The sequence below is a fragment of the Seriola lalandi genome, unplaced genomic scaffold (genome assembly GCF_002814215.2).
Source record: "Seriola lalandi dorsalis isolate HSWRI2012SDOR001 ecotype SW California unplaced genomic scaffold, Sedor1 jcf7180002054898, whole genome shotgun sequence".
NCBI classification, from domain to species: Eukaryota; Metazoa; Chordata; class Actinopteri; order Carangiformes; family Carangidae; genus Seriola; species Seriola lalandi.
In genome coordinates, this window is record NW_019525450.1 from 4,661,779 (window position 1) to 4,794,641 (window position 132,863).

At 41.2% G+C, this 132,863-nt stretch overlaps 5 protein-coding genes across 5 annotated transcripts in view; all 5 read left to right on the top strand.

The window, feature by feature from the left end:
• The window catches only part of LOC111672274 (collagen and calcium-binding EGF domain-containing protein 1-like), a 31,862-nt gene extending 23,470 nt beyond the window's left edge, over nt 1–8,392 (top strand). The window contains exons 3-11 of the mRNA XM_023429660.2: nt 1,459–1,511; nt 2,781–2,915; nt 3,455–3,592; nt 4,014–4,147; nt 4,429–4,543; nt 5,031–5,170; nt 6,138–6,173; nt 6,593–6,628; nt 7,110–8,392. Coding sequence (XP_023285428.1) covers nt 1,459–1,511; nt 2,781–2,915; nt 3,455–3,592; nt 4,014–4,147; nt 4,429–4,543; nt 5,031–5,170; nt 6,138–6,173; nt 6,593–6,628; nt 7,110–7,298 — 976 coding nt within the window. The 3' untranslated portion in view covers nt 7,299–8,392. The remainder of the gene's footprint in view (nt 1–1,458; nt 1,512–2,780; nt 2,916–3,454; nt 3,593–4,013; nt 4,148–4,428; nt 4,544–5,030; nt 5,171–6,137; nt 6,174–6,592; nt 6,629–7,109) is intronic.
• A 30,324-nt stretch (nt 8,393–38,716) lies between these two features.
• cyp1a (cytochrome P450, family 1, subfamily A) lies at nt 38,717–42,745 on the top strand. The gene is made up of 7 exons (XM_023429725.2): nt 38,717–38,861; nt 39,443–40,314; nt 40,438–40,564; nt 40,661–40,750; nt 41,008–41,131; nt 41,315–41,401; nt 41,604–42,745. Exons 2-7 carry the CDS (start codon nt 39,475–39,477, stop codon nt 41,899–41,901), a joined length of 1,566 nt encoding a protein of 521 aa, XP_023285493.1. The 5' UTR covers nt 38,717–38,861; nt 39,443–39,474; the 3' UTR covers nt 41,902–42,745.
• A 218-nt stretch (nt 42,746–42,963) lies between these two features.
• LOC111672237 (enhancer of mRNA-decapping protein 3-like) lies at nt 42,964–63,012 on the top strand. Its single transcript, XM_023429606.2, has 7 exons — nt 42,964–43,070; nt 43,848–44,027; nt 45,075–45,271; nt 51,940–52,293; nt 58,643–58,796; nt 59,994–60,211; nt 60,810–63,012. Exons 2-7 carry the CDS (start codon nt 43,864–43,866, stop codon nt 61,142–61,144), a joined length of 1,422 nt encoding a protein of 473 aa, XP_023285374.1. The 5' UTR covers nt 42,964–43,070; nt 43,848–43,863; the 3' UTR covers nt 61,145–63,012.
• A 2,210-nt stretch (nt 63,013–65,222) lies between these two features.
• Nucleotides 65,223–105,866, top strand: cskl (c-src tyrosine kinase-like). Its single transcript, XM_023429740.2, has 13 exons — nt 65,223–65,449; nt 89,129–89,212; nt 93,148–93,261; nt 94,172–94,284; nt 97,592–97,811; nt 101,270–101,363; nt 102,032–102,097; nt 102,225–102,324; nt 102,585–102,675; nt 103,021–103,094; nt 103,807–104,002; nt 105,181–105,267; nt 105,655–105,866. The coding sequence occupies exons 2-13, from the start codon at nt 89,198–89,200 to the stop codon at nt 105,835–105,837; spliced, it is 1,353 nt and encodes a 450-aa protein (XP_023285508.1). The 5' UTR covers nt 65,223–65,449; nt 89,129–89,197; the 3' UTR covers nt 105,838–105,866.
• A 25,240-nt stretch (nt 105,867–131,106) lies between these two features.
• The window catches only part of cplx3b (complexin 3b), a 6,238-nt gene continuing 4,481 nt past the window's right edge, over nt 131,107–132,863 (top strand). The window contains exon 1 of the mRNA XM_023429599.1: nt 131,107–131,643. Coding sequence (XP_023285367.1) covers nt 131,486–131,643 — 158 coding nt within the window. The 5' untranslated portion in view covers nt 131,107–131,485. The remainder of the gene's footprint in view (nt 131,644–132,863) is intronic.

A 132,863-nucleotide genomic window follows, 5' to 3' on the forward strand; every position in this document is an offset into this window, starting at 1 on the left:
GTGTGTGTGTGTGTGTGTGTGTGTGTGTGTGTGTGTGTGTGTGTGTGTGTGTGTGTGTGTGTGTGTGCGTGATATTTGTTGCGTGGCTGTGCTACTCCACTTTCTGAGCCATTTCCTCTCTGTTTTTCCAACTGTAATGTCTGTAACATGTGGTGGATTGTTGTGGGAATGCTGGACGAGTGTCATTGCCAAACACCATAAATCAATTTTGGGAGAAATTGTTGCCCAGTCTCCATTGCACAACGTTGTAATTCAAAAAATTCTACATCCACAAAAGCAGGGACTGCAAAAGAGTCAAAACTTGGAGTTTAAGTAATGGTTTTTGGTTGTTTATTTGGTCAGAGTTCAAGTACTGTATAGGGAGCAAAAAGAGAAATATGCCAAATCAGAATAAGTAGTGCCTTAATGTGTCAGGAGCTGCAGTGTTTGCAGTAACTATGTAATATATAAACTGGCTGTGCAGAAATGACCACAAAAATGATTTGATTGCATGTTATTTATTTTTGACTGTGTACTATGATAATAGAGTTGCAGGCCTGTTATCTGTGCAGGATCTCCTCACTCAGTTACCTTGTTGTAATGATGGCTACTAATAAGTAAAATATTAACTGGGCTTACCAATTACTGTGATCACTGTCTCTGCATTTTGCTGCTTCTCTAGGTCTGGTCTGTATGTCAATACTGTCAGTTGCTGAATGGCCTTTCAACAGTTTGCTGGACGTGTACATTTTCCACCATTTCAGTAATGCGGCTCACATCAGTGACTTAAATCCTGGATATGATGGTGTTTTTGTTCGACAGTTCATCAAGCAAAGTCTTTTCATTGCGGACAAAAGCCTCATTTATGTTTCTGTGTATGGTTTCCTGTATATTTAGGAATATAATGAGAAATTTTAGAGCTAGCTTCCATGGCCTGATTTGTGGATGCAGCCAGTATTTTAAATGTGTCTCTTGTGTGAAAGAGATGACTTACATTTGAGACAGCTAAATGCACCTGGTCTCCTCAGGTAACAAACCCAAACTCTTTTGTGCTACTGAGCTACAAAAGGCCTGCAAGATATTCTCCCCATGTTGTGAGCAGGTTGGTGCAGGGTGATCTCCTTTAAAGCACCTGCACTGCTGGTGTGGGTGTTACAGGCCGCCCACCCCTGGTGTATAGTCTGTTCGATGACTGAGTTTTGCTCTTCAGTTTTTGTATCGATAAAACAAACAAGATTGAACGGCCTAGTTAGTGAACTTCAGAGGTGATGGCAGGTGGATTTCGTTACCTTCAGACAGATCCCGACTGACTGTTCCTCCCGGTTTCCAGTTTTTCTGCTGAGCTAAGCTAACAGACTGCAGCTTCATATTTTCTGGATAGTTATGAGATTGGTATCAGTATTGTCAAGGGGGCAAATAAGCATATTGAAAATGGTGGTTGAAATACAAACGTGATCACTGTCTCTGTGTTTTTTTCAGGAGGAAATGCTGTGAAGGATTCAGGTTTGTGATGGGCCAGTGCATACCTGAAAGTAGGTAAACCATACACACTGTCCTCTTAATTTGACTCATGAACTTCACAGGGTCCTAATATGATATACTTCAAATTGAGCATTTTCTAAATTAGAACAACACGATATGGAGACCACGTTTGTCAAAGAAGTCCAGATAATGTGGGTTTTATGCTTGACCTATTGAGTAATTGGAGTGATTATGTTTAAGGCGTCTTTTCAGATAACTTGCACGTTGCAGTGCATAAATGGGACAAACAACGTAACAGCCAAAAAAGAAAATGCGCACAGTTTTGGCACAGACAGCTGCCACATTTTGTTGTAGTCATCCACATAAAAAATCTGGTTATAGTTATAATTGGACTTACTTAATCAGGATTGGTTACACTGGTGAACAGTAAGTTTAGTGTCGATACTTGAAATACACTGTAGTATGCCTCCAAAGACTAACAGTGATTTACATTGGCCACTAGAGGACACTGTTCCCCAATGAATAGCACCTTGATGGGATGTTCAACTGATGCGTTTGTGCCTGATATATATATATATATATATATATATATATATATATATATATATATATATGTATGTGCTGTATATATCACATATAGTGAAAAGGCCTCAGTTCTGCTCTGTGTTTCCCATTTAATTTAAAAAGCGTCAGGTGTGGCAGTCCAGTCATTACATGGCCTGTTTCATAGCAAACTTGGACATATATATATATATTGCTATATAGTGCACGATGTTTACCCTTTGTCATTTTATTTGAGTATCCAAAATGAGTGTGAAATTTACACACTATATAAAACTGTGGCCATGACTGCAGACAACCTTCTGCCAACAGTCCCACAATGTAATGCACAGCATCTCATGAATGCAAATACAGTTGTGCGACCCTAAACCTGTCAGTGATGATATGATGAAAATATGATGATTCATAAGTATCACACATCTCAATTTACTGCTCACTATAGAGTAAACTGCTGAGTGTTAACTCACCAGGGAGCAGTGAAAGAGCGAACGAGGTAGAGGTTTCGGACACAGTTTTTGACCCGTCATAGCAGAAAAAGCAGAACTGGCTCTTTTCTCAAGTGTCCCAGTAAGACATGACATCATGACAGTGACCCAGGACCTGTAGCTGTGCTGGGCAGTTCCCACTTGTGGATGTGGAACTTTATGAATGGAAGGAGGTGGTGGTCATAAAGAGCAAAAGTGTTCATGGGTGATTTTGGTTTTCAGACAGTGATCCTGAATAACTTTAATGACTTCTCTCTCCCCCTCTCTCTGTAGGCGTAGATGTGTGTGCTGCATCCCCCTGCGAGCAGCAGTGCACCGACAACTTTGGGCGAGTTGTCTGCACGTGTTACCCCGGCTATCGCTTCGACCGAGAAAGACACCGCAACCACAAATCGCCTTACTGTCTGGGTCAGTACCCCACCCAACCCACCCCCATGTCTATTACTGGTTTGGTATATGTCTCACCCTCCCACTTCAAAAAACGTCCTCTTTGCTTCTTTTTTTATTAACTGGAAAATTACTCCTTCTTCTGTTTTGTTCAGCAAAGTATTTTCCTTCTTTGCCATAAAGCAATTCAGCAGATATCTGACCAAACCTGCACCACAGTGACACATGATGTAAAATATCATGTGGAGTTATTATACATAGCTCAAAGATAACACAAAGGGCTGAACAATTCCCAAATTATGAAAGAAACCTATAAGAAACCTATATCCAAGGAGTGAGGATGAACAACTTCCACAAAAATCTCACCTGTCAGGACTGAGAACATCTCAGAGCTAATCTGTACCGACGTGTTAATGTCAACATGATATATGAACTGTAGCATCTTCAATCTTTAGCTCTTGCTCACTTTCTCTTGGACTTTCATTTCACTTTGTGTCATTGCACGAACAGCTTTCATTTTACAGTAACCTCCAAACTTGGATTTTGATCATCTCATACAGACATTGATGAGTGTGAGCACTCAGGAAGCAGCGTGTGTGACCACGAGTGTGTGAACACGGCGGGCAGCTTCCTGTGTCGCTGTCACACTGGCTACATACTGGCACCGGACCAACGCTCCTGCATCCCCGTGCACAACTGTAAGTTCCTATGCCCTATGGTGGTCACCAAGTTATCAGCTGCAGATTTGAGTCAGCGTCTTCGCTCTGGGAAGGTGTTAGGCCTACACAAGATACACAAGATGCATGAGCTTAATGAATTTATCCTTTTCCTTCCACCTGCCTAAAGTCAGTCCAGGTTTGTAGCTAATGTCAGTATCAGTAGAGGACAAAGTATGATATATCAAAACTAAGATGAACATGGGTCAGCTTTTAAATTTTAATTCACGAGTGTAATGACACGACCTGTGATTTATATTTTTTCAGTATAATCATCAAGCAGTGACTGAGAATCTCCTGTTTATAAATGCATGTGTAGATTGGATAGAGGGAAAAATAGCAATGGATGCCTGGCCTGAATTTATATGTAAAGAATTTCATATCTAAATGTTTCGTCTTGCAGTGAGTTCATCAGGGAAGTCAGACACCTTGATGAGCGCTGGTACTTGCTCATTCACCTGTCAGGATTTTATGAACATGAAAAACAGTTTGCTACAGCTTAAACTGAGGCTGGGCAACACACCGTCACCAAACCAGGTAACATGTTTACTCTATACACAACTGGACCACATTGTTTTAGCTACAAAAACATTGCAAAGAAGCAGAAACATCACAGTCAACTGTAAAACTAAACTCTGTGTCTCAACATTTACTACAGTTATAATTTTATGTAAATTGTGATGGATGCAAAGTGAGCAAGAATTTATATTTCCAAAAAGTTAATTTTTAGATTGGGGTCCAATTGCTAATATTTCAGTAAACTACACACACCTTTTATCTGTATTTATGCTACTTAGCCTTTCCTCTTGCGTTTGTAGGTACCTGGCCTGGCTAACAGCAGTGACAAGCCCTCCCTGGGGAGGGCAGGAAAAAGTTCTGACAGCCCTTGTCTTCCTGGTCTCCCCGGCCCTCCAGGAGCCCCTGGGGTACCAGGTAATATCGGGCAAGTGAAATGATAGACACAGACTCAAATCCACCTCTGGTTCCAGATTCGTGCTGGGACAGTTATTGACAAATGCACTCAGTGCTTGTTACAATCACATCACAATATCACCATGCTAAAACACCAAAGAAAGAAGAAGGGAAAGTGGAAGAAAAAAATGAATAGACAAGAAAACAATAAAAGAAAAGAAAATGCCATACACAAAATGATTTAAGATGTTATAAAAAAAAAAAAATTGTCAGTAAAAGCAAGCAAACATACAGGCAAGTTGAAAACTCATCTCAGGTGAGTTTTAGTCACCTTTAAGTTTAAATTTAGACTTAATTTCTAAAACCAGAGCTTTAAAGTGAGCAGGGTTTCAATGACTCATCTGAGGAGCTTAGTATTTTCTATTATGATATTGCTGTTATGTTATGTATTCGTCTGATGTCAATCACTCACCAAACATCTTTCACTTGAACCATCTGTCCTCGCCAGGACACCCAGGAGAACCAGGAAACACAGGCGACCCGGGGGAGAGGGGCCCACCTGGTCCTCGGGGTCCACGGGGAGACATGGGGCCCATGGGTCCAGAGCCTGACCCGAAGCATATGAAGAGAGGCCGCAGGGGGCCAGTGGTAAGAAAAACCTCCTGGTTCTATAACTCAGAGGTTATCACAAGGTTTAGTTCCCTCCGGATCCTCTAGTCCAGGTTGTCATAGTGACATAAAGAAAGCTGTCCGGTAACCTGGAGGTCACAACACAACAGCAAACCATAGAATTATGACAAACACAAACAAACAAAAAAAAACTAAAATCATGTTGTCCCTTGTCGATTAGGCTACTTGCTACAAACTTTCACTAAACTGTGTCATATCAGTAACTCACTTGGTAGCTCTTTGGCCTGCTGATCAATAACTATGACAAGTAAACTAGTAAATGTTAACTGTGTAGTCACAGTACACATGACACCACGTACAGTTCCCATGAAACTTAAACATACACGGGTGTATTCAGGGACCTGGATGCGGTGCTGCCTCTCAGCCTTGCTTTATATTTGTCCCAGTGGTCCAAAAACCATCTTAAAAGAGATTTCTGAACTGTCTTGTCTACTGAACTGTAGACAAGACAAGGTCAAATACTACTATTATGACTTTTTAAACCATGAAGGTTTTATACTTATAAAACTTTCCCATTGGCCATAAAAGTTCATTTTATATGAGTCAAATCATCCCTGTGTAAAGTCTTTGGGACCAATACCAGGACCCTGCAATCGACACACCTGAATAGACAGCAACCAGCAGTAGTGTTAATAATCATAATAATAATAAACCACATGTCATAATTTCTGTATGAGCATCTCTTCAGCAGGACACTGTTGCTCTAAAGGAAAATAAACCCACTGCTCTACATATGTAACACCACACATGAACCAAGTATATCCACTGGTCTGCACCACGAAGGCTTATTTCTCCTCATAATGTGACCATGACAGCTATTTTTTTAACTCACTCAGTGTGGGTTTCTCAGCTGAAAGCAGTCTGCAGGTGTTGTTTTTGAAAAGCTTGCAGAACATCTTATACCCATGTCTTATCATTCATACAGGGACCACCTGGGGCAGCAGGAAGTCATGGAATAAAGGTCATTATATTATCTTTATTTTCTTTATATGTGTTTGGAATTCTTGACTGTAGTTGTGTCTGCTTAATGCTTGTGTGGAGCCACACTGTCGCCATCTAGTGTCTGAAATACCTTCAAACATGTGTCACTGAGTGAATAGACTCCACTGAAGCTAACTTTGTCATGGTTCCTGTTTCTTTGAGTCCTCCTTCCCGGAAGATACATTGACAAATATATTGTATTGCACAAACTCTGTTAATGCCTGCAAATAAATAATGATATTTATTTGAAACCACTTGGTTTACTGTCACTGTCTTTATTGTGGCACTCAGACTCACTGCTGGTGCTCTGTGCATATATGATGCTACACTGTAACTTTAGTTCCAGTCTCAGACTGCTGTATTGAAACTGGGTTAATTTGTGCTGTTTCTCATCTACAGGGTGACAGAGGAGCTCCAGGTCCCAGAGGTCCCCCTGTAAGTTTATTTTATGGATTAAACACATTCTTCACTAATTTACAAATGCAAACAAATACATTTTATACTGTAAAAACAGCCTCCATATCTTCATCTACATAATGTAACTGTAGACAATTTACACACCTATTTTAGAATGGGCATTACATCTATGTATACCTAGAAATTGTACTGCCATTTAACAATTGCATCTGCTAGTCTATTAATAGTCACCTATCCAACATATACATAATGCATATCTTATATGTGGTTTAGTTTGGATTTGAACTGTTCTTTGCTGCCATACTGGCCATGTTTTCTTTTCCAGATCAAGAGTTTTCTTCTAGTTCTTTTCAATTAGTTCTTTTCTTCTATTTTTCGTAGCTAATTAGTGTAATCAGTCTATCACAGTTCAATTTATACAAGACATAAATGTGTTTTTTGCAATTTTGCAAAATGCAAGGCACCTTAATCAATTCTTCAATTTCCCATCTGTCTCCAGGGACCACCTGGCTCTTTCGACTTCCTTCTGCTCATGATGGCCGACATCCGCAATGACATAATTGAACTGCAGGAAAAAGTGTTTGGGGAGCGGCGCAGTATCTCTCTGGACAGTCCTCCTCAATCCAGCGGGGAAGTGGATTTTGTAGAGTGGGGCTCTGGACAGGGAGATCTCATGCTCAATACTTGACATTTGACTTCCCAGTCCCAGTAAAAGACACTCAAACCCAGTGAAACAATCACCAACCTTGACTCTTTTCTTCATTGATAAAGGATTGTTGGCGGACAAAGTGCCAACATGTAAATAATTCCTAAAGTCACAGCTGGGATGAACTGGGCAAGGACCCTTGGTTTAATTCTCAACACTGCCACAGGCCGTAAAACAGAGAGATTCAAAGATTACAAAATCAGAAGTTGGACCCCAATCTCTCTGTGAGGGCCATCTTGCTGCCGTTCACATGCTGTGGTGTGAGTAAGAGGTGTGCGTGCAGGACATAGAGTGAGAAAGACACAGTGTGAGCCTTTATGTCTGAGTCTCTGAGCTGTGCCTCTGAGCTGAACCACTTCAAACGATGGACTTTATCGTCTACATCTCTTCCTGTTCCTGAGTCTGTCGATGGAGGCTCTGCAGCCACTGACAGTTTGCCTGCAGGGCGTTGGTACAAAGACCCAGGACCCGCACTGAGTGCCTCCCCGCACCTGTCTGCAGTATCCAGCCCACAAGTCTGAGCTCTGCAGCTTCTCTCTAGTCTGAGGCATCTTCAGAAGCGAATTCATGAGATTCACGAGTATGGACAATCCCAATGTTGTAGGCTACTGTTGGACAAAAACAGCAATGCCTGAAGTATTGTTGCAATTAAACAACTGTCAAGTTCAAGTATGATAAAAAAAAAAAAATTTACTACAGCAATATGTTCAAAATATAATCTAAAAGAAATGTTACATATACAAGACATCCAATCTTCTGACAGTAACTTAAGTAACAGTAACTTAAAATGATAAAATGAATGTATGAAATAGTAAAGGTCAGTTTCAAAAAGCGATTCTATATATATTTTTTTTATAGCTCATATATCATCAGGCAAGTTGACTGTGAACATAAAGTATTCTGTATTAGAAATATGGTCCGACGGGAGCAGTTTCATGGGAAGTTTAGCACATATTTTCATACTTACATTCACCAGAGTTGATCAGAAATATGATGGACATGAAGAAGGAAGGCAGCTTGAACATTTGAAATTTTTCATCAAGTCATTGCTCAATAAAGGTTTGTCTAAATCTAAATTTGAACTTTTTAAATTTTGATTTTTTTTTTTTTTGTCAAAGGGTCATCAAATTGAAAAGGGTCAATATTACAAACCTGACAAGGGTAAAGGTGAGTGTATCAAAAATAATGTTTGTTGCTGTAGCATAAGAATGATCAAATGAGTAACTCTAGTGTCTGCAATACAGTAACGCTTTGTTAGCAAAATATCATAAAGAAATGGAGCCACAGCAGTTCAGAACAGTCTTTGGGAAATATGAGTATTTGCTTTGTTACCAAGAGTTAGATGAGAGGATTACTACCACTCCTATTTCAATATGAAGCTTCCACCAGCTGCCAGCTAGCTAAGCTTAGCATAAACACTGTAAACTGAGGGAAGCACTACACAAATGAAATATAACACCTTAATTAGCTTTATTAGACAGATTTTGTTGCTTTTGCACAGAGCTAGCTGTTTCCAGACTGTATGTTAATGTTAAGCTAAGCTAAACAGCTGCTGGTGGTAGTGTCATATTTATCGTACAGTCATGGTGGTATCAAGCTTCTCGTCTAACTTTTGGCTAAAGAGAAAAAGTTCATCACTAACACGCTGTATCTTTGTTTAATTCGTACAAAAACCTTTAGACGAGCTCCACGGGGGCAGGATTTTTTTTTTTGATTGTTTTTTTAAATATCTTTGGTAATAGCTAGCCTAACTTGCCCCGTTTCCAGTACTAAGTTAAGCTAACCATCTCCTTGCTCCACCTTCAAATTTAAGTGACACAAAAGGGAGTGCTATCGATCTTCTCATCTAAGAAAGCGATTAAGTGTCAGTCCCTGCCTCTAATTGCCCAATATAGTGTATTTGCTGTGATTTTGGCACCAGTTTGTTTACACTGGCTGCTTGTGTTTATGGTTTATGATGTGAATGCTGCATAAGCATGAGCATAGATCATCCTGGTCCAGGTCACCACTATGCAAGAGTGAGTAAAGTTGCAGTAGTTCAATCAGATTCACACGTCTTGCACTTTGGTGATTGTGGAACATTCAAACAGGATCAGCAGCACTGTATTTGGTTGTTTTGTCCACCGGACACAAAACTGTACTCACTGTACGGGCACTGATGGTTCCTCATTGTATAGTTCAGCTGAAGTGTGCAAAGTAAATCTGATATTACAGTGGTAGCAATGAACGGCTTGATTAGATCAGATCTTATTTCTTGATCAGGGGAATTGTACTGGTGGCTGAATAGGGATGATAACTGCATGTTTCTCCTCCTGCCCAGGTTTTTGAAAGCACAATTAATGGTTTATCATGGTTTAAATTGGACAATTTAAACCATGATTATCATGAGCAGGCAACAGAGCCCCAAAGACTGAAGGTCTCAAGACATGCTGGGAAGATTTGTGTGTGTGTGTGCGTGTGTGTGTGCGTGTGTGTGCGCGTGTGCGTGCGTGTGTGTGTGTGTGTGTGTGAAAGCAAAACTCTTCCTCAACACTACTGTCAAAGTGCCACAGAGCAGAGACTTGCAGCACAGTTTGTACTAGTAGATTCCTAAATCAGATTTTACTCAGTGCCACCAGCTGAGGGTGCTAAGTCACAGATAAACCCCTCCAAAAATTCAGCCTCAAGGTTGCATCTCTGTAAATACCAGCAAGGTGAGACAACCATGGTCTCAGTGATTTTCACAGCACTGCATCCTCATAATTACTATCCATAAATATTCATTGTTTCCCAAACATGCAAGTTATGGAAAAAATGGAACTCATCCTAGCATTTATGTGCAAGGCACATGACCCCACTCATTATCTTCAGCACTGACTGTTGAACTCTAGCGTGGCTGGGTGTCATTATGAAAAGTGTGAGCATCAGAGGTCAGAGGTCAAATGCCTTGCTATAAACAGCTGGGGGGATAATTATAGGCTGCAGGCTTTCAGAAGAGGGTCTGTCTGGGCTCGTACCCACCACCGAGGAGTGTGGGTTCAGAAAAGTAAAAGAACACACATCACATTTGATCTACCGTGGTTGACTTCACGCTTTCTGGCCTTTTTGGTGTTTTTGATTCTTTGATCCTGATGAACAGATCTCAATGTGATCTGCAATGCTTGTGTGTGTGAGTGTGTGTGAGTGTGTGTGTGTGTGTGTGTGTGTGTGTGTGTGTGTGTTCGCGTGCACGTGTGCCTGTGTGTGTGTGTGTGTGTGTGTGTGTGTGTCTGCCGGTGTGTGTGTTTTTACTTGACAAGCTTCTCACCTAACAGCTCCGCCCCTTGTCGTGCGGTCACTGCTCACAGTACAGTCGTTGCCAGGGCAACCAGGATCAGGAAAAACAACATGAAACAATTTAAGAACCATGTCAGTGAGAGAAAGGCAAGAGAGTGAAAGAGATTATCTTATTTCCTTCACCACTTGTCATGCAACCAGAGGCTTTCCTCTCAACCTGTAGGGGACGGCAGAGAGGAGGTCAACAGAGTACACTCCGAAGCAAAAGGTTCACATACCTCCTGGGACAATAGATCTGTCCATCACACTAAGATCAGCAATGGGAGCAGAAACTGTCCTCTTGTCAGTCCTATTACCTATTTTTATTGGCTTCATTGAATGATAACATGACAGATTAAAAAATCATATATATGCATATATACACTGTTGCCCTTAAATTTGGAATGATTTTGTTTTCAGATACAATCCTCTGTTTATTCCTATTTAAATGCATCAATAATCACTTTTGACCAGGTGCAATGATTATATTATGTGTCCCGATTACCCAGGTGAAATGAGATAAATCACATTGTCACAATAATTTAGTGGAAAGAGGTCAAAAATATTTTATTCCAACTTTATGAGCAACAGTGTGTATATATATATATATATATATATATAAATGTACTGTATGTATGTATGTATATATATAAATACTGTATATATCATCCAGGCAGTTTTGGGTGTCAGACTCCACTGATGTTGTACTTTCAGTAGAGTTATGTAACTAGGCTATTTGCTGGCATCTTTAGATGAGAATAAAGATACAACAGATAAAATTTGCCCAGATGTTTCCTAGTATGAGAGGAATTTCCGTACTGGCACACTATGGCCATCCATAAATACACCTCATGCACGACAGGGCTGTCACTTCAGACACAGTCTGGGCCTTTGGGTGTGTGCGTGTGTGTGCGTGTGTGTGCGTGTGTGCGTGTGTGTGCGTGTGTGTGTGTGTGTGTGTGTGTGTGTGTGTGTTTGTGCATGAAGGAATGACAGAGGGGTAATGTGCATGTCTACAAGTTGGTGTGTATGTAAGGTGAGTCACGTACACACAATATTTTATGTGTTTTTTGGCAATGCAGGTGTGTGTATTTAAGTGCACAGTCACAGCAATTAATGCAGTTATTATGAGCTCTTCTGTTGATCTGCTATTTTTTTTTTTTTTGGCTGCCTTCAATGCAGAATCAGAATTAGAAGAAGTTTTTTAACAAATCAATAGGTCACAATGAGTCAGAGTCCGTCTCCACCTCACTATGTCCCAGTTGCATTAATACTTTTGCAAATTCAAACAACGTATTATGAATCACGCAAATTTCTAAATTTATTGATTGATTTTATACATTCCTGGCAGTCATTGACAGCTGCTCATTACAGCACTGAATAAAATCAATCCATCATAGTCAGTCATTTAAAGTTATGCCATTTTAGCAAAGTAATCTATTTCAAGCTTCTCAAATGAGTCCAACTTTCAGCTGCATGCACTAATTACCTGCCTCAGACCTCTGGAGGATGAGTGTCCTGCCTTGAAGGGAGGAAAAATACATTCAAAAATGTGGTTTCCTGCTACTATTGATTATATAAGAAATGCCCCAAAAGTAATTACATAAAACACACTATTAAACATGATATGCAAAGCTTTGCATCTAATGCTTTGTTAGATGTTACTGTGAGAGTAAACTGTGTGTAATCTGTAGTAAGTGGGCTATAACATGCACAGATTGGTATGTCTAAGCACATAATCAAACTCATGATAATGGAAGTGATGGCTGTTGGATCTTCTTCTCATTGACTGACATCATTTAACATGGAGGATCAACACATGCATTTATTCACAGAGTACACCAGTTGCTATATTACAACCAAATTATTCTCACCATTATTCACTTCATTATTAATACTTCAATAATCTTCACCATGCTTAGATTGCAAGGTGTTTGACCACATCTCTTCATTTCAATTCTAATCTAAATTCTTACAATGACATGAGAAACTTGATGGAATTAATTATATGTGGGTTCTCTCAAACTTCCCTGCACTTCTCGTTTCATCTTTGCCTTCCAGTAATACGGAAAGTACTGTCTTTTCACCATATTTTCATTTCATAATTCACCCCAAAAGAAGCATGAGTAAGCTTCCTTCACAAATGTACAGACATAGCTTTCAGAATGAATGCAGGATTCAGGGCCAGAATAGATGCAAGTTTATCATTCATCTGTTCTGCGTAATCCATGAAGAAACTATTTAGTAAGAGAAAGAATAGGCACGTACATATGTCAAAGATAAGGACAAACTTTGCTGATCTTTCTTGGAAATAGCACGGATGTGTGGGGCACACTGAGGTCAAGTCACCATTCATCAGAAGCCTGACACACAGAGAAAAGACAATCATGACCACAGGGATATTATATTTTAACCTTTTCCCTAATCTTGGGTTTGGATTGCGGGAAGACAGTGGATCATCCAGAAGAGACCCACTCAGGCTTTTGGAGAATCTTCACCTGATTTTTATAGATTATAAGCAGGAGTATCCATTACCTTCATTTTGGGGGTTCACTTGTTGTTGTAACATGCAGTTATCTACAGATATTACCTACACAATTGTTTTTTGCTTTAAGCATGGATAATGTAATGTGAAATTTTTGACCCACAAAAATGTTACTCAATCACAGCACAGGTTGGAACAGCCTCAGTCTGAGTCCATGACTCAAACCCACAGGCACAGGTAATTGTGATAGGTGCAGGTGACAGAAATGCTACAGTTTATGTAACCAGATTTAATTTGTCAGCAAAAGGGCGAGGAAGTTGCCTGGCCCAGTAGGTGAACGGCTGCGCTTAACAACTATTTAGGTGTTTCCAGGGATCTGCAGCCATTGCAGGCGTTAGGTAAATCACAGGTGTCCATCATCGCCAGGGTATGCAGCTGCGTGCAACAAGAAGAGGGAGCGCACACGCTTATAAACATGTCTTACTATCTAGCATGCAGCAACGCACGCACACATGATCTCCTGCACGAAAAGCAGGCATGCCACAGAACACCTGACAGGTGCAGGCGTGGTCTGCTGCGAGACACGCTATCTTGACACGCTAACTCATTCTTAAATCTGAGTTACATGCCTGAGGCTGAGTGCTAAGAACCCTAGTTTACTCTCTGAAGCCTGTTCCTCTTCCAGTACTTGTCTCTGGGCACACCCTCTTCCGATTGTAGGGCTGACTTCTGTCATTCTGCTCATAATGGAGCTGCTAAGAGGCCTGAGAATCTGAGCTTGTCTGATGAGTAATGGACTTATTAGCTGTGTCAAAAGCACGCCACCAATCCCATGATCAGTATGTATTATCTGTTGTCCTGCAGGTGTCTGTATAAGAAGCCACTGGATGAGGCTTTTTCAGAAGCGATGATCCCTCATTCAAGACCTGACATTACAACAGTGGTGGCTAAGCTCACTTTTTGTCAGAGGCAGCTGTCTGTACACTGTAATTGGTTCTGGTGTGTTTGAGAATTTCTTTGCAGGTCCCTCTGAGACACACATGCATGCAAGCTCAGTGATGCCCAATGTATTAATAAATGGTGAAAACAAAACGGATTTGGATTTATGCAAAAAATAAAATGATATGGTCATGGCTGCAGGACCCACTAGATTTCCACATTTCCTCCCAGTTAGAAAAGCCAGATTTATTTACCATGTGAAAGAATTGATTCTCCACTGTAGTGCCTCTTGGCAGATTTAACATAGATACAACATCATATCTGTCAAGAATGCGTATCAAAGAGTTGCCAAAAGCTTTTACTTAGCTTCACAGGACAGTTGCACTTGATTGGCATGGTTATGGCAGGATTGGATAGAAAAATCTGAGAGGGCGGATTAATGGCAACACGCTGTGTAAACTCCCCAGGCCTGAGGCACTTGGTCTTTATACACCTTGGCTTCCTCTGTCATTTACAAGGTGTTCGCATGCACGTAGCAGAGCCGGGAGTGTGAAAAACCGGATGAACAAGTCCACAGCTCTCTTGTCTTTTGGGGAAAAAGAGAGCGTTGCCTCTGGTTGCGCAGTTGCCTTGCGTGAGGACAACAGCTTCATCTTTTGAGTCCCATCAACCTCCTGACCTGGCCTGTGGCAGCGGCACTTTTATAAGTTGCCTTTTTTCTTTTTGCATGCTTAGAGGCATACAAATTCTCACTGACAGGCTAAACATCTATGTGTTCCAGTGACTCACTATTTGGAGCATCTTACGATGACAGATGCATCTTTGCACTGTGAGCAACAAACCATGAAATAAACATCTAACTCTGGTAATATTTGTTGATGTAGCCAGTACCTCGATCTTGTGGAAATCTTGTAGACCTAAGTACATACTTGCAAAATAAATTACTGAAGTACTGCAGATTATTAACTACATCAAAAAAGTAGCAAAGGTCGTTGAAAACATTCCTCATAAAGCAGATGAACCTGACCTGTGTCCTTAAAACTGCACTAATCAAGCTACATAGACACCAAGTCCGCTGTTCCCCTCAGCTGAGATTTTTACTGTCTTTTAGCTCATTTTTTTGATTTCATGACCCACTGTATGACTATTTTGATTCTCTCTCACCACTCTCATCAGCGTTGTTTCCAAGATGCAACAGCCTCAGTTAAATTTCAGTTAGACAGAAAAACTTAGCAGCTAGCTGGTGAACATAGTGGAGCATATATAGTAGGAGTAGTAATAGTAGTATTTTAAAGTAGTGGTAACAAAGTGGTAGCAACTAAAAAGCCAGATATTTGACTCTGGGGTTGAAGACCAAAATCACAAAGAAAATCATCAGGTGGCCTAAAGCACAACTTCTAATGAATGTTAATGTTGTTCCATGTAATTAGGCGACTTTATGTGGTGATAATATGTTAATGTTGTATTTACAGAAAAAGGAAAAGTGGACAAATATCAATCAGTGCAGTTTTAAAGAGGAAACAGGTCATTTTCAGACATTCAAAAAGATTCCCCCTTAATGTTGTTGCTTTGGACAGCACTAACTTTATCATCAGTGCAAATGTGACCTGTTCTGCAAGGCTGGGTTACCAAATGGACAAAATAGGCTATTGTTTTTTACCTCCAGAGGGGCACCAAAAACCCCAAGAATTTGTGAGTTCGAAAGCAACATGGTGAATACCATACAAAGTAAACAGAGGGCAGTAGCTGGTAGTGCAGGGGTCACTAGGACCTGACCTGACTAGAGTGACTGTGACTTAATGATGGCCCCTTGGATAGAGAGATTGTTACATAATGCAATCAGGTGGGCACTAAACTAATGCTTCACTTGAGGGAGGCTTTTACCTAGTTCACACTTGATGACATGTTTTCATTGTGTATGTCAGATGCAGGAAAATATAATTCCCTATATGCAAATATCAGCTATTGGTATATTAGTTACACAGATACTTGCTGTGCTTCGTCCTCATCAAAGCATCTATTTCACAATGTGAACATGATGAACACTGAACAATGCAGCCGCTCTTTGCACAATGTCACTGTGCCAGTCATTTCCCTGTCAGTTTACACCAGCTTGTTTTATGATTAGAGGAAATAACGATATTGCTTTAATGACGTGTGTACTTACAGTCCTCACATTCTTCAAAACAAATGCAAGTTGTAACATCTCCTGTCAACAGTGCTTAGCTTTGCAAATGGCAGTTAATCTTCTATGTGCTTCCCAGTTACTTGCTTTGTGAATCAGAGGAGGAGTTTTATTTTTGGGCCAAACCACAGCTGGATAACTGCGATGGCACGAACCACTAAATCAACGAATGGCACTCATGTGGGCAAGGATCTGTTTAAGACACCTGGAGCATTCAATCTCAGTACAAATCACTTTGATTGTCAAGACTGATACATGCACAGTCACTTATCCTGCTGACACCGGATCAGACACACACACACACACACACATATAGAGAGCGAGACACACACACAAACACGCACAGTGCAGCATCACAAATTGTTGTTTTTGGCCCACGCAGGCTGGGGTTTCTGGCATGATAATGGTATCTATAATAGTGGAATTTCCAAGTGGCCTCCTTTGGAAAACAGGCTGATAATTCAATTTGAGCTTGGCAACCAATGTGCAGACACCACTAGCATTATGAAATGACTCCCACCATAACAAAGGTCTTGCTTAGACAGCAGTTGCCTGGAACTGGCTGGAGAGTGGCTCAGAGACTGGGGTCCAGTTTTTTGTTATTTATCCAGCAGCAGGCATTCACATGACTGCTGGCCTGGCCTTTTCTGTCATTTTATCTTTCTATCATTGTAATTCTACACTTAACATATGCTAAATAGTAAAGAACCTCTCTCATATAACAGATTTTCCTCAATTACTTTGCTTTGGTACATTTCTTGAATCATCCTTAACATCAGGAAGTACAGCACCACACAGTGGATTACCTAAAAGCCCATACCTTGCTGAAAATCCTATAGTTTTTCCCTCAAAAGTAAATATTTATGTTAATGAAAATGTCCGTACCATCAGAATGACAAGTCTTTGTGTCATTGTTTACAAACAAGACAGTTAAGTATTTTCTGATGTAAACCATGGCTAAGGTTTTGATGACAATGATTGAAAATGCACAATGCTGGACTTTTTCTGTATGGTATAGGTATATCAATTTCAATGGAAAATACACATTGCTGTATGTGGGAGACTGATTGCAAGAGATTTGCCAGGATTTACATTTCCGCTTTTTCTGTTTGGACTGTAATTTTGTGAACAAGCCAAGTATATAATTTACTATATATTGTAAAATGCATTATGAAGCATTACAGTAAGTATATAGTATTACAGTACAATGCACATTGTTGGATTACATACCTGTTCTGTCTAAAAAACATTTGATTGATGGATGACGCAGTTGTTCTCCTAACGGCCAGCCTCGGCCATGATTGAGAACATGGTCCACAATGGTGGCCCTTATTTCATCAGGACCATGTCTGAGTCCTTGGCCCCTTCCACCTCTTCCTCTCTTTTGCCTCCCTGCCCTTCCACCATGCAGCATTACTACTCTTCTTCTTCCACTCTGTTCATTTCCTTGTTGTTCTTCCATTGCCAGAAATTTTAACACTGTGTTGTGCTCTGTCTGTATATGCTTGCCAATTAAGGGTTTCATCAGATGCACCTCTGAGCTATTTTAGAAAACTGGTTGATCAGTGGTTGATCTAACATTTCCCACATTCCCCATCATTAGTGAAACTTCAAGATACACCTGACAGGAATTCGTCAATTCAGGACACATTTACAAAAAAGTCTAAAAGAAATCTATAGAACATATGCTTTAGAGATTATGACAACTGATTTTGACGGGTAAGACTATTCAACAAAGAACTAGTATGACACATTTTGATCAACATCACACAAGCAATTGATAATGTAGGAAACGGCAGACGATTGTACATAATCATTTACATGAAAGTGCCAAAGCATTTGCAGTTTGTTCAGAAGATTGAGAAATTTCTTTTATGATGTGCACAAGTGACGAGATGATGTTGAGATTGAACAAATAGTTTTGAGAATTTCAACTCTGATATGAGAAATGTACCAAAGTGACAGAGGAAAAAGTATCAGCTGAATGTTTTTTTTAATTTACCTTCCAGTCAGTGGTTTACTGTGAAAATCAGCCTGTGGAGACTTGACATCTGTTTAATCTAGGCACTCCTTTAGTGAATTTATCTTGTTTAAATTTTCATCAAACTTACGTCCCTGACACAATAATCAAAACACAGTTTAAAAAAGATGTTAATGGGGATAATGTGAATTTGACAGCTCCTTGGAGGACAAAGCAGTGCTGTATTGTAATTACTATAACAGAGAAGCATTTAATGCCAACAAAATGCCATCAGTAATAGTCACAACATCAGAACAACATGAACATACCCATCTCCATTTTTATCTTAAGAAATACTAACAAATTTTTCTGTGTCAACAAATATAAAACAATATATAATATACATTATATTACTAACACCATGTTTTTAAAGGCCATCACCAACTTGTCAAGCTCCCAAATGATGTGGTTACATCTCAGGCACTGTTACAGTAAACGGTTATCAACACTACTACATTTTTTTGGTATAGCTAGCATAGCTATGCAGATGACACACAGATTTATTTATCTCTTTCACCAAATGACTTCAGTGCCATTGACTGTTTGTGTCTGGAAAAAGTGAATATCTGGATGCAACAAAACTTCTTTCAGTTAAATAAATACAAGACTGAGATAGTACTATTTGGGAAGAAAGAAGGAAAGTAGCAACTTAGTGCTTACCTGGAGTCTAGAGCATGAAATATGATAAAAAATGTCTGTGCTACTTATCCAGAATGCTACTGCTACGGATTCTAAGTAAAACTAATACAAGACAGGATATTACTCTAATTCTCAGGCCTTTGCACTTGGCTTCCAGTCAAACACAGAATTGAATTCAAATTTTGCTTATTGTCTACAAGTCACTAAATGGTCTCCCTTTCTGAAATAAGCCTAATAGGTCTGTCAGATCTGCAGGAGCTGCTCAGCAAGTGGTGCCTAGAGTTAGAACTAAATAGGGTGAAACAGCATTCAGCCACTATGCTGCCCACTGCTGGCTCCTACTTGATAGCTATCAAATCTGCTCAACTTGCTTTAAAAACACACTAAAACTGCCCTATTTCCCACTGCCTTCAATTATTCATTTAATCATGCACTTTAATGAGAGATTACATGTTTTATCATCTCTTCTTTCTGTTTTCTTATTCTGTTTTTTACTTCTATTCTTCTTTTAATTTTGTTAAGCACATTGAATGACTCTGTGTATGATAAGGTGCTATACAAATAAATTTACCTTAGCTATAGAAATAACAAAAGGTTTATTAATTTCACAACATATGGCTCTGCAGGCTAAAAACTACTGCTCCACACTGTGGGCTGACTAAAAAACACAAAAAAGTAAAAGTACACATCAGTAATTTATGATATTAAAAAAGAAAAACATAACACTTCATTAACTCAGAGCTGGGGCAGCTCAAAAGCAAGATGGCAGTCTCAGTGTCATTATGTTCAGGTGAAAATACCATGAGCAAATGATGTGAGGTAAACATTTTTTTTCTTTATGTGACTTTATGGGCGTCTGTGCTGCTATGTCTGCACGGGTGGAAATCAGCCTCCATCAACAGGTGTGCAGATTGAAGGTGGAAAACAACTTTCCTGGGTGGAGAGTAAAGGCAGGATACTTTCCTCTTATAAAAATGTCTGACAGACAGTTAAAAAGGAGTTTTGATTTACAGTCCAACATGGAAATCAGGCATCATCAACAGGCTCTGGTGGCGTTTCATCGTGTGTCTTTGATGAATGTCTCCTGGGGGCACAGTGGCACTTCCTCAGCAGTTTGATCTATGAAATTTTAGTAAATGAAAGTAAATCAGTGTCGCCAGTCTATTAAATGTTAATGGTTTTGCTGCAGTAACACCAAAGAGGTTGTTTCAAGACTGATGTCTTAGCTGTGGGCTTTTTCTTTCTTTCTTTCTTTTTTCTTTCTTTCTTTCTTTCTTTCTTGCTTTCTTTTCTTTCCTTATTTGTGACTATTAGTCCAAGTATTATACATCTGACTCTACTGTATTAGTATTGATTAACAAGTGGATACACACATAGTCCAAAGTAAATTTCACACACACAGAGCATGCCTTTCCTGTTGATAATTGTTTAGGTAACAACAGAGCAGTGCCTGCTGGGTCATGAAATTTCGTTAATAAAACAAGACCATGTTATTAAGCCTGGCACTGTAAGGCATTGATGTTTTGTTCTAAACCCTTGCTTACTGTTATGTGGGTTACATTCATCAGTGTGCGCACATTTCTCTGTTGCATAACTGTGAATCATTGACGCATAGCATTTTGAAGGTGACAATTATACCGACATGTTTTTATTTCTCTTTTGCGAGGCAGGTTGGTGGGGTTGTGGGAATAAGCTGTTGATATCTTGTGCTTAAACTTGGGTTATTTTCACCTTTGAAATATTCATGAGGAACTAATCCTCAGGATGTTTCTCAGTTGCTCTGGGAGCAATTTTTTTAGGAACCAAGTCTCCTGCAAGGGTCAACCGAGGATGATTAATCCCAGAGCAACAAGACAAGAAACACCTATTGTCTTTCATATTCCTACTGTGACACCTCAACAACCATGTTGCCCTTGAGAGATCCAGCCATGCAAAAGCTTGCTGTAAAAATGCTATGTTTTTGAGGATGGCAGCCGCAAACCAAGGTGGTGAATAATTGCATTGACAGAAGATGTTAACCATTAAAAAGCCTGTTTGGCGTGGGTGACCCTGGATTCAACAGAGAAGTACAGTGTTAAGAGGCCAAAAGAGGTTGACCACTTTAAATATTGTTGTACCGTCATATTTGTAACATCTCAATAATGGAGTGGAACAGGGGCCTTAGACTGATAAAGACGACGGTGACATGAGAGTACAGCCATGCTAGTGACTGTGTAAGTCGGTACTTAGACACAGGGAAATCAAAAATTAGTGCCAGTCCATCCCATATGTTCAAAATAAACCTGAAACCATGTCAGTATAGAATTTGCATTAGCACAGCTGCTAACACTGTGTCAGCCACTGCCGGTTACAAGCTAACAAACAACATGAACAAATAAAAGATGTTAACTGCACTGACCACTGATATGTTTGCTAGTTTGCCAATTTTGGTTCACAACAGACTCCTCATCTGAGTCTGAGTCTCTCTGATGTTTCCTCCTCTAACCATCTTGATACTCCCTCCTCTTTCACCTGCCAACCTGATGCAAGCAGCGGTGGTGAGAGGGGCACAAGGCCTGATCCTTTAAGATATTTCACAGGATAAGTCAAAACTGTGACCTGCTCGTGGCACTACATAAAAAGTTAGGGAATCATAAGGTCATTGGGATTCATCCTGTGTGTAATATGAATACCCGTACCTAATTTCATGGCTATAAACCCATTAGGGTTTCAGATATTTCAGTCTGGCGCAAAGTGATGGAAGTGTGGGATTTACTGGCGTATGCAGGGGTCGTGCAGCAATACACTCATTTCCTGTATGCTGGAAGTAAGAGCTACTGTATGTTTACATTCTTGGCAGGAAGTCAGGCATGTGGAGGATGGGTACTGGATTCTGGGGAGGGTGTCACCTCTCCCATTTGTGATATTCCTACATACATAAACAGTCATTTACTTGGGGCTGTACATAATATTCACTTCTCTCTTTCACACCAGTCTTCGGACTGTCACAGATATTTACCTCAGATTTTAAAGCTGAAAAACAGTTGCTTTTGGAATTTTAAATAATTTTTCTGATGGCTTGTGAGTTTCAAGAAACAAATCAGTCAGGCCCAGTCAACTTTCAGTCAGTTTCCACATCTGAATCCTGTTGGGATTTGACTTTGCACGTTTTACTTTTCATCATCTGATAATCACACCAAATAAACATGACTTGTTCAATCATGTGTGTTATAGTTACTTTTTTTCAAATGCAGTGCAAGATCTGGGTTCAGTCCTGTCTGCAGTGCCTCCGGCTCCGTTGAGCACAGCTAGTGGTTTTTATAGGTGGCAAGCCCATAAGAGATTGTGTTTTTGTTGCCAGAGTCACTCCCCACTGCGTGGCAAACATGCAAACACTCAACATTTGCCAGGCGAATTCACGCTGATAAAAGCAAGGAAAACACTTGTATAATAGTAAACACTGTTGTGAAATCGACTGCAGTAAAAGATTCAGAAAATAAGTTTTTACAGACAGCAAAAGTCTAACGAGAACAGAAGATGCAATTCTACGAGGAAACAACAATCCGGGTGCTCATACTTCAATATTTAAAATGTAAATCACACATCACCTATTCAGTTTAGACTTCTAAATGTACTTACCTCAACACTGACATTAAGGAAATTACATTAATTACTGATCACAAATCAGCACCCACAGACCACTCACCTTGGATCAGTGTCTGTTTTTATACACCCTTTTTTCTACACCAATTACCCCAAAGTCCAGTTTTGGTTCCCAGAACTGTTACGCCTTAGGTATTTGGTATTTACAGAAAAGAGGGTGTAATTTATTTTATTTCATTGTATTTTGTTGGTACCTGAATCACACAACAAAATTACACAGTGCATTGCAGGCTGTATTTTCAAGTGTTTCCAATTTTATTGTATTGTTATTTCTGGGTGGTTAATGCAATAATAGTGGTAAACAGCTCCTGTGTCTTTACTGTCAGAGTTCTCCTCTGCCCTACAACTGACAAAGAAAACAGCTTGTGTACAGTGTGAACGATCCTCAATGACAGACAGAGAACACTTTGTCAAGCAGCTGCTGTCATTCACAAAAAAAACTTTTTCATTCATCTGTGCCTGGGAGTGGCTCCAAGGTTGTTTACATGCTCGCTGTGGAGCCAGGAAAACCGAGATTACACGCACATCCCTCTGTTCAATGCTTGCTTCAGTATTCTGTATATGTGTTGTGTATTTAATATTAGGCTAATACCTATGAGATCACACAGAGATAACATGTTGTGCATTTTCCAGCTAAATCAGTTAAATCATCGGTCTCTATGCAGATTATCAAACCATATTGAACAGAATTATTGTTGCGGCCATGCAGACCTCTCTCTCTCTCGCTGACGTGACAGCGCTATTTGCACGTCTGGAGCATTCATCACGATTGCTCGAAAGCGTATACGAGTCACGCTGTGGCAGCTGGAATGCAGGAGGCATACTTCTACATTTACTCACCTGCCTTTGTACATATAGAAGAAACTGGGGCGTATGCTTAGAAAGGACATAATTGGTGCTGCTCCCATGCGTGAACATCTTTCCTCTTTATTCATTTCCTTTACTGCCCTCTGCATGGATTCACAAGCCTGTACTTTGGATATTTAGTGTTGCAATCACAAATATTTCATATGAGTTTAAAGATAACTCCTTCACAGGTGTCTAAATATCTCCAAGCCATTTGTACATGCTTTATGTTGTTGTAATATGTAATCAAGATACCAACTTGAAGGGATAATTCCAGCTTTGTACAACTTCATTTCATTTCAGTGAGTTATGATAACACTGTGTTCACCAAAGTGATTGCTGTGATCTGGAAACATGGCAAAACCAAAATGATCCTTCTTGCAGAAAATCTGCCTGGACAATGAAGAGTTGTGTGTGTCTTTGATATTTTGAATGAAACTCCCAGCGCCTGGTGAAATAACCACTAAATAGGCGTGATCAACGTCATGTGGGACTATTGCAGCTTCCAGTATGACACTGTTACGGAAACTCACACGTTGTCGTGTCATGCTTACTGTCAGTCCATTGCTCCATCCTACAGTTGGATGTGGTGTATCATTGCTGGTTGACCTATTGCACAACAGGTCAAGTTGTGTCATTATGTCATGATACAAAGTACAATCACTGAGCCTGTAGAGGAATTTTTTGAGAGTGAATCATGGTCTTCCATTCAAAAAATAGAATGATGGATACTTGTGGTAATTTTTGTTTTCTGTGATCGCACGCAGAGGCTTTGCTCACTGATCAGGAACTGTCCTGCATTCAGCATAAAAAGGATGTGATGTCATAGCTACAATGTGAGTAAGAAATAAAGGCTGTATATGTAGTCTGGTCGTATAATATTGAACAATGACAAACTCTTAAAATAATGACTTCTCCATTTCCAATCACAAGACGCAATGAGAGAATATTACTGCTATTGGCTGACTGAGGTCAAAGTTGAACAAAGGTGAATTGTGACAGAGCTGACGAGGAGCTCGCACCAAAACAGGAACGGCAGTTTTGACTTCAAGCAAATAATTACAGGGTCTGATTATGGTGAATTATCTGCTTATCTTACTATCAACAGCAGCTATAGTGTCCACCTTCTGAACCTCAATATCACAGGAGCTGATACTACAACCTTTGAATGAATTAATGAATCAATATCCCTAACAGCACTGATGGAAGTGACAGTCCATTCCTGATAAGGGAGCTTGTAGAGGTACCAAGAAGGATCTTGGAGTATCACTGAGCAGAGCACATAAACATCAAAGACACTCAATCCGACAATAAAAAAAAAGCTACAGTACATTAACCTGAGGCCAAGCAGTAACATTTTTTTTGTAACTGCTACAATTATGATTGCTCATAAATTACATTTGGGAGCTGAGAACTGGCTTGAGATCAAATCAGAGTAATTTCTCACTTGACAGGCAGGGAAATGGGCTGTTGGCAGATCTATTTGTAACCTCATTTGCTGTGGCACTGCTGGGCAGACTGTGTGGACCCTGCGTCCCATCACCAAATGTGACATGACATCGGCAGCATTTCCTAGTCAGATGGTCTTTTCTCAACAACCCCTCCCCAATCCAAACAATCATTATTAAATGGGATTTCCACATCACTCGTCGGCTCTCAATTTTTATGGAGCGTGCTCGTGCATGAGTGTGGACGGACGTTTTGTAAACATGAAGGAGAAGGAGACAAGGAAACATTTTTGTTGCTGTGTTTATGAGATGCTCACATCCCAGAGATGGGTGGATGACAGGCAGCGCTGCCCTGCAGGGATCGAAATTTATTTAAGCCAGGTTACACCCATTGGCAACAAACAACCAGACTCACCTCTCTGTGCGTGTGTGTGTGTGTGTGTGCGTGTGTCATTCTCACACACACTCTCCTGTTTACACGCATCCATACCTCCACACATACCTACAGCGGCAGACATGCGCACATACTGACTAGCATTGCGACATAAATGTACCGTATGCCCGGTGTGGCAGATCCTTCAGCGCTTTTGTGTCCTGTCTCTTTAACATTCCTGTATCATGATCACCATCTTTAATCTCCTGCTGTGTGAGGGCCTGCAAGCTAACAAGCTGCTGGATTACTGCCTTTACTTATCACACATACCAGCACGGCACAAGGCAGCCGGCAACTTACATCTTTACTTTTTATTTACCTCTGCCTGGATTGCATTATATTTACATGCATGTATAAGTACATAGCAGTGTGTTGTTGGATTGTGTGGCTCACTTTTCCTTTATGTTTTATCATTTTTGCCAATAAGGACAATACGATGCTGTAAAACTGCACAAACTGTGAATGTTAACATAGGCCCCATCACACACACTAACATCCACATGCATGCATGCATCCTTGCAAACACACACACCCAACTCTAGTGGCCAAATGTGTGAGCCCTTGTGCGTGTTTTTTTTTTTTTTCTTTTCTTTTTTTCACCTGCCTCCTTGTCGCTCACTGTGTTGCATAAAAGAGCATGTTGAGGCACAGGGATCAGATGTTGGAGTGCTTCACAATGCACACGATTAAATCTATTGCCACTGGTACAAAAGGAGGGTCGGTGACTGTGCTGTGTAATTTACACCACTGTCCAGCGGCTAAGTCAGCATTATCAGCCGCGGTGTCGTCATCCTGCCTCTGTTCTCCCACTGCGTGTAATGAATCCAATGTGTCTGAGCCCTGGCATGCACAAATGATTAACTGGTGGCAAACAGAACTGATTAAGGAGATAAAGCTTGGCACTCAATAGCCTCAGTGCTCCACGTGTACCTGCATAACCAGAGCTTCCTCACGCAAAGGAATTATTCATCTCTGCCAATCATTCTTTTCGGATTCCTACACCCTCTTCACTCACGTTTCTTGACTAGAGAAGACAGAACATGTAAATATATCTGTGCTAACTTTACAGTTTTGCGTGTTGAGTCATGTGATCGTTTGTTACCTTCGAATTGGGTCACAAAAACTATTCAAAGACACTGAGAGGTGCAGAAAGTTAAAAGTTGAAATTCTTCACCAAGGAAGTGGTAAAAGCCAAAAAAAATAAAAAATAAGCCACACAATACATACATGAGCACTGTATGTGCTACAGAGCAGTGCCAGTAAAAATAGATTTTGGTGAATTTGGCAGAGAAGAAAACCACAATCAAGTGGATGAGGTACAATGTGCAGCACACTTTTGGTAGATCTGTGGCTAGAGATACGGTGCACCCGTGGGCCACATGGAAACATGGTGGGTTTAGGAAGAATTCATTATCATAAATTATCAGTGGGTGTGTTAACGGCTGGTAATACTTACTGACATTCACATGGGCTTCTCTCATCTCCTTAAAAAGCTGAGTAATGTAAGTTTGGTAACGTCCAAACCAGTTTCTTTTAATATGGAATTTTTTTTTTTTCTTCATTATTATGATGCAGAGCAGGAAGTGCCATTGCTTAACAAAAGTAACAATGATAGTGTCTATTACAGCTCGGAGGTGGTTGAACGCTAAGACTGTGGACCAGAGGGAAAGTCAGGAGCATTGGTCTCCCAGTCCAACCAGTGAAGCAGCAACGATGTTGACGGGTGGTGTGGGATGTCCAAAAGAGAGGGACAAATGTCTACATTACAGGTATTCTCCAGCTTGCACATTTGTTTCTAGGTTTCTGAGACCAAGATAACCAGGATACATACGTGCACAGAAGAGTACTCACATTCACAAGTTCACACCAGAGAGGTTTTGTTTTTCCCCTTCTTTCCCCATGACTCTGAAAGTCTTTGTGCACACCACTGTTGTTTTTGGCTAAATGTGAGTATAGCAAGTGAATAGTTACTGTCTGTTTGTCTGTCAGAAAACTTCCTTTTTCTTCACTTTCTTTGTATGAGTTGTTTGTTCCAGCAGTTCTCTGACCCACTCAGTTCAAACGCAGGAAGTAGTGTGTCGTTCTTACACTAAAGCAAGTATGGTGGATGGAGGTGCAGTGCTGCTCCAGTGTTTTAGTTGCCCATATTTTATCATACCTTAATAATGGGATGACACATCAGAAAATGTAGATTTGGCTCATTACATTTTGCACTGCTACAACTTACTTTGTCACATGAGAAGTGAGAGGTGTTCATTTACACCAGAGCGTTGTCTCAAGCTAATTTTGTTTTGTAAAGTTATACATTTATCAAACCTTCTTCTTTAACTTGTGAGGGACTCATCTAGAAACAGTCGGCTGTGAAGCACATCCAAGCGGTCCAGCTGATAGAGTACAAATGCACTGTTGGCCTAGAAATGCATAACTGCATTTTTTTTTTTTTTTTTTTTTTTTTTTTTTACACAACTTAGCGTGCTGTCTAAAAAAACGGCCGGTTGATTGTTTTGATAGAAAAGGGTGCCCGATACCTCCCTCAACTCTTTCTGTACACAACCTCCCGACCCTTGGCTCTGTCCGAGCAAACACAGTCTGCACGCAATGCACAATGATTAACCCGCAGATCGTCTATTGTGGGAGGAATCACTCCGTAGGCAAAAAAAAAAATGTCCCAGTTGCCTGTCTGCAACACGCACACTGCTGCTCCCTCCTGTGTGTCTTTCTTTTTCTTTCTTTGCACTGTAAATTGACTCAACTCTCACCAGCCTTACTGTTCATTTGTGGATATTGGTCTCTCCAATATTTATTGTATTTATTTATCCATATTATGCCTACTATTTTAAAGTTCTTTAAAGGAATCTGGACACTGATACTTATGGGATTGTACATGTTGCTATTGTAACTACAGCTGACAACAGTATCACTCTGTCTGTTGGTGGTAGAAACAATTTAAAAGCTAATGTGATCCATTTAATCAAACAGATGTCTCTGCTACATTCATTAATGTGCATATGGATGTTTTTGGTCCTATGTGGGTCGAAGTATTATTAGTGCAGTATTTATTTTATATTGATTTATTATTTAGCCTATGTTGTTGCTGAATCTACCGTCTGTGGATTTCGATAACAGGGGGCTGGAGTATCTTTCACTTTCTGTCAGCTTGCCATCAGACCTCACTCATTTATCCTGAAACTTGAAAAGACAGTTCTGGTCCATTTTGACATTATTCTCATGGAGGTTTATCTACAACGACTGATTATGATAAATTTCCCATTGATAATAATACACTAATCACCATGGCCCATTCCCTATAGTTCCCCAAAGTGGGTCAGAGTGAGACCTCTACTCTGAAATCATCGTCTGTGGATTAACCCGTATGATAGGCTGATGGCCCTGTTGGTTTGCACTGCAAAAAGAATGAAGGTTGTAGTGGGGGCAGTCTGTGTGTGTGTGTGTGTGTGTGTGTGTGTGTGTGTGTGTGTGTGTGTGTGTGTGTAAGTGAGTGAGTGTGCGTGCGTGCGTGCTTGCGTGCGTGCGTGTGTGTGTGTAGGAGGGTTAATTTGTGTCATGCATGACTTGTTTTGCGTGCCAAGCTTATCCATATCTTATTTCCCAATAGAAAAAAAAAGATTGACTGACTTCCACAGCAAAAATATAAACTATTATTTATCCTTAAGAAAATAAATAGGACATGACGCAACAGGTGTGGCCAGTTACTCACACAAACATACAAAGATAACTTTTGTTTGTCTACAAGAAAACTTTCCATGGCACCTTTAGACTGCATCTATCAATACACAATCTAGAGGTAAGAAAAACAAAACACACCAGTAACTAATCGCTTTACAAATCTGTAAATCTCTATATATATATATAGCAGATTTGTAAAGCGATTAGTATTATATATATATATATATATATATATATATATGTATACACACAATACTTTTTTAATTACTTTTTTTTTCTTGCACTGTGGGTCATGACTCCCTTAAGACACGCATCATCAGGGGTTTCTCTTTCCCTCCTTGGCTCTGCCTATTTACGCTCAGATATGACACCTTCGTGCTCCACTAAAGAGGGAGAGGTGACAGAAAGATGGATGACCGAGATATTTCCGCACGCAACTATTGTTATTGCCGCGGAGCGCAAATACTGGGGCTTGCATAAGGCCAGAGGAGGGTTGTGGGGAGGGGAGGGGAAACCATTAGCTCAGTTACTAATCTGGTATTCACGCCTGGTCAGGAAGGGAAGGTGATTCCAGTGCCCCCCACCCATACACTCACAAACACAAAACAGACACACACACACGAAATCTCTCTCCCCTGTCATGCAAACACACACACCCAGACACACACCAGGAGAAAAGGTTTTTTCCTCCCAAGAATGCTGCACAGTGTTTGTATGTGTATGTGTTGCGTTCACAGTTGCGTGTGAAAGTCATATCAGCAGCGGTTGTTCAGCTGATTTTGGCGCTTACGTGGCGACCCACCCTGACCCAGTTACGTATTGATCATGACTTCTGTTCTGGCCTGAACTGACTCTGACTTCTAATCACCTGCAGCAGCAGCAGCAGCCACCTGTCATTTGATAAACCACAGTCTCATCGTGTCATTATTTATCCTGAGATCAATTCAATTCAATCAATTACAAAGAACAAATAATATCAAATGTTTCCAGACAAACTTGACTTTATTGCTTTTTGATTCTTAAAACTCTGAACTTATAACTTCCACATTAATTTGATATTAAGTCAAATGTATAGGTCTCAACAAAGGCAACCCAACATGAGTTACCTTTAGTGTAATACCTTTAATTCCACATAATGAAATAAAAATAAAAGGACAAAATTACAATATCATCAGCATCATTTCATAAAATTCAGCACTATGTGTAACATTTTTCATGCATGAGTGGATGAAAGCTTGATGCAGCAGGAAATGCACATGTCTGAACTGAACGTTTTTGTAGTGAAAAGACGATATCGACATCTTCTGTGTGCAACATGTGCTCTACAGTGTATCGTTCAATGTATCCAGCAATGAATGTATGACAGCATGTGTGTTGCTAACCTGTCTATTCATTCTATTTATTCACATTTCTGCTGATAATAAAAGTAACAATGTTACTTGGTGTTGTTTAAGTCAATTTTCTCAGATAACAAGAAAACCACCGTCATTTGTTATGTCTGAGTTGATGACAGGAAAACCGAAAGCATCTTCCAGATATTTCCAAGAATGAGATGACTTCTCTTTGAGGGCTTGGTGACCGAACGTTCCCTGGGTGGAACGTATACTACAGTATTTCCATTTTACGTGGCCTGCACTATTTCAGATGGATATATTGTATTTTACTTCACAACATTTTTAACAGCTACAGCTACTGTGAATGGTCCAGGCACAGATTTCATGATTCACCTCACCTTAAAATAAACTGGAAATTCACAGTAACTGTGGGTTAAAACAACAAAATAGTCAGATTTTGAAGAGGAGAAATTATATTTTATCAAGACTGTAGCTAACCTATAAGGTAATATATAATCAAAATGACTGTGTTTGTCTACGTATATGACTCAACAGGTATTCAAGCACCAGTCAGTCAGAGTGGCGTGCTGCACGTTGTAGCCACGACCTAATGAAACAAGCACTGTTACACCCTGCATGCAACAAGGAGCTGTATATTGTCTTACTATCAAACTGAGTACTTTGACCATAGTACATACAACAGATTATGTAATAATGTGTACTAGAAAACACTGAATGCAGTTTTGCAGAGCATGAGATAAAGCAAAAACGACTTTTGAATGTCTGACACAGTCATACCAGTTTTAGCTCTATATTAATTCTTCCCCATAATGCAGTGAATGGGATATTCTGTAAATTTGTATTAGGTCACAGGCAACATTCATGTGAGGTGTCATGACCTGCAGTCCAAAATAATCCTATTAAGGTTTGCTCGATCGGGGCACACGCAAGGGCAGGAGCCTGCTCACCGACGTCCTACTGGTCGAGCCATAGTTCTCTTTGATATAAAACCAACTCTATGTGTTATTACATTTGTTACAGAAAAATTCAGCTTTTGAGTTTACAATAGATACAACAGTAGAGTGAGCATTAAAGCTGCACACACTGATCTTACACAAGTTCAGTTTAGTCATCACGAGAAGTGCTACTCTGATAACAGCTGTATAACGTCTTCTGAGGCTCGGGACGGAGACTTCCATAGTTCAAAAAAAAAAATAGCTGTGGTGCTGAAGGTGCTGGCGTCTTGAGAAAGATGATACTGAGTACTGAGCTGAGCATCATGGGAAATATAGGGCCCAAGAGCTTGACCCATACTGAAGAATAAGAGTTAAGTTATTCAGCATCTGCTGCTTCAATTTTGACAAATCAGTATTTACATTACATTTACTACCGCCAGCAACACTCCACTACTTTGATACTTGGGAACTGGTTTGTTCACTGTCTTACTGAGAATTAGATTTGATGGTTAATATCAGCTTGGTCTCTCTGTGTTCAGTGGACAGACTGGTCTGGGAGATGGCACAGGGGCTTGAGGTGGGGGGAAGCAATTAGCCGGTACCAAACGAGGAGAAATGCAACTCCCAGTAACTACAAATTTAATACAAAGGATGAATTGTGTGCATGGTGACGATTTGAAGGCACCTTTGACCGAGCCGTGCTGAGAAACAAAAGTAGAGTCACAAGGTATTTTTGCTGTTGAGTAATCAGTAGACTTGTGCCTAGTAGACTAGGCCTAATGTAGTTACTTTTTCAATTAGTGATGTGTATCCAGTAATTTATTTAAAGTTTTTGGGTAACTTACTTGTGAGTCCCCCATTTTTATCAGTGTAATATTAATTTGATGGAGCACCTCGTTAATTCCTGTGTCATCCAAATTACTGGTGCTCTAATGGTCAAAGCCTCAGTGATCCACCAACTTGTGATATTTGCTCAAATTTAAGGTAACACATGAAATATGGACAATCTACACCTGGGATACCTGCAGACATGCACAGGTAACTTTGCAGAAGAGGCCTAGTTGCTATTGGTTCCAAGGGACATGCACCAAGTTGGAGGAGCAACAGGAGAATTTAATGTGACACTTGACAGATCATTGAAGGGGAAATTCCTTGACGTTCATAGCTCATCAGTTCTGGATCAGGTGAAGACTTTGCTCTTGTTCAAGAACATTTCAACACCATCACCACAACCACCTCCACCTCCGCACAGAAATCAAACAATGTCTTTTTTAGTGAGCCTTAAAGGAAGTGTATTCTACGTAGAGCTGACACAGGGGTACATCTTTATCTGGACAGTTCTTTATTTTTGATTTTCTACTTTTAAAAGCAACATCAAAAGTAATGATAACTGTAAAAACACTGGGAACACCGGCTGTATAAAATGCTTCAAAATACAATGACCATCTTTTGGGTTTTTGGGCTCGGGCTTTATCACTAACTATACTTTGAAAAGATTTTAAATCTTTCTGACAACCATAAAGGTGCATTCATTCATCAGCTGATACTAAATCATGAAAAGCACCACACAGAAAAGAACAAGTTTGAGACAGCGCCGGTATGCAAAGAAAGATATTCACACACTGCAACGGAGGTACACACCTGCTCTGAAGGTGTGTGCGTGACAGCCTTTGCGTGAGTAGGAACTAACAACCTTCACAGTCATTACACCTGCTTTTATGTTCAAGAATTCTTTAAGAGGTAATGGCTCTGGGCAAAACATATTTTTCCTGTTTTCTTTTTTCCCCCCAGTTCTGTGAAATGGACATGGGCAAACACTAACACCAAACACCTCCAGGCCAGCGTCCAGCTCTGCATTCCAGCTCATCCTGTGCACACTGAGGTGACCCACCTGTGTTTTACCTGTGGTCAGCTCTACACACGGCTCCGGAGCTACACAGTAGCACCACTCTTCGCTTCTTGTACACTTCTTGTAGTAGCCTGTAATCCTTTTAATCTTTTTAAGAAGTTAATAGACTACCTCACCACAGAATCTAACCACTGACACACATCCGGGCTTCCACATCCTTCTTCCTGTTTCTCTCAGTAAAAAAAAAAAAAGAATCCCTATCAGTTCAGCTTTGATTTTTCTATTCTTTGACCTTCCTTTTTTTCTTGCATGAGTCAGGTTTAATATCTAGAAACTTACTTTAGCTGGACTGGCTAATGAAAAAGACTAATTGCTAAAAAATTTTTTTTTTTTTAAATGGTGAAGTTCAGTTTTCCAGCCAAACTTGTGTGACATTTACAGTCGCTCCGTCTCAAGCTGTGATTGCTGCTCACCCGCTGTGATCTGACTCACACTCCTGCAGCCTGAGTGCTCACTGAGAATGCAGCCGGTCTGCACACAATCACAGTCACGTTCATCTTTAATCAGGTTCAGTTTCATCTCTGGGGAGCACAGTCGCACTCAACAAACACACACACACACACACACACACACACACACACACACACAATCTAAAAATGCAAGCAAGTTTGAACGGTGTGGATCAGAATCAGCTCAGGTGCTAAATACAGTAACTGGTGTTTATTTAGAAAGTTGCTGCACTGTAAAAAATAAAATAAAATAAAATAGATTAAATAAAAATTAAAAATGTTTTAACTTTAAACGTGTCTGGGCTTCCTTAAAATTTTAAGTTGAGTGAATTTGAGAAAACAAGTTGAGGAATTTTGTAATGATTCAAAGCAAATAAACTTTTATAGTCACATAAACTTGGTATTTATTCAGTTGTATAGTTTACACAACTTAATCACAATTCGGTTCCTATTCAGTCAACACAATCTTATAGTTACTTCTGCATCGTTTTAGGAGTTTTGAAAATGTGAAACCTGTAAAAGTTAAGCTAACTGAACTTTAAAAGTCCAATAAACTTTACTTTTATATCTCCTCATGTTAAATAGTCAGTTCTTCATCTGACACACTGAAGCCACTTTCTGCCAGTGTCAGTACAAAGACAGCAGTCGAGGCTGTTCACGGTGACTTTGTTGAATTTACAGTGTGCCAGTGATGGGACTGAATTCAGGACCAACCTTCATTGTGGTTTTATCACTATGGAACAAAACAACAGTGACATACCTTTGCATGTACTGAAGACACACAGCGAGTTTACATCATGTCTGTCTTCTTCAAACTACCAAAAGGAGAGTTTCTGGAGAGATTTAACTCACTGGTAAAGGTTTTGTTTCTTTCAAAACCGCATTGAGTGAATTATCAATACTTCATTCATCTCATCATCTCAAGTCAAAAGACCTCAAGTTAGATCAACTCACATTTATTGGTTCTTAAGTCTGATAATGTTGGATTAACTTGAAATAACAACATGTATATATTAACATTAAGTAAATGAGAAAAGATGAGTTGATTTCACTAAATTGCTGTGTGATTTTTTTAACAATGTGTAGACTTGAGTTTTATACATGCTCATTACACTGCAATAAAGTCATTTCATTCATATACCCTCAACACTGCTCAAAGATGAGTTTCCCTTTAAACCGGCCCACAAGAACAATATGACACACAGTTCCTAATTACCAGCAATGTGTCCATCAGAACCACATAAACAGTATTTTACTTTTATTTGTCAACAGCAATGTGTCATATCATTGCAGGTGATATATGACATATGCACTAACAAAAAAAAATAAAGTTTTCAGTGCACAGTATCATAATCCTCACTCATGTTTCCTGAACCATAATTACAGTCTCTGATATTAGACATTTTGGACTGAGAGCTGGGTTTTCTTCCCCATAGTAGGATTCTCAAAATGTTCATTTCAACGTCCCTCAATTTATATAGTATATACAGGCCTACATATATGTTGTTGTTTTTTTAATCATGGAAATATTATGCAGATATAGTTCAGAAAGTGAAGCCATGGTCAGTCATAAGAATTGTCCTGACAACTTGTAGCATATGGAATGAAATTATTCTTCATTTTGCCGGATGACTCCCAGCACCCTCTCCACCGATCCCAGGCTCCACTCTGGGACCGCGCTGCGTGAGAGAGAAAGGGTGACTAGTTCACCTTGTTTAATAAGGTCCAGTTTTCGTAACTTGTTTTGCCGTTTGGCGGGTTCTCGCCCGTGTGGCTGCTCAGTCCGGCCCCACCGTGTTGCATGACTGCAATGAATGAAGCCTGAGTGGCAGATTGCATGACTCCAAAGCCCCAAGATCCTCGCATTTACAGAAGCTATAGCGCGCAAATATGTGCACCTTCGTGCCCAAGCAGGGGAAAAAAAGGGAGTCTCGCGTCCTGCGCTCTTTGTTCTGCAAGTTTAAGACCCTTGTGTCTTTTCCAGAGGCTGCTGCCTTCGCGTGACTTGACCAAGCAGATTTAGGATTGTCCAGAAGACCGAGACCCTCCCCTCTGGACGGCAGCTCCGCTTCTCACGCAACCTGCAGCACCAGAGGCGCAGCGCCGAGGCGCGCAGCAAGAGTCCCCGGAGAGTCAGCTCACAGTCCGGGAGGATCAGCACAGCTCTGAGCCGCGCAGATTACGACAAATACATGAACAACCCAAACTTTTACCTGCCGGACTTTTCCTTTTCTCTCAAAATCTGATCCTGACTCCGTAGCTTTACTCCCGGGGCACATTGTTGGGATGTAGTAAAGCATGGTTTTACCGCCACAGTGTCGGCCAGTTAACAGAAGAGTAAACTCAAGCTTGTGTTCGAATACAGTTTTTTATTTTTTTTTTTTTTTTTTTTTTTTTAGAAAAAAAAAAAAAAAAAAAAAAAAAAAAAACTGACTTCATTTGGGAACCAAGCCTTTAAATAACTTACTGTTGTTATCTGATCTTCAAATAAGTAATAAATATTCCCCTCTCAAAAAAGGAGACATTTCTTGGACACACACCCTCAACAATATGATGAACAGAATATATTTAAGGGAATTTGATGATAATAAATCAGGTGCTTCTGCTTCACCTCTGGTACTGTCACAGGGAATGGATGTATTTTAAAATTGAGGCTGTGAGTCTCTTTTCCCAGTTTCTTGATAATTTCAGGAAATATCAGGAGAACTCTGGCTCCTTCATATTACACTACAATATATAATATACAATGTATAATTCAAGGAATAAGAAGCCCAGTCCTAAAACACCTGCTTGATATTTTGCAAAGCTCAAATCAAAATTACAATTGATCTGTACCTGAACTTTTTCACATTCAATGATAAATTACAGAACAAGTTTAGTGTTTTTTCCGTTTTACTGTAATACAGCCTTTATATTGTAAAGAAACAGAGTGATGGAGAGTGACTGACGTGACACAGGCTGTGATGATGACCTCCAGTAGCCTACTGTTTATACTGTATTTGTCCTTCCATCTGTGGCTGTGTTGTAAACCAAATCTCAAAATTCATACCAACTGTTCAAAAACTGATTAAATGTCCAGGTTCAGTCAAACACAAACCTTTAGCGACTCTGGTGGTGACATGAAGCAGAGAAACTGAGTGTAAATCAGCTTTTTCCTTTCCTATATCAGGATAATTTACACTTCACCTGAAGCAAAAGACACGTTTTACTAACAAAGAATACATGAAGAATAAATGAGGAAACGTTTCAGTGATTGTCGTATTTGTTGAAAAGAAAAAGAAAAAAAATGTGCACATGGTTTCACATATAAGCACTGGTGTGTTTACGATCATGGATAAATCAAAAGAGAAATCATGTACATTTTGAAAGAGACACTATATATTTGAGCTCATATTCATCATAACCCCAGTATCAGTCTTTCCTCCATCTCTGGTCGTAATTGAATCTAACAGAACACAGATTCTGGTATAACAGCACAGACTGCGGTACAATACCTGTTGCACAATCCCGGAGCGTTGTGAAGTCACCACAAGACAGTGGTTTTACAGATGTGAAATAAAGTCTCATTAGAGTTTTAAGGTTCTGAAAATCAATAACCGTTTGATCAAAATTGATCAAAATTTCATCTTTTAAAATAAAATTAGATTTTTCATTATAAAAAACAAACAAAAAAGACTTTTCTTTTTATGAGAAAATGCTTGATAACTGGGCTTTCATGCTCACAGTGTGAAACTGCTCAGCAGGGTTGACAGATCTAATGAAAGTATCAGACATGTTGCCTTTGTGGAGCCACAAAGTGGCACAAAACGTACAGACGTGCTGTGCTGTAAATACTCAGAAAATGTTCTCTGGGTTTAAAAGGTTGAAAAAGGGACAAAGAGGAATGGTATTGAACTCATCTACCCTTGCACTCCAGCAGTGCTGCCCGATTGCCCCCCCTCCCTCCTTCCCTCCTTCCCTCCCCAGCATCCTCTTCAAAGGGGAGGTGAGGGTTTGATCACTGCGCTCTCACGCAACTGGTCAATCTTTAACTCCAGCGGAGAACTAACAGGTACAAGCACGCAATGGCATTTTACTGTTTTATCAGGACTTAAACCTCACTCTCACAAACTCCCATTCTCTCACCAAAGCTCTGTTTCTGTTGCTGTAGGCAAACAGAGAGAGAACAAACCACATAAGAGTCATGAAACTGTTTGTAGAGCCTTGTGTGTTGTGTTGCGTAAATTTAATTTATTTCTTTCTTTCTCTTCGCTCTTACTATGCTGCACAATACTCCCTGATCGTTCCTGATTTTTACAGGATACAGCCTAATAAACTTGTGCTGATGTATTTTAATTTGCATAAATCGAAATATTCTTGTCACTAGTTACCAGTTAAACACATTTTCCATTATATCACGACAAGCTTCCCAAAAATGTTGATTCAATCCAGCTTTGAAATCACATCATCCTCTCATCAACAGAGCTGAGCGAGGACACTGCAAGATCAACAGGACTTTGATGAATTGACAAATAAAAGCTGCTTTGCTATTAACCACTGGATGATCGATACGGTTTGGGTTTGCAGGTTGGCTATGGGAGAGTAATTTGAAACACTTAATATATCAATAAGTTTGATTCATTGATCAGAATAAAGTTTGATGAATGTCCTGCATCAGCAAACGCATCATTGGCACAGATGAGATCAAAGACCATAGTTTATATTATAGCCCATATGATATAAACACAGAAGCCAATCGCAAGACTGCGTCTTCAAATCCCTTTAAAACACCCTGCAGTAGATGCATCAAGCCGAATACTGTTACCACAGACTGCAAACTGTTTTATAGTGGAGGAAGTTACACACGCCTCTGATGGCTATTCTGTCTTATCTGTCCATAAAACATAAACCGCAGGACTATTAATTCCTGTAGTTTTCAAACTTTGCATCAACAACTGTGAAATAAACAAAACTGTAGCTGGTGTAGAAATGTAGTTTCAAACGGTTTCGAATCTCGGGTAGGCACACACACACACACACACCAGACATACACCTACACCCACACCTTTTCTATGTACTAAACTTCATTCATGACAGATAGAGCGAGAGGGAGAGGGAGAGGGGGATTACGTCATGCACAGCAGCCAATGAAGCTGTGGAGCGCACTATAAAGCCAGAGCCCAATCTCTGTTTTTGGGACATCAAGAGAGTAAACGCGGACAATAACTCAACTGATCTATACTATTTTGAAAAGTACCTCTGGGATCACAGCATTTTTCCTCTCTGATTGTTCAGCTAAGGTAAGCTTAATGTCACAGATAAGAGCAAAGTGCTGAGTGGAGATTGTTTGGTCAGAATAACTTGTATAAGTATGAAGTTGGTCTTTGCAGGTGCAAACTTAAATATGCTCATTGTTTTTAATGAGGCTATTGTCTTTTATTGGTGGCTTTTCTATGAGCCTGTTTGTGGTGGTGCTAAACTTAGCCTTACAAAGCCTAAGACTTTGCATAGACCATCACCTGTGTAAAGGGCTGTTTTGCAGCATGTAATAATCATAATGAGATTATTTAAGCTATTTGAGCTTTATTTATATAGGTCTAGCATTTTGCTTAACAATGCTACTTAGTGCTTTACAAAACGAAATAAAACCAGAGAAGGCAAATAAAATGAAAATGAGACCAAAGAAATGTAAGCATGTGGAGTCATGTTAATAATCAGATCAATGCATGAAAGCTTATAGAGTCATGTTAATAACAAACACATGCCTTGTGACACTTTTTACTAACTTTAAACTTTATGGTTCATGTAGTCAACATGTTGCGCAACACCTCTTCTCCTCCCTGCCTTCACTACTCTAATGCCCCTCCTATTTAATTTCCAGGTTGTGTTGAAGCCAGAAAAAAAGTTATCATCATGGTGCTAATGATACTCCCATTCATTGGATCAGTGTCGGTTTCTGAGAGTTTGGTGGCCATGACAACGGTGTGTCTGGTCTATCTAATTCTCAGGTTTTTCCGCACTAAGATTCCTGAGGGGCTTCGTCAGCTCCCGGGGCCAAAGCCCCTGCCTATAATTGGGAATGTGCTGGAGGTGGGAAGCAAACCTTACCTGAGTCTCACTGCTATGAGCAAGCGATACGGCAATGTATTCCAGATCCAGATCGGCATGCGCCCTGTGGTTGTGCTGAGCGGCAGTGAAACTGTTCGACAGGCTCTCATCAAGCAAGGGGACGAGTTTGCAGGCAGACCCGACCTGTACAGCTTTCGCTTCATCAACAATGGCAAGAGTCTGGCCTTCAGTACGGACCAGGCCGGTGTCTGGCGTGCCCGCAGAAAGCTGGCCTACAGTGCCCTGCGCTCTTTCTCCACCCTGGAGGGCACAACCCCAGAATACTCATGCATTCTGGAAGAACACATCTGCAAAGAGGGAGAGTATCTGATCAAACAGCTCAACACCGCCATGAAGGCCGACGGCTGCTTCGACCCATTCCGCTACATTGTGGTCTCTGTGGCTAATGTGATCTGTGGCATGTGCTTCGGCCGACGGTACGACCACAACGATCAGGAGCTACTCAGTCTGGTGAACCTCAGTGATGAATTCGGCCAGGTGGTGGGCAGTGGCAACCCAGCAGACTTCATCCCTATCCTTCAATACCTGCCCAGCACAACAATGAAGAGGTTTTTGTGCATCAATGATCGCTTCAACAACTTTGTGCAAAAGATCGTCAGCGAGCACTACACCACCTACGACAAGGTACACCGCCGCTATATCATTCATGAAATTTTCATTCCTCCATTCTTGTTTAGAGACATTATTTCCTCTTTCAGTCACTGCGTATTTAAACTTTAATGAGATTGTCCAATCATTTCCTTTCAGGACAACATCCGTGACATCACTGACTCCCTCATTGATCACTGTGAGGACAGGAAGCTGGATGAGAACTCCAATGTCCAAATGTCAGATGAGAAGATTGTAGGAATAGTCAACGACCTGTTTGGAGCTGGTAGGTCTATATGTTGAATGGTCTGATCATAAGTGACCTCTGTATAAATACCTTTGAAAAAAAAGTCCTGACAGAGTTTTGTTTTTCTCTGTCTAGGTTTTGACACCATCTCCACTGCCCTGTCATGGTCGGTGATGTACTTGGTGGCTTACCCAGAGATCCAGGAGAGGCTTTATCAAGAACTGAGTAAGTACAGCTTTTTTACACAGTATAGATCTTGGATGTTACATTTACCTGGCAGTAAAGTAAAAGTGTGATAAATGCATGGCTTTGATGACCAGTGGATATAACAGGGTTATTTATATCCTTGCACTGATTCAAGGGGAAAGAGTAGTGCAGGAACATGCATTTTGCTACTCTCAACGTCAAATGTCTGATTGTGAGATAGGACGATAGACTGCAGCCTCCATCCTCACCCTGGATTACTATTCTTTATTTTTCAGAGGACAAAGTGGGCCTGGACCGTTCTCCTCTTCTCTCTGATAGACCCAAGTTACCTTTCCTGGACGCTTTCATCCTGGAGATCTTTCGTCACTCTTCATTCCTGCCCTTCACTATCCCACACTGGTGAGGTTCATGTGTTTTTGATGAGATTACCACAGGTGACAATTGACAATGAGATGCTAATACCATGCTATCAGAGATTCACACAAAGATGGACACAAGGACATGGTTGTCACTAGCATAATAATGTATGTGGTATAAACCTGTAAATACACAATAGACTAACACTTAGTTTTTCTTTTTCAGCACCTCAAAAGACACATCTCTGAATGGCTACTTCATTCCCAAAGACACATGTGTCTTCATCAATCAGTGGCAGATCAACCATGATCCGTAAGTTCTTTTTGTTTCATTTTCTTTCGTTTTTTTTTTTTTTGCTCAAGAGCACACCGTAGGTAGTTAAAAAGGAAGACACATAGCAGCCTCTATTCACTTCCCAAACCTGGCTGAATCAGAGAGATTAAAACCCTAATTTATCATGCTCTCAGGGTTATTTGTACCCCTATCTTATTTCTTTATTCTCTCCGGTTTTCAGTGAGCTGTGGAAAGATCCATCCTTGTTCAACCCAGACCGCTTCCTGAACGCTGATGGCAGTGAGGTCAACAAGCTGGAAGGAGAGAAGGTGATGGTTTTTGGCATGGGAAAGCGGCGCTGTATCGGTGAGGTCATTGCACGAAATGAAGTCTACCTCTTCTTGGCAATCATTATCCAGAAGCTGCACTTCCACGCCATGCCTGGAGAGCCGCTGGACATGACACCTGAATACGGTCTCACAATGAAGCACAAACGCTGCCACCTGAGAGCCACAATGCGAGCAAGGAATGAGCAGTGAACTTATTTACCATGTACAATCTATGACTCAAGAGATGGTATAATTGACTCTAGCACTGTAAGGGTCACAGTCAAATTAAAGTGTAAGTGTCAGTGGAGGAAGCATCTTTCTCAGAATGTAAGGCACTGCATGCTGAATTTGATCTACAAAGCTAATGGCATTAAAGCAAATAAGTGAAATTTGCTTGTGGCAGATTGTCAGAGATGTCTAGGGTTGTGTGAACATATATCTGCCATGTTTTTGGGTCTCTAAGAGATACTCCTGCACATGGTTGGTGCTTCTCAGTGAAGTAAAAGGAGATACTTGGCTCTCCTGTTGTGTTGTCCAGTAATCTAAATTGCTCCCATTCATAAAACACACTGAAACTTTTAAAAGTTGCCTTGTTCAACTTTGGGACAAACTGTATGCTTTACTGGATAGGCATTATTTAGAACATTGCAACCTATTTCTTTTCTGTGACATCAGAACAGATATTACCTTATGATACCATTTATAATTGTAAGCTATTTTTATTCCATTATAATGTGGATGTAAGACACTGAAGATATATTTGTATCCCAAAATGTGATTTTGTGTGTATATCAAGTTCTTTCTATTTTATAAAGTAATTTTTTTATGTGCCTAGTGTTTGTATATATTTGAGGTGAAATAGTTTTGCTGTGCATCTATATGATCTATCAGGACACCAAAAGAGTTCCAATGATTTTTTGAATATATTAGTAAGCTATACAATTTTTTATTTCTATCGCTAATGTATCAATGATTGTATAACATGTAAGGGCATGTGACTGGAGCATCCTTTAATCAGCCTCACAAATAAAATAAAAACATATGGTTTAATGATCCTCTTGTTCCTATTTCTTGCTTGATTTGAAAGAAAATAAACACACCCACTCATTGATACACTGATGACCATCACATGAAGATGAACTAAGTCACTGATGCACAAAAAGGTGCATCCAAGTCAGAATATGTTGCAATATTGAGGTCTCACATGAGCCGTTTTAAGCTTCAGAGAAAAAAAACGACAACAAACCCACGTGGGAGAAGACGGAAGTGACGCCAGGCGTCAAACCGGAAAACGGCACAAACAGCAGCTGGAGCCAAACAAACTGTGCAGGCTGGAGCTTTGGCTTTCATTGGCACCTCGCTACAGATTTATCAACAAGGTATATCTATCTATCGACCAAATAGACCCAGGTTGTGTATTCAAAATGAGTAAACTCTGTTCACAAGTTTACAACATTCCGCTAAGATAAAACGAAAACGGGCGGACAGAATTGGAGCTAACATTAGCCGTAAAGCTAGCCAGCACAGCTTACTGGATGTGTAGCTTAATGCTGTGATTTTCATTCTTTCTCCTTTCATTTCTGGAACTATACTCTCATATGGATGTTAAAATGGATGGATGTTTAAAGTTATTTCCACCCAAGATTTCTCTATCTTAGACAGCTTCACTTAACACGCGATATGCCTTTTAAAATTAGTGGTAGCTTTGGCTAATGTTTCCACAAACCTCGAAACATCTTCATCTATCTTTCATTTGAAGGGTCCAGTTTTAATATGTTGAACACCCATAACACCAATACGTTGTCATTTGTTATTCTAATTCATTTTCAACTTATCTTTCCACTTTTAACTTATCTTATGGCCACCAATGTCTTCTCTGCACCGGTGGAAGTAACGTAAATTTACGAATTACATTTTAGGGCGTCAACCAATTAAAGTAAAGTATAGTGCATTAAGTAAAGTGCTGTGTAATGTTAATGGACCGATTATACCAGAAAACATTAAATGTTGGCAAAATGTCCTCAGTTACTGGGAAAGACATTTGCCCATAGGCTCAGCAACAGTAAAGTAGCACATTATTCAGTGGAGTTTGATTTAATGCTCCACAGCAGGAGAGCTGAAAATCATATCTCTTGTTTGTGTTTTTTGAATCACAGGATCACAGTGAGCACAATGGCCACAGACTGGTTGGGTAGTGTTGTGTCCATTAACTGTGGACTGACGCTGGGAGTTTATCAGGGAGAGGTGTCATCTGTTGATCACGCCAGTCAGACCATCTCACTAAGACAGCCCTATCACAATGGGGTCAAGTGCCCTGTTTCTGAGGTCACATTCAGGTAAGAATGGAGACAGATGCGACCATATTTTCTCATCCAACACATCTTTAATCAATTTTTAAAAATCCTCTATATGCAATCTTTAAAGCCTGACTATTAGTCAATTTTTTTGTGTTTCCCACTCCTCCAACTGTTTCTATAAAAAGCTCTAAGACTTGTAATCGTAACATCTGCCTTGAAATTTGTAGTTTTCACTGACGTTGGGTGGAAAGCTGGATCCAGGTGTACATGTAAAAATTTTCAAAGCTACAGTATTTTAAATGTAAGAAAGGCATTTTGAAAATTTAGATTTTTTCTGACATCTCCTGTTCTTAGTAGAATGAAAAAACCTGGCAAATATATGGAAGTATTGCCTATCGTAATGTTTTTACCCAGAGGTAAGGCTCTAGACACAGGTTAAAATCTCTAAGTCAGGATACGCGATGTGAGTGAGTGAAGCTCAGGAGGAATTGCTACAAAATTCTAGACAATTTAATTATAGGATTTACTTCACAAAATTAGTCACAAACTTTGAGCATAAATGTTAGCACAGACAGTTCAGTGCTTCCCATTTAGGTTATTGTGGATTTGGATGGTGGGGGAAATTTTGGTTTCTTCTGTCCATGTTTGTTGATTTGTCTGTTCCAGAATAGTTAGTAATGCATTAATACATTAATGGATCTTCATTATATATAGTCATTCTCAATAGGAATGAAACCCTTAATCATTTGGTAAGTGTTATAGGGAAGTTTTTGCTATCGCTACAAAGCCAACATTAGCGTTAACAGCTGTTTGCTTACTAGTGTAGAGAAAACATACCAAGGTCAGCATCAAACTTTCATTCATTCATTCCACAATGATGGCTGAAGCTCTTGGCAAACAACCATCACCACCACCACCTGCTCCTGGCAAGAAACCATGTTTGGCGTAATGGAAAACTTATAAATAGCACCTTTAAGTGTTGAGCCTTGTTCCACTGAAAGAGCTACACAAATCAAACCTGATAATTATTCTAGTACATCAGTACAGTTCAGCCCAGGTAAGGCCAGTCATTTGTTTGTCTTCTAGTGCCATGGATATCAAGGAGCTGAAGTTCTTAGATATCCAGAATACAGTCAACAAGCCCAGTTCTGGTCAGGGAGCTGCAAAACAACCCAGCATCATATCAGCAGGGCGCCATGGCCAGAGTAACAGAACCACTCACCCTCCTGTAACAAGCAGCAGCTCTCATTCTGGCACTGCTCCTATCACCATCCTACGCAGAGGTAAGTAAGTGGGTGACCTTAGATGGGATGGGGTTTATTTAACTCACAGTCCATTTTCTTTAGTGGGGACCATAGTTGAGTATAATCAACATTGTTTAGAGTTTCATAAATACTTGTCATTAATTGGACACAGTTTGCTGATGTGTCCTTTGGCACGTTAAGGAGCGTGACTGTGCAGCGGAATACTAGAAGACTGACTGAGTGTTCCGATGTGACGTATGTTTTCATAACTAAGACCAGTGTATTTATGGCAAGACCAGTTTATTTATGGGTTATGCTTAATCATTTTGAAACTGCATTTTCTAGTTGTCATTTCACAGTCAGACTGTTGTTGCAGAGTTCATATTGGGAGTCATGTACTTCATGACAGGAATATACAGTACTCCTCTGTTGAAGAACAGAAAATAGTTATTGTTCTTCCACTTAAAGAAATGTGAGCACGGCGTCATATATTACCCAATTCCTTTACTAATTCTCAGTTACCAATGATAATGGACTGAAAATTTAAAGTCACGAAACATCACTGCTTTTGATTGTACAACAGAAATGTGTCATGTTTGTTAGCTTACTATAAAAAAGGATCATGTTCTAAATAAGATTTCACACACTGCAAGTGCCACTAAAAGAGTAACGTTTCAAGCACTCCGATTTTTCTTTAACAAATGAAGGCTGACAATATTTTATGCTTTTTAAAAAAAAATAGTTTATTTGTACAGGTGATCTCATTGAGATCGGGATCTCTTTTTCATGAGAGACTTGTTTACTAAAATAAACGTATACAGTATATTTATAGACACATAAATTCACAAGGTTTACAGTGGACACACAGACAAGTCACAGATATATATTATACACATACATACATACTAAATACATTCATATACATACACAGTTTTTCTTTTTTTTTAAAAAATTGCATGTGTTGTAAATATATGAGTACCTTTTAAAATGTTTAAGTGAGGTGAGAGAATGTAACTTCAATTGTTTTTGGACTCATTCCATTTGTATTCACTGTAATATTTGAAATCAGTTCTCCCAAGTTTAGTTCATTTTTAATTAGTACTAAAGAATTAAATGTTTAAAATGTGTCATAAATATTTAATAAGCTAAGTAATTTCCTTAAACAGATGGGCATTGTAGGTTTTAACAAATGTTTCTCAAACAAGTGTAGAAAAGTGCATTTGAAGGGAATTTTTTTCCGCTGCAGTTTTGTGGTGAGATGATAGGCTATCACAAAAAGAATTACAGCAGCCATGATCATGGTATTTAAGGAACATGTTATAGGATTTATTCACAGTAAGAAATACAGTGAATTACCAGACTTTACTTACTTAACATACTTAAGTGACAAAACATGCCATCCTAAAAATACATATCTATCAGTATCTTCTTTCAGGGGACACACAAAATAACTTAAACACTCTGAAAAATGTAAAGTATACCCCTCTCAGAACAATACAGTTGGTCTGCAATTGATCTGAATGAGTCAGTGTGTGTTATAGCTTCAAGACCGGAGCTGGATGTGTTTTGGTCACCGCTCTGCTTTGGTGAAAAATAATTTCTTAAGGATACATATTTAATGTTATGTTATGTGAATGATTTTTTTTTCTAATGTTGTTGACTGCAATACTACCAACTGCTTCCTAAAGACAGCAAAGACAAAGTAACAGGAATACTGAACAGTGTACTGCAGTCCAACACAGTCCAAAATTATATAGAATAATATTTGGAATTTGTGTTCGTTTTGATATGCCGATGTCTTGTCTGGTGTCTCATAGTCATTAGTGATGAGGTTCAAACAGTGATCCGTGTTCTTATATGGCAGGGAGTTGTGAGTTATTTTAGTCAGCTGACTTACTTATTTCAAAGTTATTATTCTCTGTCTTATAGTGCATTTGGTGTTTTGTAGCCCTGCACCTGAACAGATTGGCCGTTTTGACTGTGTGTGCACATTATTAATAGAAATGAAGCCCTCTATCCAAAATGTGGATTAAAGAAAATAGAACAACAAATAACTACAAAATATGATAAACAGTCACATGTACACGCCATGCAGTGATGAGCTGTGATGTTGATACTGAAAAGCACATCTGCATTCTCCTCTCCTCTCCTGTCTCAAGCTGTGAAAATGTGAATGTGTTGCTCAACCTCCTGATTAGATAAGGGTTAAAAACAGCATTTCCTCTAGTCAACATCCAGTCAGCAGGAAGTCTGCTTGGACAGCTCTGTGGCCTCTGCCGGATTCAGTTAAAGTCAGTTCACTTTCAAACTCAGGATTACCAAACAATGGAGAGGTCAGAGGTCAATAGAATTGGCTAATGGACACTGTGCTATATTCTTCAGTCTGGTTGTAAAAATGACCTCTGCCTCAGGGCTTTTTCCTGTGCACAGAAGATGAAACTTGCACATTAGGATACCAATCTTTTTTTTCTTTTTTTTTCTTACAAGAAAAAACAGAAATATGTTCAAATTGCATTTATAAATTTTTTGTTTTGTGTCAGAAAGACTCATAGCTCTTTGACACAGTCTCTGCTCCTGTGTGTCACCAGCTTCTGTTAAGGTGCTTGAACATGGGACCAAACACACAAAGTCTTGCTATGACCCCCCCCCCCCCCCCCCCCCTCAAAGATTCCCATAGCGTGCTAAGGGCTTGTACCAAAGTTCCTCTTTACAATATGTGTGTGACTAAGATCAATAAACATTCCCCCTCCCTCTCCGTGTCTGCTCCTAAAGAGAAGGTTATGCAAAGCCTTGCTTTTCGTGCCTCCGTGCCCTCCTGTCCTCTCTCTCTCTCTCCCCATCTCCTCTAACTCCCTCGCTCCTGCTCTGCACAGGAAACCACCCCCCCTACCCAGCCCCCGACAGGAAGCCATGTTGTCCCAGTGTGCTCGGAAGGCCAAAGCGATATCAATTGTGGAAGTAATGTTTACCTTTTGAGTTTTTATTTTAATCTCCAGCTCTCAGGCTGGTGGCCAGGGAGCCAATGCCCAAATTGCATGGGGCCAAAGTGCTGAGTGCCTTGGGCAGGGCTGGTCCTTTCACACGCAATGCCATGCTCCCAAGAAGCCCCCGGCCACAAAGAAGGGAAAGCAGGGTGGCCCGTTGCTTATACAAGATCACAAATTCCAGAAATGGTTTCTGAATATCTACCACTGATCTTTCTGGGAGAGTAGGATGGGAATTAAGAGAGTGGCTGCTTTTTGTGATGCAGAGGCCTCCAGAAGCAGAGACGAATTCCATCAGACCCAAATAGATCTGATTAAAAGGGCAGTTGAGAAGAGGAGCTCCAGACTCTGCTCTTACATAAACTGTTCCCATAACCAGCATGATGGCTCTGTATATGCAGTGAAATTGTGTGCAACATAGTGTTTTTCCCCATAAATTGTTGCCTCAGATATTTGTAAATCAGTCACCTAGCACTTTATTAGGAACAGCTGTACACCTGTTTTATCATGCAAATATGCACTCAGCCAATCATGTGGCAGCAGTGCAGTGCATAAAGTCATGCAGATACAGGTCAGACACTTCAGTTATTGTTCACATCAAACATCAGATTTCAGTTACGTTGACTGTAGCATTACTGTTGGTGCCAGACGGGCTGGTTTGAGTCGACTGATCTGCTGATCTCTGGGAATTTTCACAGACAACAAAAACATCCAGTGAGCAGCAGTTCTGTGGACAGAAACGCCTTGTGGATGAGAAAGGTCACAGGAGAATGGCCAGACTGGTTCAAGCTGACAGAAATGCTACAGCAACTCAGACAACCATTTTTTACAACTGTGGTGAGCCCAGAACAGAGGTTTTTGCTGAGGCATGCAGATGGTAGAGTCTGAATTTGGCATCAGCGGCATGAATCCATGAACCCAACCTGCCTTGTGTCAACAGTCCGGGCTGGTTGTGGCGGCCGTGTAATGGTGTGGGGAATGTTTTCTTGGCACACATGAGGCCCCTTAACAGCAGCAATCATGGTTTCGGTGCCACAGCTTATCTAAGTATTGTTGGTGACCATGTTCATCCCTTTGTGTCCACAATTTACCATGGCTACATCCAGCATGATAATGCACCATGTCTTGAAGCAAACGTCATCTCAAACTGTTTTGTGAACATCACGAAGAGTTCAGAGAACTTCAGTTGCCTCCCCAGTCACCAGATCTGAATCCAACAGGACACTTTTAGAACTTGGTAGAAGTGGAGATCAGCAGCATGAATGTGCAGCTGACAAATCAGCAGAAATTATGTGATACAGTTATGTCAACATGTAGGAGAATCTCAAAGGAAAGTTTCCAACACCTTGTGGAATCAATGCCACAGAAGACCTGAGGCTGTTCTGAGAGTAAAGGGAAGCTGTGCCCAGAGCTAGTACAGGTTTATTCCTAATAAATTGCTCAGTGATTTTTATCATTGAAAGTTTTTGCTGAGTATGCATTGTTTAGCGTCCCATTCATACACACTAAGAGCTTCACTATGTGATTGTGGTGCAGTTTTGCCATAAGCCGTATATCATTTTGAAATATTCCTGGCCTGTGTAGTTAGACGAACTTGTGGTGGTAAGTTTGTCCAAACTGAAATCAGTGAAGTTCACTGTGTCTCGCTACTTGGTATTCATTAGCCTGTTTGACTTGGAGCTCTGCCCAGTTCATTCAGACGATTGATTCATAGCATGACAAAACACTTCCTCGTAAATAAAGACATTGTTGGCTTGTGATAATAAGCACACTGTCTTTTATCCCTGTTCACACACTTGAACACACTAACCCACCATCTTTCTCCCCTTGTACCAGATTCTGCATTGTTTTTTCTCCAAATTATAATTATAGATAATTAGTAAGCTAATGCAAAAACATTTAGTAGTACACTTGTTTGTGTTGGAAGGAAAGTAATTAGTTAATATGGTGGTGGAAACACTGATTGCAAGTTGATAGACCAACTCAGTGCTGAATGAAGCGACAAAAACCTCACTCCTGTCTGTCGCTGAGCCGTGGTTGTAAGGCCGGATTGTGATATTGAGGCAGGTTTCAGATTGGCTCACAACTGGCTAGTGGTGTTGTATGGGTGCCAGTGTACTATGACTGAGCCTCCCAGTGTCTTGCGTGAGAGTCCAAAGCACCTTAGCTGTCACAGTGACAGTAGCGTGCGACTGTGCCTCTCTGTCTCCTGGTTAGCGTGAGAGCTCAAGATGATTGGGGTTGAAGGCCAGGTTTTTCCGGTTTTTCTTTTTTTTTTTTTTTTTTTTTTGTTCTCGGTTCATTTTATTTTTTGTTTGTTCTTACATGTATGTAAACTTTATTGAGCACTGCTCAGTCGGCCATTGTATGTTTGGTGTGTCGGCTGTGTTTTGTTATCAGCGGGTTATAGTAACTAACTAACCGTGAGAGGATAAGAGGAGGTGCCAGTCAGAGTTACACAAGATAAAAGGAGTTACGAGCATCTACTGCTGAGTACAGGAACTTATTGTGTATGGATTACACCCTTTACAACAGGATGATGTATAGTATGACAGCTTGTAGTGCCTTTCAGAGGTGATTAGGATGTGGGGGGATTTCTGGGTAATCTATGCATTTTGGGTTTCAGTGCTTGATATTACAGCTAAAATAGACCTGTTGTCGCCCAGCGCAAAGCTTCCCGCTCTCTGTCATGAAACCTCAGTTTGTATGTTGTATGTTATTAATTTCATGGTTACATAGTTGCCGGTGCTGTATGATTATTATTCTCAGACTGTTCTGGGAATATAACTTGTACTTTGTGTTATATTTAAACTTTTAAATCCCTCTTTTCAGCATTCCTAAGCAGTATGCAGACATAAAATAAATGGTTTATACACAATTCAGTGTAGTTTAGTAATGTACAGTAATTCATAGCAATTATAACTTCTCCTATTTAGACATGGATTTATCCATATTATCTCTCACTATCTGTTTATGCACCAACCTCTACCTGTCGGTGTCCACAGGAAGAGTTGTAGTTGTAGACAAATAATTAATAATCTGCTTACAACTACATTATAGTGGGTTATATACCATTTTTACTTGTTTATATACTGCTTATAAATGCTAAATATGGGCACTTAAAGTGTTTCCAATATTTAAAGTTTTCTAAGTGATGAAATAAAGAGGGATTATGAAATTAGTATTCCACCTTTTTTAAATTGATTTACTACCAATAAATTGAATTATTGCTGAAGGGAGTGTGTGTAAATGCATTTGCTTCTCCATCAGTGCAGTAATGAATGATTGCAGCCTCAATCAGATAGCGATGATTTGGATGTCTATTGGCAAATATGATGTCTCTATCTCTATCTAAGTACTGTAGATGGGCCTCAAGTGAATTGATCATTTTTTAGGTAATATATGTTGGACCAGATTATAATTTTTTTCTTCACATAATCCTTCACAAATCCTGAACAGTTAGGCAGTAGTATATCCAAGCTGTTTTTCTTTCCTGAGGAAGAGCAAGGTCCATTGGTGGTTTTGTCCCATTAATATTCAGTTTCAATCTCTGCCACCATTGTCCAGTGCAGCATTGTGTTTTGTGTGACACAAATTAGGAATGGAAAATTAAGATAAGTGTGTGTTTGCCTTATGTGCAGAAACTGTCAGAAGATTATTAATCAACACATCCTGTCATGACGTTTTGCCTACAAATGTCTTCGTTTTCTCCAACCCCAACAGTTTCATCTAATAGTAGAGGGGTGATACCAGCCACAGCAAAGAAAAACAATGTGAGGAATGGAGGCACTGGAGGGCCGATGAGGTCAAAGGATGACGAGTGCTTCGGAGACGGGACCGATGAGGACCTGGACACTGACTTTGACTTTGAGGGAAATTTGGCTCTGTTCGACAAAGCTGCCGTCTTCTCCCGGATTGATGGGACCAGTCGCCACAGTAGCAGGGCACAGCATCACAGCACACAGGCCGAACAGAAGCCAATGTCCTATCGCCATGACGAGAATATTCTGGAGGGGAAGCCTGTCATATACCGACAGATAACAGTGCCCCAGCAGGGGGGCAGAGAGTATTGTACTGGTGAGAACAAGATGCATGTGCATACTCACACACACACACACACACACACACACACACACACACACACACTTACACGTGACTTAATTTAATATATATTATTCTAGATTTATTGATGTAGTGCTGTCAGTCAGTATAGCAGCAAACCTACAACAGTGGGTGAATCACATTGTTTTTATAGAGTGGCTGTGAGCTAACACACTCAGGCAGAGGCATTTGTTTTGTAGACTTAAGTGTAATCCTTGAGGATGAGAGTTTTGTATCGGATCCTGACTTTTTTTTTTCCTTTTTTATTTTCTTTAAATCCTTTTAAATTGCCTGTTTTTTCCAACATTTTAATACCCAAATATATTTGATTATATAAAACACAGGAAAAGGTGCTTTTTCTCAATCTTTATAAGTTTATTTCTGTGTGAAATAAACAACCTGTTACTATTTTTACTTGAAGCATATCACAATACTACTGTTATGTGTAATAACAAGGTGTGCTATGATATGAGGAAAGGAAAAGAATATTTAGAGCAGGTCATAAGGTATTTATGGATCCACTTTGACAACCCTAACACTGCACCTGCTGTTACTCACCTCCTAGCTTCTGCCATAGTTTCCATGATGGTGTACTCATCATGATTTAATTTCGTATGACATGGTTTACATTGTTTCCCTTGCAGAGGGAAAAAACCTTGAAATAATGTGAAGTCCCTCTTTGGGACATTTTATCAGTGAACATGTCAGTGTTGTTAGCACAATGTTTGTTTTGGACGGAGTATTTTGTTTCCACCGTGTTTCAACTCTGACCAGGAAGACCATCTGTTTATCTAATAACACTCTTTCGGCTGTTGCCAAAAGCTATAAAAATGTAAACTTTTTTACACTTGATTGTAAGGATAAGAGCTTCTTAGCACTGTGGGGAATGTGCAGCAGTGTCTGTTGCCATTGAACACAATGAGCAAAACAACATGCAGTATAAAGAGTGGGCTCACAGCCTGTTTCCACCATTGGCCAGAGAGAGGTCACCATTGGGCCGACTGCCTGGCAGTATACACCCATGGTTGCATAAGGTGTGCGTGAAGGTGACTTTTGACCCCCCCCAATCCCACCCCACCCCACCCCCTGCTATAGGCCCACATAGATGATGAACCCATCCTTTCTCACTCTTCAGCTCACACTAGGAGTGTTACATAACTAGTTAATAGAAACACAAGATAAGTAAAATATACGCTAGCACAGGCCATTGAGTCCAAGGTGTGAGAGAAATGGCTCGATCGAATTGGAGCAGTGAGAAGGTGGAGAGTTGGTGGGATTGGGGAAAGGGCTGAGTGGTATGGTGTGTCAGTATGTGTAGGTGTTATACTAGAACCAGAGGGATCAAATTCCACCTTTTTCTGTTCACAAGATAGAGTAGTTTACAGGGCAGACGTGGAATAATGACACGGGACAGAACTGCCCCCCTTGGTCCAGATTTGTTATTTGTTGACAGCAAGATAAGGTGGAATTGCAAGCCAAGTGGACATGTAAAAGACAGGGCATTAAATATATATTTACTTTTTCATGTTGGTATCATTATGTTGGTAAATATATCTCTAAGCTTCTGCTAAGCATTAAATTCTTCTAATCTCATTTGTTTGTGATTTTGCTCAGCATTCATTGTTGTATATGCAGTGTCTCTCCTGTGCTGGATGAGGATCACTGGAACAAATGAGTGTGAGCTTTTTATTCCTAGGCTGTGTACACTAGATGACGGGCAGGTTGTAATACTAATAGTGTTTCTAGGATTTACATCCCAGACTGTCTATCTGATTGTGGTGACACAGCGCAGCTCAGCAGGGGCAGCTGTCTACCAATCAGCAGACAGCTGCCAAGCAGAGCCTCCTTTTCTTACCGTGCAGGCAGATCTGCTTCCCAGGGCTGTCATCATAATCCCCATCCACTGCACTCTGTAATTAGCGTGCCGCCGTACAGCCTTACATAAACAGCACCTCTGAAGCAGGAACAAACCGCAGTGCTCTTGACCTGGAATCTTTGCCAGTAAACAGATAAATCAAAAATATGAGAACAGAGCGAGAAAAACAAAGTGCCCAGCTGTATGTTAGGGTTGCCATAACGCATTGGCATGAGGCTTTGACAGGCCTGTTTCTATAGAGCATTGTTTATTGTAAAGCTTGCAGTCTGTGTCGGTTTAGTTCTGCTATTGTCTTGCTTTCCTCTGCGGTGATTGACTCCAGCTGTGCAGTGAAACCTCTCCAGTGCAAACAAGCCAGGCCGCAACACAAATTGCAACGAAGCCAACTGCCAGCTTTTTTTCTTTTATTTATTTATTTTTTTCTTTTATGCTGTATCACTTTGCGGTTAGCAAACTTGAATTTATGTGTCATTCTAAACTATTTTAACCAGTCTGCTCCACTGACCCAGTTGATAGAGTGGGGACCTCCATGTGTGTTATGATCTTCTCCTGAAACCACATACAGGTGAAGAGGAGGCAAGTACTCAAAGGTTTAGAGACACAGGGACTGCAGTACACATGGGGAAGTGGTCATTAGGTAATATTGGTTTGAAGAATTTCTGACGACTGGGTGCAGGGTACTTTGGCTCTTTCGCCCAATGAAGGCCTGAGGCGTCGTCATTAAAGGGTGAAAAGGTGACCAGCTGTGTGCTAGATTGTTTGTTTCTTCACATTACAGTTGTTAATCATATGCAAGATTTTTACAGAAACTTTGTTGGAAGTTTCCTGCAAAAACAATCACAGGTTGTTTATAATATTTAAACAGAGAAATGGACATAAGCAGTGGTCCTCATCATGGCTGAGTAGACAAAATGAAGGGTGGCACCTACCAAAGTGAACTCAACTAACAGAAAATCCAGTGATGTTGTATTGTTAGATTTGTTAAGTGATTTGTGCAAAACACAACACAGAAAGCCACAACAATGGCTAATGGTAAAAAGCTACTGGAACCAATGATATTACCAATTTGCTAAAAAGGAATCTGACAGATTACCACATTAAGCTCCTTTTCTGTGCTCAAATGAACCGGCGCCGCATCCTGCTACCTCTGCAGCTCTTGCGGTGCAGAGGAGAGGAATGGAACAGCCTAGTTTCGCTCTCCCAATCCCAGCGCAACCCTTAAGTCACACATGGCCCGCATCCAGCCAGCGTGTATTGCTTTCAGTTCCTTCGGTTCCCTTGTCATGCTTGAAGGATTGCTTCCAGCTCAGTTTATTTTAGTGCTGCTGCATATTCATGGCTACCCGGTTTGACTAGTTGACTCTCCGGTTTGTTTTCACACCACATCGAGAGTGGGTGTGTGCGCGCATAAATAATTGCATGTGTGTCAGGGAGGAGAACATGGCGTGTGGTTGTGTGTGTGGAAGTGGTGGTAGTGGCAACTTCAGAACTTCAGCAGGAGAGTTATTAAGACGCTCACCTGCTGGGATGTTTGAAAAGCAATTAGTGCAGACTGGTGCAACTCCCACTTCTTCTGAGCTTGGCACTCAAGGCAGCAGTTTGCATGACAAGAGCCAGTTGACTTTCCTGTGCTTATCGCTCACGTGAGGATTGGCATGTTCCAGATTTCTGTTGACCACTGAAACATATTAGCCGTCTTTGTGCGGTATCAATAAAAGAATAGTGGGCGGGGAACAGGGCCAACCTAAAGATAAGCCAGAATTTCAGTCAGGCACGGAATGAGTCTGTGTTTATATGTAGTTATCTTGTGTGTGTGTGTGTGTGTGTGTGTGTGTGTGTGTGTGTGTGTGTGTGTGTGTGTGTGTGTGTGTGTCACTCTGTCCAAGTTGCATGCCAGGGTGTAAAGTTGTGGGTGTATGTGATTGTAAATCGGGTTGTTTGATGTAGGATGAGGTGTGGGTAGCATGCACGCGTGTGGGTGTCAGTGTGAGTTTGTGCACGCCAATGAGGCCACCAAGTTCTCAGCTACCAGGCCAGAGGTCTGTAGGAGGCCATTAAGGACTTAACTGCCTCCCAGCAGCTTTATTTATCAAAGGGATCCTGAGCTGTGCAGTTCCCCCAGCTTGACTTTCATTACCCTTCTAATATGCCACAGGCAATAGACAGCCAGAGATTAGCACAGGCTCTTTAAAGGTTTCTACACACTTCAGTTTGTACAGTGATAAAAAGGCTGAATTGTAGTTATGTAATACAATATTTCAAATTATACACAAAAGAGAACAATTCTAACAAGGTTAGGTGTCTTGACATGACAGGAACCATAAAAACAAAGAGGTCTAAGTATTTCCCTCTAAGGAAAGAGAACTACTGAAGATTCAATGAATTTCAAAGCAGAATCTTCTTTTGGAAAACAGCATGATAGTGGCAGTGAGCAGAAATGTAAAAATTATTTAAAGAGGTCCAAACCAAATGTAGTCACTATATAACTTACCTGTCAAGAACAATATAGTCCTTAGTGTCGATGGGACACATTGACACTAAGTGCTAAATGCTGCTTGTCAGGCTTCCCACAATAAAACAGATTAACCCTTGAGGTAACAAGGGCGACAATAATACAGCACAGAATAGGGTCCACTTGATCCCGTTGTCCTTTACACAATTTACTTTGGTTCTCTGGGAGCTTGACTGAATAAATAGCGAATCAGATATATTATTCCATGTGTCTGGAGCATTAAATCCAAATGCGGTCTTTCCAAATTCAGAATTAACTTTAGGTACATGGACTGTTAGCCAATCATGTGACCAAGTTTATATATTGGCATCAGCTAATACAGTATATTTACTGATAAGTAACAAGAAATTTCAGTATAGAAATGTCAAAGATGGACTCTCTGAAACCTTCCAGAGACTAATGATATTTAATTTATCAAGTGTAAAATTGTCCATCAACTTCCTGCATGTTCTTTCTACAGTTCAGTATCTTACGATACTATATAACCAGTCCTCCATCATTAGCCAGTGATTGGTTTAATGTCCTGCTCAAGGGCACCTTGACAGTTATTGTCAAGGAACGGCAGATCATTCCTCATTCACTTGGCCCCTAGTGTGGAGACGGGGAAATACTTAAGTTGTTTATTATATAGATTTATATATTTCATATCAATGCTTTCCTTTAAATGGTTTACCCAGTTCTATACATAAAACTGAGCTGAAAATAGATTGGGTGACATATCCCAACTAAAAAAGTAGTCTATGAATTACTTTGGCTCAGAAGTTTTTCTTTATTTAGTATCCACTGGCAGATAAGTCAACAGTTTAGTTTCAGAAACTGAATCCATTGTTTATCCCGGTCACCACCATGCCTCCCCCATGTTTAGTCCTCCCTATCTCTCACCACGAACCGTTGGGATACAGGTGCAGGTGTTCATATGTATATGATGTTTGTCCCCTTTTTTGTCACGCTAACCTGCTGTATGTTTTGACTGAGACGGCAGCCGATGTGGGGGGTCCAGCCCAGTGCAGCCCCGTCCTCAAGCTAGGGGTGGGAGATTGGTCAGAAACCATGTGATGGTGCGTGTGAACTCGGGCCCTGCAGGGAATAGGCGTCTCACTCTAGCTGCCTCATGTTTGTCATGTTTTGTAAAGGCTGCCAATCTTCCCTTTGTTGCCGCAGACAGCAGTGACAAACAGGAGAGGAAATGGAGAATCTTCCGTGATGGGAACAAGATCAGGTCGTGAGGAGGAGGAAGGGCTTTTCCCTGAGGAATGGGTTCCTCACATGAGGATCTGTTTTAAACATAACTACCACCCCCTGAGAACATGGGAAAGTGTTTATCTGTAGACCAATATTTGTCCTTATCTTACAGGTCGGTTTCTGAGCTTTACTTCTACTCCAGTAGTTGTTTTTCAAGGTGCACTGATGAAAATAAGTTTCTTATGAAGATATATCACAATTCAGGATTACTTTAGAAATGCAAAACTGTATCTGGAGCTTGTCAGACTATTGCAACGCATATTCTTCAGCTTTTTTTTTTGAGGAGTAAATTTAATCCATGCTGCTCAGTTTGTCTCTTTTTCAGAGAGAGACACAGTGAAATTTAAGATTTTTTAAATTTTAAATTTTTTATTTACCAAACTGCCTGCCACTGTGTCACAAGATCAGTGATGTTATATGGATCATTTCTATGGGAATGTTAGAAGTGGATTACATTTACCAGTAAGAGAGGCAAGGCTCAGTTGCCTGGTTTTGGCATGGAACTCAACATGACTTTGATAGCCATGGAGGAATGTTAATGACAGTGCTAATTGCTAGTGGATAAATTCTCTTTCTGTGCTTTGTGTCTCACTTAATTCGTTACACTTGTGTGATGTTTGTAAAGATGAAGAAATAACAAAGTATAAAATAGCATTAACATTCTATCTATGTTACCTCATGTTCTCCCTTTGCAGACTCAGGCCTGGTGGTGCCCAGCGTGCCCTATGAGCTTCATAAGCGTCTACTAGCAACTGCAGAGCACTGGGGCCTGTCTCTTGAGCGCAGGCTGGAGATGATAGGTGTTTGTTCCAGTCAGATGGCTCTCACGCTGCTCGGTGGACCAAACAGGTAAGGAATACCACACAGGCACTGGTATGGTGTGTACCTCTTCATGGTTGGTAAGTGTGTAAAAGAACAAAGTTAATCATTTCCTGGGATACACGATTTGCCATCTGATGCACAGCGCGGTGCAGTAGAGCCTCTGTGGTTTGTGTAATAATAATGAGAATGCACAGCAGTGTGCCAAACATCCCTATCTGAGTAATTCACCCCTAACCCAACCATAAGAGCCGCTCTGTCCTAACTTTTTGTTTGCATGTACTGTTTTCCAGTTTCCATGGCAATCATCTTTACTACAATGTTTCTACATGAGTTAGGGGATGTTGACCTTGACTCCCCTCAGGGTTTATTTTGTCAGGAAAGCACTGCTGCGAGCGGTCACACTGCAGGTCTAGAACATCATAATAGACTGAAGACACCCCTGTTTGGCAGTGTTTACCTGCACTGTTATGAGCGATTAAGTCTTATTTTAAGATCAAAGAAACACAGTGCAGAGACTCATATAACAAACAGGTTTGTTGTCTCAAATCCTTTTATCAATCCAGCACTGTAATACATGCATGTCTAAAGTTTACACCGGAACTACGATGAGTTCAGATTAAGTTTCATTTTGTATTGTAATAGCACGATCACAGACACTACAATGGTGGCAGCAGACAAAGCCTACAGATACATAATCCTTAAATCAAGCTTCCAGATATTTCTTGCTTATAAGTGCAGTAATTCATATCTAATTAGATGTTTTAAGACTGTGATTATGAATAAGATGGTGCCCACAGTTTATGACCTTTAGCCAAGCATAACACACTGCCAAGGACTTGCTATGACTGAATATTTAACATGCTTCACTTATTACTAACATTACCTGTGTTAATGTTTTTAATGTTAATGTGTTCCTTAAAAAGGCTTTTTATTGGCCAATGTGATACAGATTAACAATGAGCTGGAAGTTATTTATCTAGCAAATATACAGTATCTGTTTTTTCAATCTGTGAGTAACTATTATTAATATATGTATGTTGCAAAGTTATTGAATGGCAGCATGCGCTGGAATTGCATGTAGGTTTTGAATAGCACATGCCTTTAAACTAGCAGACTGACCCAAAAGACTTGGTGTCCATAAACAACCACGTCTCATGTTGTTCTTTATAGTTGCCTTTATCTCTTTGTTGCATAATCGCTTTGTCATCTCTCAAATGTCCCCAGACTCACACCAAAAAACGTGCACCAGAGGCCCACCGTGGTTCTCCTGTGTGGGCCCCACCTCCAGGGAGCCCAGGGCATCAGCTGTGGTAGACACTTGGCCAACCACGAAGTGGAGGTCATCCTCTTCCTGCCCAATTTTGTCAAGATGCAGGAATCTGTCACCAGTGAGGTCAGCCTCTACAGCAGGACCAGTGGCAAGCAAGTGTCCAGTGTCAAAGGTAAAAAAAACACCAACAGAGAGTTTTTAACTCCCTGTCTACCCAAGATTCAGTGACAATGATGGAGAAGAACCAAGTGTGAGTGACTGAGTACCTGTGCAAGTATTAGTGTTTGCTTTGTGGGAACAGACTAACACAGACAAACGTTGCCCTCTAGTGGAATAATATAATTTAAAACACTCCTGACATATTTTGTACTTGAAAGCTCAAACTGAGTGATACCTTGGACGTGTGTTTGTAACATCTTTGCTAAATGTGTAATTGCATTAATTATATGTGAGAAAAGCTGGTGGTGATTTATGTTTCTGTTTTAACACTTTGGTAAATACACACTGGGCTTGTAGTCTGGCAATGCAGGGACAAGTTACACGGCCAAGTGGAGGTGCAGGTTTCAGCCTCTTATGATGTGAATTATTTTTGACACTTGTTTAGACATTTTAGTTTCCTGTAGATAGATAGTATTCAGATTCAATTCAGTTTTTTTTCAGAATATCTCCCAGATACAGCAGCATGCTCACATACACAAAGATGTATTCTTTCATGGTTTTGTGAGGCAACTTTCAAACACTTTTTTTCTTCTCCTCATGCTGTGCCTCAGACCTTCCTGCGAGCCCAGTCGATCTGCTCATCAACTGCCTGGACTGCCACGAGAACCAACTGTTGAGAGAACAGTCCTGGTACCAATCAGCCGCTGACTGGGCCAACCAGAACCGGGCTCCAGTCCTCAGTATTGATCCTCCTGTCAGTGAGCAGCATCAGACCGTCGAGGCGAAGTGGACTCTCTCTTTAGGACTTCCTCTCCCTTTAGCTGAGACAGAGAGCAGGGTCTACCTCTGTGACATTGGCATCCCTAAGCTGGTGTTCCAGGAAGTTGGAATCAGATACCTCTCACCCTTTGGATGTAAATTTGTCATTCCTCTGCACCGAGCGTAACAGAAAACCACTCACACTTAGGTGCAAGTGCACAGTGGGAGCGAAAGGTCTGCTTTTCCACTGTGAGTTTAAGGCACCATTGCCTGAATGTGTGTGGCAACCGTGACCAAAACAATCTTCAGTTACAAAGTTTATAGAACTTAATGACACATTTGAGGGCGTCATCTGAAAGACTAACCTATGCATGTGTTGTAGGTTTGTCCTCTTATTCCCTGGACGCTCTGAGGTTGCTGCACATTGCGTGCGACACCTCTTGTTTTTGAGAGAGAAAGGTTTCCTGTTCTTTGGTGTGTTTTGATAAGGGCTCTGTGACTATGTGAATATGTTTACAAAATGCTGACCACTGTGAGTCCATGTGACCTCTGACCCTGTGACCAGTCAGAGCAGCAGCGACTCAGTTCCTGTTTCCTCCTTTAGATTACATGTGGAGTCTGGTGCTGACCCCGTGAACTGGGGCTCAGCTCAGCCTAAAACTGCCATTTATCTCCTCCACAGTTGATGTCCACTGTGTTTCTGTTTAATGGATTTTTGTTTTTTTTGGGTTTTTTTTTTTACAAACACAAATGGGTATATTTTGTCTGGTAATAGCTGTAGCATGTTACATTGAAAAGGTGGTATTATAAAGTTTATATTTGTATTTATTCTTAAGTACACCTCAGGAATTAGGTATGAAATTTGTAATACTTTATATTTACATTTCCATTACATTCGAGGGCACTCTTTCTACACTGTTGGTTGTTCTGAATTCATAACCACTGACAGTGAAAATGAGAAGCGGTAGCAGACGCCCCAGAGGATTAATTTTCTGTATTTCTGAAGTCCAGCAGATTAGAGCGGAATTTGAAGCACACATTCCAAGGACCAAAAAAACATCTTCATCTCCAGGGATTATAGCCAGGCAGGTGCAGTGAAACATTTTGACACATCAGATTCAGCCACATCCAGTGAAATAACCACTCCAACCAACTGCCTCTGCTTCAGTCAGCGTTGTGATCTTGTGTTTTAATTTTGGATCAGCAAAATGTCAAGTTTATAAGAAAAAGTAAAACAGCCTTATTTTTAGACTGGCAGCTATGCACTTTGGAAAATATGCAGGTATGGCTTTTCAAAAGCCGTTAAGTCCTTGTGTCAGGAACTCCGTTTCCAACCACCACTTGCAGTAAAAACTTGTAAATAACAAAGCTGTGGTCACAAATGATAAATGACAGCTTTAATAGGCTTTGTAGGGTTCACACTTAACTAATGTCTACATTTAATGTCAACATTAGTTAAGTGTTACCAAGGACAGCTGTGAGAATTGTACTTCTTTATCTCGCGAGAGTTTGCTCAAAACCAGAAACTGCCCAAAACCAGGTGTGAACACCTGGTGGAGGGAAGCAGAATAGATTCAATATAATTTGTTGGTACTTCTATAAAGTTCTGAATAAGACGTCTGACTACTCATGTAAATGACATTCAAAAGACCGCAGCCTTTTTTCCTGTACTTTCTCAGAACTGCTATTCTTTTTCCTCTGCACTGCAGCAAAAACCTTTATATTTGATTATGACTACCTATAACAAATGTTTTAGAAAATACCATGCAGGTTTGATTGTAGCCAAGGTTCTGGCTGCCTTGTTCCCAGCCTTCTTGGTTATTGCTGACAAGCCGCTAATTTAAGAGCAAAGTACCTTTTGTAAGCCTGTTAAATATGTCCTATGGAAAACCTGATATAGAAACATGTCCTTTTTAAATGTATCTTTGGGTATACATGTGAAGCACCAGGCAAAGTATTTGAAGGTGCAAAAATATCTCATTGATAACCATATGGTAGGGTGACGGTGGGTGCTCCTTTTATAGCAAATAAAATAAAAACACTGTGTGTAAACTGCACCGGATCTGGGTCATGGCCACTGGCAAAAAACCACACTTCAATTTCTACACCTGAGTGCACTTTTGAAACACTATACTGAAGCTAATACATTCAAGAGGGAAATATTCAACTTTTTACTCACTGATTTTGACATTTATGGGTTCTACTTACTTCCTGGATAGTAAGATTTAAAATACATGATATATGATCACTTTATAAAATATGATTTGTTGTTATAGGTCAACTACCCAGTAAGGGAGATAGAATTAGCTTCATAATGACCAGCTGCAGCATTCAAATGCTTCTTACACATTAATTAATCAGAAATACTTATACAGTAATAGAAACTCTCTGATTGGGGCCATTCTGCACAGTGAGTTACTTAACTTGTGATACTTATTTATACATCTTCATATAGTGGATTCTGTTTCTAATAGTGACACTTCTTATTGAAGTAAATATAAATACTTTGTCTATCATGGCACATATTTTAATAGGCCTTTTTCCACTGCAGATGTTTTGACTTGTCATAGGAAGAAAAGCACAGGTGTTACAGCATTAATTCTTATGAATGATCTGTGAGAAAAGGCATATAATGTTTAAAAAATAGTTTATCATTATAGAAATATTGCCATTATTTTGACAAAAACTGAAGGTAATAGACTGGGTGTCCATCTCTCATCACCAGCTGCCCACACATCACAGAGCTGTTTTGGTATTGGCCTTACAGCAAACATTTTAAGATAGCGTGATAAGTACAGGTGTAATTAATTACATTAGTTATGCCACCATGCCATATACATGTTCCATTTACAGTGCCATGGTTAAATGGCATGGTTAAATACTGTAGGAGTTGATTATGGTAATAACATGCATAAAATGAAGACGACCATACAAAAAGCTCCAATTATGTTATGGGACCAACATTTCAAGCACCTGGTCTTTTTCACATTGCACAGCTGGTAGCAATCCATAATCAGTGAAACCAGTGATCCACAAGGGCACATCTGAGTTAATTACGAGTGAACACCAGAAATAGTTAAGAGAGCACAACATGAGACACCATAAATTCTTGTAGAGGATGTCCATAAAAATGTTCAGATGTCTAGCTTAAAGAGGATAATCTGAAAGAGCTACATAGATATTGAAACAAGTTAATTAGGGGTCCAAGCTATACAATTAAATAAGGGTGTATAATATTTGATATTTATGTCAAGAAATAATAGCAAGGGGGAAAAAACTAATCTGAGATAACAATATTCATATCTTACAAAATATTTAAATGGGCCTTTTTAAGTACATATGAAATGTTAACTCATATAGTGGACGTTCTGATTAACCACTGTTGTGGAGATCAGTCCCCAGATCGTCATAATACAGAAATGGACTCATCAGTAATGAGAAGCATTTGAGATCAAATCTGGTTTTGAGCCCATAAAGCAATAACGTTTTTAACTGAAAGATCCAGTATGATTCCCAGAATGCTTTGTGGAAAACAAATATATGGAATCAAATGTTGTGCTCTCTTAACTCTTTGTAGTGTTAACTTTTTCTAGTGTTCCGTGATTGTGATTAATTTAGGCATACCTTTGTAGATTGTTCATGATGTCACTGATCATAGTACCAGGAGTGAGATGTGTGTGTAAATAGGGGTGTCTGATACTAGTATTCAATGTGCAATGAGAAAGATCAGGTGTGGACCAAATATTAGTCAATTAATAATACTTTTGGAGCTCAGTATGTGGTCATCTGTATTTATCATTGTGATAATTGATTACACATATTTATTTACAAATGGCATTTGTGTAAAATGGCTCCTAAACAGGTAACAATGCAGTGTGTGTTCCCTAACTAATTTGCAGTTAATTATATTAACACAAACCAACTGACATACAATCAATATGAGGCATCCAGGAGCCTCTGGAGGAATTTGTATCATATTTTGTGTAAAGAATTACCCTTCGCCTTGGGTACAGTAGCCTAATACAAGATGTACTGGTATGTTACATGTAACATACATCCATCCTGTGCTTAATACCCAGCTTGAAACGTACAGGCAGGCAGCTACAGCTGAGGGGAGACCTCCCGCTGTAACAAGTCCGCCATCGGTTGACAGTCTCACCTGTTGGCCACACGGTTGTGCTCACAGACCGCTCGCCCCGTGGCTGTGCTATTCCTCTGCGCATGCGTGTTCCGTTGACTGAGCGGAGACCATTTCCTCCAGCAGCAGGCCTCTCAGAGCTCCGCCACTCACACACACACACACACATACACACACGCAAACGTACACACATATGCAGACAGAGTACGGACAACAGTCAAAGCAAAGCCACGTTTGGGATTGTCTAATCTTGCTGCAAAAACTGGATGCCCCCCAACCGCAGGAGTCATCCTAATGGGCCTTCGCCGTTAATTTACAGCAACATCTGGTCGACACCACAGTGGTATCTTTTGGGTGAGTTGCTCACAGCGCAGTCACTGTTTTGTCTTCGTTGTGTTGTTGCTGCTGCCGCTGCTGCTGCTGCTGCCGCCGCTGCAACGTTTTTAGCATCGGGAGCTCCAGGATAGTGAACAGGGAGGGGATGTCACTGTTGGGCTGGATATGCTGCCTGTGTCTTCTGTGTACTTTACACTCACCAACGGCTTTTAAGTGATATGCTAATGTGAACGGATTTCAGTGTACAGAGCTAACGTAAAACCTGTTTGAGAGCGTTAGCGTTAGCTGCTAGTTAACATACAATGTAACGTCACGAGATCCATTATCGGACACTATTTATGCTAAGTCTGAACAGATTTATTTCCCCGGTTCACTCCCTAACACATTCCCTGGGCTTGACAGCAGAACAGCACACACAGACGGAACAAGACAACTGTTAAACAACTACTGTGTTGTTGGTTTGTGTAAGCTATTATGTTCTTGTTATGGGCGATTTTGCGGCTGTGCCCAAAACCTCCGAGTCACCCCCCTTTCCCTCTTCTGTTTCCATAGTCGGGCACCTTGGTCGTGGCTAACGCCTTGTAATCTTGACCTTTTACTTGACTCTCCTCTTTGTCTTTCGTATATATTTGTTTGCACAGTGTTGCCGGTACTGTAGGAAGACCCAGAGATAAAGCTGGAAGTCAGTAAAACAGGGAAGCATACTGCATTGTGTTACAGGCGGATGCGCCGTTTGGGATTTTTGTAAAATGTCGTGTAGAGGCACGGTTAGTGTGTCGTTTAAATAGTAACCACTTTCATATAAAACTTGTGCCAATACTGTGGCGTGACCTTTTGTATTGGGTTTGTATTTTGCTGGGAATTGGGGACAGAAAGCACGAAACAATTATACTGTCCGACAATGGACGCAGTAATTTTAGCCACCTCCGCGCTGCACTAGAACACAGGGCTGGAGCTGAGGTTCAGCCCCTTGGCTTGAGGAAACACTGATCAGTATCTTTCCACTGATATTGTTTTAATGTGTGTCCATTATTACATTCTTTAGCATTGCTTTTGGTTTTAGGTGAATATGTGCCTCTTTGTAACAGAAGAAACAATGCTACACAAGAGTTGTCCTGCTAATGACAATAAGAGGAGATATTTGTAAAACACGTTTGGGATTTTGATAGTGTAGTTATCCCACAGGGGAATTGTTTTTCTCTTACATTGCTCCATGAGAAGGTCAGAGGTCATGTTAAGCTACAGAACACCATCCTGGAGCTGGTAGAGCTCCAGTGACTTGCTCAAGGACACCTAAGCAGGGTGGATGCTTGTAAACACAGAGGTTTTCAGGTGAAGGGAAATGAAATATACCGACAATAACTGTGGTATTGCTAAATGTTGTTGGTATCTCATGAATCAGACCGGCGTGAAGCCTGTGCCCCAGTCAAAGCTTGAAGGTAAAAGTCTGAGTGAAATGTTGAAATGTACATACCTTTGCAAGCCGTGGCATGACTGACAAGAGCAATGTAGTGTCTGCGGTGTATTGTTACTTTACACAGCACCTAATTATTTTCAGTGACAAATCTTACGATTAGTGTATTATCTCTGCGGCTGTGCTTGTTATCAGACTTTACTGCTCAGAATCTAAAATATCAGCCCTTCAGATCTTGTCACTTATTTGGATAACTGATTGCTACAGTGGGTTTGAGGCTGATCAACAACTGGATTTTTGCATTATTATCTGGATGGAGACATTGGCAGTTGTACAGTCTGATATGAGAATTATTTTACACAATTTGCTGGTTTACCGATAAATTTAATTTACACAAATTAGTCTTCAAAATTGCAACTAGTTTGCACGCAAGTTCTAAAAATGTCTCCTAATTTGTGATTTTAAAAACGCTGTAACAGTTGGTGTTTGTTGTTTATTTCTTTGCTACCAGATAGTTGTTATCTTTTTTTGCAACCCACCTGTCTTAACTGCAGTGCTGAGTGCTGATGAAGCGCCGTGGTAGCTTTGGGTTTTCTATTAGAGAAATCTGTTACCAAGGCTGGTTGGAGCGAGGTGGGGGTGTGAGGGCTTGGCATCCATTATCCCCAGAGGAATCTGGTGAACCAGACTGCAACATGTTAAGAATCCATATGCTGTGTCTGTCAGGGCTAACCTGCTGCCGGTGTCCAAGGATGTCCAGCATAGTGGCTGGAGGGTCTGTGCTGAGAGTGGTTGCAATTAATGCCTTTTTTCTCTCAGTGTAAGAATTCATGTCATTTCTGTGTGAAAAAAAATTGCACACAATGTTTTATTTTAGCACACTGTACTAGTGCTCTAAACACAGCGTGACTCATCCCTGGTCTGAGTAGTGAGACAGCTCCAGCTCCATCTGTGAAGTCAGACCCATCCAGTAAGGTGGCAGAAGACTTGCAGATTAAATCCTGAACCACGCTAAGTTCTTTCCTTTGCCTGTCTACTGTTTGTCAATAGCTCTCCCCATCTCACTGACTGACTGATGGGTAGATAAGAGTAATCCAATGGAGGTGCAGCTTGACGAGGACTAGAGGTGACATGACAAGTCTGGAGGCTTAGTTACATGTCGGCTCTCTTCTTTTTGGTGATGAGTTATGAGGAGGGAAGAAAAAAAATTGCTCTGGTCGACCCTTGAAGCTGCTAGGAGCTGAGTTCCATTACTGTCTTGTGTTAAGCTCTGAGCTTGGCTTATGTGCTCAGCTGGGAAGTAATGGCTCCTCTGTCTGTACACTGACCATCTCATTGCACATTTGAAGCCGGTCCAAGGCCTTGCTGACCTCAACACAATGACCGCGTTTAGTTCGTTTTTCTCCTCCAGCCTCTTCTCTCCAACATCCACTGTCTCTTTAATCAGCAAGTGCAATACCAGAGGAAGGATTTATCGTGGTGACTTTGGTGCAGAGCTTAACAGTATACTGACACTCATGAGCAACAGGACATCACAGATGGTGCGAGACTTACTGTACACAGTAGGCTGTATCACTCTGCATAGATGCATTCAACACCATTTACTCATGGTTGTCTGCATTTCAGCAGCATGGGATAGTATGTTTAGTACCTGTAAAGGGAAATACACTGAGTTATTAGCAGTGCATGACTATTTATACCCGAACACACAAAGTGCACAGTGTAATGTATTTTACTGAGTCTGATAAGGTATGTGCACATCCTGAGTTGTGCAGGTTTATTCTAGACATTTCAAGATGCAAAGTGGCGAGCAGTGCTATGGTCCACTTATTTAGGAATGATGATGGAAAGTGAAACTGGCAGCAGATCTGCACTGCACCTGCACTGCTTCCTCTTTTTAAATATGTGCAGAGACAGACAGGTGCATCATTCAATAGTACTGTACACACTTGTTTGTGAGGTTTACAACAGTCTCATTATCTCTTAGCTGATAAGTGATCAAAGGTTTTTTTGTGTTTTGTGTACACCAGACACGACTGTAGCTGATTCCTGTTAAAGAAACTGCTGTGTTGCCTGCTTGTGGTACTCCTAATTAGATTACTGCTAGTATTGTGAAGGAAGTATACCTATGCTGTTTCTTAATTTGCGTAATTCCCATACTCACACTTGCTATTTTGAGCACATAAGTGCTTATTGATAAGTATGACAACATGCAGTACACTCAAAATGGTCAAAAAGTTCGGTGTGAAACGCTGTACAAATGAGTAAATCAGCCAGCAGATATTTTGGTGATCGCGGTCACATGTTGCAATTGTCATTTCCAGTGAGTGTACAACAGCACTGTTTGATTTGAGACAACACTGTCTCGTCCGATGTCACGCACTGCGCCAATGAGTATACTGTGCACAGTGTACTACATGTGATGTACCCAATTTGAGACACAGCTATACTGTTTATTTCATATTCAACTGCAACTAATGATTATTTTAATTATCAATTAATCTGCCAACTACTGTCTTGATTAATCCATTAGTTCACACCTCAGTGTGCAAATGTTTAAACAAATGCTTAGTCCTCTTTTGAACTTTAACTCTGTATATTTCTGTGTATTTCGACATCATTGCAAATGAGGGAAACCTCAATGTTCTTCGAAGCTTAACACATAAAATGACAGAAACTGATGAAAATTGTCTGTTACAATTTCTCAAAGCCTAAATTGACGTCTTCAAATTGCCCATTCTGTTCATTATATTATATTATATTATTACTAAATTTAACTAACACATTCGGTGCTTGCCTGTTTTAAATCCTGTTTTTTCCTGCTTTAACTACATCGACCAGAAACATCACTTATTTGGTCCTAATTTATTCTTCTTACAGTGTCGCTCGTATATCTTCTTATTTGATCAGCACCTGCTGAGCTGTGATCATGGCAACTCCCCTCATACCCTCCCTCCTGGTGATCATGCTTCCCAGTAGAATAGCGGCATTGTGGCTGCCATCTTGCGTGCAAACTCAGCGAGGCCCCTCCATCTGGGCAGCGGCTGGTCAGTCAGGCAGCTCCTTGAAGGCTGGGAGGCTTCTACTGCCACGCCTGCTGGCTAGCTGCACAATGTAGGCAATGAGCAGAGCCAGAGGCCTGACACATGCCTGGACTTTCACTACACCCACGGCCTCCAGAGGTTCCCCACTGAGAAGCGCTTCACACAAGAATATTGATAATCCAAAATTTCTAGAAGAAGCCATTTCAGACAAATTCATTTCTCATTGTTTATTTTTCCCTTTTGCACTGTTTATGTGTTGCTACTGTGATGGCATTGAATCATTAGGTTCTCCAGTCATGCATCAAAGTAAAAATATTTTGACTTTGAACACATTGCAAATACATTATATAGATTAAGAAACAGTCTACAAACAACAAATTTTCCCTTAAAATCTTTAAAATCCTTTAAAAATAGTGTGGCAGTATGCTTGCTACATTTAAGAGGCAACGATATAAATGGAGCCTGACCTGTCAGATGACAGTTGGGGGACCCCCACCAGTTCCTGTAACCTGCAGCTTAAATGTTTTATTACCCACATAACGATTTTCTACCTGAGGTGATCATTTAGAAATGGGGTAGTGAAGAATTCCTCAGGCCCAAGACATAAATCAACCAAAACTGCCAAGTCACCAGCTTTGATGTGGCTTATAGGTCCCTGCTCGTCCTTCACTAACCACCCTGCTTCTATACCCAGCAGAGCTACCCCACTGTGCAAAGCAGAACGACACAATGGTTTCTTGTTTAACTGACAGATGAGCTGGATGACATCAGCCTATGTTTTTTAGGGTTGTGCGAGATCTGACATGAAATAATGAGCAGAAGGAAAAATTTCGGTTGAGGGAAACAGCCGGACACTTATTCTTTGAGTGGATCCATGTAGAAGAGCTGACGTCAGGAGCATATGTCTCTCTGCTTGTCTAATTCTGGCTTTGAAAACAGCAGCCAACTCCTGCATAAATGCACAAATTATAGACAGAAATGTAAATATATGCATTACAGGACACTGTTCTGTCAGATTCTCACCACCTCACAAAATAAAATGATTTTATTGGGCTTAGTGAGGAAAAATAAACAATTAGTCTGTGTACAGAACTGCAGTATGGTAGAATCTAATAAGAACAATGTAGGCTAGCAAAAAATAAGGAAGTGACTTCATTGGTGGGGAGTGTTTCGTATATAGCTAGCTGCCGTATTGTATGTGCTCCTGCTCCCATAAAATAAACTCAGTTAGATAAAGTAACTAATGCTATCAGCACAGAAGTGTTCAGCTGATGAATAACTTCAGTCTGTTTTTTTTTGTGTGTGTGAATGCCAGAATGACTGAAACATACGTAGGCTTTGATCAGCAGTGCTGCTTGCTTTCATATATCCAGCTGATTTTGACCGAATGAGCTGAACGATTTGACTCCAATGTTTCTTACTTTCTTACTGGAAAAAAGCTCAGATGTTTTTTCCCCCTTTGCACCAACATGGTGATTTGCTGCTCTGATTATTTACAGTGGAAGAAATCTATAATGATGACCAGTGAGTCACAGGTTGAGGCTGAGGTGAAATACCATCGACGTCTCATTTTGACTGTCTAAACAGTTGCCTTAGTCATTTTTCTATGTGAAACAATGCTGATGACCAAGACTGTACTCTAAGGCTGGGACGATTATCCGACGTAATCGACGTTGTCGATTATAAAAATTATCCGACGTTGAATTTTAGTGTCGACGCGTCGTGTAAAACCACACAGGGTAAATGTTCATAGAACAAAACCGGAACTTTCTAATGGGACCGTTTATATCCATCGTCTTTGGTTTACCCGGATACAAGCGCAGCGCAAGGGCTGGGACAACGTGGTGACGTAATTGAAGTCATTGACTACATGAATGATTTGCGTCTGTGTAATCTATTTGAACAACACGACGGCGTCTACCAGCAGTACGACGGAGCGTGTGGAGCAACACGCGGCAAAAAAGGCTCGCACACGGTCCTCCAAAGTTTGGGAATACTTTAATCTTGACACCAACGGTGCGGTAGTCTGCAGATTCTGTGTGTGTTGGACGGGTCAAATTGTTATATTAAATGACTAACTGGAAAATAATTGCAATAAAATTACTGTTAGGTTAATAAAAAAAAAAATCGCTAGATTAATCGTTTAAAGAATAATTGTTTGGGACAGCCCTACTGTACTCATGTCATGTTGGGATAATTTCCTTATTGCTTCATGTCATCTGGCTTGAAAAGCTACTTCTGATATTTCTGGTATAAAGTGCTTTTATTTTGGCAGAATGCACACTAGACAGGAAGAAAAGCCATAGCAGAAGGCTTAAATTGAAACAACTTACATCCTGGGACTTCATGCACAGCAGTCTGCTGTCAAAAAACATCCAGTGAGCAGTAGTTCTGCAGATGGAAATGTCTTGTTGATGAGGGATGTAGAGGAAAATGGCCAGACTGGTGGTTGAGCTGGCAGAAAGGCTACAGTAACTCAGATACCCACTCTCTACAACTGTGGTGAGCCAAGTGCACTACACGTCCAACCTTGAGGCAGATGAGCTACAACTGCAGAAGACGGTCAGAATTTAGCATCAATCCAATTTATTCAATTTAGCATCAATCCATGGACCCAACATGCATTGTGACAACAGTCTAGGCTGATTGTGGTGTAATGGTGTGGGCAATATTTTCTTGGCACACTTTAGCCCCCTAATACCAATCAAACATGGTTTGAATGCTACAGCCTGTCTGAGTATTGTTGCTTACCATGTGCATCAATGTATGGCCACAATTTACCATTTAATGGCTATATCCAGCATGATAATGCACCATGTCACAAAGCAAGTCTCAAATGAATGTTACAATCAGTTCATTGTACTTCAGTAACCTCCCCAGTCACCAGCACACCGTGCTAACATGTCATTCAAAGTTGTGTTCTTCCCTGGTTACCCTCACTGTTTGATCAGCCTGTGTCCCGGTTCACTGGAGTCCTTCATATGATGAGATGATACAGAAAAATAAAGGGTAAGTAGTGCAGTCAGTATGAATTTGATGGCATGTTTCTCCATTTATAAAGATATGAAACTCTCCCAGCCATTATTATAGCTGTCCTAAGAAGAATGCAGAATGAATCACTGATGATGATGATGATGGTGGTGATGGTGATGGTGACAATGAATTGTGTCTCGGTGGGGAGGCTCCAGTGCTTCCTCTTTTATCCGCTGTTCTATGCATTCCAGAGTAATTTTTGTGCAATTGAGTCATCGGATTGACTTCAAAGATACAGTACAGCAAATGTGTCTGCTTTAATGATGTCACAGAGAGTGTTGAACAGTAAAGTGACCTGAATTAGGTCTACTTTAATACAGGGTTTCCTTTTTGAGGAAGATTTTATTTGATCATTTATGTGTGTAGAACTCCCCCTAGGCTATCCTTTTAATAAAAGCAACATTTTTCCAGATTTTTTTCAAATGAGAGATTAGGAAAATCTCTGCAGTACAGTCTGCATAGAGATGTTGATTGTAGATTGTGGCCTACATCTGGACATATTTCTGATTCACCAGCTGATGAACCCCATTATCGCACACAGAAATCCTATCAGCACATTATTGTGGCCCAAACCCTTTCAATCGCCAACTTAAATGTTGAAAAAGCTGGCATCATATTCTGTGCTAGTCACATGAGAATAAGCACTTTGATTAACTTATTTGGATCCACATTTGCTGCCACGCAACAGCTCCTCTTCCTCGGGTCCATTTTAGCGGTCAACAGTATCTACCCGGTAGCCCTACAGTGTATCCACATGCGCATGCTCTCTTCTAGCCAGTTGTCACCCAGCCTGTAGTAGCCAGGTAATATGAAACTTCACATAAATAACATGATACAGAAATAAAATGGTGTGGTGAGTATCTAATGCTAAGTATTATTTGTTACCTGGTGGGTGGCTTTCATTGCAACGTTTTAAAAATTTCCACACAAAAGACATCAGTCCTCATAAGGTTTGACATCATTGATCAAAATGAAAATCTGTAGTAAAACACACCAGCAGTCTTGCAGCATTTTCACTGATTGTCAGCAGTCTCCTGTTCCTTCCCTTTTTAACTTCACATCCTAATATCAACGCCATGTTCAGGATACTCTGCTCAAATGTTGCCTCACTCTGTTGAATTAAGTGGGATAAGCCAGTAATATGGTATGGTAATATAGTAGCAAAGACATATGGAAACTAACCAGTATGCTACGGGCTATAATTAAAATCTCCTGTTTACTGGTTGGATTGTTGATTGATTAAGTGTAAGTGCTGTTTCCTTGAAGTAGCAAGATTCAAAGTAACACACCACTAATGAACTCAGCAGGTGTTAAAGAAACAATTTCCATCCAAACAGATCATTGGAATAAACTGTTTACGGATCATTTCATGCAAATGCATTATATAAGTAAAAATCCTCATGCAGGATAATTATTAATGTGCATGTAAAGACACTGCTTCTTTCTGTCTTCTGCTTAGTGCAGGTTTTCGAAAAAAATCAATATTGTTTCGCCACCTGATACAGGGTTTCTCCACTGGAAAATGTTCAGGTCGAGTTGGGTCTCAATACATATCGTTTCATGATTAATTTAGTTAGCAGGTGACAGCCTAAATATGTGGCATTTGAGGCTCTGGCTTTTTCCTTGGAGGTTAATGTTTTACTTGTTAAAAGTTTATAAGTCTAGATTTGGTGTCAGTCAGTTGAGAAAAGGGGATTATTGAGTATTTGTAGTGATTAAAGTTGATAGCACAGTGCGAACCTTTTGACTTCAGCTTATTTTCTCTCACACACTCTTTCATTATTATATTCACACTATACTTTCACACAAGGTCTTTCATTCTGTTCTCTTACTGGCCTCTGACTTATGTGCACACATGTAAAGTCACTCACCCATTCAGACCCACATATTATCACTTGGTCATTTTCTCTGACCCTCTTTCTCTCTGTCTGTCTCTTTCCCTCTCACTCAGACACACACACACACACACACACAAACACACACACAGAGATTATCTGCTATTCATGGCAAGGTCCAGGCCTTTGAGTAGACCATGGTGGGGTCAGCGTCGGAGGAACATACAGCCACCCGTCTCAAGTTTCTGCACAGCTCCATCTTGAGTCTCTGGGGAACGTAAGAATGTACCAACCATTTAGGATACGAGGACCCCTCCCTGCATATTCGTTGACTTGTTTGAAGTGTTAACCCCATTGTGTCAAGTAAGGGCCAGAGTTTGGATAAATGTTAGGTTGTAGATTATTTTCATTGTTGGTGCCAATTATGCTTCCTCCATTTAGCTCAGTCAGGTAAGCAGAGGACTGTGTATTGTTATTGGCATAGGATGCTCTTCATGTTGTTACTACGATGTTATTGCAGTAATAAAGCACCACTGTGTTTATGTCCTCATGTATCCATCTATGTGGTGCTGTGTTTTAACCGTAAAGTGCCTCGTATGGTCAGGATGTTTGCTCTGGTGTTCACAGTTTTTATGTTCCCTCCTGTTGTCTCACCTCATATTTTGAAAATGAAAATTAAGGGCTAAAATAACAGTAACTTGATTACAGGAAAATGAATCAACAAACCATTGATTAAGCCATTTATCAAGCCAAAATACCAACCGGTGTAGTTGCTTGTCTTGTTCTAGCTTCTCAAATGTAACATTTCACTGTTTTATCTTTATAACTTAAATATCCTTTTTTGGAATGTTGATCTGAACTAGTTTTTGTATTGTAGGACATTTTATAGACTAATCAAAACTGAAAAATTGGCATTTGAAAGACCTTGCCAGAGTCCCAGAGTAACACTAAGGCTGTGTTAATTCAGTTGGTCCAACATTTCATTTTCTTTGGACTGAAGCAAAGGAACTGAACTACAGGTGTGAGAACAGCACCAGTGCTGCTCTGGGACCCTGTAATGGCCCTTAATATTGCGAACCTTCCAGGTGAACATGCAAATGTAGGCAAAGTGAATAGGGAGAAGGAACATGTAGATGTGTGTTTGTTTTTGTATTAAGTCACATTGTAAGTGGCACAGTTATAAATCATGGTATATACCATATGGTTACAAACAAATTTAAGATCATACTGCTTAACTCTATCTGCACAGGTTTCTCTTTAAGGCTGTATCCTGTCCCTAGGCTGTGAGAGTGAACAGGGTTATCACTGCACGCAGTGTGTGTGAGGCTTTTGTGAATTTACTGAAGAAGTCCCAGAGCCCTGCTCTCCGCAGGCAAGATTTGCAGTTGCTGCCTTGGCAAACATTGGCTCTGCATTAGCAGAAATTCTCCTCTGTGGTGCTTCCTGTGTGCCTCAGTGTCTACCTGGGTTTTCTCACCCACACCATCACCTTATCACCCAATGTCCTCATCTACAGGTGAAAACAGGCTCTGGATGTGCTGCCCAAATGCAGTTTTTCAACCTACACAGTACTCTCTGTGGAACACACACACACACACACACACACACACACACATACACATGCACATACACACATACACACATACATTCAGATACTTCAATGTAGCAGTATGTTCTTTTAGTCTGCATACATTTGTTCATTGTAGCCTCTGTTTAGTGTTTCAGCTGATGTTGTGTTTTGCTTTCCTGTCACTACAGACTGGTTGGCAGGCTATGTTGACTGGCTTTGTGTGTGGGGAAGCAAGAGTTGTTTTCTGTTGTTTCTTTGATCAAGAGAGGTGTGGAGTGCAGGGGAATCTGTCCTCTATGTCATTGCAGCAGATGCAAGGTCAGTGGTCGGAGTCACAGATGTCTGTTTAATTGTACTTGCATGTGAATCTTGGTTGTATATGCTGTGTGATATAATAAGGGTTTAAGATTCCAGCATACTGTATATAGGGAGAGGTGACATGCCTCAGTATTTTGTCTCTGATTCACACACATCGAGACAGACACACACCCAGTCTTCAGACCTCCAGTTATATGTAATGTGTAACATACTATCAAAGCAGTGTCAAGCAGATCTCCTTTTAGCTAATTAGGCTACATTTCTTAACCTAGCCTATGAAAAGAAACTAATGACCTAGTTAACATTGTCTCTAGGGTTGTACAATTGTGGCTGAAACGATAATGATTAATAACTAGTTATTTTGCTAGATATTAAGAGAACAGCCGTTTCACTTTCATCACTTAAATTTAAATCTTCTTGTGTTCTATATCAGCGTATCAACGTTTTCTGCATCAGGCATTCTGGATATAAAGACCTTTGTTAGTGCTGCTTGAATGCAGAATGAAACAGTGATGTGACATGAATGTGGAATAGTGGTGTGTGTGTGTGTGTGTGTATGTATATATATATATATATATATATATATATATATATATATATATAACTAGTTATATATATATAACTAGTTATAGTTATATATATATATGTGTGTGTGTGTGTATGAACCACATTTGTTGTTGACCAAAATGTAAAATGCGTCAGCGGTTCTGCACCAGATGGGTTTTCTAAGGAAAAACCTGCTAGACATTTCAGACTGCACAATAATTTCACTTCCTGTCAGTGAGTGAATATGCATGGAAGCATCTGCATGTGTTAAATGCCTGTTCACATATTCTGTATGTGTGCACAGACATTTTTACTTCCTGCATGTGAGCGCACACATGTGCCTGCACCCCACAGTGGAGAGTGCCCCACACTCTGCGCTAATGCAAGACTGTGGTTGGGTATTAATAATTCAGGCATAGCTGGGTGGAGCTTCTATTATTCATGGTTGGCATTGGAACCAACAGATAAACTGCTGTTAATATTAAGGACCAGCAGATATAGAAACGGACAGTCTTCAACACTTTCATGCTTGTCTCTATCCTCCACCCACTGCACCCACTCCTCTACACTCCCATAACTCTAACTAACACTAACTTTTGCTTATGTCCTTGCTCTTGTCAGCTCTGTCCTCTTCATTTGTAGCACTCTCTCTCTCTCTCTCTCTCTCTCTCTCTCTCACTTTGTATCATCATCTATATCTCTCTTTCTACTTTCCCCCCATGTCTCTGTTTCATTGTGTTGAGCTGTATCTCTCTCCGTCTCCTTTTTGCTCCATCTCTCTGTGAAGTCTTAATTCACATTCAAATATGCTTTGTTGGAACAAGATGTTTCTTACATGAGCCCAACACCAAAATGGTAATATTAATTTACAGTTAGAAAATGTTATGTAACAGAAAATAGAAAAGATATGCAGCTGGGTCTGAAATGTAGCTCAAATATATAATTGCTTCAAGAGAGTAATGAATAATAATTAGGGCAGCTACTTTCAATTTACTTTTGTTTTACAGCTATCAATCGTGTTCTGGTTGAAAAGACCAAACACTGGTTGACAGCCTGATGAGTGCACTGGATCTCATTTTTCATGAGAAAGTACAGCTCTGTTTCTATCTGTCCTTGTGTCTACCTTCTTTTTTGAGGATGCACCAACCGAATCTGCACATAGTCAATTTCTTTCTCAATTTGGGATTACTCACTGCTCAGGTAATCTCTATAATCTCTATTTTGAGCAAAACTAGTATTCCAGTGTCCTTAGAAAGTTGGATTTTGCCTTCAGCCTCTTCCACTCTGCCTATCTGGATCTCTTCTCCCTCTCTCCCCTCTTTAGTCCACAGTTTTTTCATGGAGAATTTTCTCCATGGTGTTAGTGCTTCTGCCACTGAATGCTTCTTTTATTGAAGAGATTTGCAGCTCCAGTCACCACTAATGCCACTACCATATTGTACCAGCACCCTCCCGTGGCTGCTGCTAATGACATTCTTTGTGTCTCCATCCCCATGCTTCGCCTCCTCCTCGGGTCTGAATGGAGGAGTTGTCATGTGTTGCCATCAAAGGAGGAGGAGAGGCCATGAAAGAGGCCAGGCACCCCCCCCCCCTTTTTTTTTTTCCTCCTCACTCTCTCTCTCTCTCTCTCACCCCCTGGGATGTTTGAAGCCACTTAAGTAGGTGTGGGACAGCATACATAAGGCTATGGTTGGAGAATGTGTATGCATATGTATGCAAGTGACAGCATATATTAGGGGGATGAGGGCATTTTGTGTGTACTTCTGTGGTTGTGTGTATGTTGTCAGTGAGAGTTCAGTAACATTGACAGGATGAGCAAAGGCTGAAGTGTGTGTGTGTGTGTGTGTGTGTGTGTGTGTGTGTGTGTGTGTGTGTGTGTGTGTGTGCGCGCGCGCGCGTGTGCATGTGTGCATGTGCAACAGCCAGGCAGATGTCCTGTCAGTGGAGCACTGAGCCTCCCAGAATCCCCAACTCTCTGGCTGTAGGCCTGCGTCCCCTCCACTTCCCAACCCTCCTGTCACCACTTTGGGAGCTTCCACCTCTTGTCTGCCTCCACATATCATTTTGCACTAAGGCCGCAGTAGTCTTCAGTCATTCTGTCCTTCTATTCTACTCTGCATTTTCACACAGACTCATGCATGCCTACATCAGCAGCAAGATTTTGTCTTCATCTAATAGCTAAAAGATAAATGGAGCCAAGTCTGTACAGCTGCCCACACACACACACACACGCATAACACTGCTGTTAATGTACTTTTGAGCATGAATCACTTTCTCAGTTCATTTGTTAACCTCACCAGTGCGTACTTAGCATAGACCTATGTGAAGAGCCTCATATCCTATCATTTTTAAAGACACTCTGGTATTTTTCATTGTTAACTATTAAAGGAAAAGGCCAATTCTGTTCTTATCAGCATTTCCCCTAAAGAGACTTCAGCCAACAGTATATTTGTCCTACTCTCAAATTTTGTCTGTATCCACGGTCTGATGAAAGAGCCATATTGTTACACTGGGACACATATTCTTTTATTATTTTCTACCTTGCAAGTGTGGTTTATTCTGAAACAACTCTACTGCATCCTCAATCTTTCAGAGTAGCCCCGTGTTGGCCATGCTACACTGTAGTGCTAGTTTCATGTGCTGGGAGGAATTAACTTAAATTAACTTGAATGAATTAAATTTTTAAAGGAGCAATCCTCAGATTTTCCACACTAAGGTCAGCTTACTATATTATTATAGTACTACTATTACTTACTATTATATTATAGTATTCTGTGGGTCTGGTGGTAGCCTTCTTAACTCACGAGAGATGCTGCTGAGTTGGATCATGGGAAATGTAGGATTCAGCATTTCTGGAGTTTTACTGCTACTAGAGACTTAAAGACAGAATATCTCAGTCTCTGGTGCTTTAATTTTGACGATACATTATTTAATCTGTCTCTAAGAAGGCCTCGGACTTAATGAAAGTGCAATGATAAATTGCTGAACTCCACCTTTGATATATTTAGTAGCATTAAGATTGCAGAAAAATATGTGATTTCACTGAATCTTCTTTTTCTTCTCAAGTCTTCTTGCATTTGGCATGCATTCTTACTTTAAATACAAAAACCACAGTGTAGAGTCCTGGAAACGGCACCCATCATGGTCCAAATATAAATGGGGAAATCCTGTAAGAAAAGTAGTACAAGCAGGCACACCCCCAGCAGGCAGACTCTTTTATGCAGCGTCTCCATAATGTATGCAATGATGAAAACGACTGCAGCCTGCCTCCGCCTGCATGGATATTGAGAGGATATAAATAGCCGGGGCTGGATGAGTGTGCGCTGAGACTGGAACCGCAGCACACAGAGCTTAAACAATAAGCCGTCACCACTACCCTTCCTCCCCTCTGCTTTCTCCAGTCCAGCAGCCTCCCACAGCTCGAGAGGGTGGGTGGGAGGGGGGATTCTCTCTCCCTCTTCCTTTCTTTCTTCCACTTCCTGCCTCTCTGCTTTTGTAATCTGTCATCAGTGGTGAGCCCGAGCCTGTCACTTGTTACGTCAGAGAGACAGGAGGGCTGGCTGTTTACCCACCTGTCTGTCTGTATGTCTGACTGTAGTGGGAGAGGTATATCTGTCACACTGCTCTATTTCTCATTCACTTAGATAAAAATAGGGGGCGACGGCTGTAGATTAGACACGCACATGACTCCTCTGCTCTACTGCAAAGAAATTGTGTTTTTTTTCCTCTTTTGCTCAGTTTAGAATTTCACCGCTTTCTCATTGGTAAATTGTGTTTTCTAGCATCACTTTAGACCATTTCTCTTTGAGTATAAAGCAGACTTTTGACTGGCATAAAGTTATTGTTTATAGCACAGCCTTGCTGTTTTTGTTTGCTTAAATTTGACGTCATAAAAAGTCTTATTTATCTACTATTTTTGTATTTTAGGGCTTTAAACTTTGTCGGTATTCCTGATCACATTCGGGGATTGGTGGTGAATGATTTGCTCAAAAGGATTCAGGCTATGTCAAGCCATCACGTCTTATTTTCATTTGTTAGAAGCAGCAGGACAAATGAACGTGTTTAGATTGTAGAAGTGTACTCTGAAGGTTGTTAGTTCAAATCCCTGAGCCATCTGGTGAATCCGTGCAGGGGAAACGTCATTAATCTTACATTCCTCTCCCCCAGCAACGATTAACAGTGAGATACCCTTGAGCAAGGCACTTAAATCTAATCCCTCTAGTCCAGCTGCTGGTTGATGCTAGAGGTCTGTGGTTGTGCTGGGCAGCATTTTAGAGTAATAAATGTTTAAATAAATGTTTAAAAGACCGCTAAAGAACCTCAACCCAGAAGACTGCATCCATCTGTCTTTCTCGGCAAGAGTTTCAGTGGGACAGGGAAAAGAGCACTATAGCTAAAAAAAAAAAAAAAAAAAAAGGTGAAGATCGCTAGAAATGTTTAATGTGGCAGATGGCAGAGGCAGACTCACAGTTGTAGTGATTGGGTGAGCCACAGTCTCTCTTAACTTCCTTCGTTGCATGATCATCTCCTTCATTATTTACCATCCCTTGCAGCTCTCTCCTGTCTCTCTGCTCTACTGGAGAGTTCAGTGTCCCCCTCTGTGCTCCTGTTCCTACCAGAATACTTACACAACTTCAGTTTCCTCCTCTGACTTCTCCCTGGTATAATTCCAGGAATCTCTTTCGGGATCAAGTATCTGAGCTTTTGTATATTTGATAATGCACTTCTAATCTTTCTTAGTATGGAAGGTTAAGGGTGATTTATGTGAAATTTTAACTCCTGGTTAAATTATTGGTACAGCATGTGCCTTTAAGTTTCATAATTGCTGTTACCCGCTTAGCAGCAAAACTGCACAAAACTACAAACATCAAATGTGGGAACATTCATCTGGACTGCGACTTTGATTTAAACATCGGTTAAATTTCCTCTGTCTCTAGTTAAGAGCAGCCAATATAGATGAACTAATCTGTGAACTGTATGTAATATACCTTAACCATATCACTCTTGGTATCAAAACTGTTGCTTGAAAACACTGTTCGTTTGTGTTTCTGTGTGGTGAATGAGTTGTACGTTTGTTTTGTTGCCTTATCCCTACACTGAACACTGTCTGTCAGAGTCATGTGATCACTGAAGCACAGGAGGCCCAGTAGCGGCTGCCTGCTGTGGTGGGAGACAGCTCATCCAGATGAAAAGGACATGAGGACACTGAGGCATACTAAATGTCTGGGGATACTGCTTCCATCGCTGGGCACATTATCTCTGCATTTGCACTAATTGAAGCCCACTTCCTGGTTCCTTGTAGGGGGTCGCTTGGCACATAAATGTACACGCATATCCACATTAAACGAGGTGTACACACCACATCTTCTCCCTGGAGCTCTACCAAGAACAGGGCATTTTGTGTCTCATTAATATAAAAACTGTTTTATGAGTGACGTAACAGCAGGCCAACTATAGGTATCGGATTGTAGCCTACTACTGTAGCTTGGCAAAACTAACTGGCGGCTGGTTTTAAGGCACAGGTTCTGAATACAGACTGTGTTTTTCTCTGTGGAGTGAGCGTTTTGATACTTTGTCAGTAGTTAAGACATGGATATCTCCCTTTCAGCAATATGTGGGAACTTTAATTCTGGCTTTAACCCTGTTGCATTGAGTAGCCTACTTATTGTTTTTGTGTTGAGTGCAGTCCTTAGGGAGAACAAGTCTGTCTTAGTGTGTTACTGGGTTTTAAAATCAAGAGGGTGTTGATAAAAAAATATTCCTCAGTGTTTTTCTGACACGTAATTAAAAAGTAACCGTCTTGTTGTCAGTTTAGATTACTTTTGCTGTATGTGTGTTAAGACAAAGGCAGCAATCAATGAAATGCATAATTAAAAATTCAAGTGAATTGTTAATAAATCCAGGTATTTACATACATTCAAATTCATATGGAAGCTGGTCCAGCAAAAATAGACCTGCCGTGTAAAGATATCAGAGTGGTTAAAAGAGCTGGGGTCTTGCGTGGCTGACAGACCCAGTGAACACAAACTCTCTCACATTCACACTCACACAGACACACACACTAGCTAAAATAGCAGAGGATTGTCTCCGACAGCCGCAACTGAGCCGGAACACGACGCAGCCATGCGCTCGGTGATCGCTGAGCAGGCATATAGAGAATGGAGAAGCAGGCTTTTTGTCAGATTGCATAGCACACTTGTCAGAATTGGAAGTTGGAAGAGGGATCACAAATGGGTTGATTTTAAATGAAGGAGCTGTGTCACTTGTGCTGATTAACAGTGACCATCATCACTGGTCCTTAATAAGAGCAGGAAAAAAAACAGTCAGCGATCATCTGTTCAATCATTGATAGTTGAGCTGATCGCCAATCAGTACAAGTCTAGTCTGTTCTGTTAAAAATAGGCACCTGCACTGTTTGTACGAAGTAACTGAAACTCAGTTTCAGCCTCAGCTGAATGTCTTTAATGTAATTGTGCAATAGTGACAGAGGTAAAAATGCAAATTGTGCTGAACGTCAAACATGAGGAGAGACACTAAAATGTATTACCTCACTTTTGTGCACAAATCTGAATTTGCATATTTCCCAACCAGGGTATCACATTTGTTCACTGTGTGCCGTGGGCACCACCTCACATATGTCATACTGTATATGGTCATAATTTTCTGTTGCAAACAAGTCTCCTGTCAGCTACTTTACATATGAGAAAATGCGATGCAGCCACAAGTCATTTGTTGTTGACAGTTCCATGCTGTCCACTCTGCAAAGCGTCCGTCTCTCTGAGCGTTTTTTGTGAGCTTATACTGTACATTTGCATAGCCAGTAGGTCACATTTCCATATTTTCCCCCGTTTCTTTTTGCTGCCAGTACACTCTACAATACAAACTTTGTACTGAGACTCGGTCAGGGTCCGGTCTAATAACTTAAGCTAAAAACTGCATTCTCAAAAAACCAACACAAAGCTGCAATGTAAGAACATTTAGTTCTGTGTATAGCCCTGTCTTTGCATCATACAGAGCACTTGTGTGGCATTACTTGACCAACCAGATGATGGGAATGTTGTTTACTGGTTAATGCTGTGTGATGGCAGCTGTTGTTTAATGCTGGCTCAGTAAATTGAATTTCGCCGAGGACAAATGATGACATCCTTATTTAAACAGACATATGTCTGGGCCATGCTAAATTGTCACCCCAAGTAAAAGCAGAGTTTTATAACCTCTTGACACTGTGCTAATAGCACTGTAATCTGTGAATGGCCCTGGGCCTGCCTCAGAGCAGAGCCTTATTTTTACATAACCCACAGCTTTGTCACAGTAGTTTTAGAAAACTGACAACAGCAGCCTCAGTTAAACTTGTTTATTTATCCAGGGAAAAGCTGACAGAGCAACAATCAGCTAAACATTCTCACAGTGGCTTGCACATGGTAGGTGTCCAGTACAAAGAGCACTGTGAGTCTTGGGTTGAGTGTCAGCTAATAAGACTTGGATTAGAGTGTAAGATAAATGCCCCGAATTATAACCCGTAATGTGCTGCTAAAGCAGAACTGTAGAGATCTGAGGCTTAACTCCATCAAGTGACAAATCTCTGAGCTGTTTCACTGACAAGGAACAGGGAGACTGGTAGTGTTAACATTAATGAAACAGGGAATGTGCTCTTACTCTATGGTTATTGTCTGTACTGTCACTGGATCAAGTCAGTTTCTCATTCAGTGTCAGAGCAGTGTGTATTTCTATGGTGTAAAATCACAAGAAAATAAAATGTTTACTAAACCGGAACAAATTTAACTGCATGAAGCGAAAAGAAGCACATTGAATAATGAGGTGTGGTCAGACAGATATGACAAGCAGAAACCCTCATGAATCAGACCAGCACCAGCATACCTTCAGTTTTAAAGTTATTGTTTGATCATCTACAATTTAAACCTTCTCTTACTTTAAAAAATATATTTTTTTTCTCTTTCAACAAAAAGGAAGCATCACCATTTTCAGGAAGACTTGTCTTTAGCAAGGCCCACCAGCCTATAGCAAAGACACATAGCTGATACATGATGCTTTTTGACTGTAGCTATGCTTGTGTGATGAGCAGAGCGGTGTAGCTTCAGGATTCTGGATGCTGGTGTTGTACAGAAACAAAGGATAATATTACTTTATTCTCAAAGTACAGTGGATATCAAGAACATGTCTCAGACGCACAGCCAGCGCAGGGAAATATTAATGTGGTGAAACGAGATCGCACAGGCACGCAGTAGATAGTAAACAAGCAACAGGACCCCGCATCCACTTTATCAAGTCCATCTCGATTTACCAAAGCAGCTCCTGTGCAGTAGGTTGATATGAGGCACAAAGACTTTTGGAGACAGTTCAAGTACAACATGATTTAGCATACACTCCTAGTGATAATGGAAATGGCACATAAGACACAAACAGTAGTAACATTACTGTCATCTGGCATAGCGAAGGAAAAGGCAGTGCTGCACTCTGGGAAGTACTACTTCAAAGACTGCTGGTCGGCGTGTTGCCATGACACTGTCACCAGCATCTCCTGTCGCACAGAGAGAGGAAATTAGGAGGAGGGGAGTGGAGAAGGAAGTGATTTCCACTGGTGTGTGGCATATCTGGTAGCTGGGGTGAACTAGAATGCTAAATGCACGCTTTGATGTGTGACCTTAACATATGATGATGAGCCATAAAGTTAGTCTTTTTATTAAAAAAGACTCTGGTGCTGGTGTCAAGTGCTCAGCTGGTCCCTGATCCTGGTTTGATTTTAAAATTATTAGGCCGTGCTCAGACTAATAATAGCACTGTATCAAAAATGCAAGGCCCCTGATTCATTTCATTGAAGCCATTGCATTCATAAAGTGGGACTACCACAGCAGAGGGCTTACACTAACATGAAATAAAATAAAAATACAGGCAAATCTGGAGAAGTTGATTCTGGCATTTCCCGCAACGCAGGGCATCATCGATGCAATCGATGCAAACACACACCTAGTAAAATCCTTTGCACTGAGGATCATTATGTTGAAGTAAAATATCGCTGCTCTGACAACTTTCCAGAGTTGTAAAATCCTGTCTCAAAGGGATATAAACTGTTGTGCAGTGTCTTGGTGTGTAATAAGCTTCAAACTAGGCTTACTGGTTCATATTTCATCTCCTGACAGGTAACTCGAGCAGCATACCTAAAACACACTTCTTTTCTTTATATTTTTGACACGCTACTATTATCAGCCTGAACACAGCTTTGGTTTTATGCGTAGATATTCAGTGGAGAGTTACTATACCCTCTTTCTCAGCATCAAACATGTATGGTGTCACTATACATTCATTCTCAGTATGGGTGTCTTCTCTGAGAGAAAGTGAAGTCTTGTGGCAGAGTGTAGACAGTGTCCATGCTCTGCAGTCTGCTATAGAAAATTGAATTGAAGAAGAACTCTTTTCACTCACTGGCTTTACTGAGTACCACTTGACTGACTTAAGAAGAGTGATGTGAGCAGTGTGATGCTGAAGCTCTTGAATAGCTGGCAGGCATTCCTCAGCATTGAAGAGCATTAAGAATAGCACTCATTTGTCTCTCCTATATTGTCCAGCTCGTGTGGCTGTGGGTTGGCGAGCCACACTGCTCTGTTCCAGCAGCAGTGCGTTAGACGTAAAGAGTGTTAAAGGGAAAGAAGCGCGTGCCCTCCGGGTGCACCGGAGCAGCCTGGCCTTGGATATATTTGGCTCTGTCAGTTTGCATACAGATCTGCAATGGTCTGCAATTAGGCTGTTTCCTGTTTGAACACAGGATATGGCAGTGCATTGAAGCTTGGCCATAGATGCTCTCAGAGAGCATGCCAGCCAGTAGCCAAGCCCTCTGAAGGAGATGCATCATTTTCATGGGTCTAAAATTACACAGTGCACTGAGTTACTTTGAGAGTGCTGGTGGGAAACAACTGGCTTACGCTCACTGGACAAAAAGTTCAGCTACTTTTCATCAAATAGACTAAATCACAGTGAAAACTATAGGCCCTATTAATGCAGGGCAAATCAAAGTGAGGGGAGAGGTTAAAGAAGGCATTTTTAGTTGGGATTATGATTAACTTGTTTTAGTGCTTTATTCACCATTTTATTGATCTATTGTGACCTGACTGTTGAGAGTGGCTGTAGTCGGTCTAAAGGGAAGCAGTGACCAGAGTACCCATGGTCACACTGGACTCCCAACTACAGCCCCTCCCATCCTCATATGAAATGCTGGAAAAATATGTGCAGCTACTTCCTCCTTTTTACTCACCTCCCTGCCCATTTCAACTTCCTGTTCTCTGACCTGGTCGGAAGTGAGATGCTTTGAATGGAGGCTACTGCGGGAAGCCTTTATTCACTTATGGATCAACCATCAAGCTATGATAATATTTAGCTTGTTGGAACCGATTTATCACTGTGTTTCTGATGATGAGGGGCTACAGTAAAAATCAAAAAGCCCTTTAAGGGTGTGTGACATATAAGAGACATGTAAAAAAAACACACACACAAAAAGACAATAGAACACACAAACATATAGGTTAATGTAGGCACACATGTAGAGACACACCCTCCCAGGCACACACCAGTACCCTCTATATTATTATACACACTTTCAGCCACACACTTTGACACACCCAACCACACATGGAAACTGAAACACAGATGCACACACTCTCATCACTTGCAGTTTATGTCTCCATGTTCTTTCTCCCTCTTTCCCCCTTCTCTTTCTCTGTACCCCAACCCCCCCCCCCCTGTCTCCTTGTCACTGGATCAAGGTCACCTTTTAAAAGTCTAGTAATTGGCTGCAGAAGCAAGATGCTCAACAGACTTCTCAGAATTTCATATTTTGCATCCAGTGACTATATTATTACTATAATTAAAGAGTTAGAAAGCCACCTCCCAGATAGCCATGTGTCTTTTAGCTGTCTTTTATCAGCAGCTTATTTTGTTTGTCAAAGGAACCAAAAATCAGAAACTGGTAGGATACATATGCAAGTCCAGGCATGTTATTGGATTTGAACCGCTGACCAAAGACAGTACCTCTATTATTTTAGAGCCGGAACACATTTTTTGACTAATCCACATACTCATTTATCTCCAGACACCTTTTCATAAAATACAAATGTACCCTCACTGGTTGACATGCAGTAAGATGCACTGATGCTTGTGGTTTTCTTTATGTGATAGTTAAAATGCATATTACACCAGAACCAGTGATTATAGACAAATCCATATCATAGCACATACTGCTACACGTTTTCTATATATCCCAGTTAAATATAATTCCCACCCTGACTGTAGAGGGAGCATATAGAAAAGAAATACAGTAAGGTCATTTGAAAAGGTCATTCCACTGCCGGTGTGGGAGGCAAGATGTGGTTATTTAGTTGTGCTTCTGTGACTTGTTTTCTGTGGACATGTACTACATTGTCAGCTGACGTCTTTTCTAAAACAACAGCTACACTTGCATGCACATTTTACAGACAAAGATAGATCAGGAATTAGGGCTGGGTATTGCCCCTGATTTCCCGAACTGACTCAATTCCAGTTGGCAAGGTCCCAATTTCATGCAATTTCCAAATCAGTTCGATTCAACACCGATTCGGCAATGGCAGTTGCAATTTTGCTTGAGAGTAAGAACTAATGCGGTTACTTGTACCATTAATCTGGTATTATTAAAAACATTAAATGTGTATGAGCCCATCCACGGGAGACTGTAAAAGGCATAGATTAAAAGATTGACCTCAGGATTTTATGAATCGATATCGATATTCATTATTCAAATGAAGATCGAATCAGAGAATCGATTTCTTTCAACCCAGCCCTATCCATAATCATCTGTAGTAAGAGATAAGTATATAGCTAACATTCATTCTTTAAAATGAACAGATTATTAGTTGTATTTCTAATGCCTTTTTTTTTTTTCTTTTCTTACAGCTCTGATGGTACTAGCTGAACACTGACCGCTACCTGCCTGAGGACACCTGCTGCCCAATTCCCTTCATCATGTCTGGGATCCACGTAAGTGAAGCATAAATTGCATATTTTTCACCTTTACCTATCCAATATACAGGTTTTTACAGGTGCTCCAGTAGGCAAACACTTTCAACAATACGTTTCATACAACTTTACACATCTAGACGAGAATCTACTCTGGAGTCAGCATCTGCTACTTTTTTTTTTTTTAAACTACAGTTAGAAGAACAGTCATCTCAATGATCATCTAAGGAAAAGCATTTGTTCACTTTTCTTTAACTAATCAAACTAAACCTGACATAATATTAAAAACAAAAGTTTCTATCTGTCTAAATGGGCTTTTCTCTTGTTCTGATACTTATTTGGCAGCATGTCTCCACTGCTGGGTGACATGCATGTTGTCTGGGTCCAGTGGCTTTCACATCTACTCTCTGAAATGTCAGTTGTTGTAATATTTGTACTGAAGGAGTTGATGCATATTCTTCTGTCACACATGTCTTACATATGAACACTTTAGATAAAAATGCATGTATAGATCTTTATAAGCACTGTCAGTAAAGCAGTTCATGTTTAAGGTCTTCTGTTTAACATCAATGTTCAAATGAATAAACCTGGTGGGTAATTTTCTCTAATACCAGCAGTCCGGTTTTATACTGTTGTTTAATATTGGAAGTTGGTTCATTCTCTCTAGATGAAAACAACACTGTAGTACACGCTTCTGTGATCCGTCAAGGTTTTTGACGGTGCTGATCTGTTTTCAACATCAAGAATCAGCTTTAATGCTCAGTAATTTCTCCATTGTTTGGTCCTGCCTGTGTTTTGTTGTCTGCAACCCTTTCCCACACTGAAGCTTCCTAATTAGTACTGAACTGTGAAGCTGCAATCCGCACTTCACTCACATGAAGTCACACTCAAAGCTCAAAGCTGTTCTATGGATAACACGCCACATTAATAAGGCAGAAGGTAATAAGGTCAAATGTGGATTTGGAATGATTATTTTCAATAATGATGAATGAGTCAATTAGTTGCTCTAAAATTACATGAAATAATAAAAGCTTCCATCATAGAGTCAACGTAACATCTTTAAATGTCTTGTTTTGTCCAAACAACAATGTTCACTAACATGCACGTGCATACGCACATTTGCACACACAAGGGAACCAGTGCAAGAAAGAAATCCATATCTCCAGCTCTGTTTTAATGCACATTGCTGGTGTGCACACATCCATCAAAGTGCCCAGCTCAGGTTTGGTGGTTTCACATTACCAGGCTGTCTCAGTGGTTTAACTGATGCCTTAGAGTGGGATTACTGTCTCTCCTACATCCTCTGCCTTCACATGTCCTTATCGATCCACTTTGTTTTCATCTGTCACAGTGTTTCACTACAGTCAGGTGAAAATCTTAAAATTTTTTTAAAAAAGAATTACCTTTTTAGGAAGATTTAGAAAAACCAACGCTGTGATCCAACTAAATGCTTTGAATCACACGATAACACAACAAAACACACACAATCACATCAAACGAGAGAGTGCAGTGTTTTTCCTGCATGAGTCAGGCTGTGAAACAAGCACTGGATTTATTCTTCTTCTGTGTTGTTTCTCACGCTCTCTGAAGTTTCCATCATGTTTTTGTCAGTCAATCTAAGTTGCAAGTAATTAATCATGTTGTAATGCTACAAACGTCGACCATGCCAGATTATTCAGGACATAACAGACTGTGGTTTGTTGCAGAATAAATGCATGATGGATTCAGTGTGGTCCTGGCTTTCCAGTGATGGCAGTCTGTTTCTAAAGTCAAACAGTGGGTGTCCGCAAGGATGTCATAAGGCCATGGACCTTCTTAACCCAGAAAACTTTGAGGAGCAGAAGTGTGACCTATTGGTTGTCTTACAGAACTTACAGAAGTTCAAAGATTTAGTAGCTATTGTGCCTCCATCAGCAGACCACCACACTGACTTGAACGTCTCTCCAGAAGTGAACGAAAGCTGAATGATGGTTTACATCTTCCTGTTGAGCAATGATGACGTACTTTATATAGATGACCTCTGAAATATTTGACTATGCCATTTCAAAATATTCACTGACTGATTAGTGGCACTTTCCTTTTAGGGAACAGGCATGTGGAAAGCCTTTGTTGTCTCTAAGACATGTGAATGTAACTTCAGGTTAAATTTAGGCCTTGATTTCCTTCCCCAGCTGCTTTGTGTGTTGTACCAGGCTATGTTTTAAATTACTAAAGATCCTCAAGGAAATTTCTCCAGCAATCATTCTCTCCAGCAAAACCGACCTTCATAAGTCCAGTGAAGTCCTTTGGTTCAAGTGACCACACGTGGAAATTATTAACAGCGGAAAAGAAAAGGTTTCTCTGTACCTACATAACCCTCAGACACGGTTGTCAGCAGTGGTCCAAACTCATTATGCCGTATTGACTGAGGCTGCATCAGACACATGCAGCTGTACTGTGTTTTGTATGGAATAAAGCAGCTTGTACAAGGACCCTACTCGCTCAGTCACATCTGCCGCTTTGTACTCTTGCTTTTTCATTTCATCTCATTCATTCTATTGAAGCATGTTTTTGATCACACGTCTGGGCTTATCTAACGTTGAAACTAAATAGACTCAGCATTTTCACCGCTGCTGTCATTTACATGTGTATATTAGGCAAGTAGCTGCCATTTTTACAGTATTCAGAGTGACTGAGGGTAACTACAGTATAAAACTTTAATAGCTTTGATGAGTTTCAAAGCAAGCCCTGGTAAGGAGTTTTCAGTAATGCAAATTTCTGAGGCGGTCACTTTGGTGTAGTGTCTTTATTTAATGTGTGGCAGAGATCCAACTTTGTATCATACAAGCTGCAGTAACAGGAAGGCTGTAACTAGTTGGAGAGATGTACATAGTTAGTCTAAGCTTAATTTACTTGAAAACTGTCTATTTTGATGAAATTCCACAACTAAACGAGGCAGCAATGGAGGATGGAGAATAAACAAACAGCTGAATTCCTGCGAAGTTTAACCAGTTTAGCAGATCTCAGTAGCTCCCATCTCAACTTCTTACTCTACGTTATGTTGCCTTTAATTCACATTTTTAAATGTGTTCAATTGTAAATTAGTTTATTATACAGCTTTCAATATGAATAATAGTGCACTGATAAGATGGACACCTAGAAAAACAGAGATACATTTAATTACTATATGTTCTACGTGCATTTAGACCTCTGCTTTTTATTTAAACATCTGTTAGAAGAGTCCAGTCTTTGGTATTAATTTGTTAGCAGTCATGACAGCATGGCTGGTATTTTTTTTCACTTTGTGAGTCTGTGTTGTGTGTGTGTGTGTCATCATGGCAAAATGTTGTCCTGGAGACGGCTTGTGTAGTGGGAACTACCACAGAGTACTTAGGCAGATGTTTATATGTCTGTCTGTTGATTTTGTCACCGCAATAGATCATATAAGATACAGTTACAAAACTTTACGTGAGTAGTTGAAATCAAAATGAAGGCTGAGTGGAGTGTGGGAAGTGGGTGTGGTCTGACCCATGAGTAATAATATAGTAATAACTACTGAGTACTCATGGGTTAGAACATCGACATGTGGACGGGCGTCACTGCTGATGTGATCCTATCGCAACATAGTCTCTAGTTTATTGTGTTTTTTTGGGTTTTATTTAGTCGACTGTACAGGTCAAACACATTCACAACAGATGATAAATCATCATGCAAAAGATTTAAACCCAGCAGTGTCCTGCTGTGAGGCTGTGGTGACAAAACAATCATGTCATAACATTGTGAAATAGAACTTACTGCCCTCTTTAATTATTTCCATGTCCTTCCTCAGTGTCTTCTCACCTCTAGTTTTGACTTTGCTGTTGAGTATTGTAACTGGTTTGGCATAAATAACTCAGTTCAGCTCCTGAGGCTAAACTCAGAGCTAAAGTTGAATCACTGTTATTAATGTCGGTTCCTCTCTGTCCTGTGTGATGCAGGCACCATGGTCGACTGGCACAGAGTGTGTAGCCAAGTACAACTTCCAGACTGCCAACGAACAGGACCTGCCCTTCTGTAAAGGAGATGTACTGACCATCATCGGAGTCACCAGGGTAAGGAAGCCGGTGGCTGAGCACACAACTTTCAATATGTCAATAACGTGCATTTTACCAAATTTTTCAAACTGTCCAAAGGATTGTTATTCCAGGAATGAGTCAAGTGTTCAAAAGTTTTTTTAATTTACTTCTTAATGAGGCTGCACAATTGATATTGTTTGTTTTAGTTTTCCCAGTTACTGATCATCAATCACTGACATATAGATATCTGTACGACTATGTCAGCATAAATGTTCCTGACCCACGTTCCTGTTTATGTCTCAGAAACTAATGTAGAGTGTATTAATGATTAAAAGCTAAATGGACAGCTTCCTCCTCTGGCTCGTAATAGCCGGCGTAGCAATTTCACATTACTGAACTGTGTCAGCAAACAGTAACACCAATAACTGAAAGTGGTGTGTGTCATATCTCAAGCTCAACTATGATCCAGTACCAGCAGTTCATAGTGAAAACGGGATGCTAAAAGACAACTAAAAGCTTACCCCCTAATGCTGACGTTCTAACAAATTAATATCACAACAACATGCTGCTAACAATCAGAGCTACCATGTACAAAACAAACAAGCTGCTTGCTAAAAGAAAAAAAAACGCACAATGTGAGTGAATATAATTCCATCAAACAGTCACTTCTTTTCTAGCTAGAGGCTCTGGTTCCCATTTGTGCCTCAGATAATACAGCAGCCCTCACTGTTTGCAGCAGCTTATTCCCACTAATATCTGTTTGAACCAGTGGTGATGAAGTGGATTGCAGCATCCATGCAATATGTGCAGAGTACTGTAGGTTTCTAATCCAACAGCTTTACCTCTGCTACCAACTCGGTGTGTTTAGAGAATGACTCTGGTTTATGTTGAGATGACTGCATACATCGAATATTAAGTTGTGTTGTCTCGTGTTTGGCTGTTTCAGGATCCCAACTGGTACAGAGCGAGGAACACAGTGGGCAGAGAGGGCACCATCCCAGCTAACTATGTCCAGAAAAGGGAAGGAGTCAAATCAGGAGGGAAACTCAGTCTTATGCCGTAAGTACCAGAGGGGCAACAGGAGAAACCCAACTAAACTTTGCAGGTCTCTGTGTGTGTATGGGCTTTCTTGAATGACTCACACTCAGACATTGTTTAAAATGAATGTCTTACACTGTCATGGTGTTTACACATCATTTTTATGATGAATAGCTGTAGACTGTTAACACTGAAATGTTGTATTTAGAAAGAACATTATGGGAAAATGACACATGATGCCAAAGTGCAGTACAGGAATAAGACAGTATTATTAAAGATGATAGCTGCAGATGTTTATGTGTTTCTGTTCACTGCCACATATGGTCTCCATCCTTTTTTAAGTGTGTGAACAAGTTGTTGTACCACCTTTCACTTCTGTTCCCTGCAGCAAGTGAAAACATAGTGTTGATTTCAAAAGTCAGACAATGCATCAAAAGATGGAAACGCGATTTCTTACAGTCTTTTGGTCTTCCTGTTCCTTCTCTTGTCGCTGTCTGGCTGCCACAGAGGCCAGGACCAGCTGCCTGCTATGTTTGAATCATGCTTTTTGAAACTGCTGCTATTTCAAAAGGAGGAAAATATAACGAGAGGCATATGCAAATGAGAGGAGACGGGGAAGCTGAGAGCGTACTGGCTGCTACAGTATTTAAACTTGACAGATTAGTAGAAAGTTTTTCAACTTCAGTGGTAAATGTCAGGAACTGTGGAGTTAGAAGAAGAGGATGGTCACACTCCTGGGAATAGTGATGCACTGCGAGATATGCTCCACTGTGAATTATTCTGAAATGGATGCAGCCGAGTTCATTACATCAGACCTCTGCTGAATTTACACATTTACTTCAGTCTGTCAGTGTTTCTAATGTTGTGTTAGAGAAAATGGTCGTTGTGTTTGTTCCTTTTGTTTTCCTGAGAGATATGTTTTACTTTGACAGTATTAGGTGATGTTCATTAGCTACTTAATTAAGGACTTTGAAACATTGTGTGACAACACAGTGAACTGTGCTTGTGCTCCATAGAGGAAATCTTTACACTACAAAGGGAGTTTGCCCAATGATCAATAGTCATGAGCGTGGTGGTCCTTTCAGCATTGTTTATGGAGCTCACAATAGTTGGTTGTATGACACTGTAACATTTAAGCAGCCTTTAACCTTCTTTGTCTCGCTTTATCCCCTGCCGCTGAAAGTTTGACTCTCTCCCTTTGCCACTCACACTGCCTGTGCACACCATCTTTAACATGGTGTGGGCAGGGAGCAGTTTAGTTAGCCCTGCACACAGTATGATTAACTAAAGTCCAATGCTAGCTGCAACTTTGCTAAAGCTCTGATTAGATTTTATTTTAGTTAGAGGAATATAAAGTTTTGGTGGCCGACACCAACATGTAATATACTACGGAATAAAACAACTTTTAAGCGCCGACTAACTGCTGTCACAAATTCTACATTTGATTTCACTTACTGGAATGAATAGTCTCCCAAACCTTTTGCCTGATTACACTTAACTGACCTCATGTCCTGACCGCTGCCTTTGACATCACTGCACAGTGAAGTTCCTCTGGACTGGAGGCATCAGCTGTAACCCACAGGGACTTGATGATTTAGTTATGTATGACTAACAGATGTCTCAGAGCAGACCTCTCCCTCTCTTCTAGGTCACATAAGGGTTCAGTTGTGCTCTTCTGTCCCATGCTCACCCTGACTTTTCAATACTCATCAGTAGATACAGTTCTCGCCTTCCTCACTGGCATGTAACAGCCTGCTCTCTCTGCTGCCCCCATGTGGCAGACATCTGCGCCAAATTCCAGCACCACCCTAAAGAAAGCTGGGGTGTTCAGCCCTTCTGTTCTACTTCCTAGTTCCCTGTTGTTTCCACCAAGTTGTTTACCACATTTTTTTGCTGTGATGTAATTTGTAAAAACTGCGGCTAATTTCTATGGACAGAACAACCAGTGTGTGTCTACCAAGGGGATATGTATCTCTCTGGGCCATCCGAGCTTGGCGCTTGCTCTCGGATTAGTGGGAGTTAAGGAGCTGCTGTCCATCGGAGAAGCTGCCTGCACTGATCTAATCAACTCAACCCATATTAAGCTGCTTTGCCACAAGGGCCTCGCTGTCTGAGGAGCCCGAGTACGAAGAGGAGGAGTAGGAGGTGGAGGAAGGAGTGACGGAGGCTGCCACAGGAAAATGGGCTAAATCAATTATAGCTGTTGATTACCACCCATTCAACGGCCAAGACGGATAGAGAGACCCTGTGGGCTGCTACTGTTTGCAGCTAACGCAACCTCTCACATGAGGAGTGACATATCGATGGGGGCGGTGCGCTGGTTTGTGGTTGAGGTTGCTGGGATGGCAGTGGGTTTGAGCTCGGGGGCCGCAGGTCTGTAGAGGCAGATGGGAAGAGATGTCGAAATTCTGAATTCTTACAATGGGACGTTTTTGTCATACTCCGCCTTTATTTTACAGTGTAAACTTAGATACTCCGTTACACATAGACATTTGCAGATTACAGGTAGGAACTCACGGTGAGAAATATCTGTGTTAGAATAGAGGAGATTTATGAAGACCATCGAGCAGTAGATGACAGTGTAACCCATCCATTAGTAGTCTATAGATGTATCCCCCAGGCCATATGGTGAGGCTGGAGCAGGCTTATACAGCTAGCTTCTAATTCAGGAAGCAAGAGCTTTATTTGTTCTCAGTTCAAACCAGCAGAACTCTGACCAACTTTTTCATTTAGCCCAAGCCTGAGGTTTTTTGTCCTCCTTTTACTCCAAAGTGTGTTAAATAGTCAGCCCATCTCCTGGTCTCTCTGACCTCAGTCAGGAGCGGGTGACTTGGTTCTGTCCTATCCACCACATCGTCTGAGCAGTTTTTGCATTTTCCTGTTATTGCAATGCCTGCGTGTCAGTTTCCGACTCTGCCTCTGCCCTGAGGCTTTGTGTGTGTGTGTATGGTGTGTGTGTGTGCGCACACCATGTTTCCTGTTGTTTGGGTTCAGGTACTTTCTCAGTGACTCCTCAATACCAGACGGGCCCCGCCCCTGCTCCACTCGAGCTGAACAGACTGGAAGTGCTGCCGGCTTCCCATTACCGCCCCATTCTTGTTTTTCACTTCTCTGTTCAGAGGAGGACTGTGGGATGTGATAGGTGGAAGTGAAGCTTTCTGTCTGGTTGAATTTGCAAATGAGTTCAGTGAAAATGAAAACATTACCATGATAATGTGTGGCCATCCAAACTATCAGTTTTATAATCTGAAATAATCACCTGCTTTCTCTCTTTTTCCCTTTTCCTTTGTCCTGTCCTTCCGTCTCTACCTCTCTTCCCTCCCTGTAGCTGGTTTCATGGGAAGATAACTCGGGAGCAGGCCGAGCGGCTCCTCTACCCTCCGGAGACGGGCTTGTTCCTGGTGAGGGAGAGCACCAACTATCCCGGCGATTACACCCTGTGCGTCAGCTGCGACGGCAAGGTGGAGCACTACCGCATCATCTACCACAACGGCAAGCTCACCATCGACGAGGAGGAGTATTTTGAGAACCTCATGCAGCTGGTGGAGGTGAGGGACGTATGGGAACATAGCTGCCATTCAAGTTCCTATTTTTTTTCTTTACATAATACTCTTGATACCCATAATACCCTTGGCTTTCAGTGTGGTTGCTGAAAAGGGTAATTGGCTGTCATTATCAGTGCCAATTGATCATCGTTCTCTAAAGTTAATAACGGTGTGAAGTGTGAGGCACAAAATGAGACTGTAGAGAGAGACTGTAAGGAAAGTTGTTTGTAGGAAAATGAAACCTTTGACTACTTCTTAGCATCCTGTCTACAATTGTCCTGAAAGTCAGGGGTGACGTTTTCAGGCTGCTGCTGCTGCTGCTGCTGCTGCTGCTGCTGCTGCTGGCAACGCTTTCTGTCCTAAAGCAGCCGCTGTTGCAGAAAATACAGCTGTTCCATAAACTTTATTCCACATCAGAGTTTTTTCTTCTTTGGAAGTCTGTAGGGCTGACATGATTAGTTAATTAGGAGATAAGTCATTCAGCAGAAAAACAATCAGAAACTATTTTGATAATTATTTGATTATTTCAAGCAAAATATTCCCCGTGGTGCAGCTTCTCAGGGGTCAGGATTTGCTGCTGGTTTTGTTTTAAGTGATGGACAAAACATGAAATTTGAAGATGAATTTCAGAATGATTGTTGCAGCTCCAGAGGCCTGTATTGACTTTTCTTTCAAGCAAAATACCCTGTCTGTTCCTATTCGCAATCTCTGCTTAAAAACAGTCAAAACAATTTAAAAAAAAACTTAGTATAAGAACTGTTCCAATGACAATGTGTTATTTATTTTACTTACAATTCTAAATGTTAATTACTGTGATTTATCTGTGCTGTGGTTTGATTACATAACGTCATAGACACAAATACACATGAACACATTCGATGTCCACTGGGAGATTCCCTAAAAAAACAAACGTTCACATTCTTCAACAAGCTGTCTGATCCTCTCACTCCCTCTCGGTTATCTGAAAGCCAGTTCAGAGTGTGTAGAGGGGAAGACAGGAGACATGATAGCAGAGGGAAGGAGAGAGAGAGAGAGAGGGAGAGAGAGAGAGAGAGAAGGGGGGGGCTTTCATCCTCAGATAAAGAGAGGAGCTGGATTGGCGGCTATCACAGTTTTAATTGGACCTCATCTCTTTGCCTTGCGGGGTGTTGGAAGTGGACGACAGGAATGTGCCAGCTGGCACTGAGACTATCTACATCCCTGGTGCATTCTTGTTATCATCAGCTCCCCACAATCTCTATCTCTCTATCCCTCTATCCCTCTCTCTTTCTCTTTTTCTCTCTCTCTCTCTTGTTCACACACTCTAGGTTTGGTTCTGCCTCCACTTCCTTTCTCCACCTCCCGCCTCCCTCCTTCTCCTCCTCCTCTTCTCGTGTGCCCTCGTGTATACCTGGCATATTGCTTTCTCTCCTTCTCCCTTTGTTATCCATCTCAACCTCTTACATTGCTTCTGCCTCCTTATGTTTCTCTCTCTCTTTCTATATCCTCATCCTCTCCTCTGTCTGAATTCCCCTGTGTCCTCTCTCTGTCTGTTTCTCTATAATAGCCTATGAGAGGATTCTTTGCATTCTTCTGTGTTTTTCCAGCTTGTTCTCCTGCTCTTATTAGCCCGTCACAGCAGGCTTCACTTAGACCTAAATATAGACTCACAACATATATGCATAAATATATACCGGCAGACCCCCACCTCCTTCCTGTAATGTATGTATGTCAGTTATGTGTGTCAGTCATGTATGCAGTGATACTGGTGAAGAGAAACAAAGATGGCTCCATATAGTATTTAGAGGGCTGTAAGAGCACAGTGAATGTGCTGTCAGCTACAATTCCTGTTTTGTATTTTTACCCCTTGGTTACACCCTTCTCTGTTAATTATATATAGCAAGATCTTGATTTCTCCAGGACCATTGTGTAATTAAAAAATATTTTCACGCAGTAAAAGATTAACATCCTCCACGATGATATAGAAAAACAACAAATGTGATAACACATGATGTAGCTACATCTCCATAGCACGCTGAAGGCGGTCTGTGTGTTTGTGGCTTCATTTGTCAGCTTCAGTGCTGAATAATGTAAAATAAAAAAAGGGAGGGGGGGGGCTGACCCTTCCTTCACCATGCTGCTCCCTGGTGGTTGTAACAGTAAGTCACACTCACTCACACTGGGGTCAGCTCTGCTGTGCTGCAGTTGTGTAACCTTGGTTTTGATGGTGAGAGAGCTTCTTCTGCTTTTGCTGTTTTATTCATTCAGTGGTCAGACAGAGGTTTGGTGTCCTGTGTGACTTCAGCTGTATGTCCAAAAGACAGTGATTCACTGTTTGTCTCTATTTTGTCATTTTTCTATCTTTCCAATTTGAAAGCACTTGATTTATTTCTTTTCTTGGATCTGAATATCTCCAAAATGAGACGTTTGCCTGATTTATTGTTGACATCCAATCTGATTTTTAAGATGATTTGTTTGGTTTCTTGTGTTTCTGGGGGTGAAAGCTCAAATGCATTGACCTCTCCCACACCCACACACTCTCACTCTGCTGCTGGTTCCCACAGTAAATGATCCCCAACTCCACACCTCCCAGCACAGGAGTTACTGCAGAATCTATAGATGACATTAACACTGTGGATCTCCAGCAGAAGTTTATTCATTTCATTCGTGTGATCTTGACACCACTACAGCTGTGTGAGGGCGGTGCAGGTGCTTTGGATTTTAGTGGCTTGTATTTATTCTGTTCATGGTTAGTTGTCTGACATTTTGAGGATCGATTGATCATTTCAACAGTTAGCCAAGGTTTTGGGTAAAATGTTTGTTGTTCAAAAAATTAAGATTTGCTCCATATTGAAACTTAATCATTTGAAAGAACCTCCATCATGTTTGCTAATCTATTCGTTTTGATTTCCAGCAGCAACAGCTTACAATAAAGCAAGGCCTCGCTCCTCCTCTTGTTTTATTTCATCTTTTGTATGGAAATGAGACAGCGGTTCTGTTGTCCCTCAAGACAGAAACCTTTAACTTTGATGCATGTTGATAAAAGTTAAACCTTTCATGCTTTATTTCTCTGGTGAAGGTGAACACCACTGATATCCCAAACATATCAAATAGAAGGAGCTCCTCACATCAACTCCCAGCACAGTCTGAGGCTTCTTTTCATCACCACCTTCATGTTCTTCTGAGGAGCGCTGCTGAAAACATCAGCCACTGCTCTGTTTTATATATCAAAAGCTTGTATACAGTCTCATCCATCAGGATTAATTTATGAACATCAGTCCCTGATCACGCTTCTAGGTCTAAGCTGGAGTAAGAGTGAGCTACTATTTAGTGCAGGCTTTTATACATTTGATTCTTTTAGATTTAGACAATGAGATTTAGAAACATGGATTTTCATTGTGTTTTCTGACATTTAAACATACAGACCTTTCTCTTTTGGCATTAACATTTTTGTATATATTTCTCTTCCCCTCTGTCTCCAGCATTACACCAAAGATGCTGATGGCCTTTGTACCAGGCTGATTAAACCCAAGTTGATGGAGGGAACAGTGGCAGCGCAAGACGAGTTCTCCAGGAGTAAGGACACACTCAGCTCATTACACTGCTCTACAGGGACACTAATGCACACAGGGACATTACTGTGGTTGTCTGTATATACACACAATAAACAGACAAAGCCTGCGTCTTCTTCAAAGCTCTGCTATCATCCCAAGTCCTAATAGCATTAATCAACAGAGGGTAATTAATCTTTCTGTGTCTGGGGACGACTGCTGGGCTTCACCAGCTCTCAAGGTCAATCTGAGTCTTCCTCCACCTCTGTCTCATTCCTCCTCATGTACCCGTCTGACCCGGCAAATTCTTACACCAGAAAACTGAAAAAAAGATAAATGTAGCAATAAATCAAGACTTTTTCTCCCAAATGAGAGATCCATCATTCATAAAGTGGGACTTTTGCTCTGACCAGAAGATAGCTGCCATGAATGTGAATCTCACCACTGAATATTTTAATGCATTTGTTGAATAGTTTAGTAGTTCTGCTTCTTGGATGTCTTCAACCTTTTACTTTCCAATCTTATAAATTTGGTCGAATAACAATACATTTTACGTATTTCTGCCTTTTATAATACATGCTATTCCCTGGAGGTTGTACAATGACACATGAGAGTTATAGTTTGATAATCAGGCAGATGATTTTATTCTCTGGCTGTGAGGTCTGCTAAGTGTCTTCCGTCCTCTCTTGGCAGGCGGCTGGGCCTTGAACAGAAAGGAGCTTAAACTGATTCAGACCATTGGCAAAGGGGAGTTTGGAGGTGAGGAATTGAATTTTCAATGATCTCCACATCATTTAATTTCATACATCAGAGCCATAATGATGATATAGACCAAGGTCGTCTCAGATATTGTACTGAAACGTCACCTCGTCTGCATCCTTCACAGATGTGATGGTCGGAGACTACAGAGGGACCAAGGTGGCGGTCAAGTGTATCAAAAATGACGCCACAGCGCAGGCTTTCATCGCTGAGGCCTCCGTCATGACGTAAGATCCTGCAGCTCTTTCTTTGTCCTTCACACTACATGTGAAATATGTTTGTGTCTGTGTGTACACAGGCACGTTGTCCTCTTTTAAGTGTAACACTGTCCTCAGTCACTGGCTACTTTTTTCCCAGGTTTTTGAAGAAATTTGATTTTGTTATGGGCAGGAGGGAGACGCTGTCTTCTATACATCTCTGAGTATTCCTTATGTTCTCTTTTATGCTAACTCTACATTTTTATGCCTCGGTTTCTGTGTTTGTCCAGGCAACTGAGGCACAACAACCTGGTGCAGTTGCTAGGGGTAATTGTTGAGGAGAGGGGCAGTCTCTACATCGTCACAGAGTACATGGCCAAGGTCAGTCTCACTAACGTTTTAGCTGTTCTTCTCAAGAGAAACACGTAAAACCTCTTTTACAAGCCCTTAAATGTTTAGAAACATTTGGGAATGGTATTGAAAATGACAACAATTTAAGTTAATATTACTACTAACTTAAACAGCTTTTCCACAGCAAGTCCAAATAACAATAGTCATATTTACAGGACAAAATCCTGTCGTGTTTGTAGCCACCCCATAGTTTGAATTTGTGAATTGAAATACTGTAAAAACTGAAACACATTCCACACTTTCTTCACTGGAGCCACCCATGATAAAGTGTGGTCTCCTCCACATGTTGTATTAATGGTGTGAACTGTGTCACAGGGCAGCCTAGTGGACTACCTGCGCTCTCGAGGACGGACTGTGCTGGGTGGAGACTGCTTACTCAAGTTCTCACTGTGAGTCCTTTTCATCTTTGTACAGACGCTTATTAAATTTGTTCAAAAGACAAATGTTTAATCGGCACGGGTCTAGAGCTAAGCTGTTGCTCTCTAGATGACAGGATTCGAAATGAATTTCAAAAGAACAGTGTCACACACTTGACTGGCAACATAAAAGAACTGTTTGTTCACACGAGCGACCGTCATGCAGCTTGTTTGCCTTGATAAACGGCTGCTTTATCTGCAAGTCAAGCGCCTTAAAGTCTTCATTTATTTTTAATTTAACAGTCATTTAGCTCATGCTGTAACCCCCACACAAGTTAAAATGAGCGCAGCCATTACTCTCAGACCAGTAGGCATAAATACATGCATTCACAGGGAAGAATTTCATGATTAATTTTCAGTGTGAGCCATGTAACCCTAGAGTGAACTTGTTAGAAAGTTGCATGGGAATAGATTTTAACTGGATGAACGTAAAGAGAAGGAAGATTGATTTAGCTCCTTTTCATGATAAACTAATTTTAAAAAGTCTTGTTTGTCCCTTGACAATTTAAATCAGAGTCCAGTTTTTCCCTCCCGCCTCCACCATCATTTTGCACTAGTTCTATTTCCGCTGTAGTTGTCATTTACTCTGTCCTGGTATAACAGTCATAACCGCAGCAACAGATTTGTCCATGTACAGTCCAGTTATCTTAGTCATCCCGTCCTCACTCATCATTTCTCCCGTCAGTGACGTGTGTGAAGCCATGGAGTACCTGGAGGCCAACAACTTCGTCCACAGAGACCTGGCAGCTCGTAATGTGCTGGTTTCCGACGACAACATCGCCAAGGTCAGCGACTTCGGCCTCACCAAGGAGGCCTCCTCCATACAGGACACTGCCAAGCTACCCGTCAAGTGGACCTCCCCCGAAGCACTAAGAGAGAAGGTGAGAGAGGACGGTCAGCAGACTGATGTGCTGTTGCTTTCTTTGCATTTGTTTTCACCTACTTTAACTTGAGTTTCAGGCTGTAAGATTTAAAGTAGTAGCACAATTCTTCTTATATTGTTAAATAAGGCTACCTGATCCTCTGAGTAAAAGCAAAATGTCACACTGCAGAGTTTAATGTCAAAAATCAGCAGACAAGCAAACAAATGTGGAAGTGTCGGTAGTCATATTAGGGGACCGAGAACAACTGGAACAGATTATCCAGCTGCCAACGAGGTGTCATCAGAGCAGCACCGTACTGCGACAGAAATAAAGAGGGAATGGATTCACATTTAGATAAGTTAGATGCTATAAAACGTCTAAAGCAATTTAGATGGGAGGAGAGCAAGAGGATGTGACTGTATCAGAGTTGGACGAGCGAATATTATTCTGTCAGTGATGTTCTACTTGACAGAAACCTGCAGACATATAGATAGTAGGGCAGCTGAACTCAATAATTTGCTTAATTGCCTGCCAATATAATCAGAAAGTGTAAATACATTCAGATTAAGGCATTCTCATTCTTAAATCATCCTGTGAAGAGAGGCAGACTATCAGTACATGACTCATACAACAGATCTTGTGAATTGTGTTTGTACCAAAGAGGAAATTCAAACAATGAAAAAACTTGGCAAATGAAACAAGTTCTCTTAAACCAGTCACACGTGCCATTAAAGAACGGAACTCGTGGCACAAGTGGTTCTTGCATGAGGCCCAGTGTGTTTATAAAATAAATGTGGCAGATTTGAGATAATAGTTTGTTCCTGCTGTTTTGTTAATCAGTTCAGGTGGACTGAACTTTCTGTAACAGCAGAAGCTCAACTGTGCAGTTTAATGAAGAGGCTGCTGCTCCTCTGTTTTCTTTTATTCTTTCAATCTGCATGTACACACTCTCTACAGCCCGTGCTTACGTTTGAACATGTTTGGTTTCACTTATTACATTTTTAATATAGACTCGGGCAAAAAATGTTACAGTACTATCACTTGGTTATTGTCATATTCACATATCCTCACTTGAACTCCTGAAATAGCACTAAACAAATAAACAAAGATCCAGGTTTTATGGACAGAAGAAGACAATAAACCTAGCTGCTCTCTGAATGAATTTATGTTCCTCTTCTTCTTTTTTTGTCCAACAGAGGTTTTCCACCAAGTCGGACGTCTGGAGTTATGGAATCCTACTTTGGGAGATCTACTCCTTTGGGCGCGTGCCTTACCCTAGAATTGTAAGTACCTGAACACCAAGTCTCTGTGGATCACTGAGGTCTGAGGTGTACCAGCAGATGGCAGGCTTCATTGCTGGGACCAGTATTTTTATTTATTTTTTATTTATTTATTTTGAATGAAATGTCTTGTGTCGTCAGAGTTGACCTCAAAATAATTAGATTTATGCCATTTAACTGCTGGAGCACATCATGAAAATGTGACACATTACGTGCTGCAAATTATGAATTTAATTATTTCTGCATGCTTCACCTCTTGTTACATTTCCATTACCATACTTTAGTTGTTTGTTGTTGTGGAGAAAAGCTGTTGCCTGGGATGTTGGGGTGCATTTGAGTCAGTTCGCTTAGAGAATCTGATTTTAACTTTGTTATGTTTGTGTGTCTCAGCCATTGAAAGAGGTGGTGCCCCGGGTAGAGAAGGGATACAAGATGGACGCCCCAGACGGCTGCCCGCCCGTGGTGTATGATCTGATGAAGCAGTGCTGGACCCTGGACCCCGTGGTGCGGCCCTCCTTCCGCATGTTGAGGGAGAAGCTGCAGCATATCAGAGCCAAGGAGCTCTACCTGTGAAGAGGAGGCGTGGGAGGGGGCGGGTAAGGGGGGGGGGGCGAGACGCAGCCGAGCGCAACCGTACAGTGGGAGGAGGAGGAGAAGAAGAGGGACCACAGCGCCTTCCTCTTGCCTGCCCAGCCTGTTGACCTGTGGGACTGCCTTACTGTGCCCCCCTCCCCTGACCTCAGACGTCCACCAGCCGTCCTCTGCTTCCATAGAAGGACTGTTTTCCTGTTTGTGTTGTATAGCTTTTGCCAGACAGTTTCCTCTTCTCTCGATGGGCCACTGCTCTTCCCTCCTTCTATATCTGCTGCTGCTCACTCTCTCTCTCTATCTCTTCTCTCTTGGTCCAAGGTTCTCTTCTTCCTCTACTCGGAAGATCTCCTCTCTTTCTTAGTTTTTCCTTCCCTCCTCCTCCTCTCCTGGACATGGCATTAACTGGAGGGGAGGCTGGCCTTTTCCTCCACGTTTGTCAGGTGCTCTTTCTTCTTCCCCTCACCCCTCCATCATTCCTTGTTCTTTATATCACCATGTGGCTCAGCATGCCTTTCAGCCCAGCTCTCTTGTCATTCCATCCTTCCTTCCTTCGATCCCTCCCTCCCTCCCCCTCGGCGTGGTGTCAGGTGTGGGGCCTTCGCTCTGTGCCAAAGTGCCTCCAGTCTACAGAGCTCCAGACTTCCCTCCAGCACTTCTTTCAATTGGACTGTTGTGGTTTATTTTGTTTTTAATTACTTTTTTTTTTAAGGAATCTTTTTTTATTGCTTTCTTTTTTCAGGGAGGTTATCAAACCATTTTTTTAGTGTTGTCTCCCCCACCTCCACCATGTCCCCATCAGACTGGATTTTTTTGTTTTTCAAATGTCCAAGAAGAGAGCGTGAAAAGGAAGAGAGAGGACATGGGAGCCAGTATCATATTCGTCCTCCAACCAAGACAGCCCCGGAGGAGCGGTGGGGGGGCAGGACAATAACAGGAGGAGAAGGGGGAGAGGCAGTTCACAAACATGGTTGATTCATCATATGTGGGCTTGTTTTTATATCAAAATATATTTAAAGGATTAAAAAAAAAAAAAGAACAAGGAAAAAACTGACTGGGGCAGAGAATTTAAAAAAAGGAGGACTTTCAGGAGCCAGGAGTCTCTTGGCGTTAGGAATGTTCAGTGTCTCTGTGAACGCTGGGGTCGGGGTGGTGCATGCTATGTGTGAGAGGCCTTGGGTTCAACTGTCAGTGCTTTCAATGTTTATTGTTTTATTATGCTATCATGATTATGAATAAATCATTCCATCTGAACAGTGTGGAAACACCTGCATCATTGAGTGAGTGAGTGAGTGAGTGAGTGAGTGAGTGAGTGGGTGGGTGGGTGAGTGAGTGAGAGGTGTGATCTGGTGGAAGCTGAATGTTTGGCTTTAATGAAATTTCTAATTTTCTGATTTATTACTTTAACTCAGGAAAGTTGATAGAGACATATATATATATATATATATATATATATATATATATATAGTATTGCCATTATTCCATACATCCACACACACAGGGGTTTGCTTGTTACAACCCCAGGTTACTCAGCAGCTGCACTGGAGCAGATCAGGGTTAAGCATATATAATATATATATAATATATAATATATATATATATATATAATGGATGATAAAGAGGAGTAAGGGTTTGTCCTTTATTCACTCCTACCAGGTTTCCATTGACCATAACACAACGTGAAACTAGTGTGTATGATTTACCTATTAAATGAAAGCTGTTTTTTTTGTGTTTTTTTAGCTGCTTCTGTGTTAGTACCTTTTCAACTGTCTGCAGATGAATGTGAGGTTGTTGGGGTGGCTTACAGGAGGGAAAATACTTAATTAATTTTCTGTATAAAATGCCAACTTGTTTTTAGACCCCCCTGCCCCCTCCACTCACACCAAGCAACCCCGAAAATAGTTCTTTGATTCAGCTCTTCAACACTCCAGCAACTTGTGACAAGGATCATGAGGCAAACTGACTTCTTCAGACTGATGCTCTAAAGAAGCGTTTCTTGCGTATGTCTCAAAGCCTGATCTCTTCACAGATGTACGGCTATAAATAATCCTCCTGTGATCATCTTTTGTGAGCAGAAGTTTTGTGAGCAGGTGGTGAAGTGTCAGCAGAGCCGTATATGTGTGAAGCAGTGTTAGTGTTATGTCAGCCGAGCAGTTACCAGCAGTTAACACGGGGCTGGGTTCACTGTGCCACCTCTGCTCTTGGGAAAGTGTCCACTTGCCCCCAGTGCAGTGACTTACAGGCTGGGATGAAACCAGCAATCCTCTTGTTTCACCGTGTTGTGCTTCCACTTTAACTCATTCAGCTCTCATCTTTTTTTTTTTTTGACTTTTACCAAACCCTGCCCATCTCTGTATCTACTGGCCCTGCAGCAAACAGTTTGTTTGGGGCATAGTTTCATGTGATTCCTATGAATTTTAATGGCAGTGACAGGACGGTAGCAATGGGCCTGGTTACATAAGCAAGGCAGTTTGTGCTCATGGCCAAGACTGTGCCGCTGTCAGGACCTATCACGCCAGCTCTAATTTACCATCCTGCCATGGCCACACGAGACGGGCCTGCTGCAGAGCCCCATCCCACCCACCCGCCCAACTCAGTTTGTCTCCTTGGCTCATTGGCAAAACTTACAGCTCATTAGGCGTTTTCAGTTTTCATTTTTGGATGTTGCCTGGCTGCCAAAAGTCACCACCGGGAGGCAACGTACAGTCTGAGGGGAGCTGAGAAGGAGCAGCGCTGAGATTAAATTGCAGTTGGTAGAGAGTTACTCAAGATATCAGACATTACATTCGGACATGGTCACATTCCAAGGCACGGGTCAGAGGTCATGATATTCAGTTTCTTGTTCAAGGATGCTTTGTTTGTGCTGGATACTGTAGTTGCTGTCAAGACGGACACTTGTGATTCTCTCTCGCCTCCGCGCATCTGCCTCCATCTCATTATATTCTTTCCTTCATTTTCACATTCACAGCAAAGTAAACCATTGTAATTTTACGAAACATGATGAATTATAATACTACATTTAAAAATGTAAAGCCCAACTTGAGGTATCACTGTGACGGGAGCTTGTGGTGACAGGAGTGAGAGTTAATGCACTGCTCTCACGTCTGGATGGCTCGGTCTTTCGTTCACACTTAAGTAATCCTGACAACCACACAGCTCCACGCTCTTAGCAGGCACAAGCAGGAGGATTGATGTGTTAATCAGCTTTCGATAAGTTATGGATCTGAGCTAGTGACAGCAGCCAGGCAGAAGTCGACGGCAACAAATTAGCCCCTGAATTAATCTGATTATGCCAAGCCAATTTTGTGGGCGGGTCCGAGGAAGATGGGCGACGCACATGTCTTTTTGTGGAGATGACATGTTGCGTTGTCCTCCTGCGCATCAAGCCGGACCTGACAGATGTACATGTGTGACAGAATGAGGGTGACATAGTGAGGTGGGGGTGGAGGGTTCAGGTGTTTTTTTTTTTCTTTTTCCTTTTTCCTTCAGTCTTGGCTTCGTGCGCTGTTTCTGGGTTACTTCATGGCAGATTTTCTTGAAGCCACATGACTCACCAGGAAAACACACAAATCTGTGTGTGCTGTGTCTGGCCCGGATCACTCAGCATTTACGTTATATTTACTCAGGGATTTCTTTTTTTTTCCCCCAAGCATCATAATTTTTGCAGCACCAGCCTGCTTTATATTTGCACAGATGGACTACTTCCATCTAGAAACTCACCAGTGAAACCAGTCATTTCTACTGGAGCAGCTGGAGATTACAAACATTGATCAAAGGCACCTCAGTACATGATAACAGGAGTGAGTCATTCTGACATTTTCCCAGGTTTCTAAGGCTTTTAATGACTAAATATGAACCCATTAAACCGCTGCATGTTTCCCACTCACTGTGTTTACATCACTGAATAACATTTTAATCATTTGTTGTTTGATCCTGGAACCGGAATCAAATTAACTTGCACTCTCGAGTTAGATGAAAAGACACTGTCATGTTTATACACTAAACATGAGGCGAGAGCCTTAGCTTAGCTTAGTTTAGCATAAAGACTGGAAACAGCTAGCCTGGCTTTGCCCAAAGGTAGGGGTCACTTCATCATCTCTCTTGACTCTCTTTCCTTTTAATTCTTTCTGTTGCTAGCCTCCTATTTACCCAGCTCATTACATCCTTTAACCAAAATTGTACTGTTTTGCAAATGATTTGTTGGCCCACAGTTTAGCAAACCATTGATGTAGAGATGTACTATATTAACTGAGGCACTGGTGATAAGGTTTCGTTACCTTTTAGTTGTTTCCTGCTGTTTCTTGTCTTTATGCTAAGCTAAGCTAACTTGCTGCTGGCGGTATAGTCTGTATCCTACAGACAAAAGAGTGGTACCGTGTCATCCACCTCCCATCAAGACGGCAAATAATCAAATATTTCCTGAACTCAGTGACGCAGCAGATTACTGGGGAGAATCTCTTGATACCCCTGAATTACTGACACTGAGGGGTTTGTTTACACAGCTCCAGCATTGTCACTGAGTGAGTGTGGGAGTTCTCCATTTTCAGCTCATTTTGGTGACAAGGAGCGGCCGTGGAGCTGACAGGAGATGAAGGGAAATGATATTGACATTATCAGGCCGACATGCTGGATGGCTGTGTCAAAATGTGCACATGGCCTCGGTGACAGAGATCTTTTCACATGGACACATCACTTGGTCGCATTACACGCCTTTTTCTTTCTGGATGCACGCCTCGACACCTTGCTGCGCAGCCTGAAACTACGCTGTTTCCTGCTGCAATTAGCTTCTATTTGGGGACATTTGCACAGACAGGGAGGTTAGCCTGTCAGACATGGGTGCCACTTTTTTTGCCCTTGTGTGGATCACTGCATTCGGGCCCTTGTGCTGTATAGCAGCAGTGTAGTGGTGTTGGTGCTTTGAGCGGCCTGAATCACACCCCCACTGGCCACGTGCAACATATGGAGTTTATTCCACTGCACGCTCTATTTACTCTGATAGAGCATCAGTTCTGTCTGCCACATGAAAGTCGACGTATTCTGACGTTCTTCTCAGTCACTCTTTTGTCCTTTGAAGCCTTGAGTTTCTGTTGATGACATTAAGTGCTGCAATAGAAGCTCAGTTGTACCAACAACTCAGTGTATTTTTCATGTCAGACTGCAGGAGGCATGACCGACCTTGTAAACTGAGCCACTCATCAGCAGAGCAACAGTCCATTGACTCAGAGACAGAAGGGAGCCTGACCTCAAGAGTCAGAGAGCGTCATCAGGACATCCTGTACTGAAGGAAGCTATAAGTTAGATGTAGGCATTATGAACTTCTGTTTTATTAATAAATATTTATATAAAGATTCTATTTTACATTTGATACACAATGCATACATGTTGAATTAAACCTCCTACAGGAAAGGTTTTCCCGTCAAAACAAATTCCACATGGCCACAGTGAGACGGTTTTTGGTAGCTGTCATCACTCCTCCTCTCCATATTAGCTCCATCCCTAAAACAACTTTTTGTAAGTGATGGGGAACAAAATCCACAGTCCCCGTTCTGCCAAACCTAATATAAGGCTTCAGCAGTGTGTGGTAGACAACCCAGATGGAAAGCTTCCAAAATTGTCTTGTCTTTTTATTGCCTCTTTGTATTTTCATGCACTGTTTCCTTACTGAGCTACAGCAGAGGGAGAAGAACACATACTCGTGATGATACCACATACTGTACAGTAGGTTGTAATGAAGCTAAGAGTCTACAGCAATACTATTTAGCTTTGTGAGGCCGTATGTAAGCGCAGCGGTGCTTTGAGCTAAATGCTAACACCAGCATATCATTTGCTGGCTGATAGACCAAAAATATTAACCACATGGTGGCGCTAGATGAAAAGTCAGGGGATCACTTATGTAAGTAGGATTCATCCTCTGAGGACCATGAACATCTGTAAAACACGCAAGTCACGCTTCTCGCATTATGGTGATACAAGAGGCACGAGGTGCAGATACCTGAGCTCAGAGTTGCATTATGAGTTACAGGAGACGGTGACATTATATTTTTTTAAAGTGAGAACCAGTCATTGGTGCAAAAGAAGTTTACTGAGGTTCATGTTTGGCGTGGTTATCAACCAGCAAAGCAAAGTAAGCTGTACATTATGAGCATTACCATGCAGTGGTCTCCATTTTAACAGAATATTGTAGTTAAAATGCAGTTTGGATTATTATTAAAGTTTGATGTTAAATCTGGTTCGTAAGAGCTGATGGCGTCCTGCTGCTAATCAGAGCTCAAGCTGTGGGCCACACAGTGTTTTTGGGAGCTCAGTACTGGAGACAGATAACACACAGGCTGTGTCCGACAGCGGGCCTGGCGGATGACAACGCAGCAGTGATGTAGTGACGAACTAATGTGAACCAGTGTGTGTTTCCTCTGTCGGCCCACCCTCATTGTGTCTCACTCTGAGAGTCGGTGTTGGCTCACAGACAGAGGGAGACTGGAGAAGGGGGATAACAACCACAACAAAGGCGAGCCTTGTGCGCTGAGTTTCACGTAAACAGTCCCTGCTGCCTGTGATGTAACACCGGCCTGCTCTCCGTACCTCCTCTTTAAATAACCCAATAGTTGCCCTGCAGTGTTGGCTGACATGTTCATTTGACTTTGTGAAATATCAAGGTTCCCCGAGTCGCAGAGAACATGTTTTCTGCACCGCTTGTCAGCATGAATTTGCATTTTGCTCTTGACATTTCACCTCCCCCTGCCCCGGGCCCCCCAGCCTGCTAGTTGCCAGCGGGGAGGGGGGCTGTGCCATCACACATCCCAGTAAGGAGAGGGTGAAGGGCCCCCCGGCCCCTGAGAGCCACCATTATGATACCACTGCCCTCCATGTACTAACTTTCCTGCCTACATTATTCTCTTGACTGTCTCATGGCAACATAAGAGAGGAACAAATATTAAAGCTGCACTGTAAAAAAAAAAAAAGAAAAAAAAAGAAAAAAAGACAAATAAATTTACAAATAAAGCTGCATCAGAGAAGAATGTAACATCAGCCAGTTTAAATACTGTAGATGCTCTAATCAATAATTTCATTTTAACAATGGAACATATTATTGCATGTGATGTAGAAGGGGCTACTAGGAGTGACAAATCCACTGAGAATTACCACTCAACAGTGGAGTTCCCCTCATCCCCATCAAGCTTTTTTAACATTTTCAATGGATTATTTTGTTTTGTACAGGCTGACTGACCTGGTTTTCAACACGCAGCTGTTTCACTGCACAGTGTCTGTCCAGCACCAAATGGCAAACTGCCAAAGTTAGCAGCCAGTTGGTGAAAACGGTGGTTCATTAAGCAGCTAAACATCCTTTTGGTGGAGACCAAAACAGAGCTAAAAGGATGTCTAGACTTAGAGCTGTTGCCACTAGGTGCGTTTCCATTAACCTACTTAAAGGGATAGTTCGGGTTATTTGACGTTGGGTTGTGTGAGGTAGTAATGCATAGTCCATGTATTACCTGCAGTAGATTCAGAACAGCATGCTGCCAGTTACGAGAGGCGGCCGGGAGCACTGGCACATTAGCAGAGCGATGTGTTGCTGTGCATGGGGCCAGCAGAAAAGACACGTTTTAGACGCTTTTAAAAGACGGCCACCAAAACAATATCCATTTAAATGTCCGCTTCATTCAGAATATTTTCAGCGGTTTATCTTCCCATTAAAAAAAGGGGAAGTTTAGCTCTTTCTAATTCACTCAGCTGACTGTAGGTGCCCTTGTGCGTACAGTAGTTCAGCGGTTGAGAAAAATGTAATACCACAGGAAAGCGCTGTTTTGACAAGAAGATAATGCGCCAAAAGTATTCTAAATGAAACGTTCAATTCAACGGGTATTAAATTCAATTCAATTCAATTCAATTTCAAGTCCATCATCACGTTTGATTGGAATCATGTCGCGAGAGGAGAAAACCCAGCTTCATTCACATAACATCACTCGATGGAAACGCAATCGTGTTTTGCTCAACTAACTGGTTTGGTTGGTAAACTTGAAGAAGCTGAATGCAGTTTACTAACATCACCTCACAGGTTTTCTGGGTGTTTCACTTCATATCGTTTTTCGGGGAGAGTTCAGGTTGAAAGAAGCTTCTCTCCCGACAGGTCGGGGCCTCGCAGATGATGTGAGGTTTGATGAATCCTCGCTGTGTGAGTCACAGAGAGACAGACTGACTCTTAAGACTCGTCATGCCTGCTGTCATTCGGAAGTTTATTATCACTTTATTTAATTTTTTTTTTTTTTTTTTTTTTTTACAGACGAGCGACAGGCCGGGTGACAGGCTGCATGAGCTGATAATGTTCTTGTATACCGTTTATTTTGAGAGTTTTAAACTTTACACTCTCACAATACTAGAACCTGTAGAACACACAGGACCGGAGGAGCGGTCACAAGCACAAGTTGGAATTGTTACTGAATTATCTATAAATAGCAAACATTCACTGTAGCCAGCAAGAGTCACACTGTCCATAGTGACACGCACGGTGTGACAGTTGTAGAGATGTAATGATAAACTGAAGAGGAGAAGACGTCTGAACATTTCAAGTCTCAGAAACAAAAATGAATGTTCTGTCTTTTGGGGTTTCCACCCTCACAAATGACCCAGGCTTAGTTTCGGCGTCTTAGTGAGCATCCGCGGAGGACAGACTCTAAACTGTTGTGACACATGAGGAACTGCAGCCAACCATGAGTAATGTTAAGGTTCATGAAATGCCTTGTAGACTCCAAATAAAACCGGCTTGTCACAACTGTACGTTCACAGCTACATTCTTGGACTGTTTGTGTGTGTGTGTGTGTGTGTGTGTGTGTGTGTGTGTTGGGGGGGGGGATTTATTAGTATTTTAAGGACAGTCTTGGGGCCTGAGAGCACATTAGCACACTCTTCCAGCAACATTTTCTGGCCTGGATTATTTAGTCTCCGATGCTAATAAAAATATTACCTTCCAGAAGAAAATATAACCTGTTAATTATGGCACCACAATTGATCTTCCTTTGTTTGTGTGGACAAATCTGTGCCAAGCAAAACCCCCTCCATCTGCCCACCCAGTGCCCCTGTTCACCCAATGGGGGGAGGGCCACACACCGTCTGAGATTTACTCCTGCTGCCTTGCACGGAAGGCAGGGGGAGGAGGAGACACACACACACACACACACACAGGAGGGCTAAAAGTCTATGCAGGGTTGTTCGACCCTCCTAGAAACACAGGAGCTAATGAATGCAGCCAGAAGTCAGTGTGTGGCTCAGCAGCTGCAGCTCCACAGCACAGGCTACCCCACTGAAGCCGCTCTGAAAAGGAAAATTAAAAAAGGGGGCAGGAGTGGCTCACCAAGTACAACAAACGAACAGGGATTTGTCTGGGATATCACAAAGAGAACATTATTGCACATGCAAACGCGAGGAAATGTAGCTTTGTGTGTGTTCCTGCGTTTCCTGCTTCTGTGTGTGAGTGATGTAACAGCCTCTCTACCGTGGGCAGGAATGACTCCAGGCTGCTCCGAGCACATTCACATTAATTAAGTTGATGAATCGTGGCAACTCACATGTGAACAGACATGTATAATCACATAGCCTCAGCAAAGCAAGCTGTTAGCGAGCACATGCGTTCTCCATGATCGGCCAACACAAGGCGATATACAGCAGCCTTTTTGTTGGGGAACTTGAGAAAGCTTGTGTTGATATACGGATGAACTACACGCAGAGCCGGTGCTTGACCCTTTCACTTCGTCCCTTTTGTGCTCTCGAGTTAATGGATCACTGCTTCACTGGCTGATGGATTCCTGTGCTGCTTTATTAGAGGACGCTCTGTGTGGCAACTGTGATGATATGATCATTAAAAAGCTGCTATTTGTTTTATTGTTGATCATTACAGGGTGTTACCACCGCTGCCTTTTTTTTGTGTGTGCGTGTGTGTGTGTTCGGTAAATGTTGCATAACTGCATGATTATCCTCATTACTCTGTGAAATATAATGATCATAATTATCAACTGCAATTATGTTCCAGCATTTTGAGAATCTTCTATTCACATCCTTTTCAAGCCAAGCAGTTATGAAATACTACCAACTACTAATACGGTTGTTTTCATTATTGTACAGTCAGTTACTTTATGGAGCAGAAGATGAATCTATTATCAGGAAATAGTGGGAAATATCCTAGAAAGTTTCCCAGAATGCAATCTCAAGATCTAAAGATGTTTTGTTTCTGTCACAGGTTTGATTTATCAAAGTAGTTGCTGATTCCTTCTGTCAACAGATCCTCCATCAATCAAATATCATGTCCGCTCTGTTGTATTCTCTTACATATAATTGCCAGTTGCTTAAACTGTGCTAAGTGACAGATGCTTGCTCCTCCTGTGGGATGTCAGATTTGCCTCTGTGTGACTGGGTGATCGGTCGAGTGGTTTCTACTGGCTGCCATCTGACCCCTGGCTCAGCTAATCACAGTGATCCCAGTTCACTGATACACTTTATGTAAGAATTATATGTGCAACCTTTGTTGTTCATGCAGCCTGAGGCCAGTTTTACATCACTGCATTCGTGTTCCTGCAGCCGCTCTGCTCCGGATTATTCCTGCCACAACAGAGACATTTTAGTTAAGTGATTCAAGAGTCAGGACTTATTCCTGCTCAGCTGCCTGTAATAATGAACTATTATTATTATTACATTAGTTCACAGAGACAGTCAGCTGTGAAGCCCCAAATGGAATCAAATCTATGTCATACAGTTGAATTTTGACCGAGGCGACTAACTAATTTGTCTGTGCTTTTACTGGCATTAGATTTGCATTAGCCGTGTGTTTAGCCCGTGCTTTACTATTTCCCCACTCTGCTGAGACTTGGCTTCAAAGGATCGCCTCCTGCCTGAGTCCAAGCTGGATTACTCATCAGCCCCCACACACACACAGACGTGGGCAGCGATGTCGTCGTGCATGACTCACGTGGCTCTCGAGAACTTTCATTTCAACTCTGCACTGGTTAAAAGAGATGGAAGCATTATAGTTTTAGCTGAGGTGAAATCTTGGAGGAAGATGTGAGATGTTTGTGGCTCTGAAAGGACTTTACCTACGTTCATTTAGTCGGTATGAATGAGAGAATCATCTAAATCCCCCACAAATGTACAGTGCCACTTGCTGGGAACCACATTAATACATTCCCAATGACAGGTACCCTGTTTAACCAGGTAAAATCTTCTACTTGTTGGCAGTTTATAGCGCCATTAAAGCACGCAGTGCTTCAGGAGAGATAGTTAAAGGATAAAAAATGCTTCTCAGTCATGTTCTCAGTCCCGGTTTTATCAGCAAGTTCAGATCTAAATCAGCAGACTACCTGTCAAAAGTAGCTCCAAGCTCTATGTTAAAATCATTGGCTGTCAGCCATTTTTTTGCTATTCATTCCAGGGAAAAAAAAAAAAAAAAGTTGCCTTTATTTCTGAATGCTTCTCTTAAAATACATCATGTCTTCTTCAGTGTACCACAGGGAAGTGTGTGGCTGTGGCTCAGGATGTAGAGCAAGTGTCTCTGAACCCCAAATTGCCCCAGAGGTGTGAATGGGACGGTATGGAATGTTGTGTATGGCAGAAAAGCGCCATGTATGTGAATGTGTGTGAATGGGTGAATGTGGCTTCCATTGTAAAGTGCTTTGAGTGGTCAATAACACTAGGAAAGCGCTATATAAGTGCAGTCCATCTAGCAAAGGATTTTTCACTAGTGACAAATACCAGACGTTTGCCAAAAAAGTCAAAGCTTAATTCACTGGCTACAGGTTGAATCACTCACATTCATATGAAACTGTTGCACATTATTACTTCAGCCTTCAAACCGTGTTGTCATTTGTGTCTTTCTAAATGAGAACAATTTGTATCCTGAAGGAGGATGACAGGAGATGGGTCAAATATTTAGCTGTAGACCTGAGGAAAGTGGAGAGAAAAATGGTAAGAAAAAGACAGAGAGAGACAGAGAGAGAGTGTCCATCATCTCAGATCACATGTGACAAGAAAGGCTGTGAAAGCGCCGCTGTAAATCACATTACACATAACAGCTCTGCGGCACATGGGCTTCTGTGATCTTCTTCTTCGTTGTGAAAGAATGTGTGTGACAAAAATATAAAATATAAAACAAACACACAGCAGCGCACTCAGCATTACATTTATGTGAATTAAATTAAACAAAGGAATGACAGCGCACACAGTCCTGTGTGAGTGAGGAATCGGGTATTCTTCTCCTGCTTTTAACCTCTGGAGTACTGCCTTTTTTCTTCTGTTTTTCCAAAGAACAGACATTTGTCTCTGATTATTTTATGTATCCAGAAAATTAACTTTATTACCTCCACAAAGGAGGTTATGGTTTCACCTGTGTGTGTTTGTTGGTTTGGTCAGCAGGATTACACAAACAGATTTGCACCAAACTTGGCGCAGGGATGGGGCACGAGTCAGGGAAGAACAGCCTTAAATGTTGGTGCCAATCTGGTTAACCGGGCGGATCCAGGCTTTTTTCTATCACATTCCTACGAGACATTTTCATCCTTTTCTCTGGAAATAATAGATGGATCTTGACATCAGACATATTGACAGTGTTTAGATCTATGAGTTTTGTACGATTTGGTCCAGATCCAGATTATAATCTGACAGACGTGTAGGGTTGTTTGGCCTTGGCAGAGGTATGCGCTCTACTGATCTCTACTCTGTATTTTCTCCTACACTCATGTGAAAAGTGACCAAATGAAAGGTAATTGATGGAGATCAAGTTTCACCAATGTTTTAATTTGAAGTTCCTTAGGCTTTTGGATTTCATAAATGAATTAGAATTCTTGATTCTTGAGTGAAGTGTCCTTTTTAGTTAGACAGCTTTATACATTTTATATCAACCAACGTTTTTTTTTCTTGTTCTGATGTTTATACAACTGCTGTGTTTCCTGTGATGTGTCAGCCAGGTGTGCAGTGCTGGAGTGTGACAGGTTGCATAGTTAGCGGGGACAAGCAGTGACGGATGTTCTCTCCTGGCTGCGAGGGAAACGTCGTCTCTGCAGCCTATACGCATCCGCCTGTGTCACGTGGCAACGAGGTCATTGCCTTGGCGAGGTCCATGACACCCAGGAATGCTAACATCTTCAGGCAGCCTGTCACATAAATCCCACATCCTGTCCAGCCTCCGGAAGTTTGATGGCTCCACCATTCGGCCCTGACTCCTCAGACGTCAGCGGCCTACTTTGGAAGCTCACCTTACCTTCACCTTCAGCCGTGAAGCGTGCAGAGACGCTCTGATTGAGCCAGAGTTAATTGAATTTGGGGAGCAACGGCCCGACGGAGGTGAAGAGGGAGGCGAGGAGGGGACATTAGCGCTCTAGCAGGGATGAAGATGATGCGCCTTTGGGGTGAAGGCTTGATTCAGCAGAGCATATGGGCATATTTTCAGTGGGTTTCATCAGAGCTGGCCTTATGTTGTTTGGGTTGAGTAGGGGGCACGGAGGGTTGGATAGAGACATTAACCAATACACACAGCCTTACGTAACTACTAGTTGTGCTTTACTGGGTCGGTGGCTGTGGAGAAACCTGCCTCAAATGTCAGAGGAGAAGTGAGTTCAGCGTTATCACGCTTTTTCTGTTGCCAACATTTTAAAGGGTCACTTCACTCAAATTACATAAAAACACACTACAAACTACAGTACACCAAGGTGTATCTACCTCGATGCAGACAATTTTGTTTTTATTTGTCCAGGTTTTGAGATTTTTATGAGATTACATACAATGGATGTGAACTGATTTTACTTTGCTACATCTTGTTTAAGATACATTAAACACAAACACAATGTTTTTTCCCCCAACCCATTTGTCACAAAGCCAACCAGTATGTCTATGCTGGAATACTAACTGCCCATGGTTTGTGTGTCATGTAGTTTGTGATAAAATGATTTAACACAAATTGGTTTAACTCAACATAAGAATAATATTGATTTAAACATTAAAATTATTACACTGGATTTTGATACACAGCCAATTCTAAATTGCAGAAGTCACCTTAAGGCTCTCATAACTTGAGCTCATCTGAGGTTAATCACATTACCAAAATGCAATTGTATACAAACACCCCGGGTCCTTCAGGGCTCCACAAAGTCCCAGGAGGAGTTGCCAGATTTGCACAGAGCTCATTTCTTCTGAGAAATTAGTTCCTTCAAAAACGCTTGACATTGAGGTCTGTGGATTATCCACAGTAACTTTGACAGTGTTTCTCGAAAGATTTGTTACTGTTACAGCAGCAGAAATCTCGGTAAAGAAAGAACGATGGAGGAAAATGAGAAACTATATTTTGTTTTCATTTTGGTGAGCTGGCTGCTTGAATTAGTGCAACTCTTGTAGAAGTCTCTCTCGAGAAAGGGTGCTGCATTTGATATCTCTATCTCTAATCATTTTATTGTCCATGACAATGACAGTTTGCACTGCTCTATTTGTCATGTGTATTTCTTCTTCTAATGCTGGCAAAGTTTAACCAAAGCATTTTGGTTGTTTACCAAGGCGATTGCTCTACAGCTCTGTTCATCGTAACTCTGGTGTATTGATGCATCTAACAAAGTTACTTTGTGGAGCAGCTGATAGACTCGTCAGTAGGTCGATAACCTGTTCTGTGTCCGTAGTCTGTTGTTTATCTGTACAGTCGTCCGAGAACCTGAGCAGACAGAGGAACATAGGAAGTGACAGGATGAGGACGATTAGCTCCACCTCCACCCACCCCAATGCACGTGCACACAGACACACACACTGACTCATACTCCATCCTCACATGGGCAACAACACGGCCTCTCACTAAATCATTGTGCGTGTGTGTGTGTGTGTGTGTGTGTGTGTGTGTGTGTGTGTGTGTGTGTGTATTTGGTGTTTACAGATATGAGGCCTCTAAGGATAACAGGGATTCAGAGGCAGTGATGTGTGAGGGCCGAGATCAGATGAGGTCACCGGCAACGGCGAGCTCAGAGGAGTTTGTCCTGAGCAGCAGCACTGTGAGGAAATCAGCTGTGTGTGTTTTTTGAGAAAGGTCAAACAACAGAGAGAGGTTGAGTAGGGGGGAGGATGCTCTTAGTTACAGCATATGCCAACAATAAAATGTGTCAAAATGTAGCATACGAAAAACTCAAAATGTATTCAATCAAACACAAAAATCATCTCAGACAAATCTGGTAGTTTGAGATGATGGAGAAGAGTTTTCCATGAAGTCTTGCCTGTAATTGAGAGAGTGTGAAAGTGTACATGCCTCAGAACATAACAAGATAGAGTTAAAACACACAATTCTCAAGCTGCTGTCAACAAGCTCATAGAGCACCGTTTAGAAAAACAAATGTTCGACGCCTATTTATAGCACATGAGAGCAGATGAGAGTGCGTTGGCATTGAACTGTTTGCTGTGTGAACATACACGTCATGTTTACGGCGGTTCAGCTGCTCTCAGAGCGCTTGCATCCGCTGGGACTGTGTAAACATGAGTGCATACAAACCTCCAGTCAATGGACAGACAGAAAAGCTGCACGCAAAGGCAAACAAACATTCACACATGGTCAGTGACGATATTTTGGTGAGAGTTAGGTCAGTGTGGCAGACAGCGAGGGCTGCGGAGGCTGCAGGCGGCACGTCGACATAATGGTCTAAAAAATCCAGAAAATTGCTCTTATACCCGAGGCAGACGCTTTCTTTTCTGCCCTCTTTTCTTGTGTTTTTCTTTGAATTTCAGTATTCACCCATTTTAGGGAAGCAGACCGGGGTAAAGACGGGTCAGAGTGTAGGTTTTTCAGGGTCAGACTTTGGGAGTTGGTGCTCATAATGTAAACACACCAGGGCTGTGTTTATTTGAATGTAAGAACAAGCAGAGCTCTGCTGTGAGTCAACCACATGTGACTCTGTGCTGGGTAACGTCATTGTTTCAGTGACAGCAGAGACTGCATGTATGTGTGTGACTATATATAGTGTGTGTGTGTGTGTGTGTGTGTGTGTGTGTGTGTATGTGTGTGTGTGTTTGCAGGGGAAACAGGAGTGAGGAGCCAGTTACAGACTTGGGGTCATAACTTCTGTTATAACTTCTCATTGTGCTGGTGGGGGAGGGGCTTACGTAACAAGGAGAAAAGGACGCATGTTGCTGGAATGGCTGCTCATGTGGGGAGATGGGGAAAGCTGTGTGTGTCTGTGTGTCTGTGTGTCATGGCAGCAGATGAAGACATGAGTATCCTCTGAACACCAACACCCCCGTTGTAGCTGCCGTTGTTAACGTAGCTAGTTGCCAGGAGAAGTTTTTGAGCCTCATTTGTGTGCATCTGTGACTTCATCTCAGTCTGTCAGTGTGTGTGTGTTTGTGAGAGAGAGAGAGTATATTAAGTGAGAAACAGAGACGCAGAATTGAAGAATTAACACAGGAAACAGATGGAGTATGAGGCTTCAGGCCGACCTCAGGGTCATGACAGGATGGTAAGATGTATATAGAATATCTGGTGTGCTGCATCATGGGAAATATGAAGTATAAAGTGTTTATGGTGTGTAATGAGTCCATTGAGAATTGCACTGCATAATAACAACATATCAAATGACAATTTGAAAATAATGTGACAATGTGAAAAGGATCAGTCCTACAGCTTTTTTCCACAGACAGGATGCTGCTGCCTGATCTAGAACCAGTTCCATGCAAAGCTATTGAAAAGTCTGGAGCTGGTGCCAGAAAGCTGGCATTGGCACAGCACCACCAAACCTGGCGAAATTGGGCTGGTTCTCAAAAGGCACCAAGGCGAACTGGCTCCACACCAGCACCAGCACCAGCCTGGTGGACCTGCAGAGAATTATCACCTAAACTGGCAGCTCCTTTTGGCTTTGGCAGTTTTTAGCTCACCATTTAGCTGTTTGGTCCAAATTTGACTGTTTTGGTTCACTCTCATCGCTTTCAGAGTGTTGTTTTCGGCCGCAGCTGTTTTCAGCAAAAAAGCTCTAAAAACCCACTGTACAAAAGCTGCTCAGTACCTACTGGAAGACAGAGGCAGTTAGCGACCAGCTGGTGATTGCAGTTGGGCATTTGGCAACTAAAAAGAAAAACAGTTATTTCCCTAAGGAGTTGGTAAGGACCAAAAACATACGTATCTAAAAAAAGAAGGAACATTGAACTTGCATTCATCAGCTGGCCCATAACACAGGATCAAATAAATGATGTTTTAAAGGTTTAAATAAGAAATTCTTTGCTAACAAGTTTGCCATTTTAACTTAAATGTCAGTTTTGTGCTCACTACTTCTCTCTGATGTCACAAATAGCCGAAATAATCAGTTTTGCAAGTTGATTATTTCTTTATGTCTGTTTCAAGACATTTGCTAAGTTTAGGTGGAGATAAAATAACAAAGAATAAATTGTAAGGACTGCTACAAAGATCAGTCTCATCATATCGGGTGTTAATCCACAGTTAGATCTTCTGCGTCCAAACCGAAGAAGCATCAGTTAAGCAAGCCCACTGTACATATATTTTCCTGAACAGAGGCCATTTTGGCCAGAAGTGACAATTTCCTGATAAAGGTAAATACTAAACTGTAATGTAACAGTGGCACAAGTTGAAAAGAGTCGTGTTAGGCACCATAAGCTACTACCTGACCATTTTTTGCTGCTTATTAGTTCAACTTTCATTCATAAGAGGTTATAATATGCCCTCTGAGCAGCTCTGCCTTCAGGGCAGATTGCAGGCTACAGTGAGGCGCTATTGAAAATTGACAACACAAGCTGGGGTTATAGCTGGTTAGCAAGCTAACTTCAGTAGAAAATAAGACGTGATAGAGACAAGATTGCCTTCCCCCCCGCTGGAGACAGCTCTTGGTGAGCGAAGGAATGAAGTTTGATGTTGAACGTCTCTTCTAGACTGGTAAGTAAACAACTGACTATGTAGCAATAGCAAAACTTGCAAATTACTCCTTTACTTCTATTATAAGTGGATAAATTGTTTAATAAAATGTACCCATATATGCAATATTAAAATTGAAACAGCTTGTAGAAATTAGGAAGAGCCTGTGTCTTCTCAACCTAGAAAATCCCCTCAAAGCTTAATATGATACTCAAAGCAGGGTGCTATTGAAAGTATTAGGAAATTTAGGACCTTGCTCCTAAAGTCTCCACATACACAAAGACGGGGTTATCTACAGTTTACCATTAAGCCACACATGTCAGGAAACAATTTGTTGTTTAAGTGGTTTTCGGAATTAAGAGCCCTTCATCATTCTCTGTCACTCCTCACTGACCCCTCTCAACTGACCTTCACCCCATTCCCCAACCATCACAGCAGCCATTTTTCTTTATCCTTGTCCCACTCCTCTTACTCCTCAGCCTGCTTTCCTGCATCCTCCTCTCCTCCGTTCACCCTCACACTGCCAATTGTTTGCATCTATTCATGAAAGAGAATTTTCCGGTTTTCTCATTCCATTTAAGCTCAGCCAGCACTAACCCATTGTGCTCTGATGTTCCTCTCAGGCAAGAGGTCTAAATCAGGCAAGGAAGGCGGGGGAGGGATGGATGGAGGGATGGATGGCAGGAAGGAGGGAGGGAGGATGGTAGGGATTTGAGGGAGGGAAGGATGGAGTGGTGGGGGTGGCAGGGTAAGAAGGAAGGGTTAGAAGAGGGGATAGGCAGAGAGTAAAACAAATGTGTGAGAGCATTGAAGGAGAGGTGTAAAAGAAGTATGAAGGCTAAGAAAAGCTAAATAAGCTGAGACATTACAGCGCCTGAGTGAGTCAGCCATATGCTCATAATGTGGACTCGAATCTGACTCATGACCTTTCCTGTTCGCCATCCTCTGTCTCTCTCTATCCTGCCTCTTTCCTGTCTCCTGAAAATGAGACGTCTCTTGTAAAATGACATTTTCCCTTACATAACATAAGAATATCTCCGTCATTTTACACTTCATTTTCACTCCCTACTACCAGTTGCTTCTAATTCCTCTGCTGGAGAGCTGCAGCAAAGGGTCATTTTTTACCACTTAAAATGTTCATTTTAACCTCTTAATTAAATGTGGATGGAAATCCATTCCTTTTTATCATTTGACATCCAGCACACAGATGATATCACGGACTGTCTCACTGTGCAGCGACTTAGCCCACTTTGTAGCCCTTCGGGTACAGCATGGCATAAAGCTCCAATGCTTATAAGGTTTAAACCCACCCGAGCTACTTACACTAATACAAGTTTGTGCATTTGAATGTACAGAAGTAGAGCATGCTAATATTAATACTAGCCTGTGCATACATGGAGATAGGAGCTGGCTGGTTTCTTTAAAGTGGTTTTAACAGGTTGGCTGAGTTTTACAGAAAATAACAGTTAATACACAGTATATGGATTAAACAACACTGGTCTGAACAGAATTATTAGAGAATCCAAGAGTTAGGTCATGTGTATGTGTGTTTAAATAAGATTAAGTATAAGGTTGTTGTGGAGTAACAAAAAAAGAAAACTAATTGAATGACTGACAGGGTGAAACGCAAGATAAGAAATTTGAGGACTGAGTCAATCTGTACTTAAGGGTGCATAACCATGAATTTGTGGTAAAATGCGCTGCATGGTCAACAATCAGAAGTCAGAAACAAACATTGCGCACATTAATGATAGTTAATGAGATTGTGGATACAAGCAACCAAAATGAGTTTGCTCTGTAGGGCGGCTGGGCTCAGTCTCAGAGATAGGGTGAGGAGCTGGGACATCCGGACGGAGCTTGGAGGAGAGACGCTGCTTCTTTGCATCAAAAGGAGCCGATCGAGGTGGTTCGGGCATCTCATTAGGATACCTCCTGGGCGCCTCCCTGTGGAGGTCTTCTGGGCTTGCCCAACTGGTAGGAGACCTAGGAGAGCTAGGCCCAGAACATGCCAGAGGGATTATATATCTCATCTGGCCCGGGAAACGCCTCACGATCCCCAGAAGGAGCTGGAAAATGTTGCTGGGGAGAGGGATGTCTGGACTAACTTGACTGACCTGCTGCCACCACAACCTGGCCCCAGATTAAGCCTGTCGAAAATGGATGGATGGATGGAACTAAGGGGCCTACCTAAAACCATTAACCAGCCCCACACCAAAAGTGCAAAAAAGTATTAAGCAAGAGACTCCACAACTATTGTGGCCTGTTTTAGATGGTTAGGAGCGTCCCTCTCTGCTAACTCCTTTGCAACCTTGACGTGTGTCTTTAATCTTTTGTCTGTGGAGTCTGTTTGTCCTGAGTTACTTTAACTTTCCACTTTCAGTGTTACAATCATGTTTGTTGTCAATTCTCCGTCTTCTCTTGATCAGGCCTCTACAGCAGCTGGTGTTGTCCTCTCTGTAGTGTTTTGCTGTCTCAGTGCTGCAGATGTCAGAAACAATTCTGTACTGTCTTTATAATCAGTATCACGGAAAAGATGATCATTGAGTTTCGTGTTTTGTGAGAGTGCAAAGGACACGTTGCTTTCGTAAGTGTTGTGTCTTTCAAAAATTCAGACATTCCATTTATTTCAGTGAAGATTTGTTTTTTCCGATTCCTGCGTGGCAGTCTCAGACTTATCTGATTGCAACTTTGGAGGCAGCTGGTCTCCAGTGTTTCTGGCCATTTTGAGCCTTTTTTTCTGTTCACACTCAATTTCACAAGCTTTTTCAGCCAATTCTCCGAACATTTGAGTTTCATCTTTCTCACTTTTGATCTACCCATTTTTCTGCTGTGAATTCTGTCGCTGAGCGTGTCTCTTAGCAGCTTCTTTTCACACTTTCAACCATGCCAATGTGTAATTTGAATCCCAGTCTGGGTCCCTGTTTTCAGTTACCACGTCTTCCAGTAAATGTATTTTTTCTCAGCAGAAAGACTCATTTAGAGAGTATAGCCCCTCTGTGAAACTGTACAGGTTAAATCTAAAGATAAACACCGTAAATATTTCTCCTGAAATAAAATAAATGATTTTGCTGTGAATTCAAAATACAAATAGAGAACAGACCTCGGTGGAAATTGATTTCATTCACATCCAACACAGCCCAACACATCCTTTGCCTTTTAGGTCTCCATTCATGCATGAACCCACTGTGACATCACACTAATATGACTCCAAAGAGATATCAGTGAAACAGTTAAATCTCATTTTAGGCACAGCTTTTCAGCTTTAAGTCATTAACAAGAGGGGAAAAAGAAAAGCTCTTCCTAAAACACTCTGACAGTTGAACACATTCTTAAAGGTTTACTCACTCAGAAATACTTCTCTAATTGGTACTTCGCTCACTGACACCAGGTTGTTGAGGAATAATATGTAAACACTGAAATGGATGATTGTTTCTCATCAGAGTTTACTGACGTGAGCCAAAAGAAAGAAGTCAGAGTAGGACTGTATATTTATTAGATCATGTGCTAAGCAAAGAAACTGAAAAGGGCATTTCCCAGGAACATCTCTTTCCAGAAACAGTGTCCCAATTACTGTGGATAAGCCACAGACTTTGCTGTCAACAGTTTTCATCTGAACTACTTTCTTGTGAAAAATAGTCCTTCTGAAAATGGTTGGCAGTGTGTTCTGTGGACTAATAGGGACATTGATTATAGGAAGACATGTTGTTATGTAGATGTTGCAGACACATTCACACTGTGTTGAAAGCAGCTTTAAACATCAAGTTCAAGAGTTGAACGGGTCTTCTTTTCCTCTGTCAGGGCCATAATATTCAGCTCATGGAGAAGTAGTTGATGTTAGCCGGGGGGACAGTTGCCATTCTGACATGCGGCGTAGCTCAACACCTCCCAGACAGCCTGCGGGGCATCAAACCACCTCTGCTGGGGTGACTCGCTTGACACCATATGGTGCCACTGTGTTGTGACCCAGCCTGTCCGTTCGATCTCTGGTCAGGACCTGACACAGATAGAAGTAATCCTCAGAAAATCACTAGTCTCTCCAAATGGACTCCGATGCTTTTCTCGATACAACAACTAGTTTCGTCCTCGAGTACACACAGCACTTTTCACTTCTAATGGGATGAGCGTGATATTTTGTCCTCTCACGAGGGGGGCACCACGCACGCACTGCTTTCCTTAAGACAGGCATCCCAGTGACTTACTAATGGCGTCATGTCCGCCTGTGTGAATTTAAAAAACTCCCTGAATGTGGATATTGTTTGCTATAGGGCACATTCGTTTGATGAGTCTAATCCCTTGTCTGAAGAAACAAAGGTGTAACATTCAGCTGCTGAGGATCAGCGAGTGTGAGTGATGGTGTACATAAACCCATCTCTCCCAATCCCACACAGGCTCCTAATCCGAGAAGATCAAGTGTAACCAGGCTGGAAGTGTGACTGGGCGGGAGCCAGCATGATGCTTTCGGTTATGTTGACTCACACCGTGATCACTCCTGGCTCACAACAAACACAGTATGTCACGCCTGTCTAACCTTTTCGTCTTATTCTTATTCAAAGACCAAATTTACTACCTCAAATGTACATTTTTGTATCCAAATGTACAAAGTTTCTCTCTTTTTTTAATTAATTTTACATCATTTTCCTACATTACTCAATGAGATATTTGACTTTATATCAGAAAAAATATATTTCTGAAGAACAAACACAGATGTTTGTGCACCAGGGGCGAGTAATGTGCCAGGTTCATGTGCAACCATACGTGACCTTTGCAGTACAGTCACAACATCTGTGTGAAGGCTTTGCATGCACATATGAAGCATATGTGCTGTACAAAGACCTAACTGTTAATTTCCACAGTACAGTGAGACATCAATCAAAGCTGAGTAGGCAGTAAAATTAACTGAGCACAAGCAGGAGCCAGGCAGCATTAACATGAGTCTATTTTTAAACCAAGTACTGTGAGTAATGTTGTTTTTTTCTGTATTTGATCGTGAAGGTTTCACATCACTGCCACATGCTCTTTTTTAACAAACATAGCTGATTGCATCTGCTTCAACATTATTATTTTGCAAGTGAAGGATTCAAAAATATCCTGTAATTTGGAATCATTTTACAGTGACTTGATTTTCTTTAGAGACAGCAGTCTAAAAAACACATCAGTCACATACATTTTCACATTTTTGGTTCTTATTTAGGGAAGTGCAATTTGACAGGACCATATTATGTAACAGCCTTCTATAGCTTTTGTTTTTTGGCCTTAATTTAATGTGTCAGCTACCTGGCAACGCCTCTGGTCTCAGAACCTTTTCCTCATGTGAATCATGTCCCCGGACCTGTCTTACCAAAGGGGAAAAAAGGCAACTGAACGGTTAAGGCGCAAACCACATGTACAACATCCACGGCTCTCAGATGGGGGACCTTTGCTGCTGCATGTCTTACCCCTCCCTCTTCTCCATGTTTTATTTTCTATGATGTTGAATGAAGAAAAAAACAAGCAAAAAAAAAAAAAGGTTACCTAACATATACAAACTAGGAATTCCAGGAATGTGTTATTCAATAAATGGGACCTGAATGAACAAACTGTTGTCTATACTCGTCATTCAACTATAAATCAAATCAAAGGAGACCTCATTAAATAAAACAAAATTTAAAAAAGACTTACTTTTTTGGACCAGGGTGACTCTTCTGTGAGACTAGGGTGTCAAAACACAGCTGTAGTTCTCTTTTCTTAAATGTGTGAATTTCACTATTAAGTCTGTGTGTGTGGGTGTGTGTTTGTGTGTGTGTGTGTGTGTGTATGTCTACGCATTTATATTACCTCTTTGGGACCTTTTCCAGTATAAACACAGACCTTGTCGGGAACAGTTGTCCTCATGGGGACCCGGCCCTTATGAAGCCAACTGTCTTTTCTGAGGTCCTGGTTGAGGTCAGGGTTAGGGTGTCCTCAATGAATGGAATATAATATATATACAAATGTCCTAACAAGGATAGCTGCGCAAATGTGTGTGTGTGTGTGTGTGTGTGTGTGTGTGTGTGTGTGTGTGTGTGTGTGAGATATACATCATCTTGGATTAAAACTTCCTGCTGTGTACCTGCTGCAGCACCTGTAGTCAGAGCTCAGTGAGTGATAATCCATAAAAAAGTGAGTGAGATCTGGGCTGGGAGCAGAGGTGTGAATATCAAAAGCAGAAGGATATAAATTGATGTTGAAACATGCTGGTTAGGCAAATTCTTTCTTTTTTTATTCAATTTCACAGAGATTACAGTTTTGATCTTATTCACTGTGATACGTTTCAATCTATTTACCGGTGGCAGCTTTGAAGTTGGAAGGAGATTTTGAAGCAAGGCAGGTATAGGCTAACAAGGCCTTGTTAAGCCGGTGACAAAAAGACACACTCTGTCTCTCCTGATCCACAGGGACTGGGAAAGTAGGCCAGACTTGGTGTCAGACTGCTGCGAGGATCAGGATGCTGAAGTTGTTGACTTGTGATCAAAGTTCCTTTTCACACTTTAGATGTCAAGAATCTCGCAGAGTGAGAGAGTGAGAGAGATTTAAAATATTCCTCTCACACACACACACACACACACACACACACACATACACACACGTAGGACATATTTTTAGCACGGAGGCTTTCCAGATGAACACTGCGTCACACGGTGCCATCCAGAAGCACCCAGCCTTTTAATAAATCATCTTTTCTGGTGATGGAAGTTGAACTATTCACCCCGCCTACTCCATCAAAGACACACAAACACAGAAACATGAGAGGACGTAGCAGAGAAAATCCTATAGGAGACCTAATAAGCATAAGACACTGATCTCATAAACTCACTTGTGGGTACCACAGACACACCAGTCCCTACAGGAATATTATGGCAATGCAACTGGAGACAACATTTCTAATTTTAGGATGTCAACTTCATCCCTGAATGTTTCAAGGGCATTGCGTGTAAACGGAGAATGAGTATGTGTATGTGTTTAGATTCAACGATGTATTTTGTGCACTGTACAGAACCCCCATCAGTCTCCTTTCATCTCGTGGAAACGAGCTCGTTCCTGTACATCAAACAAACTCTTGTAGAGGAGAGCGACTCATCTTTTCTAAGTGATTAGGCCAATAAACCGTACACATGGCCTGCGCTCATAGACAGCCATTTGACTAATTTGCAATTAGGAAGCTCTTTGGTTGTTGACAAACTGTGTATTAGGCTCCAGCGCGCAGATGACCCTGAGAGAGACAGAGGCACCAAAACACCCAGGAGACACTGAAGCTCATCACGTGTTGTTTGTCCCCCCCGGAGTCGTGTCTGACTCCATCCTGAGTTATAATCAGACGGCGAATCACGGGATCCCGTGCAGCCCAGGATGCCGACGCGCGCCATGCAAGCGCACACCCAGTCCGGCTGTGCCTGGGATTGGGTGGAGGGAGTGGTGGCTGCGGACGGAGTCTCGGGATTGGTAGAGTTCACCGCCAAACTTGTTGACTCATAACTGAGCAGCTCCTCTCCATCCTTCACGGCGCGGAGCTGTCCAGGGCCAGTGGTGCTGAAACTGCCGCCTCCCGAAGCGCAGTCGGAATAATTTCGTTTTTTCTTCCGGTTTCTTTGCTCCCATCTTGCTCCTGAAAGTTATATGCTCCTGCGTGACACTTCTAGACGTCAGGTTTAAGCGTCACTTGACGGATTTCTATCCGCAGTCACCGCTCTATCCAAGGAGCGCATCAAGCCTTCAACTTCTCAGCCGATCAGACAGAGGACTCTCAAACGCACAGCCATGGCTTTCATGGTAAAACACATGGTGGGAGGACAGCTGAAGAACCTGACAGGCGGACTGACGGAGGAGAAATCCGAAGGGGAGAAATCAGACGCCGCCGCGCAGGGGATGACTCAAGAGGAATTTGAACAATACCAGCAACAGTTAGAGGAGGAAAAGTAAGGCAATGATTGAAGCTTGTGATTGTGAAGTTGTAATGCAATCTACGGTGTGTGTTGGCATATTTAAACGGTGTGTTTTTGTGCGTAAATAGCTGAGCGTTCCCAGTGCGCCGCGCGCTTTTTTACGCATCAATGCAATAACATGAGCGCTCCACACACAGCTGCTCCTCTCGCCCAGGGAGCTCTCTGTCTCTTAGCTTCGGCAAATTATGTAGAGCTGTTTTTAATTTCGGATTCCTGGAATCATTGTTCCACGGAAATGTCCACAGGGATTTGTGCCTGGGGTGAAAAACGTTCCTACTGCTGAGCGTGCGGCTGAATAATGAATCAGACCGTGTGGTAAATAAAATGGGTAAAGTAGAGCCTCTATTTGCATATTGTGAGAGGGGCAACTAACTAATGTTAATTAATTTTGGCTTTACTTTCTCAGCCGAGTTTCATTATTCAAACATATGTTTCCACTCAAGATGGTTGCAATTAGTTTACATTATAGCAATATACTGCAGCCTAAAAAGTGGATACATTTAGATTTAGATTGGTATGGCCTCTATAATAGCTCTAATTTTGAGGTTTAGATGTAATTTCTCTGCATATATTTACAGCTGTGATTCCAGCTGTGAGCCTTTCTTTTTTTTTTTGTTTCAATCATTGAAATATTTCCTCTGTGTCTCACATACAAAACTGAATCCTTTAAATGTTGCACTTTCATAATTTACATATTCATTATGGTGTTTATCTCCTGGGTCTATTGGAGGGCAATCTAAAGCAAGGTCATTTGGCAGAGTTCATCCAGCAGACAGTAACTCCCTATTGATTAGTATGATGCTTCCCTTCCAGCAGGATGCCATGTCCCATATCAGATGTTCATTGTCCTGGTCATGAGAGAAGTCACCACAGATTAATGATGTGGAATAAAGAACTCAGAACTGTTTTTTTTGTTTGTTTTTTTTAAAGGAAAATGGTAGATTGAGATTATACAGTGTCATGTGCAGACATTTTAAGAATGAGTAGGTAGTTAAGTCCTGACTCTGGCAGTGTTAACATTGAGCTCAGCCCACTGAGCTCCACAGGAAGCCTGGCGAGATGCTTGACGCTCTGCTGTCATTATGTGACCTTCAGTGGAAGTGAATTATTAGTCAGAGGTGCTAAACATGAGCATAGATCACAGAGAAGCCCCTACTGCTCAGATTAAGGAAGAATAAGGTCGGGGTGGGGGG

What these genes read in the sequence shown, in the direction of transcription:
- cyp1a (XM_023429725.2), top strand. Translation starts at nt 39,475, where the DNA reads ATGGTGCTAATGATACTCCCATTCATTGGATCAGTGTCGGTTTCTGAG. An exon ending in CAACGACCTGTTTGGAGCTG is followed by an intron (nt 40,565 to 40,660) that starts GTAGGTCTATAT and finishes TTCTCTGTCTAG; the next exon opens with GTTTTGACACCATCTCCACT. An exon ending in GAGGCTTTATCAAGAACTGA is followed by an intron (nt 40,751 to 41,007) that starts GTAAGTACAGCT and finishes TTTATTTTTCAG; the next exon opens with AGGACAAAGTGGGCCTGGAC.
- LOC111672237 (XM_023429606.2), top strand. Translation starts at nt 43,864, where the DNA reads ATGGCCACAGACTGGTTGGGTAGTGTTGTGTCCATTAACTGTGGACTG. An exon ending in TATCACCATCCTACGCAGAG is followed by an intron (nt 45,272 to 51,939) that starts GTAAGTAAGTGG and finishes CAACCCCAACAG; the next exon opens with TTTCATCTAATAGTAGAGGG. An exon ending in GGGCAGAGAGTATTGTACTG is followed by an intron (nt 52,294 to 58,642) that starts GTGAGAACAAGA and finishes CTCCCTTTGCAG; the next exon opens with ACTCAGGCCTGGTGGTGCCC.
- cskl (XM_023429740.2), top strand. An exon ending in ACCTCATGCAGCTGGTGGAG is followed by an intron (nt 97,812 to 101,269) that starts GTGAGGGACGTA and finishes CTCTGTCTCCAG; the next exon opens with CATTACACCAAAGATGCTGA. An exon ending in TGCTTACTCAAGTTCTCACT is followed by an intron (nt 103,095 to 103,806) that starts GTGAGTCCTTTT and finishes TTCTCCCGTCAG; the next exon opens with TGACGTGTGTGAAGCCATGG.